General features: G+C 51.9%; 2 protein-coding genes and 1 pseudogene across 2 annotated transcripts; 1 reads left to right on the top strand and 2 right to left on the bottom strand.

Annotated features, from left to right (window-relative positions):
- Positions 1-9,943: 9,943 nt before the first annotated feature.
- On the bottom strand, positions 9,944-76,288 carry Pald1 (phosphatase domain containing paladin 1). The gene is made up of 20 exons (XM_059282183.1): positions 76,150-76,288; positions 46,033-46,246; positions 43,160-43,262; positions 41,806-41,985; positions 40,542-40,706; positions 39,511-39,671; positions 39,285-39,360; positions 38,388-38,539; positions 38,007-38,106; positions 37,734-37,838; positions 35,435-35,530; positions 34,954-35,082; positions 34,230-34,346; positions 33,994-34,149; positions 33,495-33,677; positions 32,323-32,463; positions 32,046-32,117; positions 28,322-28,462; positions 13,903-14,058; positions 9,944-11,521 (listed from the first exon to the last, which is right to left on the bottom strand). Exons 2-20 carry the CDS (start codon positions 46,215-46,217, stop codon positions 11,369-11,371), a joined length of 2,571 nt encoding a protein of 856 aa, XP_059138166.1. The 5' UTR covers positions 46,218-46,246; positions 76,150-76,288; the 3' UTR covers positions 9,944-11,368.
- Positions 67,108-81,286, bottom strand: LOC131893820 (small ribosomal subunit protein uS5-like; annotated as a pseudogene).
- Positions 81,287-110,048: 28,762 nt separating this feature from the next.
- Nodal (nodal growth differentiation factor) lies at positions 110,049-115,230 on the top strand. The gene is made up of 3 exons (XM_059243974.1): positions 110,049-110,244; positions 113,395-114,110; positions 114,955-115,230. Exons 1-3 carry the CDS (start codon positions 110,049-110,051, stop codon positions 115,105-115,107), a joined length of 1,065 nt encoding a protein of 354 aa, XP_059099957.1. The 3' UTR covers positions 115,108-115,230.
- Positions 115,231-121,833: the final 6,603 nt, after the last annotated feature.

The following is a 121,833-nucleotide window of genomic DNA, read 5'->3' as shown; positions in this document are numbered from 1 at the left end:
CCCTCCAAAGTCCACACGTGATTAAGGCAGAGCTGCATACAGTTGGGCCTGGGCCTGGGCCTGGGCCTGGGCCTGGGCCTGGGCCGGGCAGTAGGGACCTGAAGGTGGTAAGGATCTCAGATGAGGGTCTCATGACCCTCCCCACACATCCATGAGTTATTATCAGTCAACAAGTCCAACTGGGATAATCAGTTTTCAAGGGGGCACTGCTGAACTCCCCAAGACTGTGGTTGCTTGACTCAGAGGACAGTCACTCACAAGAGCCCACAAAACAACAGTAACCCCAGGTCTAGAAACTTCTATCCTCTCCTCTGTCCTCCGCCGTTTGCTCTGCGCTGGGTACTTGGTGTGCTTGAGGAGTTCTGTAATCTTGTGTTCTGAGTCTGGCTTCTGTCCCTGTCCAGCTGGGTTGGATCAAAATGTCATTTCGTTTGTGGCTGAGTAATGACGCTATGAATGTTGGTGTTCAAGTGTCGAAGCTCCCCGCCTTTAGATGCATGCCTCGGAGCGGGATTGCTGCTCGTGTGGGAGTTCCGTCTGAGCTTTTGAAAAACCACTAGACAGTTTCCCTCAGCTGCAGCCCCACCTGTCAGGTGGAGACCCGAGTGCATGGGGGAGTCCCCACAGGTGCATAGGGACTCCAGCTCCTCCCCCACCTTTCCCTTATAGCCTCCCCACAACAGTGAGGTCCGGTCTGCACAGAGGATTCTGTCTGGTAGGCCACCTCCTCTGCCTCTGATCCCCCAGTTCTGGTGAGGACCCCTCCAGCAGCTCGCTCTAGCCCACACAGACTGGCCAGAGGTCAATAGTCAGCCCCTCCCTTCGATCCCAGAACTCTCCAGGCTCAGGGTGACTGCTAAGAGGGTCCTCCTCACAGTGACAGTGGGAGGCAGCCCCTGGGTGGCCCTGGGACAGGTGTCCAGCCTGGGGTTCCCTTCCCCCACCTCGAGCACAGCAAACTGGACACAGCAGAGAGGCCTGGGTTGGGATGTAACTGGCAGTGTAAACACACATCTGTTTATAATTTTAAAAACACAACAAAAACAATCTCTGTGGAACCAATTGAGAGGGTCAGCTGGTTGGTAGGGAATTACACAACTTTCCTTTCAAAAATTGCTTTACATGTGGAGGTCACAGAAGAACTTACAGGGACTGTCTCTCTCCACCTTACAGGGTCTCAGGGATCAAACTCGCGTCATTAGGGTCGTGACAAGGGCCTTTGCCAGCTGAGCCATCTTGTCAGCCCTACGAAACTTTCTTTTTTTTTTTAAGATTTATTTATTTATTACGTATACAGCATGTATGACTGTAGGCCAGAAGAGGGCACCCGACCTCATTACAGATGGATGTGAGCCACCATGTGGTTGCTGGGAATTGAACTCAGGACCTCTGGAAGAGCAGTCAGTGCTCTTAACCACTGAGCCATCTCTCCAGCCCCCTACGTAGCTTTCTTAAGAAATGAAGCTGGGCACAGTAGTGCACTTTAATCCCAGAACTTGGGAGACAGAGGCAAGCAGATCTCTGTGAGTTTGAGGCCAGCCTGGTCAACAAAGTGAGGTCCAGGACAGCAGGGCTACACAGAGAAAATCTGTCACCAAAAAAAAAAAAAAAAAAAAAAAAAATTGTATATACCACCACTGTCCAGCTGTAATTTCTCTACTAAAAATGCATACAATAGTAAATGCCAGCCCAACGACAGGAGCTCAGGAAACCTGCCAGCAGCAGATGATTTATGATTATATGAATTATTTTAAACGCTGAAAACATAGAAGGTGTCTCACGGGTTTATAAGACTGGCATAACCCTACAATGGGCTAAAAGCCATGACAAGAGGGGAAACACTTAAAGCACAGATACAAATTTTCTAAATAGAATAAAACATATTAAAAGACCAAGTAACGGGGCTGGAGAGATGGCTCAGCAGTTAAGAGCACTGGCTAATCTTCCAGAGGACACGGATTCAATTCCCAGCACCCACATGGCAGCTCACAACTGTCTGTAACTCCCAGATCTGACACACTCACACAGACATACATGCAGGTAAAACACCAATGTACATAAAATGAAAAAATATAAAATAAAAAAGACCAAGTAACATTTACCTAGGAACATAACAACGACCCACGCTGAAAACTCTGTCCATGAATATTCCAGTATCATCACATTAAAAGAAACCAGGTATGATGGCTCACACCTGTCATCCCAGCATTTGGAGAATAGAGGCAGGAGGTTCAGGAGTTCAAGGCCAGCCTCAACTCCAGAGCAATTTCAAGACCAGCCTGAGAAACATGAGACCTTGTCTCAAAACAAAGAGAGGGAAAGGTAGAGAGAGGGAGGAAGGAAGAAGGAAAAAATATGAACTTGAAAAACTAACCTGCAGGGAGGGCATGCTGGTGTACACCTTCATCTCAGTACTGAGGAAGCTGAGGTAGGAAGAATGGGGGTCAAGGACAGCCTGGGCTACTACCATCCGGGCTATGCAGAAAGACTGTCTCAAAACATGAAATAAAATGGAAAGCTGAGGGTCCAGTATGGGAGCCCACAGAGGTTTCCTAGTGAGACCTTACTCAGGGTCCGAGAATCTGAGTTGGCTTTACTCAGCAGGCCTGCATAAGGGGACGATTTGACCACGGGCATGGTTACCAGGTGTTTGGAAGGGTCTACACTTGGCTGTATGGTGTGATTTGATCTAGCAAGGGGGAGGTCTTTTTCCTCTCTCCTTGGCATTGTTATAAAAAGCCTTTTGAATAAACCTTCGAGGCCGTTGAGTGTTGATCCAGGCCCTCCCGAAGCTATCCTGTGTTTCTGTCTTTCTTCTCGTCAACTAGGTCTCTCTTTCTATCTGATGTTTTCTTATCCCCCTCTCCTCCTAAGAATCCTTCAAAAAGGTGGGAGCAGGACCTCCACTGTCTGGAGACTTAGCTCAGTGATGGAGTACTTGCTTGCCTAGATGTATGATGCCCTGTGTTCAAAACCAAGACCATCAGGACAGAAAAAGATGAATCAAGAAAAAACTGGCCTGGCTACCTCCCTATCTATCTGCCTGCCAAACATCTACCTATCCAGGAAATGCGTGGCATTACAATATCCAGCCTACCACTTTAACAAAAGCATTGGAAGATGGGCAACTCCCTAAGAGTCAATCAAAATAGCAGATAAATAAACACATGAGAGAATGTTCCAGCCTTGACAGTACTCAGGAAAGTTACATTAAGATAAAATAGCCGGGCAGTGGTGGTGCACTCGGGAGGCAGAGGCAGGTGGATCTCTGTGAGTTCGAGGCCAGCCTGGGCTACAGAGCGAGTTCCAGGAAAGGTGCAAAGCTACACAGAGAAACCCTGTCTCGAAAAACCAAAAAAAGAAAAAAAAAAAAAAAAAAAAAAAAAAAGAAAGAAAGAAAAAAAAAAGATAAAATAAAAGCCCTTAGTTTGGGGTTTGTTTTTTTTTTGTTGTTGTTGTTGTTGTTTTCCTTATCAGACTGACAAAAATAAAAGACTATGACCTCGGTGCCCATCTGGGAAAGGGGAAACAGTGCTTCCTAGGCGGCTGCTATTGGGTGGTGCCCAGAGACTGCTCCACCTCACTCAGAGCAAGCATGACGTCACTTCCAGGTAGAAGGGTGGTTAGGCCAGCCCGGATGAATTCATTGTGGTGATGTGGGAGGAGGCAAGAATCTACTGACAGGCAGTGCACAGGACACTTCAAAGGCCAGTGCCATCGGTGTGGCTCCAGATGAAAGCACTGTGGGCGTGGAGGGGACCACGTGAGAATGCACAGGGCTTCAACCAGCATCAGGTCAGAAGCTCAAGAACCTGATGGAGGCTTTTCTGAGTCAGGTGTCCCCCTCGGTCCCCACCCTGAGTCACCCCAGCTTACCGCAGGGCTTAAGGTCTCTTTTTTTCCTTCTTTGGGGCAGAGTCTCACTAGGTTCCCCGGAACTCTTGATCTTCCTGTCTCTACTTCCAGAGTTCTGGGATTACCGGCACGTGAAATTTTATTTGGTGCTGGTAATTCCCACACACTAGGCAAGCACTGTAACCACTGAGCCACACATCCCCAGTCCCTAGCAAGAACTTTTTTTTTTTTTTTTTTTTTTTGAGACAGGGTTTCTCTGTGTAGTTTTGGTGCTTGTCCTGGATCTCGCTCTGTAGATCAGGCTGGCCTCGAACTCACAGAGGTCCGCCTAGCTCTGCCTCCCAAGTGCTGGGACCAAAGGCGTGTACCACCACCACTTGGCGTAAGAACATTTTTAAGATGTGTAAACAGACAGTGGTAGCCAAGGCAGGGAACAGCACTGACTGCTGTGTGAGGTTGTTCACAGGCCACTGCTGAAGGGGGACAACTTGAAGGTGGGTATGGGAACCCCTCAAAGTGGATATCCCCTTAGCTGATAAATAGCCAGAGACTGGCACTGCCATCTTCAAACTCAGCATTTGGCAACCTAGTTGTCAACCCAGACTGCTAGTCCCTCCAGTGTCCCCTCCACAGGTTGGCAGCAATTCCCTGCCCTTGGGTGTAGCACGAATCTTAAAGGTCTTATTAATAAAAATCAAACCTGGAGCCAAATATTGTGGTGAATGCTGGAAGATCAGAGAAGCAGAACAAGCCACAGCTTCCTCACCTCAACAGTTCCTCAGCTGATCCTGTTTCCTCAGACTGGAAGCCTCTGAGTCCTCATTCAAATGGATCTCAGCTGAACTGCTTCTCGAAAGCCTGAATGCTTAACCAGCCAAAAGCTTCTAGTTTCTGGTCTTCACGCCTTATATATCTTTCTGCTTTCTGCCATCACTCCCTGGGATTAAAGGCTCACTTTCTGGGATTAAAGGCGTGAGTCACCATGCTTGGCTGTATCCTTGAACACACAGAGATCCAGGTAGATCTCTGCCTCTGGAGTGCTAGGATTAAAGGCGTGTGCTACCACTGCCTAACTTCTATGTTTAATATTGTGGCTGTTCTTTTCTCTGATGCCAGATGTTTGTTAGCATGCACAATATTTCAGGGAACACAATACCACCACATGTGGGCAGTCCTCATTGGAGATTTCAGAAAGAAGGGGATCCCACTAGCTCTAGCTAGCAACTAGCTTACTGACTACAACTGTGACATACAACGTTGGACACCCACCAAGGGGTCACTTTTACTGAGCAGAGCCAGAGAAGGGCCACCCTCAAGAGCAAGAGCACAGAGGACACTCGGAGATGCAGAAACAGAAGGATGTCACTACGGTCCTCAGAGCTGCACCACGGAGTGACTGAGTGTGCAACACGATCAGGGAAGGGCCCCAGGCCGAGATGCTCTTCTGATACCTCCATGAAGAGAGGAAAGGAGCCACATGCTGCAGCGGAACCCCGAGCAATGCTCACCTTGTGTGATGGGAGGCCCAGCCAGGTTTTAACACAGAGGAACTGGGGTAGTCTGGCTGTGTGTCCTCTGAGCGCCCAGTGGCTGGCCAGAGCAGCCCACGGACAAAGGTGCTGGGTAGGAGCTGATGTGAGTGTGAACAAGGCATAGGGTGGGCTGAATGGAGGATGCTGAGGCTAGTCATCGGCTCATAGTTATGGGCCCAGCACAGCAAGTTGTCCTCGGATTTGAACAGCACCCTGGCAGGACAGAGGAAGGAAGCTTCCAGGCTCCCTGGATGTAAACTACACTCCTCCTACTGCCCCCAGGCCCTGCTGCTCAGCTCCCAGAGGCCCCCTACTGGTCATGCTTTTGATAATCCTCCATGTGTACGCATGGAGACACAATTCAACAGGTTCTAATTATTATCTCCACAAAATCACCTTTAAAGATCGTCTGGGAGGCGTTGTTTATAAGGTTGTTGGAAGGGCTTTTGTTTGGTTGGTTTCCGGTACATCTGGACAATTAAATCTGGGTTCTCATGGGGTAGGCAAGGGCACAACATTTATAAGTTTTAACATTAAAGAATAACTCCATGTAAGATTGTTTCTCTCCCCACGCTTATGCCCCATAAGGATATGCATTTGAAAGACATTAAACAATCGGGTGATACATGCCTGTCATCCTAGCACTTGGGAGGGGAAGGCAAGTGAATCTGTTGAAGGCTAGCCTGGGCTAAAAAGCAAAACAAATTGGAAGATGGTTGTTTGGCTTGAACTGTTTTGGGGGGCACCCAGGCAGGGGGATTGGGATCTGTCCCTGGTGCATGGGCAGGCTTCTGGGAATCCAGTGCCTGTGGTGTGACGCCTTGCACAGCCTTGGTGCAATGGGAAGGGGCTTGGACCTGCCTAGGCTCAGTGTGCTGGGCTCTGCTGACTCCCCATGGGAGACCTCGATTTGGGATATGTGGGAATGCGGGGTAGAGGTGGGGGGATCTGTGGGTGGCATGTGAAGTGAGTAGAAAATTTCTTATAAAAATAAAGAAAAAAGAAAAAAAAAACCCTCAGCAAATCAATTGATGATGCCCCACCCCAATACCCTAGTATAAAGAAACAGATGTTGAAAAGTTACTAAGTGGCTACACAACAGAATATGACAGTCACCAAGGCAGCAAAGAATGCTTTTGCTCACATGTAAATGAAGATACCATAAAGCTTTCTGGAGTCAATGAGATGGCTCGTGGGTAAGGGGGCTTGCTGCCAAGCCTGACGATCTGAGTTCAATCCTAGGATCTGCCTTATGGAAGGAGAGAACTAATTTCTAAAAGTTGACTACCACATGCTGTAGGATTTGGGCACCCACATACATACCCATGCCCCACACCAACATACACACACAAAGATAAAAAAGTTTTTAAAAATCATCTTTTAAAAACTATATTAAGCCAGGCGGCAGTACCACACACTTTTCATCCCAGCACTCAGAAGGCAGAGCCAGGTGGATCTCTGCGAGTTCGAGGCCAGCCTGGTCTACAGAGTGAGATCCAGGACAGGCACTAAAGCTACACAGAGAAACCCTGTCTCGAAAAACCAATAAATAAATAAATAAATAAATAAATAAATAAATAAATAAATAATAACCTACATTAAAGCCCAGCCTAGTCCCACACATGCCTGTAACCCCAGCACTGAAGGGAGGGAGGGGCAGAGATAAGAGGGTCAGGGGGGCTTGCTAGCTGCCAAGCCTAACTGAAGAAATCAAGCTCCAGGTTCCACAAGAGACCTTATTTCAGAAGAACAGAGTGGCGGGTACTAAAGTGCCCCTCCAGCCCCCTCTGGCTTCTGTGAACGTACAGGTCCACACACATACTTCCACACATGCACAAACATCTCCTCCACATCTTAGTTAGGGTTTCTAGTGCTGTGATAAAACACCATGATCAAAAGCAATCCGAGGAGGAAAGGGTTCATTATTGATCTTACAACTTGGAATTCATCGTCTGGAGAGGTCAGAACAGGAACTCAAGGCAGGAACCTGGAGGCAGGAGCTGAGGCAGAGGCCGTGGAGAAGTGTTGCTCACTGGCTTACTCTCCATGGCTTGCTCAGTCTGCTTTCTTATAGAACTCAGAACCACCAGCCCAGCCCAGAGGTAGGACCACCCACAAGAAGCTGGGACCTCCCACATTAATCATCCATCAAGAAAATATACCACAGGCTTGCCCTCAGGCCAGTCTAACCTTTACTTGAGGTTCCCTCTTTCCAAATGACTTTAGCTTGTGTCAAGGGGTCACAAACCTGTCAGCACAGCATCTACACGCACATACACAAAGAATTTCAGGACCAGCCTTATGCTAAAGCAGAGCTGGAGATTTTATTACAGATTGAAGGAAAGGCACCCAAGGAGAGAACAAGCGCGTCCTGAGAGGTCATGGCTTCTCCAAGACAGACTCAGCAAGTGAGAAATACTCAAGTGGACAGTCTCCAAGAGAGAGGGTCACAACTCAAGTCTCAACATTAGCCATACGGACCAATGTTTTGATGGCTCAGGTTACACCTTAAAAGGTTGCTAAGCTCCCACCCCCTCTTTTCTCTGACTTTTAAGATATGTATGTCTGTATGCATGTGTGCGAGTATGTATGAGCTAACGGGCAAGTAGATAGAATGTTGGTCCATATCATTGGCCTCTAGGGAGCCTTAAACTAAAACCACCTGATTGTAAGTGTCCATCATAAGGGGCTGCTGACTGTTGACATTCCCTCATAGAAGCAGGGGTGGTGGTGGTAATTGGACCTTCACCCAAAGTTCCAGCTACCCCTGGCAACCATTTTTAGTGTACTTGGGGCTTGGGAGGTGCTGGAGTATACAGGCCCAGGAAGGTGAATGCAAGTGGGGCTCCATCTAAGTGGCTGTAGAGAAGCCAACATCCACGCTGCTGTGAGACTTTCCAGTGCAGTTGCTTTGGGGTCACTCTAGATCTCGTAGGCCACCCCTCACCTGTGCTCTGTAAGTAATCAGATACTGTTTGCATCTCCCCAGGAGAGGAATTCCCACAACACAGGGAAACCTAGCCACTGTCCTGTCGGGATGGCTACTGTCACAAAGACAAAAGATAACCTGGTTTGGGGGTGTGGAGAAAGGAATACATTGGTGAGAACGGAAACTTAACCCAGCCTCGTGGAATCCGGGATAGCGGCTGCCTCAGAAAGCCCAAATCTAGTGTTTCTCTGTATGGATCCATTATTTTTCTTGTTGTGGTGACAAAACCCCTGACATGAAGCAACTTAAAGAGGGTTGTTTCGGCTCTGGGTGTAAGAAAGGATGTGATAACCGGAGCAGGAGCTGCTCACTCTGAGTCAGGAGCCAGGAAGCAGGGCCAGGCTACCAAAACCTCAAGGGCTGCTCCCAGTGGGACAGTTCCTCCAGTGGGACAGTTCCTCCAGTGGGACAGTTCCTCCAGTGGGACACTTCCTCCAGTGGGACACTTCCTCCAGTGGGACACTTCCTCCAGTGGGACACTTCCCAGTGGTGCACTTCCTCCAGTGGGACACTTCCTCCAGTAGGACACTTCCTCCAGTCAGACACTTCCTCCAGTGGTGCACTTCCTCCAGTGGGGCACTTCCCAGTGGTGTACTTCCTCCAGTGGGGCACTTCCTCCAGTGGGGCACTTCCTCCAGTGGTGTACTTCCCAGTGGGGCACTTCCTCCAGTGGTGCACTTCCTCCAGCGGGGCACTTCCTCCAGTGGTGCACTTCCTCCAGTGGGACACTTCCTCCAGTGGGACACTTCCTCCAGTGGGGCACTTCCCAATGGTGCACTTCCTCCAGTGGGGCACTTCCTCCAGTGGTGCACTTCCTCCAGCGGGGCACTTCCTCCAGTCAGACACTTCCTCCAGTGGTGCACTTCCTCCAGCGGTACACTTCCTCCAGCAGGGCACTTCCTCCAGTGGTGCACTTCCTCCAGTGAGACTCCATCTTCCAGAAGTTCTGCAAGCTTCAGACACAGCGCCATCTGCTGGAGATAAGTGTTCAACCCCGTGGCCTCTGCGGGATATTTGACATTTAAACCAATCAATGAAGAGGACATGGGCACAGGGCTCAAAGGTGCTGGGCAGGGCCCCTGGGCGTCTGCAGAGGAAGTGGGGACTGAGGCCTGTCCTCCTCAATAAGCCCTAACTCCACCTTGAGAGTTTTTCTTTCCTAAAATCTGCAATCAGATCTGTGTGTGTAGAGAGAGATGCTGTGCTGGACATAAGCTGGAGTCATCTGGGAAGAGGGAACCTTAGGTGAGGAAACGCCCCCACTAGACGGGCCTGAGGGCAGGCCTATGGTGCACTCTCTTGATCGATGGTTGGTGGCGCTGTTTGTTCAAGCAGGGATCAGCAGGGCCATCGTGGACAGCCAGTACAAGACGGTAAAGTGTGACTGATGATATGGAGGAAGTAACTGACATCTGCAACACCCATGGCCTCTAAACACCAGGAGTGACAGTAACGAGGACTTCCCATTCACCCTGCGGCCACCCTTAGTCCAGAGGAACAAGGAACCCACTTGTCCTCATGACTTCCATAATGTCTGCCTCACACTAAAGATCAATCAGCAACACAGTGAACGTTTATACTGTTTTTAATGCTCAAAAGCTCTGTACAAAAACAAAAACAAAAACAAAAAACCATAAAGGATTCCTCACAACATCCCTGTGAGGTAGGTAGGCAAGTATTATTCTCCCATTTTGCAGATGGGGAAACTGAGGGAGAGAGGTAAAGTGATCCATCCGCCAGTGGTCCCAGCATATCTCCAAGTCAGTGCCAACCATGAGAGTGTGAAGGGCCCCTCTCTGGTCTCTGACTCCTTGGCTACTTATCTGAAAATAACTGATATGCACAAAGCAGACACCAGCAAACCTGAGAAGCCGTGAACAGACATACAGCAGCTTGCAAAAGAAGTTGGCTAAGAGGGTCACTACTTCCCCAGGCAGGAAACAACTTTTGGCCTCTTCAGATATGACAGCGAACAGCTGACAGGTCTTTCCACCTTCCTGCTGAAGGACAGGAGCCTCAGAGACTCATCCCTGTCCCCACAGAGTCAGACAGGTAACCAAGCTCCCAGATGCGCAACCCCTGGATGGAGCAAACTACAGACAGACAAACCCAGCCAAGAGTCGCCAAACACAGGCCTCTATGCTCACCTTCCTACTGAGTGAACGAGACTGCTCAGAACTCAGCAGCGTCCCAAGGAAGCAGCTCAGCGGTCCCGGCAAGGGCGGACCTGGAATCCGAGGCCCGACAGTCAGCCACCATGGCCCTGTCTGTCTTACCCTCCACTTCCCCCAAGAGTCACCCTGGACCCTGCCAACAGGCTTCCGACACACAGCTCCCTCCTCTTCACGGCCTCCCTGGCCTCCACACGCCCTTTCCCCACACTGGGAGGGTCTCCCTGATATTTCCAACGCCCTGGGAGCTTCCACCTCTGCCAGTCTAGAGAAGGAAGCCGGGGTCGGGAGGGGAGTGGGGGGGAGGAGAGCTCGCCTTACAGTCTTCCAGGCTGGCGACGCTCATGAGCCAGGAGGAGCTGGACAGAGCTGCCTTTAACATGGACCTGCCCAGCTCGCCATCCCCTTCGCCTACCTCGGTCAGCTGCTTAGGTTGAAAGTGTGAGGAAGCAAGAGCAAGCCAGCCAGAGGAAGGAAGTTTAAAAAAAAGAAAAAACGAACATGGCCAGCCTGCTGCCCACCTAGGCAGTCTGATGGCCAACAGTAAGAAGAGGACAGTGGTGGTGACTGGCTGTGTGGGGAGCGGGCTCCCCGGAGGCTGTTCGCTAGCTGGTCTGTGAGGTACACATGCTGGGCCTTGCCAGAGGCCATTACATACCCCAAGGGTTTACAGAGAACGGCTGTGCCATCTACACATCCTACAAAAACCTCTTTCCAAAGGCTCTTGGCCCCTCAATCTCTCCAGGAAGCTGGCCAGTGTTCATCTGGAGCAATGAGAGCCTCAGGCCCCCAGCCTGCCTGTCATGGAGCAAGAAGAAGGTCTACAGGAAGTCCCCGACGTCACAGGGCTCCGGGTCTCGGCTCTGCTCCTGCCAGCGGTGGCGGAGCCTTGACAGAGGCTGGTCTTCCACGCTTTCCAGCTCAGGGAAGCCCAGTTGGTTGAGGATCTCGTAGATGCCAGCTTTGGTTGCCACCTGGAGAGGGCAGAGATGGGGCAGAACTTCAGGGGAGTGAGACATCATCCGGCCAGCTTTCCTCATACCACCCTCCCCTGGCTGAGCTCTGAGGCACATGGGTGAGTCTAGGGCCCAGAGCGGCCCTCGGCCAGCTCAGCGGCTACCACAAGTTTGCATGTCCATCTATCTATAACCACTTTGTTAGAGGGTCACTGACAGTCTTCTCTCCTGGGACTGCATGGAGCAGGCCGTGCAAGTACATGGGGCCCTGGACATGCCTGGGAGACCTCGGCCACTCCAGCAAACCACATCTGGGCAGAGAGGCAGCAGAAGTGTGGATGCCAGAGCAGACAGCAGCCCTTCCCTTTGTCTGGGAGTTCAGCCAGCTTGGCTTTCTCTGCTCTGGACACTCAACACAGAGCTGGTGGCCCAGTAGCCTGGCCCTTGGCCCCAGGCTCCAACCATCCCCTACACCTTCTTGGGGACAACTCCATCTGGAGTAAAGAGATGCTGCTGTCCCTCTCGCTGTCCCCAGGGACCCTTGCCCCAGCCTTTGTCTGTCCAGGAGAGGGGCTGAAGTCGCCTGAGTTAGAGTCCCGCTCCTGACTAAACCAGCATCTCTCCCTCAATATCTGTCCGCATCCAGCCTGAGAGGGAGGTGGGGAGCAGAGCAAGGTGCCCCAGCCCTTGGTTTCCCTGTCCAAGAAGAACTCAAGAAGAGAGTGTCCCTGTCCCCGGCTGAAGATGTAGATGCTAGCAGAGTGCTTGCCTGGTAAGCATGAAGCCCCTGGGCTTGAGCCCCAGCAATATATAGGCCAACGTGGCATGGTGGTAAACCCCTGTCATCCCAGGAAGGTGGAGGCAGGAAGATCAGAAGTTCAAGGTCATCCTCAGCTACATAGTGTGTTTGAGGCCAGCCTGGGCTACATCAGACCCTCCCACCTATATTCCACTCCAGGGCTCAAAGAAGAAGCCAAGTCTGGGCCTGCTCACCAAGGTGGTCTCAACACGGCCCTCGTCAGGTCTTCTCACTCAATACTCACTCTTAAGTACAAAGATTCATTTCCCATGCTTTCCCACATTGACACCCGAGACCAGCCCCAAGGTGATCTCCTGCAGCCCGCATCCCCACATCCCTGTCTGTTCCCTGAACACGTCTCCATCCAGTCCTGAGGCCCTGCGCCTGTCCTGTACCCACTCTGAGTTTCTGGTTCCTGCTCTCCACCCACTCACATCCTGGTAGCTCACTGTGGACTTGAACCCAGATTAGAATGACGGACGGACGGTGAGTTTGACAGGGCTGGCTCCCTGGCTGAGGGGTAATTGCAGGCTGCTTTCCTCTCTCTCTCCTGACCAGCAGGTGCCAGGAGGGACTGGAAGTCCAAGCAAAGAGGGATCATCGGGGCCATAGGAAGAGAGGCGCCAACGACCAGTTCCCATGACAACCATAAAGAAGTCCATGTCGGGGTGGTTGTCTGAAGCTTTACCCCTGAAGCACCGCCCCTAGCAGGCAGCCGGTAACTGCTAGGTACCTGCCCCCCCACACACAGGGCGTGTCCAAGGGGGGGCTCCTTAAGACCTGAAATGCATACATGCTTGCTCTCTTGGCTACCTTGTGGTCTTGGGTGCTGGATGCTGGTGCTGCAGATCAAGGCAGAGTTCTCCAGAGAACCGCGTTGGACCGCGCCCCGCCCCTCCTGGATCCTGCGACTAACTCCCTTATACATATTATGGATTAACCCAGAATGAATCCCTTTTGACGATCAGACAGACTCTGTGGAATTGCCATTTTATCTGCTGCTTTATCCTTGAACCTCTGCAAGGCCCCTCTTACCTAAAGCACACCTGGATCTTACCAGGTCAGGCAGAGGCACGACTCGTATGTCACCGAGTCCCTACCACCTTCCCAGATGACGCCAACACCACTGCCACTATTCCAGTACCAAAGAAGACAGCCGACTTACAAGACTGGCCACCTTGCCCAAGGTCATGGACGGAAGGAGACGGGGGGTTCAGGACAAACAACCCTGCTCTTGGCCTTCACAGGGCACAGATGGGGGTCAAACAGAAGAAGGGACCCAAGTGCCCAGGCGTTCAGGCAGCGCGGGCCATGAGCCACACAGAGCAAGCTCCTAGCGGGCAGGCTGCCCTTCTCACACCCACCTCTCCCTCCCCCACCCATTCATTGACTCAGCTGTCACACTTACTGGCTGTCTGCCTGCTGAGACCCTAGGCAAGGGACACAGCAGCTGGGGTGGGACTCTCCCCATTCCATGGGGGAGCCTGTCACCTGGGTCCTTCCAGAACACCCCCGGGGGGCCAGGGGGAAAGATACAGCCCTGCCGTAATACCCACCACCCCGAGGCAGGCGTATTATCCGTCTCGGCCTCCTCTCTCACCTCCCGCATCCAGGTGCCGAAGGGCCTCTGCCAGGAGCCGGCCTTCTCCAGGCGGAGGTAGGCATTGAAGAGGATCAGGTAGATGTAGCGCTCCAGGTACTGCAGACTCCGCAGCTGCAACTGCCGAGCCTCCTGGGCCTCTTTGGTGGCCTTTGCCTGGAGGACAAGAGGATGGTGTCAGCACGGAGGCCCACTGTATAACAACACCTCCGTGCCCACTCACTGCCTGAGCACCCAGCGGAGTGATTTCAGTGGCAAGGCCTGGGGTGCTGCTGCGTGGCTTGGCCACAGAGGAGACCCATGGGGACCAGTTCCTGGGGGACGGGGGGCGGGGGGGGCGACTGGGGCGCGGAGCGGGGGGACACCTCTCAAATCCATTTCCTATCGAGAAGAAAGGCCTCTATGTCCCTGAAGACCATGCTGCTCCAAAGTCAGGCTGTCTGCTGAAAAGCTGGGGACATCTGAGGTAGAGAGGGTTTGGATCCAGGCCCTCCCGAGGCTATCCTGTGTTTCTGTCTCTCTCTCTCTCTCTCTCTCTCTCTCTCTCTCTCTCTCTCTCTCTCTCTCTCTCTCTCTCTCTCTCTCCCCTCTATATTTCTATCTAAATCTCTTATCCCTCACTCCTAAAGAGTACCCTGGGGAAAAAAGGAGGGGGCGAGCCCCCCCCCCCCACAGTGGGGTTCACAGCCTCACTGCTCTTAAGAACCACAGGGAACCTTAACATGCAAGCGTCTGGGTTCAGCCCAGATCAGCCAGTGAGGGTCTCAGAGGGGTGGGGTGTGGGCACCACGGGATTCAACATGGAAGTCACTGAAGGCTTGGTAGCGCCAGCAGCCTGTCGGAGGAAGACACTGTGGGAGATGCATGCTCAAGAGAAAGGGGACATTAAAAAAATGGAATGCTTTCAAGGTTCTCCTCCGCAGGGAAACAGGCCAGGGACACTCACAAGATCTGGGACACACAGCCAGCCCCGCTCTGTAGGGTGGTCTGCCTCCATATCCCCGTCTCCTCCTCTGCCTACTATGGGTGTGCTGCCCACACAGCTATGGGAAGGAGTCCCAGAGGGGGAAGGCCACCCAGACCCGTAGTATCCGATCCTCACACCCTCGGGCCTCCACCCAAGCCCACCGGGGCTCTCTGATCTAGAAAAAAAAAAAGTGTGGCATGGGATGTCTTTCTAGTGACAGCGCTATCTGTGGGCGGGCACAGCGAGCTCCGAGGGGCCAGGGCGGGCTGCTCTCCCAACAGCTGGGCCACAGATGGAAGCCCTGCCATGAACACACACACACACAGTGCCGGCCTACACACTCCGGGGAAAACTCCAGGGTTGTCCCCACCCCAGACATGACATGGCCCGGCATCCTAAAACTCACAGCTGGAGAGGGGCCTACACAGGACCAACTGAGCTTTGAGAGCATGGGGAGGGGTGGTAACTGGCAAAGCTGGGGACCCTAGGGAAGGATGCCGGGGGTGGGGGGGGGGATGGGGGGGAGCGGTACCAAAAAAGGGCTTGAGAACAAGAACAACAGTGCCCTGGATCCCTGAGAGACAGCGAGGCTCCCAGGATGGCGGCCATTCCGCCCTTAGCCTGCACATCTCAGGGGACTGGTGAGAAGGTATGTGTGACCCACACTGACCCCCCACCAAGTACAGGTCTGAAGCCACAGAGGTGAGTGCCGCCTGGCCTGGCCCCTGGGAGGCTCCAGTGGCTGTGTCAGGAAAGCAGGGGGAAGGGCAGAAAGAGGAAAGAGACCCTCAAGGTGGGTGAGGAAGAAGATGCAGCAGGCACCACGGGGGTAAGCTGGGGTCAGGAGGGAGGTGTGTCCCCAGGGTAGAAAAGGAGACAGCTTGACGGTCGGTCGGTCGGGTTAGCAACGGGGGAAGACAGGGCGGTTAGTTTGGACTGTTGTGGACTCCGACACAATGTAGAATCCCCTGGAAAGAGAGACTCAGTGAGGAAGGGTCTAGATTAGGTTGGCCTGTGGGCACGGCCGTGGGGAAATTTCTTAATTGGGTTAGGTGGGGTGGGGAAACCCACTCTGAATGGCGGCGGCGGCACCGTATTCATTCATCGTATTCGCTAGGCCCTGCAATAAATGGAACGGGGAGAGAGCTAGCCAAGCACGGCCGAGTATTTTTTTTTTTTTTTTTTTTTTGGTTTTTCGAGACAGAGTTTCTCTGTGTAGCTTTGAGCTTTTCCTGGAACTCACTTGGTAGCCCAGGCTGGCCTCGAACTCACAGAGATCCGCCTGGCTCTGCCTCCCGAGTGCTGGGATTAAAGGCGTGCGCCACCACTGCCCGGCTACGGCCGTGTGTTAATTCAACGCCCTCTGGTCTTGACTGCGGGTGTGATGGTAATGGTGGTACCAGCTGCTTCAGATTCCTACAGCCTCAACTCCCCACAGTGGAGGCCTGCGTCCAGGAACCACAGGCCAACTAGGGCCTTTCTCCCTCACGGGCCTCTGTCAGGGTATCGTATCACAGAAGCACGAAGGGAAGCCAAGACATGGGCTCAGAGCTTGGGAGAAGCCAGGACAAGAGGGTCGGTCCTACACACGAAGGGCCAGAGCAGCTGCCTGTAGAAGAAATACACAGGGCAGGAGCACGAGTTTCACACTATTTGAAGGATTAAAATCGCATGCTCCGAAAAATCAATTTTGATTATAGGCAGCAGATGTTAGGGAAAAGAAATATATAAATAGAGAGAGTTTGCTTAAATGTAAAGCACGTGGCCAACGCAGTCAAACACAGACACCACGTTTGACTCACAGGATGGTGAGCTGGTCCACACTGCATGGGTCAGGTAGCCCCCATCCCTCAGTCAGCCTCTCCTCTCCCAGTCTCCTCTGGACCCTGGAGTGTTTTCAGGAGGACACGAGTCACCCACAGCGCTCCTTGGAAAAGCCATTTTAAACTGCTTCCAACCAAGGCTCAGGAGAAAGGCCCCGCTCTCACCTGGCCACAGCCACACCATACCAGCACTGACCCAAGATACCAGCAAGGATGAGTGAGGTCTGAGGTACATCCGGCACAGGGCAGAGGGCGTCTTTCTCCTTACCACCAAGGGTAGAATTATCTCTAAATTCGGACGCTGTACGATGATGATGCCTGGCACCCCCAGAGGTTCCCACGGACACATCCTGCCTCTGGCCACAGGGCTGTGATTTGAGACAATGGCCCCATCTGCCTGACACAGCCCAGTTTCCTTAAAAGCACTCCATGCTGGCGCAGTTCCGGGAGGGGGCACCCGGCCACCTCCAGTGCGTAAAAATAGCCAAGCTGTTTTTAAATGGTCCAGCGGGCCAGGCTGTCATTAGCTGCCATGAAGCTGGACAAAGGCTTCCTGGACCCTTGGGACTGAAATCTAAAATAAAAGGGGCCCAGGAGAGATGCCAGGGCTGCGCGGACCAAGGCTTCACCTCTGGCCTGTCTAGCAGGAATATAGGGTCCGGCTCTGTCAGTATGGCTGTCCGGGAGCTCTTTGCTGGGCCACCAAGAGTAAACGTGAGGCTGGCCTCTGTGCCTTCAGCCACTCTACTCCTTCTGCCTGAATCGCCCTTCCTCTCCACCTGTCCTAGCCACAGTCAGCTTGTCCCCCCAGGCTCAGGACCAGCCCCTCTCCACAGCCTGCTCTGAGCACTCCAGGCCCCACAATCACCCCATCCTCGGCCTCCTTGGCTCTCAGTCCGAACCATTTCACTAAGGCGGGGTTTCTAATTGCTTCATGGAGGTGGAACCTGCCTCCCCAAACAACGATGATGACGTCCAGGGTGGGTGGGGGTTGTCACCAGCTTTCTGCCTCTCTGGCCCTCACTCCTACCCCAAAAGGTCTGCATTAGCGCTTGGGATGCAGCAAGTCCTTGGCTGGCCAGTGAGCGCTCTCCCCTGTAGTCCCCTCCCGAGGCAGTTTCCAGCAGCTTTGAGAATCTAGATTCTAGAAAGATGCTGGGACACCCCCTCCCCCAACACACACACTTACATACATATGCCTTCGATCAGGGGCCTGCACAACACTCCAATGGATATCTGTCAGGTACTCCAACTCATCACCCATGTCCTCCTGAGAGTGCTCACCCACCAAACCATTATACCCATAAGTTTGCCATTTTAATGGCAACTGCCTCCTTCCGGCAACGGCCATCCGGCTACACATTCAATTCTCCTTTTCTTGATTTGCATCTCAACCAGGAAATCCCACTGGCTCCCAGCCACCCCATCCCAGGGACAGTCCCTGCCTGGCCTACCTCCATGCCCCAGGGCCCTTCCATCACTGGAGAAGAACGGCTTGTCCTGGAAGACCATCCCAGCCGACTAAGCAGCAGAGGGACAGCAGACAGACAGGTGTCCCATGTATGCAAATGTTTATTCCACCTGCCAGCTACCTACCACCCACTCACTAGTCACTGCAGAGGCCTGCTGTGTGTGGCAAGCGCCTGGGAGCCGGGCTGTGGAAGTGAGCCTAGGCAATGAACGAAGGACTCCCCAGACAGTGAGAGCTACAAGCAGAGAGGCAGGTCTCAGTGAGATGATGCCTGGGCCAGGGGGTGCCGGAGGTGACCCTGGGACCCCCGCTAAGTCCAGTGGTACACAGAGAGCTTGCCAGGCACAGCACGAAAGTCCCCTGTAAGGCCGAAAGGTTTCCAGCCCGGCAGCCAGCAAACACGGGAAAGAAGGGGAGTGAGGATCAGTTGCCAACAGGGGCCCTCTTTACACAACGAAAACACTCTCGTGAACACTCACACTCACAGACACGCGCACACAAACTCTGTTCGGCAGCTGCACCAATTCCACTGGCTCTATTCTGAGCTGGCTGTGAGGAGCCCAAGGAAGCAGCGCTTCCCCCTGTCACATCTTCTATGACAGCCTGTGACATTCCGAGGCTGCTCTAATTACAGGGCTGGGCCCTGGAGACTCATTACCGACTGGAATGAGGTCTCCGGGGACAGTGTGGCCTGAGTGTTAGAGAGGCTGAGACCCACCAGGGCTCAGCGCCTGAGCCTGAACCATCTCACTTCCTGTTTTTCTTAGGAAATGACTTTAGTCTTTGGGGCACTGAGTGGAACTCTCTGCCTCACGGCAGCTCCTGTTGGCTCGGCCTATTCCGCATCAACGAGACAGACAGCGCACACAGAAGCAGCCATGAAATTGTCGTCCCCTGGGTCCTGAGTGCCACCATGGAGGGAAAGGAGGATAGGACAAAGTAGAAGAGACTTCCAGCCAGGTACAAATCTTCCTCAGGTCTCAGTTTCTTCCTCAATAAAATGGGTCTAATAAAACCTGCCCTGACTTCCCTACCTCTCTGAGGGCTGGAATGGACGAGCTCTAAGTTCTCAGAAAACTCAGTCAAAGCAGTGTGGTCTCTGTAAAGTATCCTGTGGAGAGCAAAGGGCAGCTGCAGCCACCCCTGCCTCAGCTTTTTCTCAAACTCTTTCCGGATGGGAGATGGAAGGTACAGTAGGGCCGTTTCAAACACAGAACAGTAAGAATGACTGCTTCACTGGAGGTGCTGGCGCACGCCTTTAGTCCCAGCACTCGGGAGGCGGAGGCAGGCGGATCTCTGTGAGTTCGAGGCCAGCCTGGGCTACAGAGTGAGTTCCAGGACAGTCAGAGCTACACAGAGAAACCCTGTCTCGGAAAAAAATAAAATAAAATAACTGTCGCCAGGCGAGGCCAAGGAAAATGCCTGCTGGCATTAATGCTTCCAGCCTGGCTTCCTCTAGAGCCTGGTTTCTGTCAGAAATATCTTTCCCTCTCCAAGTCCAAAAGGAAACAACTGATTCACGCGTGGGTCAACCTGTGGGCTGGTGGCCATGTTGGAATACTTCAGTAGGGCCTAGGCTTCTCATACTGGCCCCAGCCACCTCATCTCCACCCTAACCTCAAGAGACTTTCTTTCTTTCCTTTTCTTTTTCCATGTAAGGCAGGTTTGTTTTTGTTTTTGTTTTTGTTTTTGGTTTTGGTTTTTTTTTTGTTTTTTTTTGGTTTTTCGAGACAGGGTTTCTCTGTGTAGCTTTGCGCCTTTCCTGGAACTCACTCTGTAGACCAGGCTGGCCTCGAACTCACAGAGATCCGCCTGCCTCTGCCTCCCCAGTGCTGGGATTAAAGGCGTGCGCCACCACTGCCCGGCAGGTTTGTTTTTTTTTAAATGCTTATTTGTGTGTGTGTGAATGTGTGAATGTGTACAGAGGTCAGAGGACAACTCGACATCTCCTTCCTCCATGTGGGTCCAGGGGATCAAACTCGGGCTATCAGACTTGGTGGCAAGTGTCTTTACTCACTGAGCCATCTTGCGAGTCCTTGAGGTAGTTTTTAAAAGCCCTTGAGCACTCTGGCCCTACACACACACACACACACACACACACATACAAATACACACACAAAAAAAAACACTCACACAACACATACACACACACACTCACAAACACACACACACTCACAAACACACACACACACTCACAAACACATACACAAACATTCACAAACACATACACAAACATTCACAAACACACACACACACACATACATACACACACACACACACACACACACACACACACACACACACACACGGCACCAAAGCCTAGACACAGCCTCACAGTTGCCCTGGAACTGTGGAACTACGGCACCGCTGTAAGCTCTGCCTCCCAGGCCAGGCAACTGAGGCAGGTGGAGGCAGAGAAAGGCAAGACTGTCCCAGGAAGCCTTGAGTGCTCCCTCTTGGCATATACCATAAAACAGCAGCCACAATGGTATGAAGGGCCCTCAGCCATCACCATGAACTGCCCGGGAGAGACAGGCATGTGTGTGCCTCGTTTCATCTCGCTAGAACACGGGCTGGCATAGCCTTCTCCTCGGTCTGACTCGGTGTCACTAAAGGACAGGTAAGAAGTGGGCATGTGCCAGGTGTGCCTAGCCTCAGACACACGAACACAATCCCAAGAGTGCTCAAAACCTCCATAATCCCACCTGCAACAAAAGGCGAGTGCGAGTGTACACAGACCAGAATGAGGGGGCTGGAGAGATGGCTCAGTGGTTAAGAGCACTGGCTGTTCTTCCAGAGGACCCGGGTTCAGTTCCCAGCACCCACAGGGCAGCTCACAACTGTCTGTAACTCCAGTTCCAGGGGATCCAGCATCCCTACACAGACATACATGCAGAAAAATCTCCAGTGCACAGAAAATAAAAATAAATAGATGATTTTAAAAAAAAAACAAAAAACCAAACAAACAAAAAAACATTTGGAAAAGCTGAAACTAGAATCACCACAGCTCAGTAAACCACGGGAGGCCTTCTGCATCCCCAAACTGCTTGGAGCACGTCGTAACATATCACGCCACAATCTAACAAGTCAGCTGCCCACAGACTTCCTTGCTGTTCATGCTCACATCACACATGGAGATCCACATGCAGGATGTTCCTTCCTGATCCATGAGAGAGCAGGGGCCTCCCTCTTCCCTGCTTCTCTGGGTCCCTGGCGTTACTTTACTGCCGAATACCAGCCATGTGTTCTTCATGGCTTCCGGTTAACGGGCAAGTTAACTGCTGAAGCAGGCAGAAGGGCGGGAAAGATGGCTTCTGGAGGGTGAGGAGCAGAAGCCAAGCTGCTACATGCTAATGGGAGCGTTGTAATCTCACAGCTGTGTTCTGCTGGGAGTGGATAGAATGTTGACTGGGACATTCCCAGGCGGTGAGGCTGACGGAGGGGGCGCATCCCAGATGGAGCCTGGGCCCATTTCCATCCAGAGCTGAGCAGCAGCATCCCCCACCCCCACCCCCACCCCCACCACACATGGCCCATTGGCCTGCTCTGTGCAAAGCTTGCCAGGCTCCAGCAGAGACCAGCTGAGGACCTCCAGTTTGAAACCAGGGGGCAGGGGCTTCACTGAACCCCCGATACTGAAGGTAAGAGACCCCACTGCCAGTTTCTAGGAGTCAGTCCATGGGATGAGTTGGAGAAGAAACTGCCCCCATTCCAGAGCCTCAGCAAGCTTCCCCCACAGCCATCTAGAGACCCTGGGCTCAACTGCAACACAGGCTAGAGAGGGGTATGAGACTGGAGGGAAGACCTTGGCCTCTCCCATCCCTACTCTGCCACCAACTCACACAGGACCTTGTGTGGCCTGGCCTCCCATGACATGCATCGTGGCCTCATCTGTAAACACACACTGGAATCTCAGGGTATTTTGATGCTAGGAGAAATGTTATAGGACATTGTCCCTAAGATGCATCCTCTGGGCCCTCCTCTCTGCTCAGCACTTAGTAGGATCCGGTCCAGCCCGACGTGAATAGTCCTTGAGGACTTCCAAACACTGCTCCTTGAGAGGAGCATGGCACCAGCCTGGCAGGTGGGGACATGAGCAGTGAGAGGCAGAAAAATCCTCTCCCTCAACAAACTCAGCTCCTTCCAACATCTACATCCTGGTCTTCCACCTGTCAGCCCAGATGATCTATCCCGGCTCCGTCACCTCTTTCATGAAACTGGCTCCCTGTGTGTCCACTGAGCAGAGCCGACCCCGCTGTCCCCTCTGATCATGGGTGTTCTCACAGTGCAGAGAAAGTGGGACTTTTCACACACACAGCTCAGAGAGACTACACAGAAACCCTCCTTCCTCACTCATGTGCAGAACTAGCAGGAGCCCCTCTGGAGCGCGCGTAGATCAGGCCTTCTGTGCTAAGCATCTGGAACGGCTCAGGGGACAGCTCAGCCCACCGTGATCTCAGGCAGAACACAAACCCAGGCCTTTCCGGGACGAGACGTGCAGAGGACCTTGGAGGAAGAACTGCCCCTCTTACTAATGGAGGGAACTTCCAAGTCTCCAAAAGCTGCCGTCCTCAAACCTCGGGGCCATGAGAAATCAGGAATGCAGAACTTCCCAGCACTGACCTCCAAGTAGAGCTGACAGACTTTCTACTTCCTGGTCACGAACTAGCCCATCTGTTATGAAATGCCAACAGTTCAGATGAGAGTCGATGTTTAAATTTTGTTTCTTCCCTTAAGATTTATTTTTCCGTGTGTGTGTGTGTGTGTGTGTGTGTGTGTGTGTGTGTGTGTGTGTGTAAGACTATGCCATGTGTGTGGGTACCACAGAGGACAGACAGAAGGGGACATCAGATCCCCTGGCTCTCCTTACACCTTCTGAGGTCACAAAGGTCTCTGTGGACGGTTGTAGTGTGACAGCAGAGTCAAAAACAGACTGGGTTTGATGTCCGCCCCCCCCAAACACACACACACACACACACACACACACACACACACACACACACACTTGACAGTCAAAGCCATTTTCAGATACATATGGAATTCGAAGCCAGCCCAGGATACGGGAAACTCTGTCTCAAAAGGAAAGAAAGAGGTGCCATGGCTCAAGTCTTTAATCCTAGCACTCAGGAGGCAAAGGCAAGTGGTTCTCTGTGAGTTCAAGGCCAAGCTGGTCTACATAGTGAGTTCCAGGACAGCCAGAGCTTCATAATGAAACCCTGTCCAAAAAAAAAAAGAAAGAAAGAAAGAAAGAAAGAAAGAAAGGAAGGAAGGAAGGAAGGAAGGAAGGAAGGAAGGAAGGAAATACACACAAAAGTACATCATTCCATTATTATGAGATGTGTTTGACACACTGATGTCTCTGTAAAAACAGACGAGTAAATCCAGAAAGAGTCAACAGGAAACAAGGAGCTGCTGGTGGCCAGGGTATGAGGTTTCTTTCTGTGGCCCTGACCATGCTCTGACTTCCCTGTTGCCGTGGCAACCATGGACCAGTCTACTCTAAACACGTGCATGCATCAGGCAGTCTGTGAGCTACATCTCCATAAGCTGGGCTACAACAGACGCCCTGGCGTGGCCCAGGCCCCAGGCCATCCCAGTTCCGAGCCATGAGTACAGTCTCAGAGCTGCGGAACATCCTGAAACTCTGGGACGGGCCCAGCAATCTGCATTTTGGCAAGCCTGCAGGGGAATCTGAGGGGCTGAAGGAGGAGACCCCAGTTCACCAGAGGTGGCCGTCAGCCTTGGCTGTACCCTGGACTCACCCAGGCAAATTTTAAAAGCTACTCACACACCGGTCACGAAGCAAACCAAGCTGGACTCCAGGAGGGAGCTCAACCACCAGATGCTAAAATCTCCCCGTTCACCTCTTGCACACGAGCAGAGTAAAAGCCCCTCTGAGAGTCTCAGGGACCCCCCTCCCCATACATACACACACACTCTATGGTACCTTTAAGAACGTGTCCCAGGGGCTGGGAAGATGGCTCAGACGGGAAGGTACTTGCACACAAGTGTGAAGTCCTGGGTTTGAATCCCCAGAACCCAAAGAAAGCCAGATATAATAGTTCTTGCCTATAATTCCAGCATTCCTATCAGTAAGATGAGGGGTAGGGACAGGAGAATCTTTGAAAGCTCAGGGCCATCTAGCAAACAAAAGACCCCTCCTCAAGATAAGACAGAAGGAGCCAGAAAGGTGGTTTGACCAGGGCATTTGCTGTATAAGCCTGATGACCCAAGTTCAATCCCCAGATCCCACATAAAGGTGGAAAGAGAGATCTCTGACCCTCACACACTCGCTGTGACACACCCCCACCCGTCATACACATACTAATAGCAGGTAAAATTACTTCAAAAATAAATAACAAGGCCTGGGCAAGATGACTCAGCAGGTAAAGACACTTTGTTGCCCAGCCAACAACTTGTATTTAATCCTCATGAAACTCACTGGTGGGAAAGAATAATTCTAAAAAGTAGTCCTTTGTCCTCCACACGTGCCATGGCATGTACACACACACACACACACACACACACACACACACACACACACACCACAGAGGCAGAGTACCTGTAGTAAGGCCCTGGGTTCAATGGGAAGGTGATGGTGAGGGATTTACCCTAATTTAGCTCACTGGAGCCACCTGGTGGCCACACTTGTGAATAACTGCATCCAGCTTCTGGCTCCTTCAGGGACCCTGGGATGGTACTCTGGGATTTCACTTCATGCAGGGAGTGGTCCTGTAGGCGCCACCTTAGCCTTGGAAATGTGAGGGGCACCCTGGTGGGGAGTTGGGGAGAGATCTCACTTGTTCAGTTTCCTCCATTAAATATTCTACTGTGAAGTCAGGCAAGCTACTGCCCCTCAAATCCAGCTCCGTCCCTCACCTCCATCCCTGTCACCTCACTCCCCAGGAGTAAAGCCAGCTGCCCATCCAATCTCACTTCTGGTGACTGCTGACAGCACTGTGCTACCAAATAGCCTTCAGTGCCTCCAAACCCACTAGGAACCCTTAGGACTCCTGGCCTTTGCCCATGTGGCCCTGGAGGCCCGCAGTGATTCCTCTTGGGCTATTTGAGACCAGCTCCTTGCAGCCCAGGCCCCCTGTGCTGTCTCTCCCTCTCTGTCCTCACAGTGGACATACAGGTACGGAGTCCCAAAGAAGCGACAGTGTGGTGGTATTGTGTTCCTCAAAATATTGTGCACCCTAATAAACTTATCTGGGGTCAGAGAACAGAACAGCCACTAGATATAGAGGCCAGAAAATAGTGGCACACACACCTTTAATCCTAGCATTCCAGAGGCAGAGATCACCTGGATCTCTGTGAGTTCAAGGCCACACTGGAAACAGCCAGGCATGGTGACACACACGCCTTTAATCCCAGAAAGTGAGCCTTTAATCCCAGGGAGTGATGGCAGAAAGCAGAAAGGTATATAAGGCGTGAAGACCAGAAACTAGAAGCATTTGGCTGGTTAAGCTTTCAGGCTTTGAGCAGCAGTTCAGCTGAGATTCATTCCAGATGAGGACACAGAGGCTTCCAGTCTGAGGAAACAGGATCAGCTGAGGAACTGGCAAGGTGAGGTAGCTGTGGCTTGTTCTGTCTCTCTGAACTTCCAGCATTCACCCCAATACCTGCCCCGGGTTTGTTTTTATCAATAAGAACTTTTAAGATTCCTGCTACATGACAGCCTGTGAGCTCTGGAGTTGGGATGGAGAGAAGGGGGCCTGGCCCACATCCTCTGAGGCAGACCTAAGCACCCCCCTTCCACTGCCTGAGCCTCCAGCGGCCAGAACCTAGAGGCCTCTGCTCTCGTACTCTGAGGTGGGGCTCTGAACAGTGGCAGCGAGTGTATACTGGCTAGTTTTATGCCAACCTGACACAGCTGGTGTCACTGAAGAAGGAACCGCAAGTGAGAAAATGCCTCCACCAGGCAGGGTGGTGGGCAAGCCTGAGGCACATTTTCTGGATTGATGACTGATGTGGGAGGGCCCAGCTCGCTGTGTGTGGTACCACCCCTCAACAGGGGATCCTGAGTTGTATAAGTAAGCAGGCTGAGCAAGCCGTGAGGAGCAAGTCAGTAAAGAGTGTTCTTCCACGGTCTCAGTGCCTGCCTCCAGGATCCGTGCCCTGGCTTCCCCGGATGATGAACTACGAGCTGTAAGATAAGATAAACCCTTCCCTTCCCAAGTTGCTTTCGGTCATGGTGTCCAGCACAGCAACAGAAACCTAAGACAGTATGAGACACAAAGGTAACTAACTCATAGTTACCTGGAGATGAGGAACCTAATCACAGGTACATCATGTCTCCCAAGGGTGCCAAGTCCATTTTGGAAGCTCCTGATCCATCATCTCCTCCCCATGAGGGGCAACCTCTTACTCTGAACTTTTCCCCAGGCTTACTTTACCACACACGCCCAGGCCGCCTCCACACAGGGGCCTCCCCTCTGACCCAATCAGAATCTGACCCCAGGGCCCCAAGCCAAGGCTGTTCTGGATCATTCCGGTCATGGGTCCCCAACTTGAGGCTGAACAAGTGGTCTGGTACAGTCTCCTCTTACAAGACACAGGCAGACGCTGTCCTGACCATCACCCAGCCCTGGCATACACTGCCACCTCCTGGTACCATGCAGCACTGCCCCTACCCACCTGCTTCCAGGCTGAGGAGCAGGGATCTCTGTCCCCATGACCAACCCAGTTCCCACATGCCAGAGTCCCGAAGCTGCAAACTCCATCACCTGCCCAGCCCGCAAGTCCCATGACAGGCAGAGAAGGGGACCGAGGCAAACTCAAAGGCATATTCTTCCTAAATATCTGAAAGCCCCAGATTCATACATTAAATCTGAACCATTCTGAAGACATTTTTACAATGTAGTGAGGTATTAAAAAATAACTTGGGCCAGGCGGCAGTGATGCACGCCTTTAATCCCAGCACTTGGGAGGCAGAGGCAGGCGGATCTCTGTGAGTTTGAGGCCAGTCTGGTCTACACAGTGAGATCCAGGACAGGTACCAAAGCTACACAGAAAAACCCTGTCTCAAAAAACCAAAATAATAGTAACTATTATTATTATTATTATCATTATCATTATTTGGGGTGACTGGTAATATAGCTCTGTGGGTAAAGGCAACTGCCGCCAGGCCTGACCACCTCAATCCATTCCCCAGGGCCCACATGGTAGAGAACCTGCTCCTACAAGTTGTCCCTGACCCCTACACTCATGCCGTGCGCACACAAATAAGTAAATATGTAAAATAATATTTAACTGAGCAGAAAAAAAAAAAACTAAATGGGGACCAGACCCAGACCCCAAACAGTGTAGACAAACCTGTCCTGGGGTAGAGCAGCCACACCACGCAGTGCTAAGCTTCGTCCCTGCTTCCCGTCACACTGCCACACACCTGATGCTCTGCTTGGCCTCTGAGACCCCAGGGTCCCATACTAGAATCGTGCTGCATCCCACAGAGGTCTCAGGTGTTCCTCTTTACCGGCCCCTCCCACGGCAGGCTTGTAATGCGTATGTTATCCCAGATCGGGTGGCAGTGGCTTAGGGCTGCTGACATTTCTGTTTCCAGGTCCACAGTCTCTTTTAAGAGGTGGGAAAGTGACCAAAAAGAAAGAAAGAGGGGGGCTGGAGAGATGGCTCAGAGGTTAAGAGCACTAGCTGTTCTTCCAGAGGTCCTGAGTTCAATTCCCAGCAACCATATGGTGGCTCACAACCATCTGTAATGAGATCTGGCGCCCTCTTCTGGCCTGCAGGGGCACATGCAGACAGAACACTACATAATAAATAAATAAATCTTTTTTTTAAAAAAAAAAAAAAGGTTATTAAAAAAAGAAAGAAAAAGAAAGAAAGAGGGCGCTGGAGAGAGAGCTCAGTGGTTAAGAGCACTGGCTGTTCTTCCAGAGGACCCAGGTTCAATTCCCAGCAACCACATGGTGGCTCACAACCATCTGTAATGAGATCTGGCATACATGCAGACGGAACACTGTATACATAATAAATAAATAAATCTTGAAAAAAAGAAAAAAGAAAGAGGAAGGGTCCACTGGACCCGCCGCCGCCACCTCAAATCTGCACCAGCAACCTCTCCCACCCTCACTCCCACTACATGAGCCACAGCCCATCCTGCAGAGCCAGGAGCCCAGGGAGGGGGGCAGGGCTCACCTGTCGGTAGGTACAGATAATGATCTCCCGAAGGTGATAGTGCATAGGAGTCATGGTCTCGCTGACAGTGTCCAGCGCCGCATCCACCTCCTTCTTCACATGGTGGCCATCGGGCAGCAGCTGTACCACCTTCATCACCACCTGAGGCCAGAGGAGGGGTGAGCGGACAGAAGGCCAAGGGCCATCCTCAGCCCTGAGCCCCCCTGCCTGCTTCTCAGGCTTGGGGTAGTAAGAGGATGTGGTATCGCTCAGGCCACACATCCACATTTTTTTTTTCATTCATAAACAAGATTTTGTGAGTTGTTCTGAAAGTCTGTACATGTTCATTTCAATGCATACATTACTCGCTCTGTATGTGTGAAATGTGTACGTATGTGTGATGCGTGTATGTGATATATGAGTACATGTGTGTACAGATGCATGGACCTGGGCACGTATGGAGGCCACTGAAGGAGTGTCCTTCTCTCTCTCCACCTTATTACTTTGAGACAGGGCCTCTCACTGAACCAGGGCCCAGGCTGGCCTCCAGCAAGCCCCATGGATCCTCTTCTCTCTGCCCCACACAATGCTGGGGTTACACACACACACAGCCATGCCTGGCTTTTACGTAGGGCTGGCCGTTGGATTTCGGGTCCTCACGCTTGTTCAACGAGCCCTTGTACCCACCATTCTTAACACAGGGATCAAAAATCTAAGAGGCCGAATGTGTCCATCTCTTTTGTTCATTTCATTGACTTGTATCCTTAGAGAACATCAAGGGCCTGGGGAGACAATTTGGTGGGTACAGTACTTGCTGCTCAAGGTTGAAGACCCAAGTTCTATCCCAAGTACCTATGGAAAAGGCCAGGCAGAATGGGACATGTCTGTACCTCTAGTGATGACAGAGGGCAGAGAACAGAGACAGGTAGGTCCCTACGGCTTGTCAATAATTAATAATAATAATAATAATAACAGTAGGCAGCCAGCTCCTGAGGGATCACACCCAAAGTTGATAAAAATAATTTTTTAAGCCGGGCGGTGGTGGCACATGCCTTTAAATCCCACTTTGATCTGCACTCGGGAGGCAGAGCCAGGCAGATCTCTGTGAGTTTGAGGCCAGCTACAGAGTAAGTTCCAGGACAGGCTCCAAAGCTACACAGAGAAACCCTGTCTCAAAACACCAAAATAATAATAATAATAATAATTTTTAAGAGGATATCAGGGTAAAGCCTTTAAGAGCATGTACTCCTCTTGTAGAGGACCTGAGTTTCAGGTGCATCAGGTGCCTCACAACAGCTGGCAACTCCAGTTCCAGGGAATCCAGCGCCCTCTTCTGGCCTCCAGGAGCACCTGCACTCATGTGAACATATCCTCACAGAGCACACAGGTACACGCAATTAAAAAATAAAAATCGGCCGGGCGGTGGTGGCCTTTAATCCCAGCACTTGGGAAGCAGAGGCAGGTGGATCTCTGTGAGTTCAAGGCCAGCCTAGTCTCCAAAGTGAGTTCCAGGAAAGGCGCAAAGCTACACAGAGAAACCCTGTCTGGAAAAAAACAAAAATAAATAAATAAATAAATAAATAAATAAATAAATAAATAAATAAATAAAAATCTTTTGCCAGGTGTAGTAGTGCACAACTTTAGTCCCAGCACTCAGGAGGCAGAGGCAGGCAGACCTCTGAATTCAAGACTAGCCTGGTCTACAGAGTGAGTTTTAGGACAACCAGAGCTACATAGTGAGGTCCTATAAAAAAACAAAAACAAAACAAAACAAAACAAAAACAAAAAAAACAACAAAACAACAAAACACACTTTAAAAAAAAGTGGATATCAAGTACTAAACCTCCAAACTGTCATGTCACCTCTGCCTGTCACAGTCACAGTTTAGTGAAACAGACACAAATCCTCAGTCTTTCACAGCACATTAACAGCAGGACTGGGAAAGCCAGGCTCCTGCAACGTAAGGCACACACAGTGCTGGCAAGCAGAGCGGGGGTGGGGGGGGTGGGGGGGGTGGTGATGGGAGAGCCGGGGTGACAGATGATGGGAGAGTCGGGGAGATGATGGGAGAGTCGGGGTGACAGATGATGGGAGAGTCGGGGTGACAGATGATGGGAGAGCCGGGGAGATGATGGGAGAGATGGGGAGATGATGGGAGAGTTGGGGTGACAGATGATGGGAGAGTCAGGGAGATGATGGGAGAAATGGGGAGATGATGGGAGAGTCGGGGTGACAGATGATGGGAGAGCCAGGGTGACAGATGATGGGAGAGCCAGGGTGACAGATGATGGGAGAGCTGGGGAGATGATGGGAGAGATGGGGAGATGATGGGAGGGATGGGGAGACAGATGATGGTGAAAGTTGGGGAGATGATGGGAGAGCCGGGGAGATGATGGGAGAGATGGGGAGACAGATGGGAGAGCCAGAGAGACAATAGGAGAGGCAGGGAGACAATAGAAGAGCCGGGGAGAAATAGGAGAGCTAGGGAGACAATGGGAGAGATGGGGAGACAGATGATGGGAGAGATGGGGAGATGATGGGAGAGATGGGGAGACAGATGATGGGAGAGCCGGGGTGATGACGGGAGAGCTGGGTTGACGATGTCAGCAAACCACAGGAAGTACTGATGGTTTGAAATGCTCAGAGTATGTCAAAAGCACGGGTGAGGTTTCTTACCAAGATTCATCTTTTTCTTATTTTTAATTGTTGGACGAGACTTTTAACCACTGATCCATCTAACTGCCCCTGCCTCCCATGTAAAAAGACGGGATCTTTACGTGTTCCAGACAGTCCTCAAATTCACTAGGTAGCAGAGAATGATCTTGAACTCTTGATCCTCCTGCCTCTACCACCCAAATGCTGGATTAGAGGCATAAGCCACCAGTCCCCCTCAGGATATGTGGTGCTGGGCTTAAGCCAGGACTTAGCACATGCTCATCAAGCACTCTATCTTATGTATTGCAGTGGTAGGGATCCAGTGCAGGGCCTTGAACATGCCGGGCAAACACTTCACCACGGAGCTACACTTATTTATTTACTCAAGGTTTCACTGTGTAGCCCCCGCTGGCCTGAAAGCTGCTATGTAGACCAGACTGGCCTCGAATTTGATTTCTGTTAGCAGAGTTTGTCACACTAAGAAAAGAAAAAAGAATCTGAGCATTCACCATAAAAGAAAGACGTTGTCTAAAGAGAAGCACGTCCAAAGGCCCTGGGCAGAGGTCAGGGAAGCAGGACTGTCAGTAGGACAAGTGGCAGGCATGTGTCACAGTGACCAGGTAGACAGGAACTAGCTGTAATGCCATTCACTGGTCAGCTACAGGCCAAGTGTGCAAAGAGGAGTCACGTGTCTGATACGACACATGACGTGTGGCAGGTGCACGATACATGATCAGACTGGATCTGAAATGTTAGTGGCTGTCCGAGAGCCAGGGGCCCTGAGCTGGAGCAGGGGGATGGACAGAGCAGGTTGCAGCCCTGCATGGGGCACCAACCACAGCTGAGTCTCAAGAAACTGTGAGGTGGTTATCAACAACACTATCAAGAACCCAGCGCCCTGGCCAGGCAGGGAAGGGTCCAGCCCCATCTATTATGGCCATGTGCAGAGAGGCTCAAGACTCAAACTATTCTGAGCCATAGTCCGTCCATCTGGGAAGCAGAAAGCCAGCCCCACCCCCAACTAAACTGCCAGCAGGACCCAAGATTCCAGTCCGCATAGCACTCCCAGAGACCCAGGGGGCACACCCACCTGAAACTCGCCCTTGGTGAACTTGGCATCAGGCACGCTCACTAGCTCCTCCTCGCCCACCTCGGGACAGCCCTGAGGGATGACAGAGTTAGATGCAGAGTCTCTCTCTGCTACCACCTCCCCACACCCGGAACCCCTACTGGGGGGTCTGTCAGGACTGATGGGAGGGGTCCCAGGATGACATCAGGCATTGACCTCGGCCCTTCCACACTAGCCACAGCCAGCCCCACCCCTTGCTTGGGATGACCTCTGACCTCACCCGGAAGGCCACACCTACCCCGATGTGCCAGCAGGCCAGCACAGCCACCACCATGGCAGTTGTGGTCCGGCCCTGGCCGCTAAGGCAGCTGAAGACAAAGCCTGTGTCTGGGTCCTTGGAGAGAGCAGCCCGCATGGCCTCAAGCAGCCGGTCAAAGTCCTGGGGTGACGAGACCACAGTCCGAGTTCAGGGGTGTCACTGGCTGTCCAGACTCACCCTGGTGGCCCCCATCCAAATGGTAACCCCAGTTTTCTGTGTCCATGTGCCCCGTCCTACACATAACCTTGTCCATACACACACAAGACCACACGTATGTGCAAAGCTGCATGCATTCCTGTGTATATCCCCGTCCCAGGCACCCAGTCCTGGGCACATGAGCAGACACAACACACTTCTGGGACTTAGTATGCCAACTCTCCACCTGGCGGGTCACGCTCAGGTGTTTTCCAGCCTGCAGCCCAGTCGCTGCCTGGGGACCGCGTCCTGCCTGAGCTCATCTGAACACTTAGGGAGCAGCCATTAGGGGGCAGCACGCCACGGGCTGTGAGTCCACAGAGAGCCACGCAGGCAGAAGGAAACAGCCCTAAGTAACGCTATCCCAGCCACATCCACAAGCCGCACATGCATGCCAGGCACACACAGCCCACAGATGTACCAGCACCTGTAAGACAAACCACAGAGACGGCGACAAACACACATTTGTCACAGATCGACAGCGGCCACAGGAACATCACCTCAGTCACACAGCCGGATCCCACAGGGTTTTCTCCATGAGCCCCGCCCCCCATGGATGCACCACCTACACACAGCCCACAAACACAAGACAGATGCCATGAGTCCCATGGGAACCTACACCCGTACAACCAGAGCACGATGCATCATATACCCATCCCTCCAGCAGACACATGAGCACACCCCCTTCCCTGTAACATAGGGTACACATGCCTGCAACACAAGGCACACACACACTGGCCCCACAACACAAAGTATATGCAGGTAGAATATACAATGAATGGGCATGTGCACTTGTGTGTGTGTGTGTGTGTGTGCACAAAAGACGGTGACAAGCTTCTGAAGCCACATATGGACCCCATTAGACAATCCCCTGGCCCCATTATAGAGTTGAGCTGCTCTCCCCAGGCCAGAGAAGAGGAAGAGAGATCTGGTTCCCCAGAGGCCCGGCCCCTCACCTCCTCCCGGGGGGCGCAGAAGTCTGGTACGGGAATACGGTGGTAGGTAAGGCCAAGGCAGGCCCCCTGGTGCTGCCTGAAGACCTCCTGTGTGGTCAGGCACTTCTGGAACCTGGGGGTGGTAGGGTTCTTCGTGTTGGGGGCAGGAGCACTCAGGTGGGCCTTCAGCTGGGCCTCCAGGGCCTGGATAGGGGCAGGACAGAGGGCAGAGGCCACTGAGACAGGCCTGAGAGGCAGGAGCCTGCTGGAGCCATGACTAGTGCTGACTTCCCAGTTCCAACCTCAGGTCGGAACCACCCCAGAGGGCAGAAAAGCCACAGGAGTATGGGGACACGGGAACACAGGGATAGAAGGCCTGGAGCAGCAGCTGCCTGAATCATCCCGCCTGAGCCCCAGCTTTTCAATCTACACAAAAGGAGTGCAGGGCCTCCTCCCTCGTCCCCCTTCTTTTTCAAAGAGCGCCTCCCATGCAGACCATGCAAAAAGCCAGAAACCTTACCTCCAGCTGCTCAGGGGCCAGGGTTGGTCCGGGTGGCCACAGGCTGTGGACGTGACCATCACACTCCAGTACAACCTCCTCCCTCAGGTTGATCCAGACCACCTGCCGGAGCTTCCTCTTGGCATCAGACAGGTAGGCCAGGATGCTGCCTAGGGCCTGGGGGATGAGGGGCCGTCAGGGCCAGGGCTAGCCTTATCCCTGCCCCATGTTTGGACCTGGGCCTGGGGAGCGGGCACCTTGGCACTGGGCTGGGCGGTGCCATAGATAGGCATGCGCGGTACACGCCGGAAGTTGGCGACGTCCATCTCTCTGACGGTGCTGAGCTCATCCGGGGAAACGAGATCGTCTGCTTCCTGGAGGAAGGACACTAAGGCTGAAGTCCACAGTTACCAACCATATCCAGCCTCAGTGGGCAAGTGGGGTGGGAACAGTGTCCTACTGGGTGCAGGGTGTACATGGTTGAACACCCGCAGCCTTATTGGTGCCCTGGCAGGGATGTGATGATGCACACCCTCCGGAGAGTGCCAGCTCTGATATCTTTTTTTTTTTTTAGATTTATTTATTTATTATGTATACAGTATTCTGCCTGCATGTGTCCCTGCATGCCAGAAGAGGGCGCCAGATCTCATTACAGCCGGTTGTGAGCCACCATGTTGTTGCTGGAGAATTGAACTCAGAACCTCTGGGAGAATAGCCAGTGCTCTTAACCTCTGAGCCATCTCTCCAGCCCCCCAGCTCTGATATCTGACAGTCCAATCTGACTCTGTTGTCAAAGCTCTGGGCTTTGAGACTAAGGAGACAGTGCTAGAACCATAACCAGAACATAGCGCCCGAACGTGGCACATTCTGCTCACGCGAGACGCCTACCAGCCCCCCCCCCCCCCCGGCAATACTCCCCAAGCCCTACAGGAATCTAGAAGTCCTCAGCCCAGCCCACTCCCCAGATACACAGCCACTCACCAGGGAGCCCTTGGCGATGAGGTCCCCAGGGGCCATGGGCCCCACTGAACTCAGCATCACGGGCAGACGGTACAGCTCAGGGTGGGTACACAGCCATCGACTGAAACTGAGGGCGAAGGCCAGCGGGTACTGCGGCCCGAGGCCAAGGAGAGACGGGGCATTGAAGGGCGTGGAGCCCTCTTGAGCCCTCCCTGCCTAGCCACAGAAAGGGAGCCCCAAAATTTCGGTATCCCTGTGGTCCAGGTGGAAACAAATAGGTGAGGGAGGACCAGGATGTTCGCCGCCCTGACCAAGATGGAGTCTAGGCCTGAGTTGGCAAGGAAAAGGGGCCATGGGGTGGGGGCAGAAACAACACTCCTCTGGACCCCTTCTTGCCCCTCCCAACCTTCCTCGGGGACCAACACACACAATACCACGCCACTCCCCATCCCATGGGGTCCCTGTTGCTGGGGTGGGAAGATTGGTGCTGCCTCAGCCCCACCTGCTCATGCAGATAGTAGTTAAACAGGATCAGGTAGAAGTACAGCTCCAGGCTCCGCAGCGCCCTCTGTTGGACAGCATGCTGGGTGCCACTTTCCTAAGGGTAGGCAGGGGAAGCGGGGGAGACATGGGGTGTTAAACGTGGAGCTGCCCTCCAGCTGTGTGTAGAAGAGTAGAAAATCCCAGAAGGCGCGCTCTCTAGCTCCATGGCAGTTCTGCCAGGCTGGAAGTCCTTCCCCATGTCTATCCCATTTGCCGTGGTTTATCGGGAGCACAGAACTCTGTGGTGACCACACTGAGCAAGGGTGGTTTTAGTGTAAATGCTGTTTCTCCAGACGGGTTCCCAGGCCTGGGATGGGACGAGGGTGAGGAGCAGACAACAGGGCGGCTCCTCCCCATGTCATGTTCCATTTCCCCGGTGCTGGCACCGACATCCTTTCCCTTTCTTGAGGGAATCAGGAACACAAGCCAGGTGGCGGTGGTGCATGCCTTTAATCCCAGCACTCTGGAGGCAGAGCCAAGCAGAGCTCTGTGAGTTTGAGGCCAGCCTGGGCTACAGGGCGAGTTCCAGGACAGACACCAAAACTACACAGAGAAACCCTGTCTCAAAAAAACAAAACAAAAAAAAAGCTGGAGAGTGGGTATGCTAGATGGGGAGAGGGGGAGCTACAGTCTCAGTCACACCCCTCTGTGTTGCCATGGCAGCATGATAGCATGAGCCCCGGGGCCCTGAGCCAAGCTCTGATGACCCCTGACCCCTGGTCTAGACTAGGAGATAAGGCTGGTCTTTGATGACCCCCACTGCAGAGGCCAGAGGCCAATGGAAACAATGTTGCAAGATGAAGCTGCCCCAGGGAAAAGCAATGGCAGGATGGGGTCCTGAAACAGCTCGTGTGACAATTGGGACCCGTCTGGTGACGGCAGCAGGTGACATTCGGCCCTCTCCAAGGCGTCCCATGCATCTTTCCTCACATGACCCCAACAGTCCTCCCGGCTACTTATCATCACTTCATGGAGCCGTGAAGGCACAGAGCAGATGCCCAAGTCCCCGCCCCTGTCAGTGACACCAGGCCGCTAGATCGGAAGCCCCCCACTCTGACTCGGCCATGAGATTCAGTGACAGAGCCATTAAAAATCTTCTCAGTGACAAAAATCCAAGGATTCACATTGAAACTAGGCGCAGCTACCCCGAGAATCACAAACGTAGTTAAAGAGAATGCCCGGGCAGCGGCCGCCATGAGGTCGCTTTTCCTGTTTCTAGTTTCTCAGTTTTCCCATCATGGGACACAGCCCCGCACGGGCTTTTTTTTTTAAGTGTTAAAGAAAGCAAAGATTGTTAAGATTCTTTCCGTACACCGTACACAAACACTGTCAGCCCCCTCTTCTCCGCAGAGCTAGGGACAGGGGCTTCGGGCCAGCCCAGCACTCCTGAAGCTGAGGGATGGACACGGCCCGCTCTTCCCAGGGAAGCTCCAGAAGTTTCCTCTGTAGGAAGACCTCCTGTATGAATCCCCAAAGTCCCCCAGAGGTCCCTGGATTAAAGGCTGGGTCCTGGGGTGACACCGTGGGAAGGTGACGGGTTCCTTAAGGGGCAGGCCTTGGCTCTTTAAGGTCACTGGAGATGTGCTCTCAAAGGGGACTGCAGGATGTTGACTGCCTCTTTCTTTTTGTCCCCTGGCCATGATGTGAGAAGTGTTGTCCCATCATAATGTGCTGGCCAGAAGAACAGAACCAGTGAGCCATGGGCGCTCCACTCTCCCCTCCACTCTCCTCCCCTCTCCCCTCTCCTTTCTTCTCTCTCTCTCTCTCTCTCTCTCTCTCTCTCTCTCTCTCTCTCTCTCTCTCTCTCTCTCTCTCTCTCTCTTCCCTTCTCTCTACTCCTTTTCTCTACCCCTTCTCTCTCTGCTGACCTGAAACATACCCTCGAACTCAGTCCTCCTGCCTCAGCAGCAGTGTGGGGACCACAAGCCTGCGGCACACCGGGCTAGCCTTTCCTTTTCACAAGCTCCTGGTCTCAGCCCCAGGTTTCTCATCACCCTAACGTGAAGCTGACTGATGTGATGATCTGGGAAATGTCTGCGTCCAGAGCTCTCAGCGGGCCCCTCTGTCCATGCTGTTTATTCTGCAGCCAAGAGACCTGCTCAGAAAAAATAAACTTCCTCTTCCTCGTCCTTCCCGCCGGTCCAGCTGCCCACCCCACCCCCTCCAGAAACTACCGTCATAGAAAGCAGCAGCCAGGAACCATCAGACTGAAAAATCCCAGTCCCAAGCAGAGTCCAGCATGCTCCTCCTGGCCTCACCTGTGCTGGGCTCTCTGGCCGGATGCCTTCCAGCTTCCTCTGGTTCTTTAGGACCTCTTCCTTCAGGTCATGCAGCTCTGCACAGGCAGTGACAGCTCGATCCACCTAGGGCCAGAACAGGAGAGGACTGTCAGCGAGAAGGGGCGTGGGGGAGGAAGAGACACCCCACCCCCCACACACACACACACACACACACACACACACACACACACACCAGTGACAGAGCATCGGCCCCCCCCCACCCCCGCTGTCCTGACCCAGCTCCTCACTCACCTCCTCTACCATCTTCCTCCCCTGGGGCACCATGCTGATGAAGCCTTGAATCACTTGAAACTGCTCCATGGGCAGGGGTTTGGTCAGCAAGGAGGCAGCCCTGACAAGGTGAGAGTCAGGATCGAGATGAGGGACAGCCACACAACCCTCTACCACCCATCAGCCACCGGGAGGCATCAGATTACAGGCTCCTTCTGAATTTCACTGGGGGAATGAAGGCCCAGAAGGGTCTGGAGCCTCTCCAGCACACCAGGCAAATCTGTGGCAAATGAGGCAACCATGCCTGTTCCTCTGGATGTGGCCCCATCATCCCAGAGATGGCTTTGCCCTCTCCTCTCCTGTCCTTCCAACCCCTCCGCTGCCTGGACCCCGGCCACTCACTCTGCCTGGGAGGAGGTTCTACTGTGGTGGAACAGCACAAGGGTACCCAGGACCATGCCCAGGTTGGTCCTGCCCACACCTGACTGGCAGCTGAACAGGAGGGCAGGGGGAAGCCCGTGGGTATCTCGGAGCCGCAGGAGGCTGGGGGTCTCCTGCAGGAGGGAACAGAAATGACTATCAGGCGAGGGTGCGATGGGAAAACCCTGAGACTGAGGCCCCAGTCAAGCGGGAGGGTCAGAGGAGTAGTATGGCCTTTGATGTCAAGCCCGCAGCCAGATCTGATCCATCTGCTCCCAGGGCCTCAGGTCCTGCCCCTGCCCGGCCTCAAGGGGACTCAGAGAACAGGCCAGGAATGCCACGGGGTCTGGAACAGGAGCTACTCCCAGGGTCCCAGGCCCTACATTGACCCGACGCCCCTCCCCATGTAAGACAAATTAGGGCACGATCCCAGAATGGGTTGGGACAGAAAGGCTCCCTCCCGTACCCAGTAAATATCAACAAACAAGCCTGTGGGGCAAGACTCTCAAGCTTGACTGAAGAGAGAAGGAGAGGGCTAGAGGAGGAAGCGTCTCCAACACCACACAGCGAGTGGGCAGCCAAGCCATGGCCAGAACTGGGTCCTCCAGCCAGTGCTAGACTCTGGCATTAGAGAACTGTGGCATGTGTACTCACGTGTACAGACACGTGTACAGACACTGCAGGAGGAGGCACATATGCACACGTAAGGACACAGACACCACCCCACACCCCCACATATTAGACCCTATATACATCATAGATCAAAATGTCCCCAGAGATAGCCAGAGGTCACCCCCACCCTGAGCATCTCCATGGGGACCAACAAGTGGCACCCGTCCCTAGCTCCCACTCTCAGAACTCCCCCTCAGTCCCACTTACCCGGAGGACACTAACAAAGGCATCAAACTGGGCTTCCAGGGGGGCCCCTTGCTCTGGCAGGGGGAGACGGTGATACCTGCCACGAGAGGAGAACGGCCCATGAGCCAGGCAACGACTCTGGGTAGCAGCTCAAGCCCTCATCCCCAAGCACAGGCCTGAGGGGCAGATGGGGAAACTGAGGCGGCAGCTGGAGAGCCAGCCCAGAGAGGACATCAGCTCCGGGTACCTGTAGGTGGGCTGCAGGAACAGCGGCCGCTTATACACCTCCTCGGTCACGTGCACATCATCCTCACCTCGGATGGCCACGGTGCGCGGCTCCCCACGCAGGTCCTCTGTGTTGTGGTACACGTGGTACGTGTTCTCTCTCAGCTGGGCAAAGTCGTGGATCTAGAGTGAGATGCAGGAGTCAGAGGGGTGTGACCTGAGCTTCCTAGGCCGCCCTGACTGTCCCTGCCCAGCTCTGGCGACCAGGCCACACAGAGGCTATACACAGGCTTCTTTTCCTTCAAGAGGGGAGCCACATGGCCAGAGGCATTCTGTCCTGTCTTCAGAGATCAGGCCTGAGGGCAGCCAGACCTGCAAGGGCTGACCATGACCTCCATGGAGGTCAGCTGGAAGGCTCTGCCCAGGGGGCAGCAGAAACGCACTAAAACCACCTGAATCCCAGGATGGGGTGAAGTTCAGCCAGCTGAAGCAGAAGTAAGAGAGGCAAGGAGAGGCTGGTCCCCTGCAAGGCCTGGACTTCACCACATACATCTATCTCTGAAACACTGTGACCCCACATTCCATTCATATACCTCTGTGGTGGTGGTATCAGTGTCTCAGAGGCCCCACCCAAGGCTTTGTGTGGGAGAAAAGAGGAGACCCCAGAATCTCAGAGACAGGCCCAGCAAACGACTCCTTAGGACCCCATGTGACCAGTGAGTAGCCAAACTTCAGCCACGGGTGTCCGACCCTAGATCTCTCCTTACCAGACCAGACCCCTCCCTAAACCAGGATTGGGGAGTGAAGGGGGAGCATGGCGAGAGAGGGACAGAAATAGACCAGCTGGGAACAAGAGGTCAACCGGGCAGCCAGCCGCTCACCCAAGCAGGGCACAAAGGCCGGGGAAGTGTGGACCAGCAAAGGCTGAGTGGTTCCCACACCCAGAATGGCTGCAGGGGCATGTCTGGAGAGCAGGCTGGAGTCTCCGCTCAGACATCTGAGGCCAGCGAGGGAGAAGCGCCCTCATCACGTCGGCACCCCACAGGCCCTCACCTCTTTCCGGATGGCCAGCTCCAGGCTCTCAGCCTTGACCCCCGGCCCAGGGCCCCTGAGGTTCTCACGAAGGCTCTCCTTGTCTCGGGGTGTGTAGGACACGAAGTCCTCCTCAGCCCGCAAGAACAGCACAGGCTCCTCCCGCACACAGAAGATGATGCACTCCTGTCAAGGAGAAGCCATTGCCCCTGTGTGCACGGACGCCCGTCCCCGGTCCAGCCTCTAGACCTTTATGCAGATAGTTCCTCCCTCATCCAGGGTGGAGCACAGGACCAGTCCCTTCAACAGGAATCCTAAAGAAACTGAAGTTCCGTCTAATCGCCGCAGCCTGCCCCGCCCCCAACCCCAACTCCCCTCAATCAAGCAAGAATCCATTCTCCTCTCAGGCCGACTGTCTTTTCAGTCTCCAAGCAAGTTCTGTTGCATTTTAACCCATGAACATGTCCGTAGGTCTGTCTTTTCTCTCTGAGTGGACTACACATCACATTCTGGCCTTTTCCACTGCATACACCAGTGCCTGATAAAGACCAGCCCCAACAAAGAACAGGGAGAATGGCCTCTCCACCAAGCAGTCAGCCATTGGCTGAGCTACAGCAGAGAGCCATCTCCAATGAGCTAGGGTCACGCTGAGAAGCCAGGACCTGCACACAGACCCCTTGCCATTCTTTCTGACTCTGCCCACTCAGCCTCATCCCAGGCCAATACAGTCACTGCCACAGCTGAGGAATCTGGGGTCACAGCAACCCCTTGGCCTTACCCCACCTTCTTCAGGCAGGTAAGAGGAAGCGTTTGAAAGCAGGCACTTGGGGTCTAATTGCCTGAGGCTGAGCCTTCAGGTACCACACAGGAGCTACGTGACCTTGAACAATGCCACTTTCCCTCTCAGGACCTCAGTGTCCTGCTCTGTAAAATGGGGCCCTATCTCATAGAGTTTTAGGTGTCAGCTAAGACCACTATGTGGCAGTCTCTGGAGTTGGAAAGTGGCTCTCTTGTCACCTCTCACTTCCTCCAAGGCTCTCAAGAGTAGGGTGTACAAGAGGCTTCTGACCTTGGGCAGTCCCACCCCCCTACTCCCCCACCCCCACCCACACCCCGCCACCCCCTGCCAACAGGACAATGTAATAAACACTCTCCAGTCTCTGCCTGAAGGTTGAGGCCACACTAGCCTAGGCCACACGCCCTTCCCAGCCCCAGGTGAGCCACTCCAGAGCCTCGGAAGTCACCTCTTGCCATCAAGGGCCAGCCTGGGACAAAGCAAGCTCACCTTGTGCCCGTCCTTCTGGAGTTTCTGCAGGACCCTCCTGAACCCCAGGAGGCTGGGCTGTCCCATGCCAAACACAGGGAGTCCGCCCCGCACCTGCCGGAAGTTGGGAGCCCCACAGCTCCCCAAGGTGCCCAGCGTGTCCATCTTCTCAGTGACGTCACGCACCAGGAAATAGCGGCCCTGGCAGAGAGAATCACAGCAGACCAATCAGGGATGCAAGGGTTTCTCTTCAGGCAGAACTCTGTCCTGGGCTCTAGGGGACAGGGAGGGAGGAACTGGGGTGTTTGGTTCAGGCTTCACCTAGAAGGTGGCCCTGGCGCCAGCCAGGCCTTGAAGAGAGCAGAGATTGGAACTGCAAGCCAAGGCTGGCTCCAAAGGGGGCCTGCAGGTCCCCTGGAGGACAACAGGACACCCTGAGCTCTTAGCAAGGCTTGTGGGAAAAGGGTCATGTCTGGATTGAGCCAGAAGATCACTAGGCCAGCTCCTCCTGGGAGCCCCTACCAGTTCCAAGGATCCCAGACTTGAGTGAAATGACACACAGTGACTACAGAGAAAAGACCAGAAACCTAGCTGGTCAAGAGTTCATTCCTGGACAGACCAGAATCCTGGGACATCTCCTGTGACCCCTGCCTGACAGACAAGGAGTGAGACCTGTGCCCCCAGACAAACCAGAAACTTCCACAATAATTATCGGGTAGCCAGCCAGCCAGTCAGTCACCCAGTTTCTAGCCGGTCCTACACTGCTCCCCCACTGCTGATCACAGAACAACAGTACCAAACAATGGATTTTAAAACAGTAGGTCTCTGGACTTTTCACCCCCATGAGACATGGAGGGGAGGCGGGGGTGGGAGGGAGGGGCTAACTCCAATAAATTCTAAAACTCTGAAAGTTTCACAGCAGTTCTCAATCTACAGGTCAAGACCCCTTTGACAGGCCTTTATCTCCAAAGAGATTTACATTATGATTCCTAACAGTAGCAAAATTACAGTAGCAACGAAATAATTTTATGGTGGGGGGTCAGCACGACATTAGGAACTGTAATAAAGGGTCACAGCGTTAGAAACGTAGAGAACCACCGGTCTACAAGAAGATGGAGAATACCAGAAGGGGCAGCGAGGGGGAGCGGGAGCTAGAGTCTGGGACCAGGATCCCGAAGGGTGAGAAGACCGCATGAGTGGTTAAGAAGAGCTGAGGGGGGGCCATGGCTCAGTGGGGGAACACTTGCCTAGCGTATGAAAGGCCCTGAGTTCCAAAGAAGGACTGAGAGACAGAGACAGAGAAGGTGGAAGTGGAGAAGCAGCAGAGAAGGGGGTGAGGAGGCGGGGTGGGGTGGGTGGGCAGGGCTGCCCTCACCTGCACCAGGTAGTGCTCAGGGCTGGCATCTGAGAGCCTGCCCATCCTGTAATGGGCCTTGAGCAGCTCCTCGTGGATCTGGAACTCTTCTTTGCAGTTGTACCTGCCAGGGGCACAGTGCGAACTGAGTCAGGCGGCCTTTGGGTCGGTCCCTGGCACTGCCACCAGAACCCACGGCAAAGCCATCCCACCCCCACCATGCAGCCGCCCCTTCATCCTCACCACACACAGAACACCAGAACTGAGACGGAGACCTGGGCGACCCCCCCCCATTGCAGACTACATTTCCCAGCCTCCCTTGCAGCTAGCGGTCTTCCTGTGATTAAGCTCTGACCAATGAGATGCCTGGGAGTGAGGTGGGGCAAATTCTGGGCCACTCCCAAAGGGGGATGCCTTCTAAGTGTGTCTTTTGCTCCCCCCCAACTCCCTGGCAGAACAGTTGTCCCAAAAGACAGAGGCACATGCTGATGAAATTATGGTAAACTGCTGGGGGACCCTGCATGGTCACGGTCTGCCATACCAGCCTGGACACCCACATGAGAGGTGAGTATCCGTCTTGATACAAGCATTCTATACAGGCAATACTTTGTTATGATAATCTACCCTGGACCCTGATGAAGACACTGACATTGGATGGCTTATCCCTCTGGCTGTGACTGGAACACAGTCCCCACACTTCCAAGCCTAGAGTCCAGGGCGGTTCAGGCCACAAACTCTAAGGGTGAATCCAGACCCTGGCTGTTTACAGGTGTTTCGATTCCTCAGGCCTAATTATCACCCACAATAGGCCTGACCACACACACCAGCTGTTTAAAGAAGCCCATGACGATTTCTGTAGACAGGAAGCTAGGTAAAGACACAATGACTAAAGCAGGATGTCTGTGTGCTTGAGACACAAAGCCACGCTGCCACTGTACCAGTCCACGAGACCTCCCTGCCAGAGCTCAGGCTCTCGCGCGCTGGGGGCTCCATACAAAACAGCTGCCTGCAGGAAGTAGTGGGCAAACAGGTGGGGTGGCGGGACAGCGGCATGAGCCGGGGGCCTGGATCCTGCTCTGCCTCTACCTTGTTAACCCTTCACACTGGCCCACCCTCTGCCTCCCTGAAACCCCTTTTCCTATCTAACTCAGTTTTCCCGTCTATCTGCTGTGGCCAGGGCTCTGCAAACCTTTCCTGCAAAGGACTGAAAACCATCATTTCTGGCTTTGTGGGTCATGCAGGCTCTGCTCCAGCCTGGCAATCCTGCCACAGAAGCACTAGGTATCAACAGGTGATGTGCAAGTGGATGGGCCTAACGGTGGACCAATAAAACTTTATTTACATCAGCAGGTGGTGGGCCAGATTTGGCCTGCAGGATACAGCAAGCTGGTGCCTCTACTGAATGATCTGTAAGGTCCCTTCCACCTCAGTCTGCAACCCAAGGAGGGCCTCAAGCACAGCCCATTCCTGCCGGACATTTTCAGGCAGCCAGTAACTGTCTGAGCCACCTGACCCAGTCCCACACTTCCCCTGTCATCTCTGCTTATGCTGTTGTGGAAACTGAGGCCCAGAAAAAGAACAAAGAGGCAGAGCCCAGGCTCCAGACCTACTTTTCCCAAAGCTGCCTTCAACATCCAAACTGCCTCTTTCTTTCTTTCTTTCTTTCTTTCTTTCTTTCTTTTTCTTTCTTTCTTTCTTTCTTCTTTCTTTCTTATTCCTTCCTTCCTTTCTTTCTTTCCTTTTCTTTCTTTCTCTCTTTCCTTTTCTTCCTTTCTTTGTTTCTTTGTTTGTTGTTAGTTTGTTTAAAGATACAGCCTCACTATGTAGCCCTGGCTGGAATTAACTATGTTGACCAGTCTGGTCTTGAACTTACAGAGATCCATTTGCCTCTGCCTCCCAAATGCTGGGATTAAAGGCGTGCACCACTACACCACCCAGCAACCCAAACTAACTTTCACTGTCGGTCAAGTCACTTTTGCGTGACATTTCTTTTCTGCCTTCATCCCAAACACAGTAATTTATGATAATTACTGCTTTCCTGCCAAGCCCTGGGGCTAGTAGCCTGATCACTCCACCCACGGTCTTGGTCTTCTTTACACAGAAAGCCCATCTTCCAGGTCAGTCTCTGCCAAATTCATGTACGGGATGTATTTAATTCTTAGAGCCCCATGTCCTTCTTCCTGCATTCCAGGAAGGTCCAGAGATGAGGGAGCATGGTGGACAGGTGTCATGGGAAGAATAAGGCTTCTGGCTCCCCAGGAGGCAGACCCAGGGTCCCTGCATGCTCCTGTCTCTAGCTCCCACAAGTACCCACTCCTTCATCTACACACACAGATGTCCATCCTTCCTGGCCCTCCTGGATGCTTGTGTCCAGGCTGCTGAAAGCATGCTAACAAGAGCAAACCTCTGCCTTTTCACTCAGTGTTCCTGAAGGCCCCAGCTTTCCAGCCCAGGGCCCTGAAAAAAAAAAAGAACTACTATGGGGCATCATGGCACTTGAGAGCCAGAGGCAGGTGGATCTCTGTGATAAAGGACAGCCTGGTCTACATGGCAAGTCCTAGTCCAGCTCAGGCTACATAGTGAGACCCTGTCTTGAAAAAAAATTGGGGGTGGGAGGAGTAGTAAAAAGGATGTTCCTTTGGCCAGTCTTCCTTCCCCCAGGCTTACCCATGGCACTGTGCACATGGGTAAGCAACACAGAATCAGAGACTCCGGCCCTACAACCTGCTTGCTGTGTGATTCCAGAAATAATGCCTAACCTCTCTGGGTGAGACTTGGTGTTTTCAGGTACAAAACTGGAAGCTTTTGTCTGTGAGCATTAAGTGCACACAGGTTCCCCACCCTCCCAAGGCCACGTCTTCCGGGAACATGATCACGTGTCCCCTGATACTCACGTGATCACAACAGGGGCCACCTTGTTGGGGATGATGGACTTGGCCTTGCTGTTGTGCAAGCTTGTGGTGTGGAAGGACTGCGCGCTGAGGGAATGCCTGCCATCCATGGCGCTGCTGCCTTGCAGGCCCTCTAAGGAGGTGCCAGCCGAGACTGTCTGCTGGGCCGTGCTTGCTGTTGTACCCATAGTCTGCCAGCCGCCTCAGGACCCCAGACCTGCGGGGAAGAGGACACACAGTTCAGAGGGGCAGGAAACCCATTAAGAAGCAAATCCCCATCATGGCTGCAGACACAGACTCTCAGGGGCACCTAGCTCTGCTGACGCTGTGGGAAAGTTCTACACAGAGAAACGTAAGGACCGGCTCCAGCTACTTAGGGAGGCTTCTCCCAGAGCCTCCCGGGCCCATCTCTGTTCCCTGTGTGCTCTAAAGAGGTAACTGGAGCCAAGCGGAGGAGAGAGGAAAGGGGCCTGGGAAACTAAGTCAGGACCACCCCGAGGGTGGTGGGGAGAGCAGGCTGTGCCAGCCACTAAGAGGGGCTGGAGAGATGGCTCAGAGGTTAAGAGCACTGGCTACTCTTCCAGAGGACCCGGGTTCAACTCTCTGAACCCACACAGCAGCTCACAACTGTCCCAGGGGACTTGACACCCTCTTCTGGACTCTATAGGCACCATACACACATGCAGTGCACAGACACATACATGCAGGCAAGGTATCCATATACATGAAAATAAGTTAAAAAAATTAAAGCCCTGAACATGTTCAGGAAATTTTTTTTTTCCCCCGAGACAGGGTTTCTCTGTGTAGCTTTGCGCCTTTCCTGGATCTCGCTCTGTAGACCAGGCTGGCCTCGAACTCACAAAGATCCGCCTGCCTCTGCCTCCCAAGTGCTGGGATTAAAGGCATGCATCACCACCGCCCAGTTTAGGAAAATAATTAAAAAAAAAAGAAGGGCTGAGGGACTGAGGTGTAGCTCAGCCACAGAGCACTTATCATGGGGTGGGTACAGTCAGGAAAGGAGAGCTGCCCACAGGGGTGATGGTGGTTCAGGACTTCTAGGCTCAGAGAGTAGGAGACAAGCTGGGTAGAGAGGGCTTGGACAGGAATGGGCCCAAGGCCATGCTCATCTCCTCTGCATCATTCTGCCAGGGCAGGCACACAGGAAGACATTCTACCTGTGAGTTTCCTAGAATGAGGCCAGAGACATCCAAACAAGGTGAGCTTCCATCCGATGAAGTGTTCAAAGAGATTAGCGGCCACAGCACCCCACACCAACATCTGATCAGCGTCCGCAGCCTTTGGGAGAGGGGGTAGCGCTTTCTCACCCACAGAAAGCTAGGCATCCTGGGAGGAAATGGGTCTGGCCAGGCTGAGGTTAACATTCAAGGGCTATGGCTACGGCTGAAGAGCTGGAGGATGGCGTGAGGCTGGGTATCCCACAGAGAGTTGCAGACATGGCAGAGCCGGGGTCATGGGAGTTTCTAGGAACTCTGTGGCCACAGACATCACACATGGCACAGATATGAGTATGGGTAGGGGGATCCTGGTAGCTCCCCTACACCCTTTTACACTTGGGAGATAGCCCACTGTGTAGCCTAAAACATGGCAGCTCTCCCAGCTGCGAATCATGGGTACTGTCTGCTCCTGACCACACACTCCCACCCCTCAGCCCCACACCACCCCTTCATCACTGCCATGGCACCCAGAGGTGTGAACAGTGGGGGTCAGCACAAAGGCAGGCAAATCAGTCTGCAGTCCTTAGGCCCGACCTAGAGCTCACAGTGCCCAAGTAGACTCTCCTTATGCCTCCCAACACTGTATGTAGGGGATCCTTCCCCGGAGCTATCTCTTGTCCTGGGTACTCAGGGAGAAACTGACCAGCTCCTCTGCCCTTCTAGAACCTTCTCCTACTATTGACAGTTCTTGTCCCCTACAGAAAACTCCCAGGAGCCTCCTGACTGTCCTGGTGACCGCCCCACACCTGTGTCTAAGAGCCCATCTCCCTGGCTCTGGAGACACTGCTCAATCCCCCACCCCTCAAAGGTACAAAGAATGAACCTTTATATTCCCGAACAGGAAATCAGGTAGCTCACAAAGCACGGCTTTTCGGTAGACCCCGGCCGACGGGCCACAGAAAAAGAACTCTCTCTTCTTCAGCAGCCCCTCCAGCTGCTTAGCCTCCACACTGAAGTTTCCCAGGCCTCCTCCCAGCAGCCTGGGCCAACGGAATGTGAGTGAGCCGGCTCCAGTAGGAAAAGAGGGAACTGGGCATGAATCCATTGCCGGCCACAGCTGCCACAGGCCAAGCCCAGGCCCATTCCCACAGGACAGGCTCTACCTCACCCACCCTTTGCCTCTAATTCCTCCCTGCCTTGGGCTCGCAGACAATGACAGGCCCCAGCTGGCAGCCTGCAAGGACAGCCAGCAGACAATGCAGATGTGCACAGCTGGCAGAACAACAGCTAGGGTGGGCAGCATCCTTTGAAAACTGAACGGGCCTTTAAGACGTGTAGATGGTCCTATTACACAGTGACGCAGAGGCACCGAAGGTTGCTAAGGTCAGTGGTACTGATAATAGACCACTGCTGATGACCGTGGTCAGCTTGGCAGGGGTGTGAGTGGGCTCCCGAGGAGGCTCTTGAGGGACGTCTTGGAGGTGGAGGATGGGAGGGTGGGTGTGAAACAAGGCAGTTTAGGCAGTCCATTAGCATAGGTATGTAAACAACTTGCTGTATCTTTAGAATAACAAAATACCTGGGTAGTCGACAGACCGGAAGACAGGTTCATTCTGGTCTACAGAGCCAATGGTTTCAGGCAATGGTGGGTTGGCACCATTGTTTCTGGGCCAATGGAGCGGCAGAAGCACATGGTGGAGGGGGGCCAATGGGTGGATCTCCTGATGGCCAGGAATCTGTCATGTATTATCCTGTTTAATCCTGACCTACCAGAGGCACTAAATCCCACGGCTCCATATGAAGTTCTCTCTCTCTCTCTCTCTCTCTCTCTCTCTCTCTCTCTCTCTCTCTCTCTCTCTCACACACACACACACACACACACACACACACACACACACACACACACAAAAGAACTGCTTAAAGATGGACAAGAGCCGTGAGGACGTGCGCCCATCGAAACAAGCACGCGGCGCGAGGACAGTGCTCCCTCACGTTCAGTGACACATTTCCAAAGACTCAATAACCAAGGCCCTGGAATTCCCAGGCTCTCACACAGCTGGCCAAGTGAAGTCCTGCAGCTACTTTCCCCCCCCCCAAAAAAAAAAAAAAAAAACGGCTCCGTAGTTTTGTTTATTTGATTGATATTTATGTATTTGAGACAAGCGTACTGGCTAGGAACTCGGTATGTAGTCCCGAAGAACTCACGATCATCTCCTCCCTCAGCTTTGTCCCGTCAAGTACTGGGATGAAAATCGTGAGCCGCCGCAAACAAGCCCACAAGTCTGAAGTTTCTTACCAAGGTAAGCCACCATGTGACTCAGCAGTTCCACTTAAAAGGCTCTACCAGAGAACAAGCCTGAAGGATGCTCCTCCATAGCTTCAGGACTCACATGGCCAGTGCCTGAGACCACTACTAATGCCCATCAGCTGGTGACCGAGGAACAAAGCACCGTAGATGTGTGCCATGGAGACACATCACTATAACAGAGTCACAGTCATACGAAGAGGAGGAGTGAGCCTGGCCCCAAAGGCCAACTTATGTTACCTCACAGCAGCACACGGCAATCTAGAAAAGGCAAGAACCTTAACAAAAGCAGGGTGTAGGGGCTGAGGGGCTGCACGGGGGCTCAGTGGCACCTTGGAGGGCAGAGCTGTCCTGGCTTGTCCAGAACAGCACCTGGGCCAGCAGACTGAAGTAAACTGAGCTCTCAGGGCCAGGGAGCGCTGTGCACCGAGCTCCCACAACCAGGGGCCACGGAGTCATCTCAGCCTTCTACAAGGTGGAAGGGGCCGCTCCCACGACAACATACACCCCCACGTGCTACCCAACAGATGCCCAACTCCTTCAGGAAGCCTCCCTGATTTCACACACACCCACACACACACCTGTCTCTCAACTCCCACAGATTCCGTAGGGCATCATAAAAGCTGATGCCCAACTCCTTCAGGAAGTCTCCCTGATCTCTCTCTCTCTCTCTCTCACACACACACACACACACACACACACACACACACACACACACACATCTCTCAACTCCCACAGCTTCCATAGGGCATCATAAAAGCTGATGCCCAACTCGTTCAGGAAGTCTCCCTGATCTCACACACACACACACACACACACACCTGTCTCTCAAATCCCACAGCCTCCGTAGGGCATCATAAAAGCTGCTTCTCTCTGTTCGCAGCAGGAGCCATCCTGCATCTTCCCTGACTCAGGACCAGCTGCCCATCTCAGAGAAGGCGCAGAAGACCAAACTGCTCCTAGAAGGAATCAGCTCAGAGTAGGCATCTATCACTGCCTGCCCTCCCGGGCAGGTCAATGTCATGGAGCCAAAGCTAGCATTTGGCAACAAGCAGACACAAAACACTGGAGCCTCACTTCAACACCAATGTGCAAGCCAGGGCTCAGATTTTCCTTTTCACTGGTCCACTGCAAATAAATTTCCCACACCTAACCTGACTCCTTCAGGAATTTTTTTTAAAGTGTAATTGCGGTAAGTGTTTCAAGGTCATGGCGCCTCCCTACTGCCCCAGTTCCTCCTGCTCTATGTCCGGCCGGGACCATCCCCTGTGGAAGTCCACTGCTACAGCCCAGTGGACTTTCCATTGACCAACAAGGAAGTCTAGGAGGTGCTTTACAGAGCAACAGTGGAGCAGGCATGGAGGGGCTCCCCGGATGACTCAGCTTAGTAACAGGAGTGTCCTCTCTGTCCTACACCTGGAGTCCCCGACTCGTGTCCCACGGATCCTCTTCCCCCACCTCTTCCTCTTAAAACTAGGATGGTATCCATTGGAAAGTAAATGAAACCTCCTGGGGGTTGGGAAGGAGAGAGTCCTTACCTCTCCTAATTTGTCTTGTTTTGTTTTTATATTGTGGTTTTTTTTATTTATTTATTTATTATGTATACAGTGTTCTGCCTGCATGTATGCCTGCATCCCAGAAGAGGGCATCAGACCTCATTACAGATGGTTGTGAGCCACCGTGTGGTTGCTGGGACTTGAACTCAGGACCTCTGGAAGAACAGCCAGTGCTCTTAACCTCTGAGCCATCTCTCCAGCCCCTGTATTGTGTTTTTATGGCACTTGGGTTGAACTAGAGCTTTGTGAAAGTTTCGGGTTTCAGCCTCAGCACCCTATATAAACCAGGCAGGGCGGGACACACCTGTAATCCCAACACTTGGTCAGTGGAGGCAGAAGGATCATAAGTTCAGGGGCAGGGACTGGAGACATGGCCCAGTGGTTAAGAGCACTGGCTGTTCTTGCAGAGGACCCAGGTTCAGCCCTCAGCAGCCACATGGTGACTCACAACCATCTGTAACTCCAGCTCCGAAGGATTCAACACCCACTTCTGACTTCTGGGAGCACCAGGCATACATGCAAGCAAACCACTCACACATAAAGCAAAATAAATAAATCTAAACAAACAAACAAACAAAAAACCCCAAGTTCATGGTCAGCTAGAGGTTCTCCTGGGCCTGGGCCATGAGGGATGTGGCTCGCTGGTCCTCAAAAGCAAGATGGACCTACCTGGAAAACCCTGGGAGACTTTGCACACCCTGAGGCTGCCACTCAGGTTCTCAGCCTAAAATCAACCTTAAGTTTGATCAAAATGTCCACAGTCGGGGCCAATGAGATGGTTCAACAGAAAAAGGCATCTGCTGCCAACCCTGAGGACCAGGGTTTGAGTCCCGGGACCCACACAGTAAAGGAGAAAACCTACTACTAGCTGTCCTTTGACCTCCACGGTCATGCTGTCTGTGTGCTGTGGTTCCCGCTCTCTCTCTGATAAATAAATACTATTTTAAAGTTATTTTCAATGCCCAGAATGCCTCTGTCCCCCAGGAAGAGCAGAAACGACAACCTAAGCACAACGCTACCCAGGACCAAGATCTTTCTTGTAGATACCCGTGCCACGTGACTAGACTCTAGCTAACAGGACGTAAGGGACAGCATCGCATGCCGAGCTCCAGAATCCTTCCATATGAGAGCCTTTTCCTCCTTTCTTCCAGCCTGTGGCCTGGGACACAGATGTGACAGCAGACATTCTGCAGCCATGTCGAGCCTAGAGCTTGTGAAGGCGCAACCGAGGAAGGAACGGTGGCCATCCAAGGTCCTGAGGGGAACCATGGAGTAGAGCCACCCCAGCAGGCGTGATCTACAGAGCCCTGAGCTTGCATAGGGACAGAGAAATAAACTTCCACCTTGTATAAACTCCTGTTATTTGGCTTTTCCTATGACTTACAGACAAATCTAATCCTGACTAATGTACCCTGTTATTTTTAGGCTGGACCCTCAGTGACCACAGACCAGATGGTCACAGGAATGAAAGCTTGCCTCTCATGCAAGAGAATGTCAACCTTCCCTGCCGGTGGACAGGCTGCGCTGTAGACTGTACGTCTGCTCTCAGGGTTTGAGGTGGAGGGAGTCACAGCAGAGGGTGATCACAGAACGCATGAGCCACCCCCCCACCAGTTGTTGGGGGCAACTGCGGAGACACAGACATGAACCTGCCATCAGTTGACCTCCCCCACCAGCTGCAGGGTCTAGAAAGTTCTGACCAGGTATCACGTTCCCTGCTGCAGAAAAACACCTGGCCTCTGCTGCTCCCAAAAGGCAGAGGAGCTCAGAGTGTCTTGATGTCCCTCCAGGAGCCCTTGTAAGCCATGAGAGTCCCCGCTAGGCAAAAAGGGGTCACCAGGGAGAGAAAGAGGCCCGCAGCCAAGCTGGTCTGCTCCAGATAGAGGTAGTAGTAGGTAGTGTGCAGTTTTCCAGAAGAGCCAGAGACTCCGGAGAAGCAGCTGTTTCCCTGGCTTCTGGCTACGGCAGCCCCCCCGCGCCCCCCCCAGTACTGGTACGACCTCAGTTAGCAGGGCAGAGACAGTCTAGATGCCTTAGGGTCAGCAGAAACCTAGACTCTCTCGGGGACCCTTGAGGGCACCACCTGCCCACTTCCCTTATGGCCACCTGGGCCTCAGAGGGCCAGCAGCAACTTACACTCAAGCTCTGCTTGTGACTCTGGCAACCCTGCAGGGCCCCCAGGGTTCCGTTGTCATTCCTCCCAACTCCATGGCCTGCAATCCAAACTCCCTTGTCTAGCGCTGAAAACCCCTTCCGGGGCTAGAGCAGCGGCTCAGGGAGCAGAGTGCTCGCCCAGCCAGCACAAGGCCCTGGGTTCTATCCCTCAGCACCATATAAACCAAGGGTGGTGCTGCACATCCGCAATCCCACCACTTAGGAGGTGGAGGTCAAAGGATCAGACGTTCAGGGTGATCCTCAGCTACCTTCCAAGTTCAGAGCTAGACTGGGCCACATAAGACCCTGTCTCAAAAAAAAAAAATCAATGCCGGGCGGTGGTGGCGCACGCCTTTAATCCCAGCACTCGGGAGGCAGAGCCAGGCGGATCTCTGTGAGTTCGAGGCCAGCCTGGTCTACAAATCGAGTTCCAGGAAAGGCGCAAAGCTACACAGAGAAACCCTGTCTTGAAAAAAATAATAATAATAAAAAAATAAATAAAATAATAAAATAAAATACACCCGCTTCTCACCCCCATGCCCAAGATTATAGGCAAAACCAGACTGCACCTGCCTCAGAATAACTGGAAAAGCCCCACAGAAGCTTCTCTCAGCCTCGACTTGCTTTTGTCCCTTTTTTATATTTAAATATTTGATTATTTGTTTGTTTTGCTCAGACAGGGTCTCACTATGTAGCCCTAATGTCATGGCCCGTGACACTAGCTGGAAATTTCAATGTAAACCAGGTCAGCCTTGAACTCACAGAGCTCTGCCTGCCTCTGCCTGCCTCTTTGCCCATGCCCAACGAAACTGTTTTAAAATTTATTTTTATTTTGTATGTGTATGTGGTGGGGCACTTTCATGCCACGGTGGTCCTGTGGAGGTCAGAAAGGCAATTTGTGCGAGCTGGTCCTCTCCTTCTCCCAGTAGGCCCTGACATCATTAGCAACAGCTGCCTTTACTCACTGACCCACCCTCGCCCCTGACCTCCTGACAGGCCTTGGGGGTCAGCCTAGCCTTCTCTGTGGGCCACCTTTGTTTCCACATGGACAGTGAGGGGACAGACCAGATGGGTGGCTTTGGGTCATCTGACAGCTGAATCATTCATGCAAAATCCACACTTCCCAACAGTGCAGTGTGCAGCCAATCACATGCAGAGCCACTGAGCTGGCTTCTGGCTCAGGGCAGAACTGTAGAGCCCCTGGTTCCCAGACCTGCTCCAGAGACCCTTGGGGGAAGAAACTCCAGCAGGGATGGCCAACTGTTTTGGCTTCCCTGGGCCCCAGTTGGCAAAGAATAATCATGGGCTCATGGAGTGTCCAACTTGAAGCTTACAGGCTGACAGACAGACATGTATTGTGTATGATACTAGGGCATAAGGCTGTCGTCTACAAAGTACACTTCCCAAAACTGTGCAATTTAGTTACAAAAAAAAAAAAACACAAAAAGAAAAACCTCAACATTTGGTGTTGGCCGGGCGGTGGTGGCACACACCTTTAATCCCAGCACTTGGGAGGCAGAGCCAGGCAGATGTCTGTGAGTTCTAGGACAGCCAGAGCTACACAGAGAAACCCTGTCTCAAAAAAGAAAAAAAAAAAAATTGCTGGCCGAGCACATTCAGGGTTATCCTACACAGATCACACCTCCCAGGACACAAGCTTCCTTGCTTCTGCACCCTGGTATTGTTGGGTTCCACACAAGAAGTGCCACCCTGCCCTCACCCCCTCCATCTCATCCACCCGCAGCCACTAGAAAATGCCCAAGCCTTGCCGCTCTCAGCCCATGTTCCAGTACCCAGCCCCCGAGTGTACACCTCCACGCCCCACACAGCCAACTTGGTGTTTCTAAGTACAGCAGCCCACAGAGTCGAACTCCTAATACACGTAGTTTCAAAACGTCTCTTGCTGGGTGAATTTCACATTTCTTATCGCTCCAGAGCAGTGCTATGAGGAACAGAGGGCTATTGTCCCATTCCACGGGTGGAACAAACTGACGTGCGGAGTTCACTGTCTGAGAAGCCACTTCGTGTCTCAAGGGACACAGAGAGGCCTAACACACGGACTGTCAGGAGGCAGAGCATGATGGGCAGGGGGGAGTGTCCTCTTCAGGGCTACAGCCTCCCACATGCTCCTGAAAGCAGATGCCCAGGCCTTAACAATAGAGCTAAAAATAGCCTGATCCATCTTGAGGACAGTGGCTGCGTGAGTGGCCAGCTGCAGGAAACATCTGCCCCAGCTTCAGAACAAATACAGGGAAGTCACCAAGCTACAGTGTTCCCCTGCTGGGGGACCAAAGGGCTGGAGTGGAATTATAAAACTTTGAGGACAGGGAGTGCTGGGAAGATGTTTCAGTCACACACACACACACACACACACACACACACACACACACACACACCAATTTTTTTTTTTCAAGACAGAATCTCTCTATGTAACCCTGGCTGTCCTGGATCTCACTCTGTAGACCAGGCTGGCCTCAAACTCACAGAGATCCACCTGCCTCTACCTCCCGAGTGCTGGGATTAAAGGCATGTGCCACCACCTCCTGGTGTAAGCCAAGTCAATATTTTTAACTATTACAAGAAGTAGACATGCCTGAAGACCACCACCCAAGATTGACTCTAGTCCCCACACGCCCCTGCACACAGCACACATACATACACACACTTTCAGGTCTGTCCCTAGAGCAGGGGCTCAGATTGTCCCCTTCCTTCCCAGGCCCTGCCCCTAACACAGGCACAAACGTGAATGTGTGTGAACACTCACATAGAGTCAGTCTCCCCCTCAGCCATCAATATGTATCTTAGAATTGGAGCCAAAGGTGCTTTTGAGATTCCATTCTGTTCTCTGTTTACAGAGGAGGAAACTAAGGCCCAGTGGTAGCCAGAGACCCGCCCACACTCAAACAGTGAGCAGCAGAATGGGACCCAGAGTCTCCTACCCACCTGTCCCCTGCACCTCTCTGGTTATTTGCTTGCCTGCCCAGAACTAGGGAAGACCCTATTATGGGATACACACCTGTTTCCGGCAAGAGGTGAGAACAGATTCCCATTAAAAGGACTTCAGGGAGACTCAAGGAAGACTTCTCTGAGCCTGCCCAGCTGCCTCCACCTGCCTACGGCTCCCAGAACCCACGCTGCACTAAGACTTCAGTGCAAGTCACTGTCCCAGGAACAGCCACACCAACAGGCCTTCGCAGATCATCAATAACAGAAATACGGAGCAGAGCCACGTCCTACGACAAGGCAGGAACAGAGTCTTGGAAATCCCAGTCACTGGTGGGTGGCCTCTCTGCTGGCAGTCTGGAAGACACAGGACCTCTCTCCAGTCTGCTCACTCTCAGTCTTGCTCATTCCACATCTTCCTGCCCAGCACCACCCCCCATCCAAACTGAGAGAAGCTTTCTGCCCTCCCCCAGAGGGTCCCCCACATCTCTGTAGGAAGAAGGGGCTGGGCCTAGCCTTCAGGTACACCCCAGGGCCTGGCTAGGGCTTGGCACAAAGGGGTCACCTGAAGGAACACAGAACAAAAGATTGGACTCATAGAAGCCTCTCATGAGAATTAACGAATTAACAAGACAAGACAGGTGCAGTTTTAGGCCAGGGTGGGGGACACAGTGCCTGTACCACAGAGGTTACCACAGTGCCCGTACCACCATGTGTAACTACCCATTAATAATGACAGGCAGAAGGATGCTCAGCCCTGAATTCCACACAGCTGAGGACAGTGAGGAAGGAATACAGAATCCAGAGGCCCCGTGGACACCAGAGGGGTGGATATCCCATCTGAGAGCACGCCCCACCCATGTGGGTCAGCAGCTTGCCTGAGACCCTTGGACCTACCTCGTCTCTGGAGTCAAGTCCTCCTGTCTCTCAGTGGAGCAAGAAAAATCGCCAAGCTACACCCTCCACATGCACGCCCTCATTCACACCAGAAATGTACTGAGGCTGAGCAAAGTTCAAGCAAATCTTTGTATGTGTGTGTGTGTGTGTGTGTGTGTGTTTGTGTGTATCTGGGAGGAGGTATTTTGTGTCGGTTTTGGTTGTTATTGCTTACAAGAGTCTATGTATGTGGTTAAGTGTGATTGTCTACGTGCACATGAGTATATATAGCAACATCAGTGATTTTCCTCAATCACTCTCCACTGTGTTCATTGATTCAAGTCTGTCAGTTGAACAAAGAGCTCCTAATCTCCACTATATTCATTTACTCAGGGTATGTCAGTTGAACCCAGAGCTCTTGATCTCCACTGTATTGATTGATTCAGGGACTGTCAGTTGATCCCAGAGTTCCTAATTTGACCTGTCTACTTAGCCAGCTTTTTTCCAGAGACTCCCTGACTCTGTCTTCCAAGTGGGCAGCCCAGCCACCCAACATTGGGTACTGGGTACTCAAATTCCAGTCCTCCTATCAACAATGGTAAGCATCTCACCTGATGAGTCATCACCTTGGCCCTGATTTTTTTTTTTAAGATAGGGTCTCATGTATGTATCATGAACTCATTATGTATCCAAAGATGACCTTAAACACCTAATCCTCCTGCTTCCACTCCTAAATGCTGGGGTTACATTTTGCATTACCCCTGTCTCCGTTAGGGTATTATTCTATTGCTGTGAAGAGACACCATGACCACAGCAACTGGGCCGGCTTACAGTTGCAGAGGTTCAATCTATTATCATCATGGTGGGACATAGTGGTGTGCAGGCAGGCATGGTGCTGGAGAAGGAGCTGAGAATCCTACATCTTGACTCACAGGCAACAGGAAGTGGTCTGAACCAGTGGGCGTGGCTTGAGCATATATGAGACCTCAAAGCCCACCTCCATAGTGACACACTTCCTCCAACAAAGCCACACCTCCCAATAGTGCCACTCCCTATGAGCTTATGGGGGCCAATTACATTCAAACTACCACAACCTCAACTAACCAAATAATGAATTTTTAACACCAGACAGTATAATGTGCTCTATCTGGGTTGTCGGGGGACAATATAAAAATTAGGACAAAGCCGGGCGGTGGTGGCGCACGCCTTTAATCCCAGCACTTGGGAGGCAGAGCCAGGCGGATCTCTGTGAGTTCGAGGCCAGCTTAGGCTACCAAGTGAGTTCCAGGAAAGGCGCAAAGCTACACAGAGAAACCCTGTCTCAAAAAAACCAAAAAAAAAAAAAAAAAAAAAAAAAAAAAATTAGGACAAGTGAGCTGGGGAGACGGTTCAGTGGGTTCAGTGCTTGCTGCACAACCAAGAAGACCTGAGTTCAATGCCCAGCACCACATAAAAAAGCCTGGGGCATCTTTTCGACCAGCACCAGAGATACCAAGACGCAGATCCCCAGAGGTTGCTACCCAGTCAGACTAACTCAGCCAGTGAGAGCCAGTGAAAAAGACACCCACCCAATGCTGACCTCTGACTTGCACACATACGCACCCCACGTACATAGACACATGAACACACACAAAGATGACGGGCAAGAAAATGTCTGGATTGCTATTGAAATGGTGACCAATAAACCTGCAAAAGGAAAAAAGGAACGGGTGATGTGCAGCAGCCACCAAGACAGCCCAGACACTGGGCAAAGAACTGAAGTTCTGTAAGCACGCTTCTCAGGGACCAGGGTCCCCAGTATCTTCATTCCAGGTTACCCGGATGGGAACACATGTGACAGCATGCTGCTTTCCTCGATGGGTTGGTATTTTGTGGGGCAAAAGCCACAGTGGGTAAACATGTCACAGCCACAGCAGGGAACAAGGCGGTGCCCTACGTGGGCTGGCCTGTGTTCTCACTGTGACCACATACAGCACCGTATCATCTAAGAGTGTCCTCCACGAGGCAGTGAAAGTTACCCAGAGCCACTGCCTTTTTTTTTTTTTTTTAAAGATTTATTTATTACGTATACAGTGTTCTGTCTGTATGTATGCCTGCAGGTCAGAAGAGGGCGCCAGATCCCATTACAGGTGGTTGTGAGCCACCATGTGGGTGTTGGGAATTGAACTCAGGACCTCTGGAAGAGCAGCCAGTGCTCTTAACCCCTGAGCCATCTCCCCAGCCTGAGCCACCGCTTTTCAATATCGGTGTGCTGACCCAATTCAGCTGCTCTCACCTCAGTGTGAGAGGGGTCTGGAAAAACATTGTACCAGAGCTGGTTAGGAGCCAGAGTTAAACTGGCCTTTTGGTCCAAAGAGTGCATTTTCACTTGAGAGAAAACAGCGTCGTTCTCAAAAAGGAGAAGAGTGAACGGGTTTTCAGTCGCTGGTAAGGTCAGAGCTCTCGGTGGGAAAAAACCAGACCTGCACCAGGAACCATGAGTGCACAGGTCCTCAAGGCATAAAAATTACTCAGGTGATAAATGCAATAGTAACAGTAATGGACAGGCTGGGGATGTGACTCAACAGGTAGAATGCTTGCCTAGCATGCCAAAGGTCCTGGGTTCAATCCCCGATACTACATACACTGTGCATTGTTGTGGAATGATCTTTTTGTACACTGTGAAGATGTGTCACTGTGATTGGTTTAATAAAAAGCTGGATGGCCAATAGCTAGTCAGGAGGTATAGCGAGGACTTCTGGACAGAGAGAACTCTGGGAGGAAGAAGAAAGGAGGAGTCACCAGCCAAATGGAGAGGAAGCAGGATGGGAGTACAGAGTAAAGGTAACTAAACCACATAAAAGAATGTAGATTAAAAGATATGAGTTAATTTAGGTTATAAGAACTAGTTAGGAACAAGCCTAAGCTATTGACCAAGCTTTCGTAATTAATAACAAGTCTCCGTGTCATTATTGGGAGCCGACAGTCCCGGCGACAAAGTCCAACTACAGTATACGGTGGTACAAGTCCAGAACTTGCCAGATGGAGCCAGGGTGATCAGACGTTCAAGGCCATCCTTGGCTACACAGGGAATTCAAGGCCAGCCTGAATGAGAACCTTCTCAAAAGATCTGCCAGGTGTGATGGTGCACACCTTTAATCCCAGCACTCAGGAGAGAGATGCAGGTGGATCTCTCCGGAGTTCGAAGCCATAGAGAGACCCTGTCTCAGGGTAGGGGGTGGGGTCAGTGTCTTCCTGCCTAGTAAGCCAATGTTTCCCCCAAAGGCCTGCACCTGATGTTACAAAGTCACAGAAAAGCCATTCAAAATGTAGCATGCTCATGGGATTCGGGTTTAACAGAGAAAGATCACTAACGTTTCTAGACGCTCTGCTCACTTCTAACATTCTACTCCTGGGCCAACAACACGGCTCAGTGGGGAAAGGCACTTGACACCAAGCCTGATGACCTAAGTTTGGTTCCCAGGACCCAGAAGATAGAGAGACTCAAGTCTGGAAAGTCACCTCCAACCTCTATGCCCACGCCATGGCTTGTTTGTGACTCCCAGCACTTGGGAGGCAGAGGCAGGTGGATCTCCGTGATCCAAAGTGTATACCTTTGGAGTTCCAGATAACCAGCCCTTCACAGTACGACCCTATCTGAAATAAATAAATGGAATCTACTGCTGTAGTATTTTTACCTAGTATCAAAGGAAAGTGCTTTGGACCGATGAGCCTTCTCCACACATTTGAGCCAAGCAGCAGATCATAGCCCACTGAATGCAAAAGCAGAAATGGACACCTGGCTGGCTTCCCCTGGGCCAGACGTAAAAGAGCCTTGGAAAACTGAAACAATGACACTCTGGCCGGTAGGGCACACACATGTCTACAGGGAGGGCACACACATGTCTGCAGGGAGGGCACACACATGTCTGCAAGGATACAGTTTAAAATGCTCTTAGTGAGTATGGTATCTGGGGGCAGGGATAGCCCAGCTGATTTTTCTCATCTTTCCAAATACTTTTATCTTCTCTGATTTTTTTTTTGGAGTGTTTTGTTTGGTTGGTTTTTGGGTTTTTTGTTTGTTTGTTTGTTTTTTGTGGTGCTTGGGAATGAACGCGTCACATCATGCATTCAAAAGTAAGGCCTTCTCCATGGAGCTACGCTTCTGGTCTTATTTTCTCCATTTCTCCTGCCACAGACATACCCCATACACTGTAAGGCCATTGGGGTGAGCAGCCACGGTTCGGTATCAACCAAAGATATGCTGGCACCTCCCCCAGAAGTGGGCCCACCCTTGAGCACCACGGCCAGACTCAGAAACACCTTCCTGTAGGAAAAACCAGGAGTCTGAAGTCAGCAAGACTTCTCTGCCAGCGCTATCCTGCTCCAGAGGCCTGACCACGGCCTCTGCACCCCATTTCCTGCAGGGTACTGAGGGTTACATGAGGTCACTGTGTGCTGTCCTGACCAGGTCAGCCTTCTTGTTGACACAGGCAGCCCAGGCTCCCCAGAAGAAATGAGGCCCAAGGGCAGCCATGCGGCTTCCTCACCTCACACTACTACTGGCCTGTGAGTGTAGGCCTGGACCAGTCACACCGCTTCCTCGGACCCCACTGATGGAATTCCAGGCAGGAAAGGTGGATGGCTTTTTCAGGCAGGAAGCGGAACTCGCCGGATGAAAGACAGGCCAGCATTCCATCAGGAACCCCCACCTGCTAGTGACCCGTGGGGTCATGGGAGCTGGGAGTGTGTGGGCACATGGAGGCTGAGGAGGAAATAGGATTTACTGCAAAAGCCAAGCCCAGGGCAGCCCCCTGGGCAGGGAAGTGACTTCATTTCACACTCTGTCCTCTTTGCTTCCGCCTCTGGCACGGAAGGGACTTAACCCTGAGAAGGCCATGTTTCTCCGAGTCCCGGCCGGCTTCACATCAAGCCAGGGGAAGAAAACTCAGGCTTTCTCGAACTCTCCCCGACACCTAGCCATCCCAATTCACAGACGGGGAAACTGAGGCTCAAAGAGGCTGAGAGCAGGCCAGAGCCTCCAGCACCTTTCCCATGACCCTGAGCTGCAGTCGGGGAGATGTTAACCATCCATCAGGGAAGGCTCCTGAAGACCGCAAGGGAACCAAGCCTGGAAGGAAAATAATGGTGTCGTTTCCAGAAGGAACACAGATTGGCGCTCTGTGCTGTGCAGGGCCTCCTGGGAAATCACATGGTACCTGGGACTAGAATAGAGGGCAGGAGGGGGACCCCAAGTGCCTTGGGCATTGAACCAAGACGTCAGGTGTCACTCTGTTGGTGACATGTACTGCCCAGGCTCGGCAACAGTATGGAGGCATGGCCACAGCAAAGAGTCACCTTCCGGAGGCCATGCAGAGGGGGAAGCATTCGGAAAGGCACTCTAGCAAGCATTTGAAATGTGTCTGGAACAGGGAGCCTGAGTGTTGTGGAATATTACTTTAACTGTGTAAAGACGTGCTCATTTGTTTGTGCTGTATTTGTTTAGTTATGTCAAGACGTGTGGTATTTGTTTCACCTTGCCTGCCTAAGGCACCTGATTGGTCCAATAAAGAGCTGAACGGCCAATAGCTAGGCAGGAGAGGGATAGGCGGGGCTGGTCGGCAGAGAGAGTAAGTAGGAGGAGGAATCTAGAGAGGAGAGAATGAGGGAGAGGGGGCAGACATATCTGGGGCTAGAAACAGGCAGCTTCCAGACAGATATGAGAAGCAGTACAAGTAAGATTTACAGAAGGAAAGAAAGGTAAAAAGCCCCAAGGCAAAATGTAGATGAAGAGAAACAGGTTAAGTTATAAGAGCTAGCAAGAAATGAGCTTAAGCTAAGGCCGAGCATTCATAACTACTACTAAGTCTCCGTGTCATGATTTGGGAGCTGGTTGGTGGCCCCAGAGAAAAAGCCTGATACACCTGAGACTTGGCCCCTTCCCAATACCACCCCAACAGCTCTAAGAGAAGAGAAAGAAATTCCCAGCAGCCCAGGCCAGGTCTACAGCTGACAGCAGCGGGATCAAGGCACAGGGTGGGGAGACCCTAGAGTCCTGCCTCAGCACCAGCACCCTGGCAGCCTTGACCGAAGCCCTCTGTACTTGCGGGTCAGAGTCCATTAGACAAAAATAACGCTTCCTGGGGCTGGAGAGATGGCTCCAGAGATGGGTAAGAGCACTGGCTGCTCTTCCAGGGGACCAGGATTCAACTCCCAGCAGCTACACACTAGCTTATTACTCCAGTCCTAGGGAATCCGATGCTCAGTTCTGGTCTCTGAGGGCCCTGCAAGCATGTGGTGCACAGGTAAAGCATTCACACACTGCGGTGGTTACTCTTGTGTGTCAACTTGACCACATCTGGAATTAACTGAGACCCAAGCAGCTAGGCACACCTGTGAGGGCTTTTCTTGATTGGCTCATTTGACGTCAGAAGACCTACCCTAAGTCTGGGCCACAGCTTCTGGTGGTGGTACACATAAAGACGTGGAGAAGGAAGTGTCTGCATTTTGCCTGCTTGCCCTTACTCTTGCTGGCAGGTTCATCCCTTTGACTGGTAAATAGAGCCGATTCCTTCAGGATTCCAAGGTATACTGATAACCAGCTGAGACATCCAGCCTCCTGGACTCTCTGTTGGGAGACTAGCCGGACCACAGCCTGTAAGCAAGTCTACTAAATCCCCTTTATATAAAGACACAGATTCATCTTATCAGTTCTCTTCCTCCAGAGAACCCCGACTAATACATACACATAAACATAAATAATAAAAAATTTTAAATCATGATGATGAGGATGCCCAGCCAGACTGAGATGACCCCTGCCGGACCCACCTGCCTGCCCACGGCCAGCAATTCGACACACACCTGCTGCTGTGATATTCCCTATGCCCCACGGGCCAGCAAACACAGATGGGGGGCGAAGAATACTGGCACCAAATTCAGACCGCAGTACCACCTAATACTAGGTTCACCCCACTCATCGAGACAAACCATGACCCTGGGGCCCTGACAGGGTGAACCTAGTCCCCAGGCCTCTGTCTGCCCTTCCTAACTCTAGGCCAAGAGAGCCCCAGGGAGGGGTGCCAGGCTGCACGGGAAGATGGGGTTTGGTTTCTCCTCTTCCTGTTTATCTGTCCCCACCATCCTGAAGCTCCTGGCACTGTTTGTTCAGGGAAAGTCCTGCCAAGAGGGACATCCTGCATTACAGCCACCCTAGGCTGGGCTTCCCCGCTGGCTTTGTGGTGGGGGCTCTGAGGGCCACCTGCCTGCACACCCCAGCCTGGCTCTGAGGCTACTGCAAAGAAGGGATGTCCATCAAGCAGGGCACCTGGGCCTGAAGACAGGCCTGTGTCCCCCTGGGCATCAGTTGGCTCCATGTACAGACGAGAGAAGTGACAGGAAAGATTCCAGGCAGGGACCTAAAAGCCCACTTTGGGGTCAGGAACACAGAGCCGAGGCTATGCAGCCAGGGAGACCTGGCGGCCAAGCCTGGCTCAGCAATGTGAACTTGGCCACATTATGAACTTCTCTCAGCCCAGTCTCTCTCCTGTCAGGTGACAAGAGCAGAGAGCCCACAGGGAAGGGGTGGCACCTTATAAAAAACAGCAGCTGTCACCGGGCAGTCGTGGTGCATGCCTTTAATCCCAGCACTCAGGAGGCAGAGGCAGGCGGATCTCTGTAAGTTCGAGGTCAGCCTGATCTACAGAGCGAGATCCAGGACAGGCACCAAAACAACACAGAGAAACCCTGTCTCGAAAAACCAAAAACACCCCAGCAGCTGTCATCTTCTCCCCCAGTGCTGGCTCCTCACTCAATCCTCAAATGTGAAATGCCCCGCCCACCCCCCCAAAAAATAGTTACATTGGGCTGGAGAAATGGCTCAGCAGTTGAGAGCCCAGGTTAGATTCCCAGCATGCACACAGTGGCTCACAACCATCTGTAACTCCAGTTCCAGGCACACATGTAGCACATATACATACACATAAAATAAAAATAAATCTTTTTTAAAAATAATTGAAAGAATAGTCAGTCACATGGAGGCAGAGGCAGGAGGATCCTGAGTTCAAAACCAGCCCGGGCTACATAACAAGGCTCTCTCACAAATAAAACAAGGAGAACAATTAGGGCCCAAGAAGGAAGGAAATTCTGGCAGGTGCTGCCACACGTGGGGGGGGGGGTGGACCCTGAGGACACTACGCTGTTTGAACGAGCCAGAAATGTAACAAGGAGAGCTGTGTAGGGCTCCACTTCATGGCCCCCATAGCTGTCCACCAGAGCCAGGAAGCAGGACAGTGGCTTTCAGACACTGAAGAGTTGGTGTCTACCGGGCACAGAGTTTCTGGTTGAGAAGACGAGCCTGTTCTAGAAAGGCTGCGGATGTGGCACAGTCGGCAGAGAATTTGCCTAGCATGCACAAAACCCTGGTTAGTTCCTTAACACCATAGACACCAAGCACGGTGGTACCATGTACTCCAGAACTCGGGAGCTAGAGACAGGAGGAGGATCAGGAGTTCAAGGCCAGCCTCTGCTACATTGCGCATCTCACGCCAGCCTGAGCTACATGAAAACTTGTCAAAAGACAGACGGACACACAGAGACTAGGACAAACCGAAGCCTGACCATCTGCTCTGCTGGGACTAGGGATAGAGGATGGGTGGGGGGGGGAGGGGAATGACTGCTGAGGGGGCGTGTCCATTACCACAAGACTCGGAAGCATAGTCTCCCTCCCCCCCTCCACTCCAGCTTGATCTGGAAGTTGCAGCCAGGGTGGGGGTGGGGAAGAGTGGGGAGTCAGATAGACTGAGTGACACTTCCTGTGGCAGGCCGTCTGGAAGCTCCTCAGCTTCCTTCTTGGTAAAAGGAGGATTCCAGCCAACAATTCACTCCTGGGCGTCTCTTCTAGAGAGGTAAGAGAGCTTTATTCCAACGCCCACAGGTTAGAAATAAGGCTCAGGCCCACCCCAGGAACAAAGGAACACAATTGTGACTGCTCTTGTGGAGGACCCAGGTTTGGTTTCCAGAGCACCCACATGGCAGCTCACAACCTTCTGTGACTCCAATTCCAGGGATCCAGTGCCCTCTCTGACCTCAATGAACACCACACACACACACAGTGTACACACACACACACACACACACACACAGAGGTAAACCCTCATACACATTGAAAAAAAAAAAAAAGCCACCCTAATTGTAAGGACCACCTTGTACTGCCGTGCAGTCTGGGCTGGGGTTTGTTTCCACATTTAGAACCCAGATCCTTCTCCATGAAGGCCACGTAACAACATCACACACACAGCACCAAGAAAGACGGGCTCAAGTCCGAACATGGAGTCGGGAGGGCGGACTAGGCCACCTCACCCCCACAGGAGCATGGCCGTGCCTGACTGACAGGGCCTAGTTTACGAACAGGCTGGACTACGGTGGAGTCAAGACCATCTGTGTGTCCTGGGCAAAGCCCTTGGCTGCTGTGCCAAGTCCTGACTCCCACAAGAAGTGGGCTGAAGAACCACTCCATACAACGTCAATAGTGCCATTATTCTGCCCTTATCGGCAAGCCCAGAAACAAGCCTGCCAGGAGCTAAGGCTGACCTACTGAGACAGACAGACAAAGTCACTCAAGGGCAGTGTGGGCTTAACTGGGAGGTCTGGTCACCCCAATCCATATACCCAGCCCCAAGTCCTTGATATACATAGTCTGAACACAGTCCAGGTAGCTGGGGGCCGTGTCAGGAGAGGCCAGGGCCCCAGCGCTCTGCCGGCCACCCAGCACTGGCAACCTCTGAGACTGGGCCACTTCCCCACACCAGCATGGCTCACTGCAGGTGGCTGGCTTTCCAGCATCCTTCGCATTCCTGATTCTCTAGGTGTTTGCTTTTTGATGATGCTAGGGATAGAACCCAAGGTTTTGAGCGTGATAGGCAAGCACTCTACCACTGAGCCCTAGTCAAAGCACCCATGTTCGTTTCCTAGTTAAATAAGACCTGAATTCTCAGGCACTTGGGTCTAACATGTATATGTAAGTTACACTCTAATGTGAGTAATTTAAACCAACAAGTATTTTTCTCCTTTTTTATATAACAGACCTAAACCCTTATGTGCTGGCCAGAGCTGCAGCCTAGGTCCTCTGAACAGACTCTGGTGTGGATTTTCACAGTCTCTCTCCAGAGGTCGGGGGTCAGATAGCTGCTGTAGGTCTTGGAGATGGCATCAAAGGTGGCCTTGGCAAAGTTGCTCAGGGTGGCAGTGCAGCCCCTGGCTGATGGGCAGCAGTCATCAATACCGGCCATCATCAGTAGCTTACTGGGCTCAGGAGCAGAGACGATGCCAGTGTCTCTGGGGGCAGGGATGAGATGCACCAGCACAGAGCCACAGCGGCCTGTCACTTTGCCCGGAATAGTGTGGGGTTTGCCAATCTTCTTCCCCCAGTAGCCTCTCTGCACAGGGACAATGGAAAGCTTGGCCAAGATGATGGCCCCTCGGATGGCCATGGCTACCTCCTTGGAGCACTTAACACCAAGACCAACATGACCATTGTCGTCTCCAATAGTGACAAAAGCCTTGAACCTGGTCCGCTGGCCAGCCCAAGTCTGCTCCTACACTAGCATGATCTTCAGAACTTCATCCTTTAGGGATGCACCCATGGAAAAAATAAATAATCCCGGGTTCCTTAATGGGGAGGAAGAACAGGTAGATCTCCTCCAGGGACTTGATCTTCATGTCCTTAACCAGGCGGCCCAGCTTGGTGACGGGGATCCACTCCTTGTCTTTGGCTTTACCTCCACAAGCCCAAGGGCCTGGACCACGGCCATGGCCTCGACCACGGCCATGGCCTCGACCACAACCGCAGCCCCTAAGACTGCTGCTCAATCCTCTGCAGAAGACACCAAGGCCTCCTAATCCTGGGCCCCTGGGTCCTCCATGCCCTCCCGCTGCACCGGCGTTGTCCGCCACTTAGTATATTCCAGAAGAAGAAGGAGAAGGAGAAGAAGAAGCCAACAAGCACTTTCTTTTTTTTTTTTTTTTTTTTTTTTTGGTTTTTCGAGACAGGGTTTCTCTGTGTAGCTTTGCGCCTTTCCTGGGACTCACTTGGTAGCCCAGGCTGGCCTCGAACTCACAGAGATCCGCCTGGCTCTGCCTCCCGAGTGCTGGGATTAAAGGCGTGCGCCACCACCGCCCGGCCTCAACAAGCACTTTCTATCTCTGAAGGAGGAATCTCTTTGAAAAGGAACCTGGGGCTGGGATGTAGCTTTTCCAGTAGAATGTTCACTTAGCAGGCATGAAGCCCTGGGATTGATTTCCAGTGCAGCATAAACTGGACAAGATGGTACTTTCCTGTAATCCCAGCACTTGAAAGATGGCGGCGAGAGAATAAAGAGTTCAAGGTCACCCTCTGCTACACAGGAAGTCAAAGTCAGCCCGATATATATCAGACTCTGTCCCAAGGTGGCAAAACTCAATCTACAAATAGCACGCATGGTATGACTACAGTTATATGAAGTGTCCCGGATCAGAAAATCTATAGAGCTAGACAGTGGACTCATGGGTTAGGGTAAGCAGACAATACTAAGAGTACTATTACTGTAGTAATTTGACTGTAATTGGATCCCGTAAGCTCATAGGAAGTGGCACTATTAGGGGGTGTAGCTTTGGTGGAGTTGGTGTGGCCTTGCTGGAGGAAGTGTGTCACTGTGGGGGTGGGCTTTGAGGTTTCCTATGTTCAACATACATTGTTTCAGTCCATTTCTTGTTGCCTTCTGGTCAAGCTGTAGCCAGCACCATGTCTGCCTGCATGCCACCACGCTCCCTGCCATGATGTAATGGACTGAACCTCTGAAACGGTAAGCGAGCCACCCCAATGAAATGTTTTCCTTTGTAAGAGTTGCCATGATCATGGTGTCTCTTCACAGCAATAGAAACCCCAACTAAGACAGTGTCTTTGGGGGTTCATGAAAATGTTGTATAATTAGACCTTGGTGACAGGTGCACCATCTGTGAATATAATGACTAGAAGCAGCCGAACTAAACACCTCAGATGGGAGAGCTGAATGACATGTGAATTATTCTCAAGCCAGGTGTGGTAGCATATGCCTAAAATCTCAGCAGTCAGGAGGTTGAGGCAGGAGGATCACAGTAAGTTTTGGGCCAGCCTGAGCTGTATGGCAAGATCTTGTCAGAGAAAGAGAAAGAGAGAAAGAGAGAGAGAGAAAGAAAGAAAGAAAGAAAGAAAGAAAGAAAGAAAGAAAGAAAGAAAGGGAGGGAGGGAGGAGGGAGGGAGAGAGGGAGGGAGAGAAGGAGGGAGGGAGGGAGAGAGAGAGAGAGAGAAAGAAAGAAAGAGAGAGAGAGAGAGAGAGAGAGAAAGAAAAAAGAGAGAGAAAGAAAGGAAGGAAGGAAGAAAGGAAGAAAGAGAAAGAGAGAGACAAAGAAAGAGAGAGAAAAAGAAAGAAATTATATGTCAGTAACACAGATTAAGCAGTGCTAGGCTGTAGGATACCTCCTCGCCCAGGCCCACTCTTTCCCACTCCCTTTAGTGCCCCTAAGTTCCAAGTCAACCCCATCTGAGTAAGCAGTAGCTAGACCTGGGTAGTCATCCCAACACAGAATGTCTACCTGGGAAATACTTCACACAATAGTGTTAAGACACTACACTGAATTATTAAATTAGGGGAAACATTAAAACTTCACAGGCAGGACAAGGGTTGTGTTTACCCATCTAGGACAGTGTCCAGGAGCAACTGTGACCACAGAGATTCAGAGAACAGACTGCCAGGGATTTGGTAGTGACATCCATGCCTGCTGGGCCCCTTCCTACAGAGGTGCAGACAGGCCCAGCCCTCCACCCACACACATGCCAGAAAGCATTCCTGTGCTGAGGCCCCAACCGAGCACTGCTAAGAAAGAGAAGATGAAGCAAGCCATCTCTGGAGCTCCCAGAAAACCTTGGCACCTGCTCCTTCTCCTCGCAGACCCCAAGGCTCTTCTGTCACCCAACCAACTGCCTTCTGCACGGCCGTATTCCTTCTAGTAACTCACAGATACAAGAAGTGCGATGGGAACCCTGCTTGAAGCTGCTAGTTGGAGGACACATCCACACAGACCCTCAGCTTTCAGCCTAAGCACTCCACGATGAATCCCCACCAAGCTGTGTGTACAGGCCAAATGCTTCTATGGTAATGCCTGGTCAGGCTTGGGGCAAGTATGTTTACCCAGTGAGCCATTTTACCTACCCTAAAACAGTTCGTTTTATGTTCAAGGAAAGGACTGTTCAAAAAAAAACAATGGACTAACCAAAAGTAGCACATGCCTGTAATCCCAGGACTTGGAAGACTGAGGCAGAAGGATGGCCAAATGTTCCAGGTCAGCCTGGGCAAGTAATGAGTTCCAAGCTAGCCTGGGCTATCAAAGTGAGACTCTGTCTCCAAAACACACACACACAAACACCGAGACAAGGAGGCTAGAGAGATGGCTCTGTTGGTGAAACAGTTGCTACGCAAGCAGGAGGACCTGAGTTCGAATCCCCAGAGCCCCTCCTGTGAGAAGGATAGCTGCTAATCAACAAAGAGACCCTGCCTCAAACAAGGCAGAATCCAAAGGCCAACATCCACAGCTGTCCTGTGACACACACACACACCGTGACATAAATGCCCACACTCAAGAGAGTGGGGGATGTAAATATAAACACAGAAGGCAAGACTAGAGAGAGAGCTCAGTAAAGTGCTTTTCTTTCTTTCTTTTTCTTTTCTTTCTTTTTTTTTTTTTTTTTTTTTTTTTTCCTTGTTTTTCGAGACAGGGTTTCTCTGTGTAGCCCTGGCTGTCCTGAACTCACTCCATAGACCAGGCTGGCCTCGGATTCACAGAGATCCGCTTGCCTCTGCCTCCCAAGTACTGCAGTTAAAGGTGTGTGTCACCACTGCCCAGCTGTAAAGCACTTTTCTTGCAAGCCTGAGGAACTGAATTGGATGCTCAGAAGTCAGGTAAGAATGCGGTGCATGCCTGTTAGCCCAAAGCTAGAAAGGTGCATGCCTGTTAGTTAGCCCAAAGCTAGAAAGGCGGATCCCTGGGGCTCACTGGCCAGCCAGCCTAGCCTACCCAGGAAGCTCGAGGCCAGTAAGAAATCCTATCTCAAAAACAAGGCGGGCCGGGCAGTGGTGGCGCACGCCTTTAATCGCAGCACTCCCGAGTGCTAGGTTTAAAGGTGTGTGCCACTACATGTGTGCAATTTCTAAAAGGCAGGCAGAGAAGAAATTTCCACCCGTTCTGCAATTGAGAACATGTGTTCAGGGCAGACAACCGGACCATCACCCAAGCTGATGCCCATCAGAGTCCACAGAGGAGAGGCCTGCCCCACACTTCTCTGCAACCCAAGACCTGATGTCCTGAGACGGCCCTTTGTCATGGGCATCTGGAACCCTGAGCTTACTGACAGGTCCTGGGTGAGTCAGGCCAAGACACACTCACAGGAGGCCCCAAAGGTCCAGCGCCTACCTTAGTGACCAACTGACTGCCCAGCGAAACCGTACCGTCCGGCTCCAACCATGGGCGGCAATAGCCTGCACACGGTGGGCCCCAGTGGAGTGTGGTATAATTCAGGTGTGTGCTCCTAGGTGATCAGAGTCCAATCTACCTCTAGAAAGATACTTCACCTCTGTGTGCGCACACCGGTGTTCATGCACATGTGTGGCCATGCCTGAGGGCTGGAAGCTGACGTTTATTTAGGATGTCTTCCTAAATCACTCTATTGTACGTTTTTTTGAGTCAGTGTTTCGCTGAATCTGGTTCTCAGCAGTTTGGCTAGGCAGGCTGGCCAGCACGCCCCAGGGATCCTCATCCCCACTCCCCCAGCACTGCATGCACATGACTGACTGCAGCCAGCTCTTCAGTGGATTTTAGTGATGGAACTTGGATCCTTGTGTTTGCATGGGATCCAACTTTACCAACTGAGCCTTGTCCCCCACCGACAGATTCTCTGTACTTCAGATGGAACCCATAGGGAAGAATCCAAATCAAAATGACATTCGGTCCTTGTCCCCGCTCAACATGGTGCAATCGTTGGCCTCTCTGGTGTCCCCAGCCATCCTGCTGGAAAACGTGATCATGATGGCTACGGCACCCATTGTCTCCCTAACACATCCTGTGAGCCAGACAGTCTCCAGCCATCTCCGTACACACCCACCTTACGTTCTCGTGACATTCTTACAGGGGAATCCCTTTCCCTGTCCTGTTACATAAGGAAAATAAGGCACAGAGATGTCGGTGTGCTGCTGAGGGTCACAGAGCCAGGACAGGAACTCTGCTACAGTGTGCTACAGAACCGTATTCCCTAAGTCGAGAGAAGATGGTCAGGAGGGAAGATGGTCAGGAGGGAAGATGGGGGGGGGGGGGGCCTGAGGCTATCGGGACACCCTGGGGGGTAAAATCCATGGCTGACAAAGGCTGTGGCTCACTCACTCACTTCTTCTTTCCCAAGTCCCAGACAAAGGCCTGGGCAAAGTGGCAGAGCCAGCAGCCGCCAAGCTCCCGCGGCTCCCGGCTCCCAGGCCCATCCCTATGCCGTGCTGGCCACAGGAAACATGAAAGACCTGTCTCCAAGTCCCCTGCTCAGAGCCAGAGAGAGGCAATGCTGCCCACCGGGAGGCCAGAACCATGATTTGGGGCTATTCTTAGCGAACCACTGGCTCCCCTCCCAGAGGCCCAGCAGGCAGAAAGCCCAAGCTTCCACACGCCCAGCCTGCCACTTCCTGACCCTTTTCAGAGGACCCCAGGACGAGGAGGGCCTGCGGGTAGAAAGAGAGGACAGAGTGGGCTGCCCCTTCCAACAGAGAGGTGTCCCGTGCCTCCATGCCCTACTTGCCCAGGCTCCCAGCCAAGCCAAAGAGTCTCTGGGCCGTCCTGGTTGCACCCCTACTGACAGATGCGAAGTCACTAGCTTTCCATGAATTGTCCCCCATTTAACCCTCCAGGGAGCTGGGGTAAAAGATGAGGCAACTGAGACATGAAGTAACTGTGGAAGGTCACAAGAGCATTTGGTGTCAGGCTGTATCAGGGTCAGGGCTGGCTCCAAGGTGCCAGGCTGGGGAAAAGAGAAGCCATGAGCACAGCCAGAACGTGGAAGAGTCTGCTCTGTTGAAGCCAAAGGGCGATAGCTTTCATCCCAGACCCTCCACGTCTCTCCCAGTGGTATACAGAGACAACAGCCTGAAGGCTCAGGGGTTAAGATCAGCAGAAAAGCCTCGAGCCAGACTCTAGGGCGGGCAGCAGCTGAAGCAGCGTACAGTGCAATGGGAAAGTTCATACAAGTCCTGGGGACACAAAAGGATGCCACCAAAGGCTTAAGAAGTTTCTGCTGGTGCCCCAGGCCAGACACTCAGCCCTGCAACTGAAGAGGCAGGAGGTCACAGGACTTCAGAGTAAAACAGAACACTGAGCCCTCTGGAGTCCTCCAACCATCCCCAGCATGGTCTAGAAATCAATCCACAGTGGGGCTGGGTCTCAGTTGGTAAAGTGTTTGCCTAGCATGCACGAGGCCCTGGGTTCCATTCCCAGCACCCTACAAACTGGGTGCAGCGAAGCATGCCTGTAACCTTAGTATCTAGGGGGTAGAGGCAGGAGGATCAGGAGTTTAAGACTATCCTTGGCTACACAGTGAGTTCAAAGCTAGCCTGGGATACATGAAGAAGGAAGGAAGCATACCACACAGCACCTGAGAACCTGTCCCTCCACGCCGAACAAGATGATGGTTGGCTAGGCTGCCATATCCACAGCAACGTTCACCTGGGACTGCATCTCAGCATCTGCAGCTGTCAAGATCCTACCCTTGACTAGCAGGCGCCTATGGCCAGTATATGTGTTCCCCTGGGGGTCCACAGCTGGCTCTGTGTCTACCTAGGTACTTGAGAACCTTGAGACTCAGTGTCTTGTATCTACAAATGCCTGTTCAAATTCATGTCCGTTCTTCGGTGAGTCCACCTGTCTGTCCGTTCACACACCTGCTCCAGGCCCAGGCAGACTGCAATCCCGGGGACACAAACCTGTCTTTAAGTGTGTCTGTGGCTGGTCCTCCTTGACATGCTCGCACACGCCTGTCCGCTCACGTGTCTATGCTCTTGGGTTGCCTGCCCATCCCCTTTTGTGCCTGTTTTCAGGTAAATATGTCCAGTTCTTCCCTGTGTCTGTCTGCCCAGGTGGCTATACACCTGACTATGAGCTCATGGTCTGCCCACACGGCACTCCCACCGGTGACTGGGAAGCTCCCACTAAGAAGAATAGCGCCCAAGGCCTTGGACACAGGTACACCGCCACCTCCCCCAGAGTGTTGTAGAAACGCTTATCAGGAACAATAAGGACAGAGCAGAGCCAGATACTGCGGAACCTCACAGGTAGGGTCAGATTGCCCAGGACCCCACCCTGTCCACTCCAATACCAGAGAAGGGAGCAGAGTGGGCCACCTCAGGCCTGTCTGCCTCCACAGGAAACCGCGTCTGGCCAATGCCTCCCACCCTCCCCTCCGGCCCCCACGATGGAGGCTCTTCAAAAAGGAAGTCAGGGCTTCCTCCTGTAGGGCTGGCTCAAACCTCAGCAGCCCCAGACTTGTGCTCCATCTGACTGGAGAAAACAAATGGGTCCTTAGACCCCCCTAAAGCAAACAAAATCGGAGGGGTGCGGGTGGGGGTAGTGGACACACAGGAGCAGGAAGTCCTTGCCAGTCAGTCCTCCTTCGCTTGTTGCCCCTGAGGTGGAAAGAGGTCCCGATTGGACTGGTCATGCTAACAAAGAGGGCGGGACGGATCCCACCGGGACACTGAAAACACATCTATGTGCAAAGTCTCAGGGCACCCCAGCCTTGCAGCACTGGTGTTTTGTAATTCCCAGGAGTAGCCTCTTGGCATTTTCTTCTGCTGCTACCGGCCCAGGGCTGATATCAAACTCCCTATCAGAGAACTAACTGGCTGTGTGTTTCTGTCTTGTCTACCCTTGCAGGGCAGAGCCACACGGGGACAGAGTCCTCCCAAGTCCTCCCACCTCCCACACTGTCTGGGTATGGCTCAGAGCCCACAGCTCACAGGTGCTCTGTCACTGGCTGTGGGCAGCCAAGGACTGGCGGGGGCTGTGGCTGCCAGAGCAGGGACGCCTCAAGCTTGCCCGGACGGGGAGGCTTTTATTGAGTCTGATTTCCAAAATAAGAGCACTCTGGCCACTGCACGAGGCCGGGGCAGTCAGTCTCCCATGCACTGTACCTTTTCTGACTCATGTCCTTTCAGGGGGGTCCTCTGAAGCTTGGTGAGAGGACAGATGGACACACACACGCACAGGCACATGAATGCACACACACACACACACACACACACACACACACACACACACACACGCCTGCTCACACCAAAAAGATCCGGGCTCAGAAGAGACCCAATAGAGCGGAGCATCAAAGCTTGTGCCTGCCAGGCCCCTGGGTTTGCTCTCCTGTCCCTGGGCCTCAAGGGCCCTGTTGGTGGAAGTGGAGGGGGGACCCATGCACGGATCGCGACCCGGCTATGAATCCTAACTTCTTCGGAAGCCCAGGTGGCCAGGAGGACTCCCAGGCCGGCAGTGAGGAGCAGGTACTGCCAGCCCACGTTGTCTCCGCTCCGAGGGAAGCCAGGGTACAGGAGCTGAATCCGGGATCGACCTGCGCACGACCCAGGAGCAGCTCGGGCTTTGGGAGAGCGCGGTGGAGCCGGCCTGGGGCAGGCCTGGGTGGCCCGGACGCCTCCACCCTAAGTCAAGGAACCCCGATCCGCCCTCGGCGCGGCCCACGCTTGCTTACCTGGCAGCCGCAGCTCCGGGGTTGCGTCGCGCACTACGGCCGGGGACTGCCGGCGCCTAGGAGAGCTGCGGGCGCGCCCGGCGCGGGCTCCAGCTAGCTCCGCCCACCCTCCCGGCCCATCCGGGGGCGGAGGCAGATCCCGCAGAGTCCAGGCGGTGCAGACCCCACCAGCCTGCGGCCACCAAGCCCTGGATCATCCCCGGAGCCCCGCCCCGAGTCCGGATCCCCCCCGCCCTCTACGCCCGGGCGGGACTGGTCACTCCCTACCCAGCCTTGCCCGCCGCAGCTTCGGCCTTCTCCTACAAGAAGGGGGCGCGAACGTAAAGACACACTCACCCCACCGTGTCCCGATAGGCATGCCCCCCGCCTCAGCCACAATTCCCAGAGGGCCCCGTTCCGGGCCAGCTTCCTCCGCTCGCCCTGCGCCTGGAGAAAAAGTCGGGGGCGGGAAACACTGCCCGCGAAGCCAGTTCCTCTTCCCTTGTCGGCTCCGCTCCTTCTGGAAGATACCCAAGGCCGGCTTCCAGCCTCCTTGGCTGGAGAAAGTGGCATAGGCTGGCGACGCCACACCCCCTGCCCAACTCCAGGTCTCCGGGATATCGGTAGCCCCTGGCTTCCCTCTCTGCTTCTCCGGACTGAGCAGAACACCTGAGCTCCAGAATCTGCTTTTCTCCTGTGCAACTTGAGCTAGAGGCCTGATGTCTCTGGGCTTCAGCCTCTTTAGATGTCCAAGGATGGGCCCCTTAAAGAGCAGGTTGTTAGCTTGACGGTTGGGTTAAGAAAACTGCAACTCCCAGTCATTGGAAGAAGCGGATCCTCACTGCCCCTACTCAAACGCCTCCAAGTGATGGTGGGCCGGGTAGCTCTGGTGAGCTCTGGGTCTGCACCTGGGCAGGCTACCTGACCCTTGACCTCCGGTCTCCCACGTGTACCTGCTCACCCCTGCTTCTGTCTCAGGAGGCCCTCTTTGTGTATGAGGTGAATTTCTTTCACTTAAAAGCACCCGATACTCAGGCCCCGTGATCCAATCAACCTCTTAAGCAGTCCTGCTGGGAACAGCAACCAGGAAACCTAAAATGGGCTCCAACACCTCCCCAAGTCCCAAATGGTGCCCCCCCGCAGGCCTGAGAACATGTTTCAGGACAGTATACCCCCCCAAAGCCCCACAGCCAGGTATGTGCAAACACACATACCTACACAGACAAGGGCGTACATACACAAACATGCACAGTGTCCCTCACTGTCCAGAAGAAACTGGATCCTTGGCTGTCTGCCTCTCGAGACAGTGCCTGGGGATGTCAGAGCATGTGTGACCTGTCTTTGGTCCCCAGCATGTGTCTGGCGCGTCTCCACGCAGTGACTATGCACCACTCACACATGGTCTCTGCTCTTGTTGAACCCAGCAGAGAAGCCCTGTGTGGAGGCCCGAAAAAGAAAAAAAAAAAAAAAAAAAACAGCTGAAATCACAGCCCTCCTGACTCTAACCGGCAACCTCACAGCTCGGTAGAAAGGCCTCAGGAGCGGGGACTTAGAGACTTGGAGGTGTCTCAGGGATGGGCCACAGACCGTGAAGGCCTCAATGCCCAGCCTTAGGCCTTACCAGTCCCCAGCCAAGCCCCTGCTCTGAGAAGAAAGCTCTGAAGCCCTGACCATGGGGCTGGGGCTAAAGTCAGGCCTGGAGGACCAGAGTCACCCCACTTGGACCAGTGACACCCCAGAGCCACCCCACTTGAGATGGGGCGAGAAGCCACAGAGCAGCCTAGGGCACCATGAGCAGACATGCTGTACTCTCTCCAGTAGAAATCAAGGACCGAGAAGCGGCTCCTCCTGCTGGGCCGGTCCAGAACCTCTCAACTGCTGCAGAAGCTTCTTCAATTCCAGCCAGAAGCTCAGGGCAAATCCCAGAGCTCCTAAGAAAGGACTCATGAGTCACAGAACCGAACCTGAGAAAGCAGTGGGTTCAGGATGCACCCCCACACTCCCAGCAGCCCATACAAGACACTATGTAACACCTTGAAAGGCCTAAGGAGTGGGGTGCCCTGTACAGATGTTTGTGCTGAACGTGTGTGTGTGTGTGTGTGTGTGTGTGTGTGTGTGTGTGTGTACGTGCACAGCCCAGGCTTGTACTGCTTCTCTGCAGGAATGTGAAGAAGGAATTGTGTGTCTTTGTAAGGCTTCAGTGGGAATGTGGGCATGCGAATGTGTGTGTGGGGGGGGGGGGGTAGACTGTGTGTGTGTGTGCATGTGCATGTGTGTGCTCAGGTGTGTATGTGGGTGTGCATGTGTGTGTGTGTGTGCCTGCACCTGAATGAAGATGCATATAGAACACACAAAGCACCCTGCCCCATTACATGATCAGCCAGATGCTGTTGCAAAAAGCATCTCGGGGGGATAGCTTGTGGGGCCCCAGGACCACTCAACCCTAGCCAGGTTTCAGTCCTCTTCAAAGAGCCCTCTCAAATCCAGGTCTTTGGCAGAAGCTGTGGGAATCCAGTTCCCCTCCTGGGAACACTCGAGCCACAAGTTATTTCCTGACAGGCACAAATGACTGTCCGGAAGGCAGAGGTGCTGAGTCTGAACCAAAGATCACACTTGACAAGGGACAAGAAGCAGGCCCCACTGCTGCTCTCAGCTCCCGTGGGGCCTGGCAAGCCTGGAGACACAGAGCACACAGGATGAAGTCAACCTGTGCTTGCTCTTGGTGACCACAATACTGTCACAGTACTCCAGAGCAGGTGTCAGCGGCTCCCCGCAAGCTTGGTGATCTCTGGGACAATTACCTGGCTCCCAACCCAAACAGTTACAAGCTGCTATGGCTACCCTGGCAGACCCTCTGCTCTGTCTCAGGATCCCTCCCATAATTGACTAGGTCCTACTGTGTACAGTCCACATGTAAAGGACACTGGCTTTGAACCAGGAAGACACAGGCCTGGAGAGAGCCTTGGGCTCACCCTCCACATTACCTAACGCGCCTCCCAGTCACCACAGGTCTCCAGCAGTTCTTGCTTCCTGGGACCACCTGGAGGATGAAAGGGGTGCCAGCACTTACTGGTGACATCTGTCATTCTCTTTGCCACCAGAGCTCACACTGAGAACCTAGCCCTGAACCTGCCAGAGCAGAAGACATCTCCTGGCTGAGTTCAGAAGCCTGGTCCTGTAGCTGGAAGGTTTATTCGGTCCCACCCAGCCTCGAGGCCCCACCTAGCCCCATGGTCCAATAGCCGCTTATAAAATAATCACTCAGAGGCTTAATATTATTTATAAACTATATGGCCTATGGCAGGCTTCTCATTAGCTAGCTCTTTCATCTTAAATTAACCCATTTCTATTAATCTATGTTTTGCCACATGGCCGTGGCATTACCAGTCTGCTGGCATCTTGCTTCTCCTTTGACGGTGGCTGGCATCTCTCCCCTCTCCTTTCTTCTCTCCCTTTATCTGCTTGGATTTCCCACCTGCCTCTAAGCTGCCTTGCCATAGGCCAATGCAGCTTTATTTATCAACCAATCAGAGCAACGCATATTCACAGCATACAGAAAGACATCCCACAGCACGGTCCCCCTTGGATTCCACCCTTGGTGCACCCACTAGATCTGTGGGGCTTTGGACTCCTCTGCATGCTGGCCCTGCAAGCCTGTGGGACCCAAGCACATCCCCTAGACCAAAGCACATCCCCCAGACTAGGTAGGTACTGGTAACTGACAGCCTCAGAATCACCAGGATTCACACTCACACCACAACCCACTGGCTAATTCAAATTATTCAAGGTTTAAATTCAAGCATTTTTTTTTTCTTTTTCTGATGCTGGGGGTGGAGCCCAGGGCCTTGAGTGAGGCAAGGCTCTACTACTGAGGTACAGCCCCCAAACCCTCAGAATGCTTAAAACCAAGACCCAAAGTAAATACTTTCATCTGGTTGTTTCTTTTTTGTTTTCTTTTTGGTTAGGCTTTTGTTTTTGAGACAGGGTCTGGCTGTCTCCAAGTCCCTGTGTCGCTGAGGGTGCCGTTGAAGCCCAGATCCTCCAGCATCTTCTTCCAGATCGCTAAGATTACAGGTCAGTGTCACCACACCTGTTTATGCAGTACTGAGGATGGAGCCTAGAGCTCCCGCTATCCCGGCCCTACAGCATGGTTCCTCAAGCACCTTCTCCCTGCCTAGCCCTGAGCACCTGTGGGAGAGACGAATAAGCCAACAAGCTGATTGGTCATCTCTAAGCATTTTGTGCCTGCAAGCGAGGGATGGGACCTGAGCCATGGAAAAGCAAGGAGAATGGCCCTGCGTCAAGCAAGGATACCCAGCTTCCTAGGCCAGCTTGAGTTAAAGTAGATGGTTTGCAAGGACCCCGCCGGCTCCAGCAATGTGGGGGTGGTTTGTTGAGTCGTCTGCCTGAAACAGATGTGAGTTTTCAGTCCGTTTCTGCCCTTTCTCTGTGTGACTTCAGGCAAGCGACTTAACTCCTCTGAGTTACCATTTCCACATCTATAAAGGAGCCATACCTACCCTGGTATCAGTCTGAGATTAAGCAAATATAAATCCCTTAATCAACAGGGACCCCAGGTGAAGGTCTGAACAGAAAAATAGTTGTGGTTATCCTCAGCACTAGAAGGTTCTCTGACATGTTATTCACTCTCCTCCCCTCCAGTGTTCCCTAGCCAGAACTTATTCCAAACCCCTTCAGAACAAGCAAAATTGCCCGGGCCCCTGCTGCCATCAGGCAGGATTCCAAGTGGCTTTCTGCTGGGCCTCAGTGAGAATCCCAGGCTCTGGACACTGGGAATAATGGGCACAGGGAGGGGCCACGCCCCTGCAGCAGAGAGCCCATCCATCCCTGAATAAACTGCTGTCACCCGTTCCCTCCCACCCATTCTCTCCCTTAAATAATCCAGCTCCGTTGCCTGGTTGTCTCCAAGCAGCCCCGTCCAGGCTTCCAAGGATGTCTCATAATGGCAGTGCCATTTATGAAGATACCACAGGGGAAGTAGGGAACAGGAGGCGGTCACAGGATCCAGGGGGGCCTGACATAGCCTCCCAGGGGCCTCTTGTGACAGAGTCCCTGTCCCTAGAAACAGAACTCCTGGAGTGGTGACATCTCCCTAAATCAAAGGCAGGATGAATGGCAGTTTGCCCGAAAAATGTCGGAAGTAGAGGGCCGCTGACTTACAGGGAAGGCCCTGGACATTGGGAACTTGAGACATGCAAGAACCCAGACACGAGCTTAAGAGGGTCACCTGGGTTCGGCCCCCTGCCACGCAGCCTCATTACCAACACTGGGGGCTGGTTATTCCTGCAGGGTCTCTGAGCCTCGAAGAACCCCGGTGCTAGAGGAGAGCGGCCATAAGGGGTTAGACGAGACCCTGTCATACCATACCCTTCGTCAGTGTGTGTCCAAATGACACAGGAATAGACCCTCGGCCCTCACACTTCCGTGCAGAAATGGGCCTAAAGCTGTGCTCCTGTGCCTGCAAAGTGCCCATGAGCGAGGCTGGTCATAGTTTTCAGTGGTGTAAGTTTGGAAAATGAAAGGCTCTATGGACAGAGAGCTGATGGGCTGGCTAACTGGAGCATGGAACATTTTATTTTATTTTATTTTATTATTTTATGTGCATGAGTGTTTTGTCTGCATGTGTGTCTGTGCACCATGTACATGCCTGGTGCCAGAAGAGGCCAGAAAAGGACACTGAGTGCCCTGAAACTGGAGTTACAGACAGTTGTGAACCACCATGTGGGTGCTGGAAATGGATCTTGGGTCCTCTGGAAGAGCAGTCTATGCTCTTAACCACTGAGCCATCTCTCCAGCCCAGCTATTTTATTTTTTAAGGTGTGTGTGTGTGTGTGTGTGTGTGTGTGTGTGTGTGTGTGTGTACCTGTATTCAGGTATCTGAGGAGGTCAGAAGAGGGTATCAGATCCCCAGGAGCAGAGTTACAGGAGGCTGTAAGCCACCTGATACGGGTTCAGGAACCGAACTCTGGAAGAGCAGAAAGAACTCTTAAGCACTGAGCCTTCTCCAGCCCACACACAACTATTTCAGAACAGGAGGCAGATGGATGTAGGCTGAGAGGGGAGTATCTCTAGAGCGGGAATGAGGCCTGGAGGTGGACAGGGACGAGGACAGCCAGGGAGGTGTGGACTGTGGTGGTGGCATCCTGGAATCAGTTAAGGACTTGTCTCTAGAGGGACTGATCCCAACCACAGGTCATGCCCAGCTCACCCAGGCAGCTAAACGCACAGACCAGAGACTGGAATGAGCTTGGAAATACTGTATCCAGGGATAAGGGCCAGGAGGGAACAGATACTATGCAACACCATTGATGGACAGTATCACGGGTGTAGACAGACTGCCCCTGTATACAGGATGCCATTTTTGTTTTCTACAATGTTGGGAGAGAACCAGGGCTTTAGACGTGCTATATTATCACTCTGCCACTGAACTACACTCCCAGCTGAAACACTACACACACACACACACACACACACACACACACACACACACACACACACACATATATGGGGCTGGGCATTCACCTAACATATGTATGTGTGTGTATGTGTGTGGGGGGGGGGGTTTTGTTTTTTTTTTTTTTTTTTGGTTTTTTGAGACAGGGTTTCTCTGTGTAGCTTTGCGCCTTTCCTGGAACTCACTCTGTAGTCCAGGCTGTCCTCGAACTCACAGAGATCCGCCTGGCTCTGCCTCCCGAGTGCTGGGATTAAAGGCGTGCGCCACCACCGCCCGGCATGTGTTTTATTTTTAAATTAATTAAATCAGTCTCTCACCTTGTTGCTCAGCCTGGTCTTAAACTCCTGTATGAAAATTATCTTCTTGCCTTAGCCTCCCAAATACTGAGACTACAGTCATATACCACCATGTCCAGCCCCATAATTTTTTTTATTATTTTTTAGTTCTGTTTATGTATTTTTATTTTTATTTTTTTTTGGGGGACAGAGTTTCTCTGTGTAACAGCCCTGGCTGTTCTGAAACTCAATTTGTAGACCAGGCTGCCCTTGAACTCACAGAGATCTGCCTGCTTTTGCCTCTGCCTCCTGAGTGCTGGGATTAAAGACATACGCTAAGGTCAGCTCTAGAAGTGGGTGCCATGACAGCTCAGCCCTAGAAGGGGAGCTGCATGTGGGGCCAGGGTTCAGGATTTGCTGCAACCATCCTTTCATGCAGATGGATTATTTTTACCTCATGCATTTATGCCAAATTCTAATTATTAAGTCATTTTAAACTTTGATCATTTCCATATATGCACAAATACAAAGCAACATAACTAATTCTCCAGTCCATTGTCCAAATATGATACTATCAAGCTTTCACCTCTGAGTGCTGGAGAGATGCTCAGTGGTTAAGAGTACTACTGCTCAAAAGACCCAGATTTGATTCCCAGCACCCACATGATAGCTCACAACTGCCATGCCTAGGGGACACCTTCTTCTGACCTCCTGCACACACACAGTGCACAGATATACACTCAGGCACATACACATTTCCATAAAAAATAAAATATATTTTTTTTAATTTCATCTCTGAGCTGGAGAGATGGCTCAATGGTTAAGAGCACTGACTGCTCTTCCAGAGGTCCTGAGTTCAATTCCCAGCAACCCCATGGTGGCTCACAACCATCTATAATGAGACCTGGTGCCCTCTTCTGGCATGCAGGCATACATGCAGGCAGAACACTGTATACACAGTAAATAAATAAATCTTTAAAAAAAAAAGCACTGGCTGCTCTTCCTGAGTTCAATGCCCAGCAACCACATGGTGGCTCACAACCATCTAGAGTGGGATCTGATGCCCTCTTCTGGCATTACATGCAGTTAGAGCATATATATACACATACAAACAAAAATCTCTTAGCTGGGCATGATGGCACCAATCTACTCCGAGCACTTGGGGAGACAGAGACAGGTGGATTTCTGAATTCAAGTCCATGCTGATCTACAGTGAGAGTTCCAGGACTACGTGTGTATGTACGTATGTATATATGTATGTAATTTCATCTTTCATGATTTCTTCGAAATCTTTCTTTTTCACTCCCTATTGGTTTGAAGTGTGTATGTGTGTGTGTGTGTGTGTGTGTGTGTGTGTGTGTTGTTGTTGTTGTTTAGGTTTTTTGGGTTTTATTTTTGTTTTTGTTTTGTTTCTGTTTTGTCTGTTTGCTTGCTTGTTTGTTTCTTTTTGGAGTCAGCTCAAGCTTGCAGCAATCCGCTTGTCCCAGTGTCCGTACCACCCCCACCCCCCCCAACCTCCCCACCCCCCACCCCCGCCAAGTGCTAGGATTACAGACTTGCACCGCCACACCCAGTTCCCACTGGGGTTTCTATTGGAATGTTTGAAAGCAACCACAGACCTCACACCAGCTCACAGACCCCACATCAGACTGTGAGGGATGTGACACACACCATTCCAGAAGCAAAGTGTAAAAAGGACAGCCAGCGTGTCCCACCAGACCTGACCTTGACCCTGGACTAAGTTCCCTAGAGTAGCATCGCCTGCCCTCTTCTTGACTGTTCCCAGAAACTCACTACCAGAAATCTCAATCTCAATCTCTTCCTCTCTTTCTTCCTTTCTCTCTCTCTCTCTCCCTCCCTCCCTCCCTCCCTCCCTCCCTTCCTCTCTCTCTCTCTCTCTCTCTCTCTCTCTCTCTCTCTCTCTCTCTCTCCTCTCTCCCTCTCTCCCTTCTTCCCTCCCCTCCTTTTGAGACAGAGTCTAATGTAGCCCAAACCAACCCTTGAACTCCTGATCCCCCTGCCTCCACCTCCCAAGTGCTGGGATTATAGACATGCCCCAGTACACCTGGCTCGCCCAAGTCAATGTCTTCAGTCCAGTGGCTGGCAGCGATGTTTTTGAAGAGACACCGATGCTTCCTGCTGCTTTGCCAGCTTGCAGACACCTAGCGGAGGCAGTGACAACTCCCAGGCTGTTCCTCCCTCCAACAACCTCAGCTGTACTGCAGCCCCGTTCGCACTCACTGGACTCAGGGCTCTGTTGGAAAGCAGACCTCCCTCCATAGGCACTCAAAATCCTGCAGGAAGGCGCAAGCGGGAGCAGGCACCAGACCATCCCCCCCCCCCCCCCTGTCATTAGCAGAAGCCATAGACAACACCTTTCCAGGGTGGGTAGGGACGATGTTGACTGGGAACCCCTGGGCCAAAGGACACTGAGCCCTCTTCTGGCTATCCCCAGCTAATACAACTTAGTTGCAGCACCCCCACACCCACCCCCACCCCCACACCCACCCCCACCCGCACCCCCACCCCCACCCCGGTGTGTTAGTCAGAATTCACCGGCAGGGATACGGGGCTGCCCTGGCCAAGGCTCAGAGAGCTTCCCAGGTCTGAACCAGCATGGCTTATGATTGCACCTCCCCCCACCTCCAGCAGGGAGCAGGAACTGTGAAGCAAGGCCAGATACCCTGAAGCAGGTTAATTTACCTCCCAAACCTCAGTTTCCTTGTCTACTCAAAGAAGAGAATGGAATCCCTGCCTCACGGGGCCTCCGTGAAGGACCGTGGGGGAAATGTGGCACAGTGAGCTCCCGTGCCTCTGCCCTGTCCTCTACCTGCCCCCCAACACAGAACCTACTATACCCAGTCCCTTCTTCATCCGTGACAGTCCTGGGAAGGGGCTCCTCTAGAGACAATGTCAGGGGAGAGAGCTCCATGGCTGGGTTCCAGAGGAACAGAGTCCATCCTGCCTTCCTTTCCTGTCAAGCAATCAGCCCTCCTCCACTGAGGGGAAAATGGGGCCAGGCTTGAAAGAGCCATGATCAGGCTTCTAGAGACCCAAGTTCCAGCCCAAACCCTATCTCCCTGGGACTAGACTGGGCAGATTAGGGGATCCAGCCTCAGTCTGCTCATCTGTACAATGGGCAGAATCATCCTTGCCTTGTGCTCTTCTCAGCTCCATCTGTGGGGGGAGGGGCAGTAGATGCCCATTTGGTGGCAGGTGACAAACTTTAGGTGACTTAGGGACATTGTTGGAATGGGCCCATGGGTCCACTTCCATGGAACTTTGGGCCAAGAGGACAGTTGGATCTCCCCACCTCACCCCAGAACTCCCAGCCGCCGCCCCCCCCCCACTTGAGAAGCTGCTCCTTCCTTCCCTGGGTGGTAGATCTACTTCATAGTGGCCATTTCCGTCCTAAGGCCGACTCTATTACTGCCTTCATTATCCAAATGCATAAACTGAGATAATGGGCAGTTGAGGAATTTGCCCCGCATCCCCCAGTCCACCGGTGCCCTTGTGTTCAGCCACACAAATGCTGCCTGACTGGATTCCTCTTAGAGGCTGGAGCTGCCCTTGAAGGTAGTCCTCTTTGCTGCAGGACTGAGGTGTCAGGGTGGACTTCATCCTTCCTCTCAATGAATCTGACAGCCACTTCCAGCTGGCGCTCTCTATCTGTCTATCTATCTATCTATCTATCTATCTATCTATCTATCTATCTATCATCTATCTATCTATCTATCTATCTATCTATCATCTATCTATCTATCATCTATCTATCTATCTATCTATCTATCTATCTATCTATCTATCTATCTCACACACACACCATCACCATCACCACTACCATCACCACCATCACCACTATCACTACCACACACACACCACACCACCATCACCATGAGCACCAGGACTCTCAATAATTTAGCTTTCAAATATTTGAGAAATACCATGCCATATCCGCCCTCCACCCCCAGACTCTGGCCCTAAACACCCTAGCTTTCAAAGGCTGTGGGAACCTTGGAAACACAAGAGTTCTGAGTTCTTTTTCTACCTCCCCTGTGGGATTCTTTCCCAAGATGGTCAAGAAAGGAGTCTTTGTCTCTCCACCCATCCCCTCCCACACCACTGGAAGCTGACTCTTGGCTCTAACTTCGCACCTAACTGGCACCTTAAGAAATTGTAGTCCGATCCTGAGCCCCCTTCACCTGCCTCCCAGCCTGTCACCTGTTACCTGGCCCCCGACTTCTGCTTTGGGGAGGGTACAGCAGTGGTTTGCTGCAGGTGGGAAGCCTAGGCATGCTGCTGTCTGAGGTCCCATGGGAGGGCCAGGCCAGGAGGGAGGGATGGAACCCCAGCAGGTCCGAGAGCTTCCTGCTCTGGGGCCTTGTAGGCATGTAAAGGGTAAGTAAGTTCTCTCACCTCCTCTCCCAGGGTACCTCCCCACCCTGCAAAGCCTCCCCACGTTCCATTGGAGAGGATGGTAGGGCTTCTGGACAATGGTCACCAAGGAGCCTTGGAAATGCAGTTAGTGCTATTGTATGAATCAGTTAAAAATACTGGAAGGCCTGGAGGGACGATTCAGCAGTTAGGAAGCATTGCCTACTCTTCCAGAGAACCTGGGTTCAATTTCCAGCACCCACATGGCAGTTAACAATTATCTGTAACTCCACTCTCGGGGACCTGATGCCCTTCCTCTATCCTTCAAGCACACTAGGCACACACCTGGTGTCCACAGGGACCAGAAGAGGACATCAGATTCCCTGGGACTGGAATTAGAGAGAGTTATGAGCTGTCAAGTGAGTGTTGGGAATTGAACTTCAGTCCTCTGGAAGAGCAGCCAGCCCTCTTAACTGCTGAGCCGTCTCCCCAGCCCCATGGTATGTATATTCTACATATACATGTGATTGGCCAGTTTGAGCAAAGCACTCAGGACCTAGTTCACACAAAGATGTACTCTGGGAAGAGCAAGATGGCTCAGAAGTGTGCTTGCTGCCAAGCCTGGTGACCTGAGTTCCTTTCCTGGGACCCACAGTAGAGGAAGAAAACCAACTCCCACAGAGTGTCCTCTGATCCCTATATGTGCACACACACACACACACACACACACACACACACACACAAATAAAATTTAAAAATTAAAAATAAGAAAGCATTCAGCCAGGCATGGTGGTGCACACCTTTAATCCCAGTGCTAAGGAGGCAGAGGCAGGTGGATCTCTGAGTTCAAGACTAGCCTGGTCTACAGAGTGAGTTCCAGGACAGCCAGGGCTGCACGGAGAAATCCTATCTCAACCCCTCACACCCCCCCCCCAAAAATTCATTCTGTCACTGAGCTACACCTCCAGCCTGTTACACATCTTTTACCACAATTTGAAACAAACAAACACAAAAGACAACTCACAAAATGGGAGAAAATAATTTAAAAACAAAAACAGAAACCCAGCAAAGGCACAAAAGTCGGCCTCCCCCCAAGAGGCCCCAGGGGTCCTAAGGTCTGGCTCTGAGTCTGGCGGACCAGCAGAGGTGGAGACCCCACACAGCGTGGGAAAGTTCTCCAGTTGTTCTCTTCCAGCTGCTCCCATAGCAACCCAGGGGCCAGGGGCAGACCATGAAAACCAAGAAACCCTAATCTTGGCACCAGAGCAGAGACCAGCCCTAGACTGTAGGGATGGTGCGGAGAGCAGGCCTCAAAGCTGGTACCAGGGCCCCAGGGCTGCCCTCGGCAGGAAAGTCAGGCCAGTGGGTCTGGCGGGGATCCAGCACACCTAGACCTTATCTCCTACTCTCCCCAGTCCCGCAGGGGCCCCATCCTACAGGGCCCACCTCGAACCAACCCTTCTGGCTTCTAATGCCAGGCATGTGGTCCTCAGTCCCTCCTTTGGATGCAGGGTGATGTTGTGAAGGACTGTGTGGGCTGGAGTCTGACAAAGGACTGTGGCCTGTGACTCTGTTTCTTATACTCAGTCCCTCATCTGTAAAAAGGGCACAGTAATGCCTGTTTTGAGTTACGTTGACGATCACAGCAGTTAAGTTGATGGAGGTCAACATAGAATACGGGTTCATTAGATGGTCTTTCGCTTCCATTTCCAATCTAGGATCCAGTGGAGCCAACAGTGCCCCCCCTCCCCTCAGCCACTAACTCTCTGGGTAACTGGGGTGAACCCAGAGCCTTCTCATGGGCCTCAGTTTCTCCCACTGTAAAATGCATGCATACAACTATCCGATGTTTCAACCACCTAAAGCAAAGGCCAGCCTAGGTTGCACGAGACCCTGTCTCAAAAAAACACAAGGCTGGGCATGAAGGTGCATACCTTTAGTACCAGCACTCAGGTGGCAGAGGCAGGCGGATCTCTGTGAATTGGAGGCCAACCTGGTCTACACAGCAAATTCCAAGACAGCCAGAGCTACACAATGAGACCTTGTCTCCAAAAAATCAAAGATAAATTAAAAAAAAATAATAATAAAGTTGTTGAACAGCTGCATCTGAGGCGTCGTGAAAATGTAAAATTATAGACTGGCGATAGCCAGGTGCCAGGAGCCAGATGTGGAAGAGACTCCACCGCAGTGGTTTGCTAGGATCAAGACTTTGAGAAAGGCCACCCATGGGTAAGGATGACACTGGCTAAGGTGACGCCAGTGAACCTCAGGGGTGCTGGAATGTTCTTCAGAGTGTTCTAGGCAGGGACTTCACAGGCCGGAGCCCATAGCTGTAAAACTCAGGGAGCTAGAACGCTAAGATTCTATTCGTGCATTCAGCGCCCCCTGGTGGTCCAGGCCTGTCATCCCATCTACTCTCCAGGATGAGGCAGAAGGCCAGCCTGGGCTACAGAGTGAGTGGAAGGCTCAGCCTAGGCACCTTGGTGAGACTTTCCTCCTCAAAATAAACAATAGAAGGAAGGCTAGTCATACAGCTCAGTAGAGCAGCGTGGCTAGCATGTAGGAGGCCCCAGGTTCACTCAGACCCTAGTAACAGACCAGCTCTCTCCAGTCTCCTTCCCTCCCTCCCTGCCTATGCATCATTTTGTCACCCCATTACCCACTAAGTATCATTTCTTTAAACCAGACAAGTGGGTCCCTCCCTCCAGGCCTTTGCACTCACAAGTCTTTCTTCCTAGAACGCCCTTCCTTCAGACCCCTCTTCATTTTGGTGAGGTGTTTGCTTAAATGTCCCTTCCTTAAAGAGGTCTTTCCTGGCCAGGCATGGTGGCGCACGCCTTTAATCCCAGCACTCAGGAGGCAGAGCCAGGCAGATCTCTGTGAGTTCGAGGCCAGCCTGGGCTACAGAGCGAGATACAGGAAAGGCACAAAGCTACACAGAGAAACCCTGTCTCGAAAAAAATCAAAAAAAAAAAAAAAGTCTTTCCTGCCCCTCAGCCCCTCTCTATTGCATCATGCTCTGGACCCCCAGTTGTTGCCCAGGATTATTCCCATCTGGTGGGCTTCCCTGTTCTCTGTCTCTCGAGAAGGATGTGAGTTTGCGGGCAAACCTTGACCATCCACGTTTCAGCTTCATACAGAGCTGATGCTACTAAAGAAACATTATGGTCATCACCAGAACATCATCAGAACTTCAGTCTTCTCAGGGTGACAAGAAGGAGTTCAATATTTGTTTTTTGTCCCACCCCCTAAAAAAATTCAAGAGAGGCCTACTATGTGCCTGGACAATCTAAAGCCTTGAGGGGCGCACCACGGGGCAGGGGAGGAAAGGGCGAGGGACCTTGCCCAGGATATACTCAGGGCTGGCTTCATCTCTGAGTTCCTAGGGTCAATGGCCCATTGTGGGCTCTGGGGTGAGGAGAGGCAGCAGGAGGCGGGGCCTTGGCAGGAACCCACCCCCCTCTAAAATACCAGAGAGCTCCAGCCAAGGCCAGGCACCTGTTGCCAGGGCAACTGTCCCAAGTCAATGGGCACTGGATTCGAGAGGCACAGGGTCGGGAGGTGACAGGCATCTACCATGCCCCCTTTCCTTGTGAGGGAGGCTCCTTGGTCCATCTAAGCTACAGGCCACGGAGCTGGGTGTTGTGTATTTTGTGTGCTTGTTTTGTTCTGTTTGAAACGGCACCTCTTATGGGCTCAGTCTGGCTTCCAACTTGCTATGTGGCCAAGGGTGGCTTTGAACTCCCGATTCTCCTGTCTCTGCCTCCCAAGTACTGAGATTCCAGGATGTCTTGCTCAGTTTGTTTTTGCACCGTTGTGTGTTTTCATGTGTGTGCATTTACCATATACAACTGTGTGCAGTGGTAGCCGTACAACAGCAGGCACCATCTCCTGGAGATCGGTTGGGGGTTCCAGTAGGGGGAAGGATTGTGTGGTAACAAAAGTCCTCCTTCACTGAGCATTGACTATGTCCATAGATTGACTATGTCCATAGGCCACCCTCCATTCTTTTCAGGTATTTTGTTTTGTTTCATTGAAATAAGAATCTTGCGGGGTTGGGGTTGGGGATTTAGCTCAGTGGTAGAGTGCTTGCCTAGCAAGCACAAGGCCCTGGGTTCGATCTTCAGCTCCGGGGGGAGGGGGGGGAGGGGAGGACGGGGGGGGGGGGGGGGACACGGGACGGGACCGACAACACGACGACATGTTAAGAATCTTGCTATGTTTCCCAGGCTGGCCTTGAACTCACGGCATCCCTCTTGCCCTAGTGCTGGAATTCCAGGTACGAGCCACCACACCTGGCTGCCATGAATTTCTTCATTCCGTGTCACATGAGCCCTCGGACGCCTGTGTGGTTTCCATTTCACCGAAGAGGAAAACAAAAGAAGCCAAGGGAGAAACTTCCCGAAAGTCTCCTAACTAGGAAACTGTGGAGCCAAAATTAGAACCCAGGCAGCGGGACTCCAAAGCCTGAGCTCAGCACCAGGAGCTGTGTCTCTGCTGCTCATGCGGCCAGAACTCTGCACAGGAGTGGGGAAGATGGACACTGGGGACAGTGGCATAGGTTTCCCGGTCTCTGTTAGAGATGTACAGAAATAACCCCGAGGGAAGTCCCAAGAAGCAGGAATGCAGGGGGCTGTCCAGGGCAGGGGGGTAGAAAGGCTCAGCACCTGCCATTGGGCTCTCGGTTGGACCCAGGCCTGGGGGAGGACTGTTCTCCGCTAAGAGCTAATGTGAGGACCAGGCCTGGGAAGCCACCTGCCAGACCACCTCAGTGGCCAGTTCCTCTCCTCTACAAAGGGTATCCCCGGGCCCACTATGAGCCTGGTCCCTAAGCACAGGGGATCCTGAACTACACAGAGTGCCCTTGTGAGACCTGTGACATCGTATACTTAAGGCATGAGGGCTACTTAGCACAAGGGAAGGTAGAGGCAGGAGAATTGCCGTGAGCTTGGGGCAAGACCAGAGGACTGAATTAGAGGTCACGATGTAGGGAAGCTTGCTGGCTTGACAGGGACCGAAGCCTGATGTGCAGCCAAGTCGGGTCAGAACCAACTTGGAAACAGTTTCCTATCACCCAAGCCAGGGAAGCCGTGGGTAGATTCAGACAGGAGAGTAAAACGGAGTGGATAGTAACTCTCAGGAGGGAGATGGACAGTGTGAGGAGGCAACGCCATCAGCAATTTGGCAATGTAGGGAAAATGTAGCAGCTAGCAGGGGGGTCGAGGGTCGGGCTGTAAAGCAGGGAGTGGAGCCAGGGCATAGTGGCATGTCCAACAACGTGGCTGTGGGGTCAGAGGAAGTTGTAGGAAGACTTGGGCAAAGCTTTTCTAGAACTTTCTTTGCTTCCTTCCACATGCACCCCAGTTTCTGGGGTCACTCACGGAGCATCTACCCCTGCCTCAGATGAGGGAAACAGTGCCCCAGAGAGAGGCCGAAATCACGTGTCCTCTTTGCTCAAATCTGCTCCCTGCCAGGCTGTTTACAACAAGGCTCCGAAGCCAAGGATTATGCCAAGATCCCAAGAGTCGAGTCCCTTGGCAGGGTCTGCTCACCCTTCCTTCCCCTACCTGGCCTTCAATATCCAGCCCAGAAATTCCCAGAGGACAAAGAAAGACCACTCCACAGGAAACAGTGCTCTGATGTGACATTTCATTTCCATTTGGTCAACATCCCTCAGAAAAGATTACATAAAACATGCCCCCCCCCCCACGCACACACATAAGCAGTTTGTTAGTTTTAAATTACACATACTCTGTGTACCGTGACAGAATCTCCAGCTGTCCCATGCCCAGGATATGAACTGTCCTTTCGTCCAGAGTATCCACACGGTATTGCTAACCTTCCCTTGAGCTACCTAGCAGCCATTACAGGTCAACTCTCATCACTGCAGTGTTGGTGTTCATGTGACTGTTGTTAGCTGTTCCCTTTTTGAGACAGGGTCTCATTATGTATCCCCGGCTGGCCTGCAGCTTGTAGGGGGCCCTCAGCCCTTTGCCTCTCAAGGCAGGGATGGTAGGCATGTAATCAGCTCCGTGGTGCGTGTGTGTGCGTGTGGTGTGTGTGTGTGTGTGTGTGTGTGTGTGTGTGGTGCGTGTGTGTGTGTGTGTGTGTGTGTGTGTGTGTGTGTGTGTGTTGACAGTCTCACTAGCTCAAGTTAGCCTCAAACTCACTATCATCCTGCCTTAGTCTCCTGGGTTATAGGCATGCACCACCACAGCTAGCTTAAGTAACACTCATCCAGCAGAGGAGGGTGTTGGCTCATGTCTCTAATCCCAACACTAGGGATGCTGGATCAGGGGGGTCGCCATCTAGACTACACAGTGAAGTGTGTACCTGTCCAGAAACAAACCAACCAACCACAAAACCAAAAGAAATAAGTAAATAAGGGTCAGGTAATATTTATTTTACTTAAGGCAATTAACGTCCTATTTTGTCATTAGTCAGTCTTAGGAATTGCTTACTGTGCCTAATTTATACATTTTTGTTTATTTTATTTTTATTTGTTTTTTTGTTTTGAGACAGAGTCTTACTGGCCTGGAACTTGCTATGTAGACCAGTCTAGGCTGGAACTCAGAGGTCTGCCTGCTCTGCCTCCTGAGTGCTGGGATGAAAGATATGCACCTTAATTTACAATTTTTTTAAATGTATTGTTATTATTTTGTGTACACAGGTATACCGCCTGAATGCAGTGCCCTTGGGGGCCAGAAGAGGGCATTAGCTCCTCTGAGACTATTTACGACCTTAAACTTTGGATAACTTCTGCCTTCACCTCCTGAGTGCTGGGATCCCAGGAGTGTGCCACCACACCCAGTTTTTCATTTAGTACCCATGTGACCTTGGGCAGGAACGGAAGCAGTGGGATCCTCAGTGTCTTCACCTGTGAAATGGGAATAAGTACTGTTAGTTTCAGCCGCAGCCGCAGCCGCAGCCGCGTGCGTGCGTGCGTGCGTGCGTGCGTGCATGCATGCATGCGTGCCTGCTTCTGCCGCGGAAGCAGTTAAACTACCTCGGCACTTGTCGCCAGGGGCCTTTCCACGGTCAGCTGTGCGCCATGTGCACCCCTTAAAAGTGCCCGCCAGACGCAGCACGCTCACTCTCTTGCCTCTGTTCTTCCTTGTCTCTTCCCTGTTCCGTCTCTCTGTCTGCCTGCCTCTCTCACGTCCCCACTCCATCACAGCCTTTCGCTCTTTCACTCTCCCTCTCCCCCAACAATCCTCTTACACTCACTCTGTTGCACGTGCGGTGTGTTTTCTTAGTGGCCCACCTTAGCAGGGCCTGCCGGAAGGTACCCACTTCGCCTTTCTTTTTTTTATCCTTTCAAGTACACCTCCAGAGAGCATGCCTTCCTTTCCCGGGGTCAGGATGAAAAAGAGGCACGTGTCCCAAGCATCTGATGTAGCTGGCTTCATTGTTGGAGAGAATTTCATTGAGCCATGGGTCCCACACGTCTGACAGCGGGGGCTTCATTGTTGTTGTATGAGTTTGACTGTGTATAGTAATGGGCCCCGGAGCTCACTCTGTAGACCAGGCTGGCCTTGAACTCGCAGAGATCCTCCTGCCTCTGCCTCCTGAGTGCTGGGTTTAAAGGTGCGCACCACCACATCTAGCTTCTGACAAACTCTTCTTCAGTCACACTTGGAAAGGACGCAGGTTTGGCATAGCTCCATCTCACCCTAATCCCCAAGTACCAAGAAGCAGATACAAGCCCTAGAATAAAGGACTCCTAGCGTGGTTGGGGTGAGAATAGATTCTCACTTCCAGGGAAGCTGTTAGCTGTTCTCAAAAGTACTTCCTGCCCCATCCAGAGTCTCTGGCTAATCGCATTAGCTCTCCTGGGTTTTCCTGCATTCTCAGCCTGGTATGTGCACCTCTCCCATGATGCCTTTGAAGTCCGGGGCCCTTTGATGTGAGTGGATGTGAGTGGGGGGATGCGGCTGCCTGGAGATCCTGGGACCCTTGTGGTCAGTGGCCCACAGAGCAAGGGTTCTGGGGGCCTGAGCTGCAGGTGTCCCCTCCCTGCCTGAGGTGAGCCAGTGTGGGCTTTGGAGTTGGGGAGCTGAACGCTAGCGTTAGCAGCCGCCGCCCACGTGACCTCTGCTCAGTTACCCAGCCTCTGAGCCTCCTACCCTTCCCTTTCAAAAGAGGACTATAGAAACACCTACTAGGTGAGCAAATCTTCCTGGGTTTCTGGCAGCCCCGAAATGAGACCATCTTCCAAAGACCTTAGAGAACTAAGCTTTGATCAAAATATTCTCTTAACCATATTTTTCCTTCAGAATTATAAACATACGAAGAGCATCATTCTAATTATTTCCATCTTGACACTTAGTTTCAGGTACTTGTTCGTTTAATTTTATCTGTTCTTTTTTGTTTTTGAGAGCCCTAGATGTCCTGGGACTTGCTGTGTAGACCAGGCTGGCCTGGAACTTGTGGTGAACCCCTGCCTCTGTTTCCCAAGGGCTGGAATTATAGGCATGAGCTACCGTGTTGTCCAGCTTTATTGATTTTTTTTTTTTTTTTTGGTCTGTTTTGGGATAGCATCTTGCCATGTAGCCCTGGCTGGCCTCAAACTTGCAGCAATCCTCCTGCCTCTACCTCCCAAGCTGTCTTCTGACTACCACGCTCGCTCGTACCTTAGCACCCACTTGTCTTAACACATATACACACAAACATAAATAATTTAAAAATAAAATTACTGGACTGGGGTGGTAGCTAGGCGGTAATGTGCTTCAGTAGTACTCGTGAGACACTGGTTCAATCCCCAGGACCAGCTTTAAAAAAAAAAAAAAATTCAGCTAGCCAGTGGTGGTGCACCTTCAATCCCAGCACTCAGGAGACAGAGGCAGAAGGATCTCTGTGAGTTTATGAATCGAGTTCCAGGATAGCCAGGACTTTTGCACAGAGAAACCCTGTCTCAAAAAATAATAAATAAGGGGCTGGAGAGATGGCTCAGAGGTTAAGAGCACTGACTGCTCTTCCAGAGGTCCTGAGTTCAATTCCCAGCAACCACATGGTGGCTCACAACCATCTGTAATGAGTCCTGGTGCCCTCTTCTGGCCTGCAGACATACATGCAGACAGGACATTGTATACACAATAAATAAAATTAAAAAAATAAAAAATAAAAAATAATAATAATAATAAATAAATAAATAAACAAACAAACAAAAATAAATAGATAGATAGATAGATAGATAGATAGATAAATAAATAAATAAGTAGATAAAAAACAATTCAATAGTATCTGGAGCAATGGTTCAGCGGTCAAGAATACTGGCTTGGTGCTCTCCCAGAGGACTTGGTTCCTGGCCCAGCACCCATGCCAGACAGCTCACACAGCATTCTATAATTCTATCCCAAGGGATCTGCTGCAGGCACCTGAACACACATGAACATACCCACATACAGACTCACACATTCACATAAAGAAGTAAAAATGAAACAAATCTTTTCTTTTTAATGTGTTTGAGTGGTTTTCTTGTGAACCACATGCATGCCCGGTGTCCACGGAGACCAGAAGAGGGTATCCGACTCTCTGGAACTGGAGTTACGGATGGTTGTGAGCCACCATATGGATACTGGGAACCAAATCCGAGTCCTCTGGAAGAGCCAGGGCTCTTAACCACTGAGTCATTTCCCAGCCCCCAGAATGAAATAAATCTTTTGAAAATTTTCAGTAAAGCATTACAGGATGACTTTGTAAGTCACTATTGTTTATTCTTTTGAAGTTATTAAGGATTAAACAAATGCTTATAAAAGTAAAAGGTATCCCCCTGACTCTGATTGCCAGTACAGATTTTTTGTTTTTGTTTTTATTTTTTTAAGACAAAGTCTTGCTATATAGCTCTAGCTGGGCATGATGGCATGTGCCTTTAATCCCAGCACTCTGGCAGGCAGGAGAAGGTGGATCTCTGTGAGTTTGAGGATAATCTGCTTGCTCTAGGTAGTGAGTTCCAGGACAGCCAGAGCTATATAGTGAGACTCAATCTCAAAATAAATAAAATGAATGAATGAATGAATGAATAAATAAATAAACAAACAAACAAACAAACAAACAGAGTCTTGCTACATAGCTCTGAGTGGCCTGGAACTCCCTACATAGTGCAGGCTAGGCTTGAACTCATGACAGTCCTCCTGCCTCAGTCTCCTGAGTGTTGAGATTTTGGGCACGGGCCACCATGTGGCTCTGTCTTTTCTCTTTCTGTTTGTTTTTCCGGTTTGGGTTTTAAGACAAGGTCTTGTGTGGCTCAGACTAGCCCCAATCTTACTGTGTCACGAAGGATGACCTCCAATTCCCAATCCTCCAGCCTCCACTTTGAAGCGCCGGAGCTGTAGGGATGGGTCACCACACCTGGCTTGCCTTTGCTCTTAGTAAGTGCCCTCACTGGTCATTGTCCTAAAGCAGTTTGAGGGACAGTCAGCACCTCTGCACCCAGAAAACAGTTCTGATGTTATGACATCCCCAACACAGACACACAGACGACGGAGGAGGAAAGCGTTTCTCAGCCAGGGCTCAGAGCTGAATTCCCAGCCTGCACCTCACCTGTGCAGCCCTGTGACTTCCTCCCGGGGACAAGGGGAGGCGGCAGGCAGGAGACAGAGGCTGTGGGAATCTCGGTAGCTCCAGGATGGGAGGAGAAGCCAGCCTCCTGGTGGTCTTCGTGTTTGTTTCACAAAACCTTCCCACTCCCCGGGGGTTCCCAGGCCAAGGGAGCCTTCACCTCCTGACCCTGTGGGAAGCACTCAGCTGGGCTCCTGCTGGAGAGGGCCCAGGATGAGGCGTTGCAGGGCCCTGGGACTAGACCAGCTCAATCCAGTCTCTCAGGCTAAGATGACATCAGCCCAGTTCAGGACACAGCTATCACCAGGCTCCTGAGAGGCCGGCAGGGAATGAACGGGGCATGTAGAAGGCACAGTCATGGGCCATGAGTCCAGACACTGGCACGTCAAGACAGATGTCCCCTGCCGTGTGCCTAGAAGAGTGAGGAAGACTCAGACCAGAGGGAAGTGGTGACCTGAGGCTTCTGCCCTTTTGGCAGCCACAGCCCCGAGAAGTATCTGCCCAGTCTTTACCCCTTCCCACTTGAATCCCCACCCCCACCCTCACCCTCAGCACAGGTATTGGGTAACATGTATTCAATCAACAAACACATTCTGATTTCTTATGTGTAACAGAAATAGGCCGGGACCCTACTGATGAACCTGTCTTATAGCAGCTCTAGGATGAGGCTGGGGGCCGAGGAGGGGACAGCTAAAAACAAATGAATGGCAACCTATAAAATGAGTTCATTTCTGCTTCCCTGAAGACGACAGAGAGAAGGCTACCATACACGAGGTTCCTAAGCTGGAGTGAATGAGGAAAGGCCTCCTGGGACTGTGTGGGGACATGCCAGCACCTGGCCTGCATTTACAACTCGGGAGGACTTAGGGCCCATCCCAGCATTACCACCCATTAGGTATACTCTTTCTTAAGTGAGCAGTTAAGTCTTTTTTTTTTTTTTTAATTAATCTTTTTTTTTTTTTAAGATTTATTTATTTATTATGTATACAGCATGTATGACTGCAGGCCAGAAGAGGACACCAGATCTCGTTACAGATGGTTGTGAGCCACCATGGGGTTGTGCTGGGAATTGAACTCAGGACCTCTGGAAGAGCAGTCAGTGCTCTTAACCTCTGAGCCATCTCTCCAGCCCCTGAGCTGTTAAGTCTTTTGAGCCTCAGTTTCTCTGTCTGTAATGTGGAAGTCAACAGCCCATCAATTCCTGGGACTAATTGGAGGTGTCCATACATAGCATGCTTCTAGTTCACCCAATCAGGGCCATGTACATACAACCTAAGTTCTACTCACCATGAGGAACAGTGAGTAGTGCCATGGGTCATCCAGACCCTCCTGAGTCTGTACTTCCTGATTCCAGGTCTTTCTCAAATCTAATGTGCATCAAAGTTTATGTCATTTGACTTTTTTTTTTTTTTTTTAAGATTTTTATTTATTTATTTATGTTGCTTTTTCTTTGGAGACAGGGTTTCTTTGGGTAGCCCTGGCTGTCCTGAAACTCGCTCTGGAGACCAGGCTGGACTCAAACTCACAGAGATCACCTGCCTCTGCCTCCCGAGTGCTGGGATTAAGATGTGCACCACCACCGCCCGGCTTATTTTTAATTTTATATGACGTGTATGCACATGTGTTTGCACGCAGATCTGTGCGGGTGAGTGCAGTACCCTTGGAAGCCAGAAGAGTGAGGCAGATCCCTGGAGCTGGAGTCACAGGGAAGCTACCTGATGTGGGTGCTTGGAACTGAACTTGCGGCCGTTGTAAAAGCAACGCATGCCCTTAACCACTGAGCCATCTCTCCAGCCCCAGGTCCTTTGTCTTGAGGGCCAAGCAAATAGGTTTAATAGGTTAGGAAAGGAAGGGACCTGGGCACACTGACGAAGCAGACCTAGCTGCATGAAGCAGTGACTAGTCAGCTCTAGGAACTGTTTGCCATGGTGAAATGAGGGCCCAGATCTTCCCATTTCTCCGATGAAGCGAGACAGAAATCGACCTTCTGCAAAACAGCAATAATTTTCAGCCGGATGCCATGGCTCACACCTAGAATCTCAGCACCTGAGGAGTTGAGGCAGGGGGATTGTGGATGAGCTACAATCCCAGGTACACAGTGAGTTCCAGAGCAGCCAGCTTTGTATTTATAGTCCCAGGCCCTGTCTCAGAAAGGAAAAGGATCTCTGCATCCGATTCCCTCAGTCATTGGATGGGGTTTCTATCATGACAATTAGGGTGTTTGGCCATCCCATCACCAGAGTAGGTCAGTTCGGGTTGTCTCTCAACCACTGCCAGCAGTCTATTGTGGATTTCTGTGGGGGGCCTCTCTAGCACTTTGCTTCTTCCTATTCTCACGTGGTCTTCATTTACCATGGTCTCCTATTCCTTGTTCTCTCTCTGTGTTCTTGATCCAGCTGGGATCTCCCGCTCCCCCAAGCTCTCTTTCCCTCGACCCTTGCCCTTCATTACCCCCACTCATGTCCAGGCTGTTCATGTAGATCTCATTCATTTCTCCGTCATTGGGCGATCCCTGTGTCTTTCTTGGGGACCTGTTTTCCAGGTAGCCTCCCTGGTGTTGTGAGTAGCATTCCAGTCATCCTTGTTCCACATCTAGTATCCTCCTATGAGTGAGTACATACCATGTCCAGGCCCCAGGTGGAGCTCCGGGAGTCCAATTGGCGAGAAAGAGGAGGGTTTATATGAGCGAGAATTGTTGAGATCAAGGTTGGATAAAGCACAGGGACAAATAGCCAAACAAATGGAAACACATGTACTATGAACCAATGGCTGAGGAGCCCCCAACTAGATCAGGCCCTCTGAATGGGTGAGACAGTTGATTAGCTTGATCTGTTTGGGAGGCATCTAGGCAGTGGGACCGGGTCCTGTGCTCATTGCATGAGTTGGCTGTTTGAAACCTGGGGCTTATGCAGGGACACTTGGCTCAGCCTGGGAGGAGGGGACTGGACCTGCCTGGACTGAGTCTACCAGGTTGATCTCAGTCCTCAGGGGAGTCTTTGCCCTGGAGGAGGTGGGAATGGGGGGTGGGCTGGGGGGAAGGGGGGCGGAGGCCGGGAGCGGGGAGAACAAGGGAATCCATGGCTGATATGTAGAATTAAATTATATTGTAAAATAAAAAAAAGACAGAAACAAGGTTATGGAACCAGTTGACACATATAGAACATAAACATGCATGTTACATATACAAACACATAAATGTACAAATAAAAGCTTTGAAAGGTGAAAAAAAAAAAAAAAAGGAAACGGTGGTGGCAGGAGGCAGGCGGATCTCTGTGAGTTTGAGGCCAGCCTGGGCTACAGAGTGAGTTCCAGGAAAGGCACAAAGCTACACAAACCCTGTCTCGAAAAACCAAAAAAAAAAAAAAAAAAAAAGGAAGAGAGGAAGGGTTCTCTACTGCTAATGACTTAAGAAAAACATTTTGAAACAGGACTGGAAAGTGGCAGAGAAAACATGGGTCTCGGCCAACTGGCATCAGGCACAGTGTGCCATCCCCACTCACCGAGTGCCAGGCCTGCTGGCAGGAAGCCCCTGCAGGCCCCCAAGTACTTACCTCCTAAACAGAGACAGGTGGGTCCAGTTCTGAAGGACAGAGTGTGTGTGGGTGGGGCAGTGAGGGATAGTGACCCTGGAGCTGGATTCTGAGGAACAAATAATGCATTTTTTTTATTGTACTTATCAGTTGGTTTTTTTTGAGGCAGAATCTTGCTAGGTTTCTCAGGCTAGCTTTGAGCTCATAACAATCCTCCTGTTTCCATCTCCCAAGTACCGAAATTATGTGTGTGAACCTTCACACCTATTTATTCAACTAACTCTAATAAAGGCAGGATTCAGCAGAGCCTAGGCTGGTTTCAAACTCCCTTTGCAAGCTGAAGATGACCTTGAACTTGATTCTCCCACCTCTTCCTCCCGAGTACTGGGATTATACCAAACCGGTACGTGGTCGTGGGTTTCACATATGACAGGCAGACTCTTAGCCAGCTGAGCTGGATCCCCAGCCCTACTTATTAATTTTGACAAGAGGTCTCGCTGTGTTACTGGGCTTGTCTCTTACCTGTGGGCCCAGATCACCTTTGCCAGCCTTCTAAGTATAACTACTAGCCCCCTCTCACCCGATAAGAGCAATGTTTTGTGTAAATAAAGAGGCAAAAGGATTTCTGGGGAAAAATAAAAATAAAACCAAAAGACGCTGTGAATGTCAGGGAAGGGCATGTGTTCCTGAGGGGGCTGCAGCACATTCAGGGAGAGGTGGGGGGCTGGAGGGGAGGATTGTGAGCTACAGACTGGAGAGAAGGAACTCTCAATACCTCAAGAACACAGAGAGCCACCTGAGCCCCGCAGAGGCCTAGATGGGACCTCTCAGCTCTGGGTGTCGGTCTCCCAAGAGCAGTGGTAAAGGGAACAGATGCTTGGGACATACTGAAAGGGAAGAAACAATGTTGGGGCCCTCTCCCCTCCCCTCACCCGCTGCCATTCATGGAGTTCCTTTATTTCAGGTCACTGAAAGTAACGAATGGGCTGGGGGCTACAGAAGGGAATCAAAACTTGTCCTGCTTCTCGAGAACTCCATCTGGTGGCTGTCCTGGATACGTGGACAGCTGCTGAAAAATCCTTGCTTTACTCATTTGTTTGTTAACTTTTTATTTGTATTTTATGTATGAGTGCTCTGCATGTATACCTGCATGCCAGAAGAAGGCATCAGATCCTATTATAGATGGTGGTGAGCCACCATGTGGTTGCTGGGAACTGAACTCAGGACCTCTGGAAGAGCAGCCAATGCTCTTAACCCCTGAGCCATCTCTCCAGCCCCTTACTCATTTATTTTTGAGATAGGGTCTTACTATGCAGACCTGGCAGGTCTGGGACTCAGATCCGCCTGTGTCAGCCTCCTGAACGCTGGGATTAAAGGCGCCTGCCACATGCTTGCTGGACGATACTTTATTTTAGGAGCTTTACGGTATAGCTGGAGACTGTATAGAGAAGAGGATTCCCATCCCACCCCCAGTATTGAGGGGAACCTGGGGCCTTGCCCATGCTAAGCAAGCACTCTACTATTGATCCACATCCCCAACCCTTTTCTCATTTTAAATTTTGAGACAGGGTCTCTCACTAAGTTGCCCAGGCAGGCCTTGAACTCATGATCCTCTAGCAGTTGGTGTTACAAGCTTTAAGCCCCAACTCCTGGAGGGGACTTTCAATCTGTGTTGGTAGATGAGTTGGGGTTGACTGAGGAGATGTACTGGAAACACCAGAAAGGGGGGGGGGGGCTTCTGGGGCCTTGCTTTCTAGGTCTGAACATACTGAAGCAGCTGACAAACATGGTCATTGAATGCTAGAAGCTGTGCTAGCCACTGGAGCGATGCAAGATGGCCGACGATCTCCACCTTCACAGAGAACTCAGTATTGAGTTCTTCCCCTGCGGCCTCAATGTGCTAGTACATGCAGTTGTTGAGAAGTAGCCATGAAGAGTTCTAGGCTCTCCCAGGTACCAAAATCTACAGAGGCTCGTCTCTTATGTCTAATAGCACAATGTCTACATATAAGCTATATACCTTCCCAGACACTCTTTTTCTTTTTTTGACAAAGCCTCATGTAGCCCAGGCTGGCCTTGAACTATGTAGCCGAAGATGGCCTTGAGCTTCTGATCTTCCTGCTTCTGCCCCCCAAGTGCTGGGATTACAGGTGTGCACCACCACACCAAGTTTTTGGGGATGAAACCCAGGGCATGCTAGGAAAGCACTCGGTAAACTGAGCTACACGCCCAGCCCTTCCCATACACTTTAGATTATCTTCCAGTGATTTACAAGATTTGGAAAAGAAGGGCAAATCATTATTATACTCTATATAATGACAAATTGGTTTTCCTAGAATATTTTCATAGCCAAAATGGTCGAATCGACAGATTAAGAACCTACAGACAGCCGGGCGGTGGTGGCGCACGCCTTTAATCCCAGCACTCGGGAGGCAGAGCCAGGCGGATCTCTGTGAGTTCGAGGCCAGCCTGGGCTACCAAGTGAGTTCCAGGAAAGGCGCAAAGCTACACAGAGAAACCCTGTCTCGAAAAACCAAAAAAAAAAAAAAAGAACCTACAGACACAGAGGGGCCAAGTGTGTATGAAGGCAGCCATGTAGGCCGAGTGGGGTGGGGCACACCTTTAATTTCAGAACTCTGGAGGTGGAGGCAGGTGGATCTCTGTGAGTCTGAAGCCAGCCTGGGGTAGAAGATTTCCAGGCCATCGGGGCTACACGATGAGATCCTCTCTCAAAACAAAACAACAACAGCGACGTGGCAGGCAGGAAAAGCTCACTCATGTTTCTGTTGTTGTTATGTCCCTGTAATCCCAGCACTTGGGAGGTAGGGCCAGGAGAATCAGGAATCCAAGGCCAAACTCAGCTACATAGTGAGTTTGAGCCCAGCCTGGGGTAGAAGAGGCTTTGTCTCAAAAACCAAAACCAGGCCAGGAGAGATGGCTCAGAGGTTAAGAGCATTGGATGCTCTTCCAGAGGACTTGGGTTTGATCCCCAGCACCCATGTGGCAGCTCACAACTGTCAGTAACTCCAATTCCAAGGGCTCCTACCCCCTTTTTGGGCCTCTGAAGACACCAGGCACACATGTGGTACACAGATATATAAGCAGGCAAAACACCTATTGTAACACAAAATCTAAAGGTCCTATAATAAAAAAACCCAGAGCCAGATATTGGGGTAAATGCTTCAAGATCCAGAGAGACAAAGGAACAAGCCACTGCCACGTCTCACCTCGCCAACTCCACAAATCCTCTGACTGAGTGTCTCTGAGTCCTCAGCTGAAAGGGGTCCAGCCTAAAAGCTTTAGTTCCTGTCTCCTCATGCCTTCTACACCTTTCTCTGCCCAGCCAGATTACTTCCTTCCCAGGACTGGGATTAAAGGTGTGTGCCACCACTGCCTGGCTCTGTTTGTCTCCTAAACTAAATCAATCTCATGTAGTCCAAGGTGGCTTTGAACTCACAGACGGATCTCTGCCTCCTGAGTACTAGGATTAAAGGTATATGCCACCACTGCCTGGCCTCTATGTTTAATCTAGTGACTTGTTCTGTTCCCTGATCTTCAGACAAATTTTATTAGGGTACATAATATATCACCACAACCTATACTCATAAAATAAAAATAAATCTTAAAGCCTGGCAGTGGAGGCCCATACTTTTAATCCCAGCACTTGGGAGGCAGAGGCAGGCGGATCTCAGTGAGTCCGAGGCCCGCCTGGTTGACAAAGCAAGTTCCAGGACAGCCACGACTGTTACACAGAGAAACCCTGTCTCGAAAAACCAACCAAATAAATAAATACTTTTTTTTTTAAAAAAAAGTAATAATGTATAGTAAACATGTCTTTGACTTCCTAAGAATCATGTCTGAATTAACAGGCTGTGAACTCATGGGATGACCAAACTTATTCAGTGAATTGCCAAATGCTTCACACACCATGTTTATCTGCATTTACTATCTATGGCACTATTTAGACATTATTATTTATCTTCATTTTATAGTCAGGCAGGCAGAAGCATCAAAATGGATCTGGCGAGATAGCTCAGCAGATAAAGGAACTTGTTGCCAAGCCTGAAGACCGGAAGCCATATGAAAAAATGAGAGAAAAAGACAGTCCCAAGTTGCCCTTTGACCTCCACCTACATGCCAGGGCACATGTATGATCCATACACAAACATGAATAAATAAATCAGTGCTTTGTTTTTTAAGAGAGTAAACAATTAAGCCAGGTGCTGGTGGTGCACACCTTTAATCCCAGCATTTGGGAGGCAGAGGTGGGCAGATCTCCGAGTTCAAAAGCCAGCCTGGTCTACTGTGTGAGTTCCAGGACAGCCAGGGTTACACTAAGAAACCCTGTCCGGAAAAATAAAACAAAGAAAGAAAGATAGTAAACAATTGACTCAGTACACTGAGGTGGTGAGGGAAGAACCGAGATTTGCTTTCTCAAGCCTGACTTCAAGGGCCCAGAACAATCACATGCCCCACGCTGGTGTTCAAGTCAGGAGACAGCAAGAGCAGCCTGCTGGAAGCCTCTGCCACCTCAAGAGACTTTGCCGCCCCCCCCTCCCACCCCCCCCACCCCCCAGCAGCTGTGTGACCTCGGAGGTTATCATTCAGGTCAGACTGTCTGGGGAAGTGAGAAAGTGTCACCCTCCGCCTTTCAGGAAACAACTCTGGGACTAACTAATGCCCTTAATTAAGGGAGAAGGGTGACTTGATGGTTGGCCTGTGTCCTGAAGAGGCTGCAAAGACTTGGGTCCTCTTCCCGAGGAGGAGCGAGAGAATGCTGGAGATGGATGAGCTTTGTCAGACAGTCCAGGGAGAAACCCCAGATCCCCAGGCAGCTGGGGGCCAATACACACAAGAAATGAGCTCTGTCTGCAGCCCTGGTCACATGAGGGCAAGGCTCGGGAAGCCTAAAAAAAAAAAAAACTTTTACTACAAGACACATGTGCACAATTGTATTAGTCAGGGTTCTCGAGAGTCACAGAACCTATGGAATGAATCTATCTGTCTGTCTGTCTGTCTATCTATCTATCTATCTGTCTGTCCATCTATCTTTGGGAATATATTTATACGGAAATTTATTGCAATGATTTACAGGCTGCAATCCAACAGTAGCTATGGTGAATGAGAAGTCCAAGAATCTAGCTCACACGAGGCTGGGGGGGTCTCAGCTGGACCAGATGCGCTAGCAAGGCAACAAGGTGAGTGCAAGCAGGTGAAGAAGAACCCTTCCTCCATTGTCCTTACATAGGCTTCCAGCAGAAGGTGTGGCCTAAACTAAAGGTGTGCCTTCCAGCCTCAAGATCCGGATCAGAGGCATGTTGTCTTCTGGCCTCAAGATCCAGATCACAAAGTGTGCCCTCCATTCCTGGATTATAGTTCATTCCAGATATAATCAAGTTGACAACCAAGAATAGTCATTACACAACTTTTTTTTTTTTGACACAGGGTCTCATTTAGTTTAGTTACTATGTAGCTAAAGCTAACCTTGAGCTGCAGATTTTCCTGACTCCATCTCCTGGGATTATAAGCATTGCCTGTGTTTTCTTTTTTTCCCCTTTAATTAATTAATTTATTTTTTAATATGGCTGGGCGTGGTAGTGCACAAACTTAGGAGGCAGAGGCAGGTGGATCTCTGTGAGTCCAAGGACAACCTGGTCTGTGTAGTGAGTTCCAGGACAGCCAGGACTACACAGAGAAACCCTCTCTCGAAAAACCAGAGAGAGAAAGAGAGAGAGAGGGGGGGGGGATTTATAAACAACTTTTAAAACATTTCCTTACATATTTATGTGCTAGAGGACAACCTTCAGGTGTCAATCTCCCTTCACTGTTTGAGTTACAGGAATCGAACTCAGGTCACTCGATTAGGCAGCAAGTGCTTTTCCCCACTGAGCCATCTCACCAGCTCGTTCTTCTCCTTCTCCTCCTTTTCTCACCTCTTTTATGGGAAAGCACCAAGAATTAAAGCATGGATGCGGGTGACGGGTAGACCTGCCTCTCCTGCTGGCTGTTCCTTGGGTATCTTGGGGCCAGCACATCACCTTCTCCTCGGGAGCTTCCACTTCGCCTTACAGTGCTGTCTTGGACATGGGGCAGATAATGAAATCCAAGGAAACTTAGCCGAATGCCCAATGCACACGATTCTCAATAATTAGCCATTGCTGTTATCATTAACTTCAACTCGATTGTTTGTTTGTTTGTTTGTTTGTTTGTTTGTTTGAAGACAGGGTTTCTTTGTGTAGCTTTGGCTGTCCTGGAACTCTCTCTTGTAGACCAGGCTGGCCTCAAACTCACACAAATCTGCCTTCCTCTCCCTCCCGAGTGCTGGGAGTAAAGGCGTGCGCCGCCACCGCCGGGCACTTAACATTCTTATACTTCCTGTGTTCCACATAGCGCAAGAGACACAGGATGCCAAGAGCTTAAGAGAAACTTCCAACTTAGCACTGAAGGTAGAAAAACCATAAAATTAGGGGCTGGAGAGATGGCTCAGCTGTTAAGAGCACTGACTGCTCTTCCAGAGGCCCGGGTTCAATTCCCAGGAACCACATGGCAGCTTACAATTGTCTGTAACTCCAGTTTCAGGAGACTCAACAAGCTCACACACGCAGGCAAAACGCCAATGCACATAAAATAAAAATAAATTAATTAAAAAGAAAAATTAAAACCATAAAATCATCTTCTTGACTCTTGGTACGTAAATTTACCCTTAGCCACCTGAATCCTAGGAGTCCAGACTCTGGCGGTCACGGGTTCTAGAATTCTCATTTTTCAGTACCCCTCTGCATTGCCATACTTGGTGCTCATATTTTTGTTAGTCAGGATCTCACTATGTAGCCTTGCTGGCCTGGCCTGCCAGCTGGAACTCACCGAGAGAACTTGCTATGTAGATCAGACTGGCCTCGAACTCACCAAGATCCTCCTACCTCAGAGATCTTCCTGCCTCTACCTCTCAGAGTGCTGGGATTAAAAGCACCTCCCCCGCCATGCCTAGCAATCTGTCATTGTTTAATTTCTATCTGCTAGGATCCAGGTGCTGTCCACCTCTGGGGAGGGGTCTGCTGCAGAGGGCAGGAGCCCCTAACTCCCACCAAGTAACATTGATCAGGAACACCGATACCCATCCAGATGCATAATCCTTTCAAAAGGGTTCAGAGCCTTTCAAGCACTTAGTTTTAAGTGCTTAGGAGGAGATCTCTCCAGCTGTTTTATTTGGGACACAGCCTACAAACTGTAACCTGGCCCACCCAGGTTTCCAAAGCCTTCAGATAAGAACCACTGGGGAGCTTGTTGAATATGCAGATCACCACACCCTCTCTCCCAATTCTAATTTTGAAGTATAGAGGGAAGTGTGGAGCCTAGGGTTTAACAAACAGCCCAGGAGACTGGCATGCGCGGGCAAGTCCAGACATGGTGCTCAGCACTGTGGGTCTGCAGCTGGGACCAGAGGGGAAGCTCAGTTCCTATGGGTCCACCTAGCAGGGATGAAGTCATAGGTTCAATCCCACTACCAGGACACCTGTAATGTAAGCTGAGTACTTAGGAGGTGGAGGCAAGAGGATCAAATTTTAAGGTCATCCTCAGCTACAAAATGAGTTCAAGGCTAGCCTGGGCTACAAGAAACCCTGTTGGGGGAAAAGAAAAATGCTTGGGCCAGGCTATGATATTGAGTGGGAGGTCAGGATAAACCAGCTGGTGTGCGGGTCACCAGGAGCCTGCAACCTGATGCTCCCTTCCAGCTCCTACAAGATCATGCAGGTCTGCAGGTCCCAGGGAGCCTCGGTCCCCTTTAACATCTGCTCACATCTCAGGCTGTGCAAAGTACCCAGCACATAGTAGGTGTTCAGTAAATGTTAGCCAGCTGCTAATGTGCTAGTTGGAGGCTTGAAAAGGACGGGGTGGGGGTGGGGAGCAGCTAAGGAGAAAGCCAGCAATAGTGGAGGAAAACAGGGGGCGGACTTCGGGACAGGAATTTACATTTCTTTAAAAGGTAATTCCAATCCTGCCTGGCCTTTTGAGAACACAAAGCCTAGGATCTTCCCATTCCCAAAATTCTCTCCTTAAGGACTCCATTCCTATGAAACAATCATTTGTACAGTGTGAAAAAATGTTCATCCTCTTAACATAAATAACACCCCTTATGAATGTGACATTTTTATTATACTGAGTACCACACAAACAAATACGACTGATTTGAGAGTGCCTTTGATTGAGAAAATAAAAGTCGTTTAATTCCGTCTGGGCAGACAAGGTCAGCATCAGGCCTCAGGGAGATGGAGCAGTCGTCTTGAGAGTAACTAAGGGCCCTGCCACTCTTGGCAGGAGGTGCAGCCAGCAGGCCCCAGTCCCCCCCACCCCACCCCTTTTTGGAAAACTCCGGTAGCAAGCAGGGAAGGGCCTGTCACCACCCAAAACACCTGGGTGAGCTCTAGCTGGGCCTCCCTCTGCTCCCCAGGAGGGCGCTTTGGTATTTGAAGCTGACGTTTGCTACCATGGCACTTCCTCTAGATCTCACCTTCGTTCTCCCAAATTCCCCATACCCAGTACCTGCCAATGAAGGCTGTACTCCCAAGCAGGTCTGGTGCTACCCAAGAAAAGAGGATCGCCCCTTCCACCCCAGCACTCCCTACGTGATTTTGGATGAGCTGAAAAGAGAGGATCACCAGGGGTCCAGGAGAGGAAGAGTAAGGAAGCCATTGTTGTGGTTCTGAGCTTGAAACCGGGGCTCCAACACACCTCCAGCTCACCGGAGCACCATTCACAACAGGTCAACAGCCTGCTGGCTCAGCAGTAAGACTTTCTGAGGTAGAGGTGGCAAGGTGCGGGGGCAGCCCAGACTCAGTCTCTGTATCCAAGCCCCCCACCCCAATTTATCAGTCACGTCTCATCACATCACACCTTCCCCCGGCAGGGACTCCCCTTCCCTGCCCCGCCAGGGGAGTTCTAGGTTCTTAAAGGCCTCTCAGGAGGGAGGAAGGGAGGGGGCGGGGCGGCGGTGGCTGAGATATAAGGGACCCAGGCGCGGTTTGCAGGTCCATCTAGCCCACCATGAGTGCCCACTGCCTCCCTATCCTTCTTCTCTATGCTTGGTGGGCTCTACTCCAGCCGCGCGCCGCGACGGTGGCCGCCTTTCCTCTGTGGACACGGGGTCAGCCCTCGTCACCATCCTCTCTCGCATACATGCTGAGCCTCTACCGAGACCCGCTGCCTCGGGCGGACATCATCCGCAGCCTCCAGGCGCAAGGTAGGCTGCAAGCCTGGCCTCACCAGCACCCAAGGGCGCACGGCCCGGGAGGCGCGCGGTGGCTGCGGCGGGGACTGGGTACCAAGGGGTCATCCAGAGTCTGGTCTATTTTTTTTTCTTTTTCTTTTTTTCTCGAGACAGGGTTTCTCTGTGTAGTTTTGATGCCTGTCCTGGATCTCCTCGCTCTATAGACCAGGCTGGCCTCAAACTCACAGAGGTCCGCCTGGCTCTGCCTCCCCAGTGCTGGGATTAAAGGCGTGCGCCACCACTGCCCGGCCAGAGTCTGGTCTTAACGATGTTTCCGCGTGGGCAGGCTCAGGGCACAGCGCTGGTGGCCGGGTTGGAGAGGAACCCAGCGCCCCGGGACCACCGCCTTTCGGGTTCTAGCTTAGGTGGCATAGCACCACTGAGCATCTGGGAGCCTCAGTTTGCCCATCTATAATTTAGAAATCGTAGTACCTCCTTCATAGACTTATGGAGAGGACTAGGTGACATCACCCCACCACCCCCAGAAACGCTCTGCACGAACCAGGCACATACTAAAACAGGTCGTTACTGAGTTTTGTCCCGGATGCCGCAAATGCCACCAGGAACTGGGGCTCAAGGATCCGCAATTAGGGATCGGGTGCCGGAAGTCCAGAACTCAGGTAACTCTCGTTGCTGGGCGGTGTCAGGTGTCCTGGGTGACCCCGGGCTCGAAACCTGTGTGGATGGAGGTGTGCGTGTATGTAGTTCGCCCAGTGACCTGAGTGTCGCTCACCAGAGTAGACCGACAGGTGGGTGCCCAGGAGAGGGAGTCCAGATTCGGAACTTCTTTCCCGGGCGCAATCCACATCCCGCCGCCTAGGCAGCTTGGCCAGCCCGGGCCTCTGTCCTGCGGGGCCAGACGGCCCTCCGCGGGACCCGGACACAATCCACATCTGCTAATCCGGTCTGACCCGTCGCCCGCCGGCCCTCGCGACCTGGAGGCGGAGCCCCTTAGTCCTTGCCTGCGGCGTCTGGGGTGAGACTGCCGGTGACCCTTTCCTGAAGGGTCATCTAGGGACGAGGGACCAGGGCACCCTGAAGGGCGAGGCAATGGGAAATTGGTGGAGTGCTCCGCCCCTCCGCCTAGGGTGGGACGGAGGCAAAGCAGGAAAAACACACCTTTCCAGTTCACTTCCCTTTTAGAAAGTTCTTGAAGGTTTTTGTAAGTGATCTGGGATTCAGGAAAACTTACTTGGGTCCATCCAATTCTGTTTTCGCAGTCGCCTGACTCCACGGCAACATCACCTCACTTTTTGTTCACTTTTAGAAAGTCTAAAGCATTTTAACTATTAGCCAGTGGTATCAACTGCCTCCATTTTAGCAAAAGGCTCTGCCTGGAGGGACTCTAGGGGAGAGTGGCATTCCAGGTCACTTCTTCCCTCATGAGTCAGTATGTAACCTGCCCCGTCATAGCGGTATTGCGGTCTGTCAGCTGGAATCTAAGTGCTTGTCTGTACCTCACTTGTGCGGTTTACGCATGTGCAAAAATGGCAGTACCAGTGGGGGTGGGGTGGGGGTGGGAAGACAGTTCTTGTAAAGCCTTGGCATATGGGAAGCAGAAAATGGCAAGGAGTTCTGATAGCCCCTCGCCTCCCTGGCTGAGGACTGGGACAAGCAAATGGCCTGGGTTGCAACTTTTTCCTTCAGAATCGGAGGTGGCTAAACGTACTAACGATTCTTGCCAGATCCGCATTCAGCACGCAAGTGGGTTTCAGGGTGGCCGAGAGCCCCTGCCTCACGACCGCCCCATTCCCACTGACAGTATCGGTTGTTTAATGAGTTCGAGCTACATCTGGAGGACCCTCTCCCCCCAGGGAATCCTAGGGGTGGCTTAGGAGGAAGCCGTCTCTTCCTGCCCTGCCTGCACACTGGTCATCACAGTTACTAGCGACATTTCATTCCTAAATGTTCTATGGCACACAACATCACGTCTTTCTACTAAGAAGGCAACAGAGGCCCAGAGAAGGAAAACCACCTGCCCAAAGTCAAACTGGAACCATGACGGGAACTCTTCAAGTCATGGGGGCCTCAGGCTGCGGCTCTTAGCAGGAGCACCTGCTCGGAGAGATCATTCGCAGACACTTAAGATCAAAGTTTGGGATCACACCCAGGCTGCTACTACAGGAAGCAGGAGTGACTAGAGGCCCCCACCTAGCTCCCAGGGTCAGTGGTGGCTGGGGAAGAAGAGTCTCCTGATGTTGCTAATGAGGAGGGAAAGTGGAAATTAAATAAAAAAAGGCAGCTAGAGATGGGTGGGGAGAAGCCGCCAGAGGCAGAAGCTGGAAATTTCCTTGGGCAACAAATCCCATTGTTCTCTGACTGCCCAGGGTGTGTTGAAGCGAGCTGGCTAGAACAGGGATTTCAAGCTTACTCCCTTCCTTCCGTCCCTCCTCCTCCTCCTTTTCCCTGGCCGCCCCCCCCCCCACCTGCACCCCACAGTCTCAAGCCCAGGATGGCCCTGAATGCTCAATGAAGCTGAGGATGACCTTGAACTTTTGACTCTCCAATTGTACTCCGGAGGGCAGAGATGGCGGGTTAGTGGCACCACACCCAGTTTACCAGGGCTGGGGGATCAAATCCCGGTCTTTGTACTTTCTAGGCAAGTGCTCAACCAACTGAGCTACATCCCCAGCCCTTTGGTTACTTTTCAAGATAGAATCTTACACAAGCCCTTGTACCTCCAAGGCCTCCATTTTCCTTCATCTCTAAAATGGACTATCTCTGAGTGCACACACACACACACACACACACACACACACATGCATACACACACACACACACACACACATATATATATATATATATATATATAATATATATATATACTGCATACATGCCATACACATATGGTAGCTTAACTTGTAGTCCTAGCACTTGAGAGACTGAGACAGAGGATGGCCCAGAGTTTCAGGCCAGTGTAGGATAAATACCAGGTTCCAATACTGCCTGCCTGAGTTAGTGTGAAACTCCACCTCAGAAAAACCAAATAAATAAAACCGACTCCATGGTTTTGCAAGCCGACAGGGGTGGGTGAGGGCCAGAGATGGGTGACAGACAGCCTACCCAGCTGGTGGTTGACAGAACTCCCTCTTACCCCGTTTCCTTCCCTGACTTCTCCCCCAGATGTGGAAGTGAGTGGGCAGAACTGGACCTTCGCTTTTGACTTCTCTTTTCTGAGCCAAGAAGAGGATCTGGCATGGGCAGAGCTCTGGTTGCAGCTGCCGGGCCCTGTGGACCTCCCCACCGAGGGCCCACTCACCATTGAAATTTTCCACCAGGCAAAGCTGGACCCAGAGCAGGACCCAACCGACTGCCTGGAGCGAGTTCGGATGGAAGCGGTTCACGATCGCCCGGTCTCAGTGACTTTTTCCTCAGAGAGCACTGTCCTGGAGGTGACCAGACCACTCTCCAAGTGGCTAAAGGACCCCAGGGCACTGGAGAAGCAGATATCCAGTCTGAAAGGAAAGTGCTGGCATCAGCCCCGCATCCCACCCGTCACTGTCACCAGTGCCAACGTGCTCATGCTCTACTCCAACCGGCCTCAGGAGCAGAGGCAGCTGGGTGGCGCCACTTTGCTCTGGGAAGCTGAAAGTTCCTGGCGGGCCCAGGAGGGACAGCTGTCTGAAGAGAGGGGCCGATGGGCCAGAAGGCACCGGAGACATCACTTGCCAGACAGAAGCCAGTTGTGTAGGAGGGTCAAGTTCCAGGTGGACTTCAACCTGATTGGCTGGGGTTCCTGGATCATCTACCCCAAACAGTACAATGCCTATCGCTGTGAGGGCGAGTGTCCTAACCCTGTGGGGGAGGAGTTTCACCCTACCAACCACGCCTATATCCAGGTACGATGCCCGGAATGGAACAGGTTGCTAGACAGGGGATGGGGCTCAAGGTCAGCCATGAGATAACTGGGTGTGGTCACTAAAGCACCTCCAAATGTTTGCTCCTGTGAGGATGCAGAGATTGTCACAGCACTGAGTCCTGTGCCTGGGGTTACCCCGGAAGAGAGCTGGCGCGCTCTCTCTCTCTCTCTCTCTCTCTCTCTCTCTCTCTCTCTCTCTCTCTCTCTCTCTCTCTCACACACACACACACACACACACACACACACACACACATGCATGCACGAACCAAGCTGACCTCAAACTCATTACATGGCCCAGGATGGCCTCGAACTCCTGATCCCCTAGCCTTGACTCCCGTAGTGCTGGGAGAACAGGCATGCACCACCACGCCCAGTTATTACAATATGGGGGATCAAACCCAGGACCTCATGCATGCTAGGCAAACACTCTAAACCAACTAAGCTGTGTCCTCAGCTTTTCCTTGTTCGTATAATTAGGTGATGGGAACAGAAGGAAGGATCTCTGCTCCTTCAGCTCTGACATTCTGGGGAAGGACGTTCAAAATTGGACTTTGGGACTAAACGAGCCTTCCTACTCCTGCTCATTGCTTGTGTGACAATAAGCTGCTGCTTCTCCAAAGCCTGTCTGTTTCAAGGCCAGCAGCATATTTCACAGGCATGGAGTGTGGGGGTTCGTGAGTTGGTTGCACACGCAGCATTCTATTATTTATGAAAACAATTTTCTAGTTTGGTACCAGACGCTGATTTTTCACTTTAGCCGGAAATACTAAGGCTGCCTCTGCCCCAGTGGTCCGAACGGACTGACCCTCCTTCCTGTCTTCCAGAGCCTGCTGAAACGCTACCAGCCCCACCGGGTCCCTTCCACATGCTGTGCCCCTGTGAAGACCAAGCCACTGAGCATGCTCTATGTGGACAATGGCAGGGTGCTCCTGGAACACCACAAGGACATGATTGTGGAGGAGTGTGGGTGCCTGTGACAGAGCCAGGGGAGTGCTGAATCAGCTTGCCCTCCACAATGCTGAACTCCGGGGAGACCCCATAGTGTCTATCGGGGAGCAGGAATGGAAGAAGGACTCTGCCTGCCAGAGCGGAAGAGGAAGGCCTGCCCCCTGTGCATTACAGGGCTCTGAGACCTGCCAGGCCAGAGGCTACTTGCAGGGAGGCAGGAATGGGGAAGCCTTGCAGGGGCTGGCTGGGCTCCCTGGAAATAGGGGTTATGAACTGAGCGAGTGCTTTTTAAACTTTGAAGCCCTTGAAATGGTGTGCAAAGGCTGGGGTATATATGTATTTATTTTTGAGACCATCTGTAGCTTTCCTGTATTCTTAAAAGCGGTCTGTGACCCACTGTCCCTCCCTAAAGATCAGTATAATTTTATTAGATTAAAACTAGCCATTTGGCTCTCCCTGCTTCCAGCTGGGCTAGGAGAACCCCACGACTTTCTGGCTGGGGCTAATGTAGTGGCCTTCCTCAGCGGCTCCCTGATCTCTGCTAATGAGTTGCCTAAACAATAAAGCCACTGTCCAGCTCTCCCAGGGCCAGCTGGCGCCTTTGACCAGAGAGGTGGGCACTTGTCCAAGAGGGCCTGGCCAAGGTGGACTATATAGAAGCCAGAGCCGGCAGACGTCTGCTTGGCAGACATAACCCAAGTCTATTAAAAGTCAGTAACAAAACAATTCACCTCAGGCTTTCAAGGTGTGTTTTGGGGTCCTGAGGTTCCGATCCAGCAGGGGATGGGGGTTGTGGTCATAGCTTTCGCAGGGAGGCTGTGTGATGTGGGAGAACATTCACTGCCTGGCCTCCTCTTGTGAAAAGAAGTGGCAGAGCCGAATTCATTTGTAGGAAGTACCCCTGAGGGCTAGGGAGTGATTGTGATTCAGCGGCAGCGACTTGCTTAGTATATGAAAGACTCAGGGCTAAACCCCCGCATAACAAAGCTGGGCCTGGTGGAGCACACCTTTATAGTGCAAAGGCAAGAAGAGATCTGTGAACTCAAAGCCAGCCTGGTCTACAGGTGAGCTCCAGGACAGTCAGACTACACAGGGAGCCCCTGTCCCAAAAACAATGAAAGCCAGCATGAAAGGGAGGACCATGGGTCTCCAACTAGATTGTCTCTGGGCCTTCTCCCTTCTCTGCGCCTTTAAGCCTTAAAGTATAAGACTTGCTAAGCCCTGGGGGGGGGGGGTAGCTCCTGATTCTGCATAGCACAAGGAAGCTCAGCTTTCTCTCTTTCTTTCTTTCCTTTCTTCTGTATACAACATTCTGCCTCCAAGTAGTATGCCTGCATGCCAGAAGAGGGCACCAGATCTCATAGAATGGTGTGAGCCACCTTGTGGTTGCTGGGGATTGAACTCAGGACCTCTGGAAGAGCAGTCAGTGCTCTTAACCTCTGAGCCACCTCTCCAGCTCCGGAAGCTCAGCTATCTAAAGAAAGTTCTATCACAACCCCCGGCCCCAAACAAAAACAAACAAAACCTTCAATCCCAGCCCTGGGGAGGCAGAGACAGGTGATTCTCTGAGTTCCAGACCAGCCTGGTCTACAAAGTGAGTTCCAGGATAGCCAGGGCTATTACACAGAAAAATCCGGTCGGGAGTGAGGGAATGAGTATGGGGGTGGGGAGTAAATTCTACCACTAAAATATCTGAGCAGCTGCTTGTTCTTTTGGCTGGGGGATGGGGCTTTGAGGGGGACACAAGTCCACAGGAGCTCTCCCCTCCACCTTGCTCCTCAGGATGCCCATCCACTTTGCTCCAGCCTTGGCTCAATCAAGGCAGTTAGACTGGTCCAAGCAGGGACTGGGTTGGCTACAACCTAGCCTGGGCTTGACAAAGCTGAAGGCCCAGGACTCAGCAGCAGAGATGGGTCTAAGCAAGCTCCTAGCTGAGCAGTTCAGTCACCAGGGTTCTGCGCTGGGGTTTGAGTCGGGATCTTGCTTTTTAGCCCCGACAGGCCTCAAACTCAAGGCAATCCTCCTGCTTCAGATTCTCAAATGTTAGGATCACTCACCTCTACCACCATGCCAAGCCAAATTTTACTTTCGAAAACAGCCTTATGAGGTCCACTCGTCCCAATTGCTTTCCTGATATTACCCCAGAAAGGCCACACGGACGTCACAGCACTGCTGAGAGATCAAGGGCACCTGGATGGCACCTAGAGGACTAGGCTAACCCAGCTTAGACCAAAGGCTTCATCTCCAGGACACAAGCCCACCATGGAGCTGAAGTTCTTGGAGTGAAGTGGCGTCGAGGGGCTTTAGGAAGCAGGTGCCTGTCGTTCTTACACAGCCAGACAGACAGCAGGGCCAGCAGAGCCAAAGGCCAAGCTATTTGTGGCTCCTGCTTGTGGGAGTGTTTACAGTTGGTTGTTCCGTGAAGTTGTGACAACCCTCCCTGGTGACATGGTATTGCCTTTGTCAAACTAGGGATGTGGGCACAAAGTGATCAACTACATGTACGGGTCATGCCCGTCATGCTAGCTGCAGGACCACTGTGCTGCCCTGGCTGGGGGTATCTGGGAACCAGTGTCTAACAACGGCTCTGGATCTGGTCCACGGGTTGGCAGGATGCCTTGGACTGCCTGCCTCTGAGAAATGTCCTGAATGTGAGGCTTTAATAGTTATTTGCTCTCAAGGCAAAGGTCTGGTGTTCCGCAACTGCAAAGCAGAAACAGTTGCTACCTACCCACACACCCGTCACTTGACAAGCAGGTGGGTCTGGCAGTAGCAGAGATAGGACAGTATGGAGAAGAGGGGCACACAGCTGTGACCCTCTGCACCACAACCTGAGTTTATCTCCACCTTAAGAATCCTTTCATAGCAGGAAGATCCCATCCCTCCATCCCCAGGAAAGGCTCTGCAGGTTATCCCAGCTCCAATGTCCCTTTGGCCCTAGGTCCATACAGTTGCATCTGCTCTAACCCATGCCTGCACGAGGGTCTCCACAGGCTGGTGATTCAAACACCGCTGAGCTTCATGTTGTTTTGAGAGGGTCTTAAAGTATAGCCCATGCTGGTCTGGAACTCAACAGTAATCCTGCCTCAGCCTAGCAAGTGACGTGTACCACCTGAGTTTTTACAAGAACTGGCTGTACCAGCATTAGGCACAGATTGTTCTGGTCTTACAACCACCTATAAAATGATTTCTTCACCCTGATAAGAGGTCGGAGGTTGAGAGATCTAAGAATCTTCCCATGGAACTGAGGCTGCCCCACCCAAGGTCCAGCACCAAACCTCTACTCTATACACTGTCTTGATCAGGTAAGCCTCATTTTCTCTGTGAACCTGTCCACAGCCACCGAAAGAACTAAGACAAGCCAGGCTCGTGCAGCACAACCTAGAGCAGTGTTTCTCAACCTGCGGGTTGAGTATCAGATAGCATGCATATCAGCTATTTACAATTCATAACAGCAACAAAACCGCCGTTATCAAAGTGATGAAATCATTTTACGGTTGGGTCACCACAACGTGAAGAAGTGTATTAGAGATACAGCATTAGTAAAGTTGAGAACCACTGGCCTAGAACAAGACACATGCCAGGGCAGCCCTCTCACAGCAGGGAGAGGCCATCAAGCTCCTGTGTTTACATTCACAGGAAAAGAATGACAGTGAGCCATTAGATCATTAGCTGATGCCACAGAAAGCAGCTGGCCTATTCTGCCTGGCTCCTCCGGGCAGAGACTTGCCAAATATGAATAACCCACAACAGTACCCTGGAAACTGGTGTGTGTGTGTGTGTGTGTGTGTGTGTGTGTGTGTGTGTGTGTAGCCCAGACTGGCCTTTAACTTTGTTTTGTTTTTCAAGACAGAGCTTCTCTGTGTAATAGCCCTGACTGTCCTGGAACTCTTTGTAGAACAGGCTGGCCTCGAACTCACTGAGATCCACCTGCCTCTGCCTACCAAGTGCTGGGACTAAAGGCGTGCACCAGCACTGCTCAGCTTGGCCTCCAACTTTTAGCAATCTTTCTGCCTCTGCCTCCTGAGCACTGGGGTTACAGGTGGGAACCAAGCATGATATCTGAATTAAAAAATAAATAATAAAATAAAAGAAAGAAAAAAAAGCTAGGTGGTGACGGGCACACTTTTAATCCTAGCATTTGGGAGGCTGAAGCTTGTGGATCTCTTTGCATTCAAGGCCAGCCTGGTCTATATGAGAAGTTCTAGGTCATTTAAGAGCTACACAGTGAGACTCTGTCTCAAAAACAAAAAACTTAACATAGCAAGTTTAGGCTGGCCAGTTGGTAGTGGCACACGCCTTTCATCCCAGCACTCAGGAGGCAGAGCTAGGCCGATCTCTGTGAGTTCGAGGCCAGCTTGGTCTACAGAGTGAGATCCAGGACAGTCAGGATCACTACACAGTGAAACCCTATCTGGAGAGAAGGAAAAAAAAAAAGTTCAGGCCGGCTCCGTGGTAGAGTGTGCCCTTAGCATATGTGAAATTCAGGGTTCAGTGCCCAGCAAGACAAAACACCACCAAGTCAATATTCAAGGTCTTTATTTAACTGTAACAGCAACCGTTGGTGGGAATTTTTCCCTAGTTCCAAACACCTGCTAGCTTGGCAGGACATAAGAAAACAAACTGGTCATGGACTCCCACAGGACTGTCTTAGGGTTGCATGGAACCTCCCACTAACCATTGCTGACAGTGAATGAAGGGAGGGGAGGGGACAGCACACCAGGGGGACAAAGTGAAGGACCAAGGAAAGAGTCCATCCCACATGGTTAAGACTGCAGCAGGGAACAGGGGCGGGTCTATCCGCAAGCACAGACTCTGAAAATGGACAACTGGGAATCGGAGTCCTTGGGGCTCTTCAAGTTGCCTTCTTTAAGGCTTACTGGAGCTGGCCCAGGTGCCATGGCGTGGGGCAAAGGCTTGGCGTGAGCCAGTGTGGTCCCGCTGGCCCTTACCTCCTGCTGGTGTCCCCACTGTCCTGCCCTCCAGTCAGAACCCCCAGGCCTGGGCTGGGCAGTTCTTAAGACTGAAATGGAAAGGAAGGGGTGTAGAGGCAAAAGTGGGCATTCTGTGCCGGACTCATGGAATTCTCTAAGTTTGCAATGCCCTGGGTTTGGGTCTGAAGCCCTGGCAGGAGCTCCTTTGGCAATATCTGCACAGCCAAGTGTCTAGCAGGCATTCAGCTTCTGTCACCCTTCCACCGCCGAAAGGTGAACAGGAGTTTCTATCGGCTGGGAACTGTTTCAGCTCAGTAGCCTCTTCTACTGGGCACACAGGATGGCCACTAGGGTTGCAGGAAGAGCTGAGCAGAGACCATAGACACCCCAAGACTTTGAAAGTTAAGCTCTGCCAATAGGACCTGCCTAAGAGAAAGCTACAGTTTCAGAGGGTGGGGAAGGTATCTTGATTGATCAACTGGAAAAACGAAGACCTGTCAGTCATCCTTACAGACTTCAGTCAAGTTTCTGTCAGCTAGCTTCAATAAAGTCCACCACTGACGTGGAGACCCATCACCAAAGCCAGAAGCACGCCTGGGTGGTAAGCACAGGACCACCTCAACTACAGGAACCTGAATCCCGCCCCTAAAAGCTGAGAGGCAAGGAGCTGCAGGTAACTGTGCCCTACTCAGAAGTTCAGACAGAACCCTCCACCCCAGGAAGAAATGATATGCCTCCACTACAAATCCCACCTTCCATGGTAAGGATGGGCCAGTGATTGGGTTTTCGCAGATTAATAAATAGCTGCCGTGGGCATGGAGTCCAGAAAATACACTAAAGAACTTGAACTACATAAGACAGTGGTGCCTTTCCTCTAGAGGGACTAAAAAGGGTTACACCACACATACACCCACCTCAAGCAGCTAGCACCCAAGATGGAGATGGGAAGGAGGTTCCATCCCCGATACGTGGCTGCCAACACCTGAGCCTTGTACACACCACATGTGCCCCAACTCACAGTGGCAGTCTGTACAAGCAGGCCAGGTGGACTTTCAGTGGAAGCCAACTGAACTGCCAAGGTCTGAGAGGCCCAACGAGACAGTACCACGAAGCTCCCATCCCCCACCCTCCTCAGATCAGAAGGAAACTCACCACCGGTACATACTGAAGTACATACTGAAGCAAGCATGGCTACAGGAAAGAAACTCTAGAGAAGACAGAGCACCAATTCAAACAAGAGCCTCCATCTAAGGACGGGAGAATGGCTGGCGGGAACCAGGCACGGGTGAAAACAAGACTGCGTCTTTTCAAGAGCACACTTGTAGCCAAGTACCTAGGAGGCAACAGGGTTACTCTGCATGCTGCACTGACAAAGCAATCAAGTTCATAGACACAGGCATTCTCAGGTGCTCCTGGCTTATGGAGAAGCTGCTCCCGGTAGGTGGGCGGGACACCTTGACCAATGCACGGACTCGGGGGGACCTGGCTTCGAAACCACCACCAGGAACCTGACCTACTTTCTGTTCTGCAGCTCTGGAGCCTAACATCTAGAGCCCTTTGCGTCCTCTGTCTGACAAGCCCTGCTCCAGTTAAGCAAGCCTGTGTGGCTGCACAGGAAGGCCCCCAGTCCCTTTTGTCAACTCTTGGCTAAAGGAAGACAGAAGTGGTACATGATGCTTAAAGAGGCCACTGCAGAACCTTGCAAAAGCAAGCATTCTTGAGAAGACAGGCAGACAAGGATGCAACGGATCTGGGAATCTTCATTTCCTACAGCCTCTCTTAAGACACATAGGCAGCTTTGGGGAAAGAGAAGTCTGTCTT

The sequence above is a fragment of the Peromyscus eremicus genome, chromosome 16_21 (genome assembly GCF_949786415.1).
Source record: "Peromyscus eremicus chromosome 16_21, PerEre_H2_v1, whole genome shotgun sequence".
In the NCBI taxonomy this organism is placed as follows: Eukaryota; Metazoa; Chordata; class Mammalia; order Rodentia; family Cricetidae; genus Peromyscus; species Peromyscus eremicus.
The sequence above is the reverse complement of the archived record's forward strand: the minus strand, read 5'-3'. Positions and strand labels throughout refer to the sequence as shown.

Bases quoted from the DNA above. Each gene is read 5' to 3' on its own strand.
- Pald1 (XM_059282183.1), bottom strand. From the start codon at position 46,217: ATGGGTACAACAGCAAGCACGGCCCAGCAGACAGTCTCGGCTGGCACC. The intron at 41,986-43,159 runs GTGAGGGCAGCC...TCTCTCTGCCAG, and splicing joins CTGAGCACTACCTGGTGCAG to GGCCGCTATTTCCTGGTGCG. The intron at 34,347-34,953 runs GTGAGTGGCTGT...TCCTTCCTCCAG, and splicing joins TCATCGCCAAGGGCTCCCTG to GAAGCAGACGATCTCGTTTC.
- Nodal (XM_059243974.1), top strand. From the start codon at position 110,049: ATGAGTGCCCACTGCCTCCCTATCCTTCTTCTCTATGCTTGGTGGGCT. The intron at 110,245-113,394 runs GTAGGCTGCAAG...CTTCTCCCCCAG, and splicing joins CCGCAGCCTCCAGGCGCAAG to ATGTGGAAGTGAGTGGGCAG. The intron at 114,111-114,954 runs GTACGATGCCCG...CCTGTCTTCCAG, and splicing joins CCAACCACGCCTATATCCAG to AGCCTGCTGAAACGCTACCA.